The sequence below is a fragment of the Leptodactylus fuscus genome, chromosome 1 (genome assembly GCF_031893055.1).
Source record: "Leptodactylus fuscus isolate aLepFus1 chromosome 1, aLepFus1.hap2, whole genome shotgun sequence".
NCBI lineage: Eukaryota > Metazoa > Chordata > Amphibia > Anura > Leptodactylidae > Leptodactylus > Leptodactylus fuscus.
In genome coordinates, this window is record NC_134265.1 from 51,812,273 (window position 1) to 51,956,451 (window position 144,179).

Genomic DNA, 144,179 nt, shown 5'->3' on the forward strand with positions numbered 1-144,179 from the left:
ATGGGTCTTCCTTTAAGGGGAGATACCCCTTTGTGGAGCTTCGGAAGGCTGTAGAAAGTAGGCACAGTGGGAGTTCTATTTTCCATGAACGCCAGTTCTTTTTTGTCAATGAGGCCAATTTCAAGGGCCCTTTTGAGGATGGAGTCTAATTCCCTTTTGAAAATACTTGTAGGGTTGCTATCAAGAACTCGATAAGTCTCTTGATCTTCTAACAGTGACAAACACATTTTTACGTATGTATCTCTATCCATCAATATAACGTTCCCGCCTTTATCTGACGGTTTAATAACAATTTTATCGTTATTTGATAGATCCTTTAGAGCCATCATTTCTGTACGTGTCAGGTTGTTGCCTTTCATTAGGTCAGATGTTTCTACCCTAGTCAGGTCCCTGATCACCAACTGTTCAAAGATTTCAATGGAGCTATTTTCAAAGACATTGTGATAAATCTGTCAAGAGTATGTGTCTAAGCTTGCACTGTTTAAGTTGGAGGAAATGTGGGCCGATGTCTATTAGTCTAGTCTAGTGGGCAGGCTTGTGAGAAGGAGCCCTTATCCTATTCCGCTTCTTCCACACCGTGTTACCAGTCAGTGCAGACAGTAAAATAATGCAGTCTTTTTTACTACAATTATAATTTTTTCCACAAAAATTTTAATGCTGGAATTTATAACCATTACTAAAAACAGAAAAAAAAGACATCTTTATAGGAACAAAGGGCACAACCCCTTCTCATATTTCAGATATATTGTTATGGAACTGCTAGGACATCAATTCCCCAGTAGCTGCTGGAAACCCTGGGGCAGGGCAAAAGAGACAGTGAGCCTTAAGCTGAAGCCCCCCACTGTCCCTTCCTATTGCCAGGCCCTATCCTACATAATAGGCGGCAACTCGAAGACGACCCCTTCCTGGATATGTGATACACAAAATGCAGACAAGACCAACAACAACAAAGGGAGGTCAGCTAGCCAAGGGTCAGGAAACAGTCGACAATGCAATGCCAAATCGAAGTCCAAAAGAATAGTCAGTAGGGAAAGCCAGAGGTCAAGGATTAGAATACAAGTAATAACAGTGACAGAAAAAAGCTAGCACGCACAAGGCAATAGCAAGCACCAATGTGAATGTGAACCAAGAATAAATAGGGAGGAAAAACCTGCCTTGGAGATGATAGACGGATAGGCCATCAATCACAGGGCAAGACTGAAATTAACTATTAGAGGAACAGAGGGAAATGAAGTTGAAGGAGATGGGTGTGGTGGAAAATCAAAGAAAAGAATAGGACAGTGTTCAGATAATGCAAGAAGAACCGAAGGAAAGAAATCACAGCCAAACACTCCTCTTGTGCTGCAGCATGCGGCCAGACAATGACGCCAAAGCCCGGACGGGCAAAGATGTTACATATATAAACGCAAGAAACCACATCACTAATGTATTACAAAATGAAGAATAGGCGGGAATGTGTTATTAGAGGTAGACATGGAGCAGAATATATTACATAGCAGAAATCAATAAGCTATGACAAGTAAAATAAAATGACAACTCAACATCCCAGGACATAACAAACTAAGGGTAAGTTCACACAGGATTTTTTGGATCGGAACCTGAGGCAGAGGCCTCCTCAAGTTCCGATCCAAAAGCCGTGTCGCCGCGACTGAAAGCCAGCGCACTGCATCGGCATCCTGCTGCGTGCTCCTCTCCAGATTAGGCCCAATGAATGGGCCTAATCTAGAGGAGGGAGTGTCTTCAGGCCGAATCGCGAGGCGAAACAGCCTGAAGAATGAGCACCTCGCTTCTTTTTCCAGGAGTCAGCACATGCCAGCTTCTGGAAAAAGCTCTTGAACGGCTCCCATTGATTTCAATGGGAGCCGTCTTTTTGGTCAGGATTTTGAGACGAATACAGCCTCAAAATCCTGACCAAAAAACTCAGTGTGAACTTACCCTCTGGTATCCACCTGTTGCAAATCCGTAAATATATATATATATATAAACAGACTTGTAAAAAAAATGGTTACACAAGGCGCACTATAGTCCATCTTTTTTGATGGATTAGTCAATGGCTGTCCGTAAAAAAAAAACACGTCTGTTTTGACTATTTTTTTTTTTTTTTTTGCAAATCTCTCAAGGGTTGCAAGCCTGACTTTTGTCTCCGTCCAAAAGAGCAGATACACAAAGGAAATGCTCAAAACTCACACCTGCGGATGGTTTTAAAAACCCATTGAAATCAATGTTATTTTTAACCACCCATTCCAAGTCAGTTTTTATGATCTTTAGACAACTCACCGAAACTGATGCATTGTGGAGATCACAACCCAAGTGTGCACCCAGCCTAAAACTTACTGACACCTCCTTCCTCCAGTTTCCAATGGAAACAGGCAGAATGACCCTTTGGCTGAGTTCACACGGGGTATTTTGGTCAGGATTTTGAGGCGGAATCAATTAAATCAATGTTCTTTTTTCCGGGAGTGGTTTGTTCCGGTTCCTGGAAAAAAGAAGTGACACGCTCATTCTTCAGGCGGATTCGCCTCGCGACATCGACCTGAAGACACTTCTTCTTCCTGACTAGGCCCATTCATTTGGGCCTAATCCAGAGCAGAGTGAGTGACTGCACCGACATCCAGTCGCAGCTACCTTTTTGGACCAGAATCTGAGGCGGCCTTCGCATCAAATTCCAGTCCAAAATACCCTGTGTGAACTCAGCCTTTGACTTTTCCCCTCTACTTGTTAAAGTTGCCAATGACAAGGCCATTGATTGTTATAGTCCTCCAACTAGTGTCATTGGGAAACACCAAAGTGTTGCTGTTCTAGAGCAATGTCGTACTGATGTTAGGAGTCCAATAGGACAATTTGATAATATTACTATAATTCCAAAATAATGGTGGATTAACATTAGAGGTCTGAATACTGCTACAAAAAAACTGAAGAATTGTGCACTGACACTTAGGTTGCAGAATAATGGAGATAATAGAGAGAATTATTGTACAATAGCTCTGTAGTTCTGGGGTTTCTCTAAGGATAAAGATACTGAACCTAGTATAATGTAGCAATGGACTCAGGCTGTAATTCAATATATTAAGAACATTAGCAAACTTCCTTATGTTATTTACTTCTGTATATGACTTGTATAAAGGTACAGCCCCAAATTGGTTACCTAATATACAGTATCACACCTTATTACTGCTGAGATCTAAGGATAAGGTAGTTCTGGATTATCATTGCCCATGAGGTCTAAATAACATAAAAGAGGAGAACATCATCCTAAAGTAAATGGATAGAAGCAAAAAATAAATCTGTTCTATTTTTATTTCGCAGTACTGAGAAAAAACTAAATGACTTTTATTACCAAGTAAATGTATTATCAGCTGCGTGGCAAAGGAGACAAATCATCTTATTCTGCCAAAATTGATGCTTCGTGAAGACTTCTGTAAGGAACTAACTTCTAATACACTATTATTCCTCCATTTTTTACTTTAATGCACACTATAACTAAAAGTTGGGAAGGCAATGTTAGGGACATAGAGTTACAGACTTCGACACTTATTGATAACAGGAAATTTCTGGTAGAAACGTAATGATATATAAACTCCTAGGCTTCATAGTACATACAGAATAGGAGAGATAAAGGGTATGTCCCCATTCCTTTAAAAAGTACAAATTTATGAAAATAAAGAATTCTTCTGTTATTCCTCCTCGAAATGTATAAATAAATGGATAACTGGGTGTTATCAATTCCCATTGGCAACTGCCTGATCATCCCAATCTGCCAGATACCAAAGGTTAGGCAGGGATGAAGTCAGGTAAAGACTAGGTAGTCAGTAATGGGTATCTGGCAGATTGGGATGAACAGGCAGGTGCAAAGTCAGGGCATGCCAAGGTTGATAGCAGGTATTAAGCAGATCTTAATAAACAGAGAGGTGTGAAGTGAGGACAAGCCAAAGTCAGTAAAATGTATCAGGTAGACCAAGATAAATTGGCAGGTGCAAATTCAGGATACAGCAAGGTCAGTTATGGGTATCAAGCGGATCAGGATAAACAGCACAAACTGGAAACTCTTGCAGGGACAAACAAAAGCTGTGAACCCTTATTACTCATGTTCTCATGCAGGGATGAATGCCGGTCAGATGCCTGATATGAACTATAGAAAGGCTCCTCTCCCTCCCACCCAAAAAAAATATATATATGCACACGGTTCATGAGGTACCATTGTTGGTGTACCATCTGGCCCCCACACAGTATATGACCCCCATTTGGCCCCTCCCAAGCATATGACTCCACCCCCCCCCCCTACAGTATACAGTGTTGGCCAACAGTATTTGCACCCCTGCAATTCTGTCAGATAATACTCATTTTCTTCCAGAACATGATTGCACTCACAAATTGTTTGGTATTATCTTCATTTAATTTATCTTCAATGGAGAACCACAAAAAGAATTGTCAAAAAGCCAAATTGGATATAATTACACACCAAACATAAAAAAGGGGGTGGACAAAAGTATTGGCACTGTTTGAAAAATCACGTCATGATTCTCTATTTTGTATAATTAACAGCACCTGTTACTTACCTGAGGCAACCAACAGGTGGTGGCAATAACTAAATCACACTTGCAGCCAGTTGAAATGGATTAAAGTTGACTCAACCTCTGTCCTGTGTCCTTGTGTGTACCACATTGAGCATGGAGAAAAGAAAGAAGACCAAAGAACTGTCTGAGGACTTGAGAAGCAAAATTGTGAGGAAGCATGAGCAATCTCAAGGATACAAGTCCATCTCCAAAGACCTGAATGTTCCTGTGTCTACCGTGTGCAGTGTCATCAAGAAGTTTAAAGCCCATGGCACTATGGCTAACCTCCCTAGATGTGGACGGAATAGAAAAATTGACAAGAGATTTCAACGCAAGATTGTGCGGATGGTGGACAAAGAACCTTGGCTAACATCCAAACAAGTTCAAGCTGCCCTGCAGTCCGAAGGTACAACAGTGTCAACCCGTACTATCCGTTGGCATCTGAATGAAAAGGGACTATATGGTAGGATACCCAGGAAGACCCCACTTCTTACCCAGAGACATAAAAAAGCCAGGCTGGAGTTTGCCAAAACTTACCTGAGAAAGCCAAAAACTTTTTGGAAGAATGTTCTCTGGTCAGATGAGACAAAAGTAGAGATTTTTGGGAAAAGGCATCAACAGAGTTTACAGGAAAAAAGAGGCCTTCAAAGAAAAAAACATGGTCCCTAAAGTCAAACATGGCAGAGGTTCCCTGATGTTTTGGGGTTGCTTTGCTGCCTCTGGCACTGGACTGCTTGACCGTGTGCATGGCATTATGAAGTCTGAAGACTACCAACACATTCTGCAGCATAATGTAGGGCCCAGTGTGAGAAAGCTGGGTCTCCCTCAGAGGTCATGGGTCTTCCAGCAGGACAATGACCCAAAACACACTTCAGAAAGCACTAGAAAATGGTTTGAGAGAAAGCACTGGAGACTTGTAAAGTGGCAGCAATGAGTCCAGACCTAAATCCCATAGAACGCCTGTGGAGAGATCTCTTGATGGCAGTTTGGAGAAGGCCCCCTTCACATCTCAGGGGGGACCTGGAGCAGTTTGCCAAAGAAGAATGGTCTAAAATTCCAGCAGAGCCTTGTAAGAAACTCATTGATGGTTACCGGAAGCGGTTGTTTGCAGATATTTTGTCTAAAGGTTGTGCTACCAAGTATTAGGCTGAGGGTGCCAATACTTTTGTCCGGCCCATTTTTGGAATTTTTTGTAAAATGATCAATGATTTGACTTTTTTTTTCATTCTCTTTTGTGTTTTTTCATTGCAAGCAAAATAAATGAAGATATTAATAGCAAATAATTTGTGCTTGCAATCATTTTCTGGAAGAAACTGAGTATTATCTGACAGAATTGCAGGGGTGCCAATACTTTTGGCCAACACTGTATGACCCCCTTTTCTAGACCCTCACAATATATGGCCCCCAATTTTCTCCCCTCACATTTTATATGACCCTCTATTTTTTAGCCCCTATAGTACATGACCTCCTTTTTTGCCCCCCAACAGTATATGACCCCCCTTTTTTTGTCCCCATGCACTGTATATGACCCCGCAGTATATACCCACAGTATATGACCCTCTTCTCTTGGCCCTCCACACAGTATATGGCCTCCTTTTTTTTTGTTCCCCCCCCCTCCCCCAGTATATGGTACCCTTCCCCCTCAACGGTGTATGACCCCTTTTTTATGCGCCCCGCCAAGGATATAACTATGGAGCAGCATTTATTTTCTAAATGGTTGCTACTTATCATATTATTGTAATAAGTACTCATACTTCTTACTCACCTGTCCACGCCCCTGTACAGACTAGCTCTGCTGCCGCCTCCAGGGTGCGTTGTAGCTGACATTGAAGAGCGCCAGGACACTAGTTGTGCTATAGTAAAGCAGCTCAGTTCCCATTCCAGTTTTGTCCACTGCACAGTTCCAGTACCCAGCAGTACCTGAGAACAGTGATAGCGTGGCCTATCCTGAGTAGAGATGAGAAAACCTTTCAAGCCTTACTAACCAGTGGTAACAAACACTATTTAAAAACACACTGCACTGCAAGATTATTTCCACTTTTAAATACTAAAAAATTGTCCAGAAATGATCCCATTTTGGGCACAGATGCCTCTCGGTATTTCCTACATGTCTCCCATATATCATGGTATTGGGAAAAGCATTGGTTTTTACAAGCAGGTATGTGAAAGTATGTAGGTATCCTTATGGATCCATGATTGATTGATTTTCATAAATGTAATGTTTTCCACACTTTCTGATACGCATAAAATTGATGCTGCAGATAAAAATACTGTGACCATGTCAAGGTTCATAAACTGTATTTAAATTACATTTTAATTAAATTGGCACATAAATGCAGGAAAGCAGTCACCAGAATTTATATTTAAAATTGTTTGACAATCAAATTTGCTTGTCGGGCAACACGATGGCTCAATGATTATCATTGCAGCACTGGAATCCTGGGTTCAAATCCTGCCAAGGACAACATCTGTAAGTAGTTGGTATGTTCTCCCTGTGTTTGCGTGATTTTCCTCCCATACTCCAAAGACATATTGATAGGAAAAATAATGTGCATTGTGATCCCTATATGGGGCTCACAATCTACATAAAAAAAAAATCTAATTTGCTTGCGTTCTCATCTTTTGTTTGCACGTGCCTACTGCTGAATGATGTGGCACAGAAGTATCCTGAAATATTCCTTTACATGAAAATTGTCACGGACCCTATAGACTATAATGGGGTCTGTGTGTTTTCCGCATAGTGTCCACATGAGTCATGTGGAGAGAAAAGTACTTCAAGAACTACTTTCCTCTCCACATGACTTGTGCGGACACTGTGTAGAAAACACATGGACCCCATTATGGTCTAAGGGGTCTGTGTGCTTTCATTGCTCATCACTTTTTAATGTGTTCAGCATTCTGTTCAGAGGGGTCCCCAAATGGACTTCCTGAATGGAGTTCCAAACACAGAGGTGAACTAGGCCTAAAGCAAATACAGCTGAAGTTGAAGTGAAAGTGACATTATTTAACTCTAGAGTCTCTTCAGACCCCAGAGTATAAGAGGTGGAAACCCAGGGGAGGTGTAAAAAATAAAAAAAACATTCATACTCATCTTCCATTACCTCTTTTAGGCCTCCTCGCGGTGTGTGACGCTCTCTCTCTCTCTGCCTCTTTAGTGCCATGTGGCACTCTACTGTGACATTATGTGCTTGGGGTCACAGCTGAGGTCTTTGATTGGACATGACCTCGAAGACCACAGGAGACCAAAAGAGGCAACAGACTGTGAGTATAAGTTTTGTCACCTCCCCTGGGCCTCCAGCTATTATACTTTGAGGTCTGAAGAGACAACAGAATATAATGCCTTGGCCAATTTAGCTTGCCTGAGATAAATCTTCATTTTTTCCGTTTTGTGAAAAAAAAAAAACCCAATTTGGAATGTTTGGGTTGATACTGGCTCGGTACAAGTCGGTTCGCCCATTTCTAATTAAGGGTGGACCTGCCTGAACAATGAGGTTATGTGACCCTACTCTGCTTTTTCCATGCTTTCACATAGCACTGACCAAACAGTTCAAAGTTTTTGCAAAATGCAGGTCAAATCCAGTTTGTTCCTGGGGGCCACACGGTGGCTGAGTGGTTAGCACTGCAGCCTTGCAGCGCTGGAGTCCTAGTGTTCAAATCCCACCAAGGGCAGAAAACCATCTGCAAGGAGTTTGTATGTTCTCCCCGTGTTTGCATGGATTTCCATCCCATGTTCCAAAGACATACTGATAGGAGAAAAATGTACATTGTGAGCTCTATGTGGGGCTCACAATCTACATTTAAAAAAAAAAAAAAAAATCCAGTTTGTTCCAAACCAGTTTTCTCATTTCCAGACCTTAGGATAAGCCATCAATATAAAATGTCTCATGTCCAGAATTCTGTCCTAATTTCAGAATATATGGGTATAGCAGTCAGAGTTCTGGTTTTCTGAAAGATCGAAATCCCTTCTCTTTACTCTTCCATTTAGCGCCTTCTAACTGGAATTATGTCCACAACAAAGTAACAGAAAAGAATTATTGATAATTTACAAATATTTCATGTTTTCAGAATAGGTTTATTTTTCAGTGGCGTCATATGTGGGTTTTAATGCACAAGCCTTTTCCTTGGAACGCTGAATAATACATGATTGATGTCATGTAGGGGAAGAAACTACTTCCGTATTTGTAACCTTTGACGACTGGACAGTTTTTATACAATTTCTGGTAAATAGATGTAAGATTGTATAGTATACATTTTAATTTAGGTTTTAAAGGGTCTGTGGATGTTTTTAAAGGTGCCCATGTCATAAAGCATTGTCACTAATGCATCCGTGGGCTGGATGAGTGATGCATGAACGCTTATTATGGGACTACGCAAAGCCTTTTATAACTATAAGTGTGGCCGGGTAGTAATGGCTGGGGACCTGAATATAGGGGAAAGATAAAGTATGTGATGTCAATGATGAATTATGAGGTAGGAGAAGAATAGCTGGAGGTAGAAGAACGTGTGGTCTCCAAACCTTCTGGAAAAAGATGAAATACATGGGATAAAATACAGTAATTCTAGAGAAAAAAAATGTTCTAAATAAAAGATTTGACCTTTACGATATACACTATATCGACAAAAATATCGGGACATCTACACAATACACCTATTATAGGCTTAAATGACATCTCTAATTCTATAAGTATTCATATGGACATAAGAATGATGCTAGGTTCACTCCTGCGTTTGGGTTTCCATTCATCAGGCCCACTTGGGGACCCAACGAACAATAACCTAATCTGCTTAAAGAAGAGGTTACTTTCTGGGTCCGCCCGAAAAAGGTGGGAAAATGCTTGCAGGACTTTTCCCTCTGCATTTCGCCATTTTGGTTGCACATTTTGGTTTGGTGAATGCCGTCAAAACAAAGCCTTTAAAACAGTTCTTCAAATGCAGTTTTTCTCCAATTCCACCAGATTCCGAATTTGTTTCCGTTGTCCTACTACATTGTACTGAATATTAAATTACAAAGTGTATGCTTAGTTGATGCATGACCTTTATAAATGAGTATGGCACATATTAAGTTTGTATTCTGCTTAGTTTGTATTCTGTATTCTGCAGATTCACATCTGCTCAAGAAGCTTTGTTGGAAACTCCGTTGCAATGTCTGCCTGAAAATTGGAGGAGGACAATGGCCTGCATGGAAGACTTTTATCTCTGTTAGTTTGAAAAAGAGAGACACTTGTCGGACCCCATTATAGTTAATATATTCCATGTGTTACCGCTATTTTAGTGGTCTGCCATTGTTCTTGTCCTCCAACAGATCTCAGAGATACAACACCAGTGTAACCGAGCATTAATACAATGCTGTCTGGTCACTTTAGCTAAGTAGGTAAAAGTAGTAATAGTAATGCTATTAATAATAATAGTAAAGTAGTTTAGGGTTTACCATTACTACTGTACAACTTTACTATTATAAATTTTGCCATTTGATCATAGCAGTAATGCCATATAACAGCAGCCTATGGTCTGCCAAAGGTCTACATACAGATGTACCACTATTATTATATCCAGAGAGGTAGAATATATTCACCAGGTTTATAGAGAATCAGAGTCAAGTCAATGGAGAATAGAATTCGAGAGAATAACTAAAGGTAAAATGAGCTGATCCCAAATATGTAATTTTTAGATCTGTACTGTGGCATTCCCATAGTCAGCCCTCAAAGGGTCAATACACTGAGTCACTTAGCAGTCCTGTCCATTATATCAGGGGGCGTAGGAGTCCTGGACAGCAATGCATGGACTCATCTATGAGCTAAGAGTGGGGGAAATGCCAATGACAACTGAGATAAAAATTACATATTCAGAATCTGCATCTTTTCACCTATCAAGCCTTTACATTGGTGTGTGGGGGCAGGAACGTACAGTAGTTATAGGAAGTGAAACGTTTCTAGGCCCAGGACCTTGAGGAGGTCCAAAGGCGCTTTGCCACATAAGATTTACCACAATTCTAAATGCCACCTTGTAGGAAGGGGTTCCATTACAGAGTAGAAAACTGTAAAATACAGAAACAGCTGATAATCCCTTTACTAAATGTTTGGACCCTGGTTCTACTCTGATGACATCACTTTTACCATAGATAGCCAATCACTGGCACCAGCATTCATACGTATGTGTATATATGACTCATGAGGCCAGTGATTGGCTGCAACATTCACATAAGTAATAAACGTTATGTCAACTCTACAGGACCAGTGTGGACTGGGGCAGTGGCGACAAGAATGACAGTAGTGGAGCAAAAAGACATTTATTATAATAATACATTTTTATTTCTACAGCGCCAACATATTCCACAGCACTTTACAAGTTATAGGGTCATGTATAGACAGAATGAGACATTACATTTAGTGTATACCTATCATAGGTCTAAATTCCTGGAGAACCAGTGTCCTGTCCTGAGAAGTCCTGGACATGAGAGCCTGATATGCACCCACTGCCATGCACCCACCCTCTATGGACACATGATGCTGCGTAAATCATCCAAGTATAAATATGTGAGTTCCGCATTTAAAGAGATTCCTTCCTACTCTTCAGAATTATTAATAGAGCTGCTTTCTGTTCAGAGATCTCGAGCCCTGGAGCAGTTATTTATAGGACTTATAATCCAATATACGTGACCTCATACTTTCTCTATGTGACACTAGGCAAGTTGCTACATCTCTCAATGACTCAAACACGGCATGAAGTCATCATGTTATTATTATCATCATACACAAGGTCCGGCTATGTCTTCTGCTCCATGGGCTGCTGTGACTTATGTAATGTAGCTGAGCTGGAACCGCTAGATTTCATCCTTTATTTTTATACCTGACATTGCACTTTTTAATTTCTAAAATTTACTAATGCTATAAAACAGTCAGATATTAACTTTATGGCTAGAGGATTTCCTGTAATAATATATTTATTTAGTAGATAGTTAGAAAAGTAAAGAAATTAAAAAACAAAACAGCATAGGATCCGAGAACATAGGGTGCCCATCTGTGGGGTATGGCTCCCATAGGTAAGAAAGGAAAAAGTGGAGGTACTACAAAAAATAAATAAATAAAAAAGCTTCACATGTGACATTTTGGGACTAACTATCTATTCATATCATATTCTATTCCAGTTCATAACAAATTGAGTTTCTCTACAAATTTGGAATATAACAAATCAAAAATTTTTGGTACTTGGTTTGCACAAATCCAGCAAAATATCAGCCTGACAGCTATCAGTCTGCTGCCTGTATTCCGAGCAGGAAAGGTGTTTAAAAATGAAAAAAAAAAAAGTAAAATGATTCCCCCTTCCTAGGCTCGGCTTCGGCATTCTCTGGTGTTCTCGTCTTCTTCTGCTTTACCAGTGAAACCCAGTCAAAGGCCTCAGCGTTGACATGTAGGGCTGAATGACACAATTATGATGGTGAATGGGCCCACCAAAGGATGCCACAGCAGAACACCAAATGATTCTGCAGCAGAGACCAGGAAAGGTTAGTAATGATATTTTTTTTAACTCTAAACGCCTTCCTTGCCCTCCAGTTATTATACTTTGTAGCCTGAAGAGACCTGACAGTATGATACACAACTTCTCCCAGCACATGCAATTCAAACTAAACAATTTTGGTCCAAAATTAATTATTTTCTCAAAAAATTGTGAAACTAAACTCATCTCTATTGCCTAGCAGTATAATTTTCATCTACGGTATATATCACAGAGCTCAGCTTCTTTCCCTCTATCATATAAACCTCTATATCACAGAGCTCAGCTTCTTTTTTTCTATCATATAATCCTCCCAGACATATAGAGGCCAATAATACATAACCAGGTATGGGACATACATAAAAGTACCAAAGAGCAACAACCACATTCCTAATTGTATGAAAGATTCAATTTTATTTGTATTCAAATAATACAAATAAAATTCAATCTTTTGTACAATTAGAGTTGTGGTTGTTGCTCTTTGGTACTTTTATCATATAATCCTCTATATCACAGAGCTCAGCTTCTCTCTTTCTATCATATAACCCTATATATCACACAGCTCAGCTTCTCTCCTCTATCATATACCCCTATATATCATAGAGCTCAGCTTCTCTCCTCTATCATATAATCCTATATATCACACAGCTCAGCTTCTCTCCTCTATCATATAATCCTATATATCACAGAGCTCAGCTTCTCTCCTCTATCATATAACCCTATATATCACAGAGCTCAGCTTCTCTCCCTCTATCCTATAATCCTATATATCACAGATCTCAGCTTCTCTCTATCTATCATATAATCCTATATATCACAGATCTCAGCTTCTCTCTATCTATCATATAATCCTATAGATCACAGATCTCAGCTTCTCTCCCTCTATCATATAATCCTGTATATCACAGAGCTCAGCTTCTCTCCTCTATCATAAAATCCTATATATCACACAGCTCAGCTTCTCTCCCTCTATCATATAACCCTATATATCACACAGCTCAGCTTCTCTCCCTCTATCATGTAACCCTATATATCACAGAGCTCAGCTTCTCTCCCTCTATCATATAATCCTATATATCACAGAGCTCAGCTTCTCTCCACTATCATATAACCCTATATATCACAGAGTTCAGCTTCTCTCCACTATCATATAACCCTATATATCACAGAGTTCAGCTTCTCTCCCTCTATCATATAACCCTATATATCACAGAGCTCAGCTTCTCTCCTCTATCATATAACCCTATATATCACAGAGCTCAGCTTCTCTCCTCTATCATATAACCCTATATATCACAGAGCTCAGCTTCTCTCCCTCTATCATATAACCCTATATATTACACAGTTCAGCTTCTCTCCTCTATCATATAACCCTATATATCACAGAGCTCAGCTTCTCTCCTCTATCATACACTCCTGTATATCACAGAGCTCAGCTTCTCTCCTCTATCATATAACCCTATATATCACATAGCTCAGCTTCTCTCCTCTATCATATAACCCTATATATCACAGAGCTCAGCTTCTCTCCCTCTATCATATGACCGCTGTTTCGTTTCTTAGCTGCAGCTCTCTTCTGCATAGCTTCTGAATGGTAAAGCATAGCTGCATGCAACATCTCTGAAGTATTTAAAAAAGTTGACACTCAATTCCAATATGAGCTTCTTCTGGCAGCGTCTAAAAGATTCGGACCCAGCTGTCTCTCTAAATGGGAGTGTTGGTCTAAATATCTTGAATACAAACAATGCACCTCGATACTCCCCCTCCTCCTCCTCCTCTGGCAGATGTATGAATATCATAGTTGTGTTTTAGACCGCACACATCATAATTTTTATTTTAGGTGCTAAGACTGGACGACTTTTTTCATATTTTCCATCTCTGACTTCCAAAATTCCTAGCTTTTTTATTTTTCCGTTGACCTACAGGCGCTTATTTGTATCTTATTATCTATATATAATGTCTTGTATCTTGTATTTATATATAATGTCTTGATTAGTTTTTGTGGTCCATGTGAAAAACTGAATATTCTGTTCTTTTGCATTTTATTTCACTCTGCATTAAAAATGACATGGCAACGTTTTTAGTGGGTGATTACGATTATGGTGATACCATATTTATATCACTTTTACTATGTTTTTTTCACTATTGCTGAATAAAATTTCATTTTGCAAAAATAAACCACTTGCTAAAGGTCACGGTATTCTGGTGTCCATAATTATTTAGCTTTTTTATTGACAGACATGTATGAGGGCTTCTTTTTTGTAGGTCAAGTTGCGGTTTGGTATGGACAATGACGTCCGGGACGTCACATGACCTGGGACGTCACATGACCCGGGACGCAGGCCCCAGTCATATGATGTCAGAGAGAGTCACAGATGTAGGACCGAACCTGCCAGGAGAGGTAAGTAACTCGGTTTTTTATGTTACCTTACCTCCCCTGGACCTCTGATCATTATACTCGGGGGTCTGAAAAGACCCCTGAGTATAATAATGATACTTTGTGGGGTCCGTGGCGTCACTTACTGGATCAGTAAGTAAATAGGGCCCGTTACCGGCTGGAGTAACAGCCAATTAAGAAAAGAAAGAAAAAAAAACGCAGCGGTAGCGGTTGTCGCCGGGCCCCTACTATCCTGGGCCCTGTGGCGGCCACTACCCCTGCTACCACAGTAGTTACGTCACTGGATTCAATCATTAAAACTGAATTTTTCTCGCTAACACGTAGGAATATCCTTAAGAAAGTTTATACTTCTACTACCTTTAGATGTCTTCTCTGCGCTGCCATTTGGTAGCATTCCCAGTTTTCATCGGTATGCAAATGACTTTCTCGTAGCACTGGGGGCGGTTCCCAGTGCTGCGAGAAAGCTCTCCAGCGACGGCCTCTTCTTCTTCTGGAATGCCCTCTCCGTGATGTGTTCTTTCGATGGCTTCTTCTGGCTTTAAATGGCATGCATGCGCAGTCAGCTCTGCCATAACTCCATGTAGTTCTTCAGTGTAAAAACACAATGTAAACCCAGCCTCAAGGTCATAATAGGTGATCCGTAAAGGGGTTAAATCATTAGTGGAATTATATATTCATTTTGAGTGGGGTGCAGGGATATAAGGTTTTCAAAGTCAGGTTTTGTTGACTTTTTTGTTCCTGTTTCTAAAGCCAAAACCAAGTTTGGATTATAAAGTCCCCACAAGAGTCCTTTGAAGTGATCACAATTTACTAACGTTGGAAGAGACAGAGTAACATTAATCTATTCCTTTAGGATACGTCAGTCACCACATGTACCAACAAATCAATAACAAAATTGCATTGACACATATATACAGGTCGGGGCTGTCACTGCTATAAGGTTGGACTCACACTAGCGCTCAGTATCCGTTCAGGGATTCTGTCCCCCATTCCACTTGAAAGATGTGGAGAGAAAAGTCCTACAAGCAGGACTTTTCTCTCCAGCATTTTTTGGGTGGAAACCTGGTGAACTCCAGTGTAGTCTATGGGATCTGCATGTAACGCTTTTGAAGCGGATTAGATTTACACTAGACACATGAATTATATTGTGAATTTAGCATCATATCGGAAACATTGAGGCTCCTTCAAGTTCCCTTTGTTTAGATGACAAAAAAAGTGCTGCCTAAACTTATTCCTCTACTGTAAGGTATTATAGAGGATACTACGGCACGGTGCACTTTATTAACCTCTGCGGATGTCATGGGACCAAGGAAGTATTAATGTATTTGTTTTGGAAACAAGGCATTGTTGTAATGTGAACAGATATTGGGTCGGTAATAGAAGAACCTGAGTTGTTGTGACAGGGTGGTACAAATAGGAGTAGATTATTTCACAATGGACATTATTAGCCGTGGCCGATCGGCTGGTTGTAGATGCCGTAGTGTACTGGTGCTGGTATTGGCAAAGCTCTGTATACTGTGCAGTAGTCGGGAATTCCAATAACATGAGTGTCGAACCACTGATCTACTGTGGATGACCTGTTCTATAATGCTAGACAACCTTTTTTAAAGGAGTCTGTCTCTATAACTCAGTATATCACCCCAGACAAATAGATAGGTTAGGGTCACATGACTCGGAGCCTTCATTGCTGAGATTATTGTCAATTAAATAAAAATTCTTGTGTTGAAAAACGGTTTACAAATGAAAAATCAATTGGAAAATGCATGTGGCGGGAAAGGGTTAAAGTTGCAAATAAAGGTCCTGCCCAGTGCCACACCTCCCATGAGGCGACCTGAAGCGAGCGCTTCAGGCGGCGCTATGCCAGGGCCTCAGGGAGGGCGGAATTTTTGCTAACCTAAGCCAGTCCAGGACAAGCTGTCCTGGACTGGCTTAGCACGGAGCGGTGGTTTGGAGAGGCCACTGGAGCAGCGCTACTCCAGCAGCCTCCCCTCACGCTCAGGCAGAGAGCAGGCAGTCTCCGGGCCTGCTCTCTGCTGGCGAACGGTGTTAAGCCCCGCTCCCTTTCGAGGCACCACACCCCCTCCGCTAAGCCACGCCCCGCTCCGCCCCCTCCTCACGGCAGGGTGGGGGAGCGGCTTTCTGTATTTCGCCTCGGGCGGTGAAAGAAGCAGGTTCACCCCTGGTCCTGCCCCTGGGACATTCACAAGAATGCTGGCCGGATAGTGCTGAGAAGAGGTGCACCTGTCCAACCACTGCTTCATTCAGGATGGGGAGAAAGCACCCCTTTTCTTGTGAGCAGTGGAGGTCCTTGTGGCCAGACCCTCAACAATCTGCAACTTATCTCTTAACTTGTTTAAAAGTGACAAGTAGCAGAGATGTGAAAACCCCTTTAAAGGGATTCTATCATTAGATACTCTTTATAAAGTAAATACACGTAGGAATAGCCATAAGGAAGGCTATTTAACTCTTACTTTTATCATTGTGATCCACACCACTGTTTCTTAGAAATTTCTTCTTTCTTCTTCATGTAAATGAGTTTTCTCCCAGGCTATGTTCACATGGAGTTTTTTGGACCGGATTTTGACGCAGAATTCGCCTCAAAATCTGGCTCCAAAAACAGCTCCCATTGACTATAATGGGAGCCACTCGCTTCTTTTTTCCTCTATCCCATTGTGGCTAGCCACGTGGAAGTGTTCATATGCGGAATGCAAATACTCTAAGGCTGAGGCCCCACATTGCAGAAATGCAGCTTTTTTATTGTAGATTTTGCTGCAGTTTTTAAATCAAAGCCAAGAATGGATACAAAAGGAATGGGCTATATATAGGAAGCTCTTATACTTCTACCATACACTAAATCCACTCCTGCCTTTAGCTGAAAAAACCACAGCAAAATCTGCAACAGCCTAAAACCTCCAATAACACTACTGTCACCACACCGCCATCTGAACAGTCTCTCCCCTCACCTTCTGTCTCTATCAGGGGTCATTCACACGGAGTAAAGTGGCACTGATTCTGCCACGATAACTCGTGGCAGAATCAGCACTGAAAAAAAGACTCCCATTGACTTCAATGGGTTCCGTCTTCCACACAGAACACATTGAAATCGATGGGTTAAAAAGCCTCCCATTGATTTCAATGTGTTCCGCGCGGAAGACGGAACCCATTGAAGTTAATGGAAGTCTTTTTATCAGCGCTGATTCTGCCACGAGTTATTATATAAAAGTAATTACAGTTACAATCATGTAAGACAGGGGGATCAATACCCCAATGACAATACTGGTGGTAATATTGGATTCTATTACAGGGTACTGCTACCGGGGCGTCATGTGCGTCCTCATATGCAAATTTATTTTTGGGTCGTTGGGAAAGATCGGTCTTTTTGACTGATCCTCCTTCCTTCAAAGAACAGGTCCAATTTTGGGGTTGTTTCATCGACGACCTTTTCATTATTTGGCAAGGGGATAGTCTTGAACTGGATCTGTTCATGAACTATCTCAATTCCAACAATCGTAATATTTTTCTCACATACAGGTATAATCATTCTGAGATGGATTTCCTCGACGTCAAAATGAAGGTTGCAACAGATGGGAGCATTGATACTGACATCTTCCATAAATCAACTTCAACCAATTCTCTTCTACATTGCACCTCCTCTCACCCAAGGAACCTGGTAAACAGTATTCCAACAGGACAATTTCTCCATACCAGAAGAATTTGCTCAACTGATGCATCTTCTTGCGATCTAGGCTGCCGGTTCCTCGAACGAGGCTATGGAGAGGGACCCATATCAAGAGGCTTTTAAAGAGCTATTTCAACAAATCGCAGCGATACTTTGCAGAATCGGGTGAAGGAGACTGTATCCCAAAATCAAGTACGATTTATCATCACTTTCTCCTCCAGGAGTTTGAAGTCAAACTAATTTTATGTAAGTATTGGCACTTATTAACTCAGGATTTGATCATTAGGTCTTATGTCAATCACCATCCAGCCGTCACTTACAGAAGGAGCAGGAACTTACGTGACACATTGGTTCGTAGTCATTACCAAGCTAATATACAACCTTTCATCTTCAGATCCAGTGGCCCCATCATCGGATGCAAACCATGCGGAGACTGTACAGCGTGTTGCAATATAGCCGTAAGTAGAGAATTTTGGAATTCTGACAGGTCCTGTACCTACCAAATTAGACATTCGCTAAACTGTCAATTTTTTGGCGATATTTACTTTGCATTATGTCCTTGCAAACTAATGTAGGTTTAACCACCAGAGAATTACATAGATGAGTTAGTGAACATGTAATAGGAATTCAGAATGCCCATTCAATCAGCGATGTAAGACCTTACCGAAGCATTTCAAACTATATCACAATTGTGACTCTTCTCTCCTTCGCGTCCGTGCTATCGATAAAGTCCCTGTGGGTCCACGTGCAGGTAATTGGAGACAACTCCTTGCTCAAAAGGAGAGCAGATGGATTTATCTGCTGGATACTGTCCATCCAAAAGGACTCAATGAATGGCTGAATTTCGCTCCTTTTCTTTGATTCCTCCTGATTCCTCTTTTCTTTATAGTGGTGATTTACTACACTTTTTCCGTGATTTCATTTCCAATCTCATCTGTTGCTTTTCATACTGGTTTTCAGCGGTTCTTACTTTATATGACTTGTTCATTTTTAATAATAAATTTTAATTTTTTGTTTTGTTCCTTAGCTACCATGGGGGCATCACTATTCAACCTGTTCTGTGTATCATCTCAACATGTGACAGTTTTATATCATGGAACGCATGTTTCCAACTTATTACTCATGCAGTATTGTTTACATTTATTATCAACTAGCTATACCTGCGACTTCGCCCGTGGCCCCCTCACCGCCTGCATGCCCCACCTGCAGTGCCGACCCGGCCCCCCCGCCTCTGCCTTGTGGGCGCAGTGGGCCTGTCCAACACCAGTGCACCCATCCGGCTCACTTTCTATCCTCTCACCCCTGGACCTCCAACTTTTTTCCCTACCCGCTCCTCCATTCCCTTGCTCCCTCCCTCCCTCTGACTCCCTCCATTCCTGCTGCAAGTTATTGTGGCAGAATCAGCACCACGTTACTCCATGTGAATGACCTCTCACTCTTCCCTCATATATTGTAAGCCCTTGAGGGCAGGGCCCTCTATCCCACTGTACCAGTCGGTCATTGTTAGTATTATATCTGTCTGTATATTTTGTGTGCTGTATGAAAACCCCAAATGTACAGTACCATGGAATAAATATAATAATGTACAGCACCATGGAATAAATATAATAATGTACATCACCATGGAATAAATATAATAATGTACAGCACCATGAAATAAATATAATAATGTACATCACCATGGAATAAATATAATAATGTACAGCACCATGGAATAAATATAATAATGTACAGCACCATGAAATAAATATAATAATGTACAGCACCATGGAATAAATATAATAATGTACAGCACCATGGAATAAATATAATAATGTACAGCACCATGGAATAAATATAATAATGTACAGCACCATGGAATAAATATAATAATGTACAGCACCATGGAATAAATATAATAATGTACATCACCATGGAATAAATATAATAATGTACAGCACCATGAAATAAATATAATAATGTACAGCACCATGGAATAAATATAATAATGTACAGCACCATGGAATAAATATAATAATATACAGCACCATGGAATAAATATAATAATGTACAGCACCATGGAATAAATATAATAATGTACAGCACCATGGAATAAATATAATAATGTACATCACCATGGAATAAATATAATAATGTACAGCACCATGGAATAAATATAATAATGTACAGCACCATGGAATAAATATAATAATGTACAGCACCATGGAATAAATATAATAATGTACAGCACCATGAAATAAATATAATAATGTACAGCACCATGGAATAAATATAATGTACATCACCATGGAATAAATATAATAATGTACAGCACCATGGAATTAATGGTGCTATATAAATAAATAAATAAACAATAATAATAATCATATTATTCATACTTAAGTGAGTCAACCAGTATGCACTAACATTGGGAACATTGTAGAAGAGACCAGGGATCAGATTTCAGTAGAGAAATATTTTAATCGGATCAAGAGCATGCCTCATGTTAGAAGCTTTAATGGATAGTGAGATATGGAGGGTGAAAGTTCAAAACATTGTTAGATTTTTGCTCATCAATGTATAATACCACATTAATGACGCTCACAGAGTATCATGCTCCACAGTATAATGCTCCATTGTATTGTGTAGAGGCACCAACATGACATTATACTGTACTTTGTGGAGGCCACTAATGTTTTTTTTGTTTGGTTTTTTTTTTTGGTATATGAAAAACTGTAAGTTATTAACCCCCTTTACCTTTGGTAGAATACAAGTTACTCACATTAATCCCTCTACTCCATTTGTCCATTTGACCAACATTAAATTGTGAGACTACAAAAAGTAAGTGCTTTGGAAACTCGTTCAAGATTGAGAAACATATTTTATTGTCTTAAGGATAAAATAAAAGACTATTCTCAGAACTATCTTGTCGATGACAGGTACAGCTGTACCTTCCTTCCAGACAATGTACTGTCTGCTTTCTTCCCTTCAGGCACTTTTTAATGTTTGTACCATAAACAGTATTTTAACGTACACTTCCTTGGGTTCCAAGTTACGTGACAGTAACAACATTTCCTAGAAATCTGTGAATTTACATTACGTTAATGAGAAAACTTTTTATCTTTACACCAGATCATGGCTCTCAAAAATATTGTGTAATCCATAATACCGTAGGTGCAACTATTAGACGTTGTTTTGCTGCACTCTTTTACGCACAATATTCTTTCAGTGTTGACAGTCACATTTACGACCTCCAGTATGAGACCAGTCCTCTGCAACAAGCAATATGCCATTGTCTACCTCAATAAGGAATGACTAGTTTTCTTTAGGTGTCATCACTCCGGGTATACTATAGAGGATACCTAATGTGGCTTTGTCTAATACAGAAGTAAGACTTCATAAGACCTCCAGCAATTTAGTATGGTATATCATAACCAAAAACTCGTTTACAAAGGTAACAACCCCTGCCAGCCCCGTAGTATTGTTAACTCATACACAATGGGCTTTGTTTGCTCACCTGTATTTGCCTAAAACATTACTTTGGCAACACTTTAAGAGTATTTCAGGAAATGAGAGCAAAATTAGAAACTGTTTTAATAAATCTGTTCTCAGAAGAGTCCAGGAAGTCTAAGCAGAAATGACTTCTTCTAAAAAAAAAATATCATTTAATAAATATTTGAGCTTCGGTAATCATTGGTCAAATCAGTAATATTCAGCTTCCTCCAGTGCGACCTCTGATGTGTCACACACCATTATTTTTCGCCTGATTTGATAATTGATTATATCCAGAAATGTGTAACATAAACTGTTCATGGTATTGTATGTGGATAATAAAACTGTTATAAATCTGTGTTACAAATACTATGTCTCACCCCCTGACACTTTTTTGATATTCTTAAAGGAAACATTTCACCACCAGCTTTTTGCATCATTTCATAGGTGGCATTGTGCTGACGGTGTAGCTGGAATTTTCTCTTTAGCCCCCATGCTCTTGAGCAATCAATGCTGTTAGTTTTGGTGCCTGGTATGCTATTTTATCTTGTACTGTCAGGAGGACGGTGTCAGGCAGGAGCAGACAAAGGAGTGTCCTGGAATCAGTGGAATAGCAGCATAGTAACAGATGCTAAAAACTGGAGTTGGTGGAGATGGTGAAAAAGGTCCTTTTTAAGAGGGGCCCACTGCTTCCTGACACTTTCAGGGTACAGTAAGGGTGCATTCTATGACGGAACAGAAAAATGAAAAAATTATGCTGAAGAACCCTGTTGACTATCATGGTGTCCATCGGGCAACCAAAATTATTAGGGGAATTGGTGGACTGGAGTACAACGATAGATTAACAAACTTGGGGTTATTCAGTTTAGAGATAAGACATCTATGGGGAGATCTAATAACAATGTACAAATACATGAAGGGACAATACAAAGAATTTTCTAAGGATATTTTTACTCCTAGGCCAGTGACAAGGGGACATCCTCTATGTCTGGAGGAGAGAAAGTGTCACCAGCAACATAGAAGGGGATTCTTCACAGTAAGAACAGCGAGGCTCTGGAACTCTCTGCCCCAAGAAGTGGTGATGGTGGAGTCATTAAACAAGTTCAAAGAGGGCCTGGATGACTTTTTTGAAGAGAACAATATTATGGGTTATGGACTCTAGATTTTAAGGACACGTTGATCCAGGGTTTTTATACAGACCAGATTGGAGTTGGGAAGGAATTTTTTCCCTGAAATGGGGCAACTGGCATGAGTCTCATGTTTTTGTTTTTTTTTTGCCTTCCCCTGGATCAACACTGTAGGGATTGTAGGGTTATAGGTTGGACTTGATGGAATAAGGTCTTCATCCAATCTCATCTACTATGTAACTATGTATATGATGTCACAATGTTTCTAATCTATTCGCTATGACATCACTTTGTTGTTATCTCTGGTATTTTTCCATCACAGACATTGGTATTAGGTGTTATCTCTTTATATTGTTACTAAAAGAAACTAAAGATAAAAGCTTTTAAGGGAATCTGTCACCAGGAAACTTGACATTAAACCAGCCAAAGGACATTGTCGGGGACATTACTCTGAGCACCATCATCTGTTTTGATAGTTCATTAAATGTAACATTTCCTTGAAAAAGTTGATTTTATAAATATGCAAATGAGGCTCAAGTGCAAAAGGGGCGGGCCAGAGTCTCTGCGACTCAGGTTTGAAAATATTGACCCCTTTAAACTTAAGCCTCATTTAAGCCTGACAGCTTTTTTTTTTAGGACTATCTAAAGGTTTAAAGCTGTTCAGCATAATGAACTAGTAACAGATTCTCCTTGACTGTCACAGAGGACTTACCTAAACTACTTAAAATACCAATGAGGAATAAGAAACTGAGGCCTGGTTCACATCTGCGTTCGGTAATCCGTTCGGGGAGTCCACTTGGGGACCCCCCAAAAGGAATACTGAACGCATTGACAAGCAGTGAGCAATGAAAGCACACAGACCCCATAGACTATAATGGGGTCCGTGTGTTTTCTGCGCGGTGTTCACACGAGTCATGTGGAGAGGAAAGTAGCTCATGAAGTACTTTTCACTCCACATATTCCGTGCGGACACCATGTGGAAAACACACAGACCCCATTATAGTCTATGAGGTCTGTGTGCTTTCATTGCTCACCTCTTGTCAATGTGTTTGGTATTCTGTTTGGGGGGTCCCCAAGCAAACTCCACAAATGGATTACCGAACGCAGATGTGAACTAGGCCTTAGGGGTTAGAAATACTTATGTAGAATAAATGGAAACTCTACAATACATACAACTAAGGTGAGGAATAAAATCAAGTGCAGAGGGAACATTTAGCAATAGCTCTTGGTAACCATTTAGAGCTTCTACTAATCTGTCTATCAAGAAACATTGCAGATACGATCTGATAAATTGCTATGGGCAACCCCGCCATTGTTATTCACACCAGTTTTCCTTTTTATATCCCCCCATTGTGTTACCTCTTTGAGGCGAATACCAGAATTCAGGCTATGTAAAGTCACTGCCAGGGCCTGCTCGCTCAGCGTCGTGGGCAGTATCTCTGTGTGGGCTGAATATCTTATCTTAGCTCCTAGTTATTATAACGTGTTAAGCACTTAATATAACTAATAGCTGTATGTTTATTATGGAAGTGACCTTATGATGTCTTATTTTAGTAAACTTGTCGCATTGCACCACTTTATTTCCTACATAAAACACGTGTCACATCCTGCAACCTGGTCATGTGGGGACACTATACATGGCTGCTATTGCCCACAAGCCATTTCAGCATATTGCGAGTCCACCTATTGCTCAATGATATGTCTTAGTGAAAGATTGTCTCCAGCTATAGCCAATTTCCAAGATTCAGTGAACTAATACCATGAAATGTTATCGTGTACAGTTAATATTTTTCCTAAAGGGGTATTTTGAGAGGGGTTTTTTTTAACTGTAAAGCTGTTGTATAAGGTTAAAGGGGTTTTTCCATTAAAGGGATTCTATCACTAGAATCCCTTTTTGAACTAAGAACACGTCGGAATAGCCTTAAGATAGGCTATTCTTCTCTTACCTCTATTATTCTGATCTGTGCCACTGTTCCGGTGTTATTTGCCGTATGCAAATGAGTCTTCAGAAAGCAAAGGAGGTGTCCCTTTTTGCTCAAAAAGCACAGGGGGGCGTCCCCTATGCGGTACAAAGACTCTCCAACGATGCCTCCATCTTCTTCTCCGACTGCCTCTTCGCTGCATCATCGGCCGTGCCTTCAGCCGAAAGAGCCGACTGCGCATGTTCTGTGGCCGAACAGACGCTCGTGTTAGAGGCTACAGGAAAATGGCCACTAGACCTGCACAGTCAGCTCTTTCGCCTGACATAGCGAAGAGGCAGCTGGGAGAAGAAGATGGAGACGTCGCTGGAGAGTCTTTGGACAGCACAGGGGACGCCCCCTGTGCTTTCTGAAGACTCATTTGCATAAAAAACTAAATAACACCGAAACGGCGGAACAGATCAGAATAATAAAGGTAGGAGAAGAATAGCCTTTCTTAAGGCTATTCCGACTTGTTCTTGGTTCAAAAAGGGATTCTAGTGATAGAATCCCTTTAATGGAACAACCCATTTAACCTGATATAACCTGAACAGATTTGCAGTAAAAAAAAACCCTCTCAAATAATAGGAAAAATATTAAATGTACATGATAGCATTTCATTATATCAATTCACTGAATCTTGGAAATCGGCTATAGCTGGAGACAATCCTTCATAAAGGCTATTACAATGTGTTCTTAGTTCAAAAAGGGATTCTAATGTTAGAATCCCTCTAAATACATTTAGAGATTAGGGGATAAGTGTCCGATTTCTGGGGTTATGACTGCCAAGTCCTCCAGCAATCAGGAGAACGGGAACGAAAGTCCCTCAGGCTCATCTGCAAATGTACTGCAGAATACCATATAGAATCTGTATGTCTCCATACCTGACCGTATCGCATCTTGTATACAAACTAGAGGTGGCCAACAGGGTAATAGACTCCTCTTTCAGTAGTACATTTTTTTCCAATAAACTTCTCCTTTCACTCTAATATTGCAATCTCTTACATATATCCTCATTACAGTCATACATAGAACGTTTCATTTGATTCCAATCTCACCTTCTTCTTTTCTCCCAGTGGGTGTAGAATGCTTCGTATACCTTCTGCAATCTCAGACACCTTCTAGTTTATAAGTTTCCCCCCAATGTCAGCTTTCTCAGCCTGAAAAATCAGCTGTCAGAACATCCCCTTATTAAAATATATTTACTATTTTCTCTGCTGACCCCTAGTGGAGAAAAGGAAATAAGCAACAATTTGTTACATTTTAGAAGTCAATGGGATGCCAATCCTTTATTTCTACTTTTATATTATATTTTTTTTTATTATTTGTATATAGTTTTTTGGTACTGTAGCAGAATCAATGAGTCATGTAACATTAAATGCACAGCAAGTTTTATCATTTCATAGCTATGGTACATATTCAAACAGTTTTACAGAACAGAGTGATTCAACAATAGTTCCTCTATACAGTAAACGTGCCCCTCTCCATGCACACAGTGTCCCATACTGTCAGTATACAGTAGTAGAGCCCCTGAACAGTTAAAGTTCCCCTTTATTGCCCTATACACAAAAGGAGCCCCACAGTTTCCCTAAAGAGTGATAGTACCCCTTACTGCCCTCCACCACCAGAATATGCTTCCTTAGTGCCCCTATACAGTTATAGTGTCCATATAGCCCTCCTAAACATTGATACTGCACCCTACCCCCCACAGCTACAGTGACACTAAGCAATAATAAAATAGAGACCTAGGAGACTCTGCTGCAGATTCAGCCTAAATTTGACAGACAGAAATGTGCTGCACGGATCTAGCATCACCTAGATCCCACAATGAAAAGGAAGGTGCTTAGGTTGTCCAGCAGAGCAGACTGGTACAATGTAGGGCATCATATTGCAGGAGCACTGTAATGCTAGGTTCACACCTTTCAGATTTCCGTACTTTGGATCTGCTTGGGGACCATGCCGGAACTCAGTTCTGGCATAATTGCAAAATGAATTTAAGTGTTCTGACATAAATATGTTTAAAGCGGAATGTACGGAACATAAAAAAAAAAAAAAAAAAAAAAAAAAAAAAACAGTTACTTACCTCTCCTGGCTCCAGAAGGCTTCAGGTCTACTTGGTGACATCCCAGACGTCACATGGGCCAGGGCTTGTGTCCTTATGTGTCACGATGCAGACCCCTGCTCACATGACATCCGGCATCCCATACATCATTGAAAGTGACTGATATCTGCAAGGAGTGCACCGGATCCAGGGAGAGGTAAGTAACAGTGTTTTTTGTATCCTCCCTGGGCGCTGGGTCTCCAATTATTATACTCTGGAGTCTGAAAAGACCCCAAAGAATAATAATTGTTCATGGGTGGTCCACAATGGGGGATAATACTGTGTGCAGGGGCCACTATGGGACATAATACTGTGTGCAGGGGCCACTATGGAGCATAATACTGTGTGCAGGGGCCACTATGGGGAATAATACTGTGTGCAGGGGCCACTATGGGACATAATACTGTGTGCAGGGGCCACTATGGGGCATAATACTGTGTGCAGGGGCCACTATGGGACATAATACTGTGTGCAGGGGCCACTATGGAGCATAATACTGTGTGCAGGGGCCACTATGGGGAATAATACTGTGTGCAGGGGCCACTATGGGGCATAATACTGTGTGCAGGGGCCACTATGGAGCATAATACTGTGTGCAGGGGCCACTATGGGGAATAATACTGTGTGCAGGGGCCACTATGGGACATAATACTGTGTGCAGGGGCCACTATGGGGCATAATACTGTGTGCAGGGGCCACTATGGAGCATAATACTGTGTGCAGGGGCCACTATGGGGCATAATACTGTGTGCAGGGGCCACTATGGGGCATAATACTGTGTGCAGGGGTGGGGCATAATACTGTGTGCAGGGGCCACTATGGGGCATAATACTGTGTGCAGGGGTGGGGCATAATACTGTGTGCAGGGGCCACTATGGGGCATAATACTGTGTGCAGGGGCCACTATGGGGCATAATACTGTGTGCAGGGGCCACTATGGGGCATAATACTGTGTGCAGAGGCCACTATGGGGCATAATACTGTGTGCAGGGGTCACAATGGGGCATAATACTGTGTGCAGGGACCACTATGGGACATAATACTGTGTGCAGGGGCCACTATGGGACATAATACTGTGTGCAGGGACCACTATGGGACATAATACTGTGTGCAGGGGTCACTATGGGACATAATACTGTGTGCAGGGGCCACTATGGGGCATAATACTGTGTGCAGGGGCTACTATGGGGCATAATACTGTGTGCAGGGTCCACAATGGGGCATAATAGTGTGTGCAGGGGCCACTATGGGGAATAATACTGTGTGCAGGGGCCACTATGGGGCATAATACTGTGTGCAGGGGCCACTATGGGGCATAATACTGTGTGCAGGGGTGGGGCATAATACTGTGTGCATGAGCCACTATGGAGCATAATAGTGTGTGCAGGGGCCACTATGGAGCATAATACTGTGTGCAGGGGTCACTATGGGGCATAATACTGTGTGCAGGGGCCACTATGGGGCATAATAGTGTGTGCAGCGGCAACTATGGGGCATACTACTGTGTGCAGAGGCCACTATGGGGCATAATAATGTGTGCAGGGGCCACTATGAATACCTCAAAACTTTTGAAGAACTGAAAAAGGGACAAGATGTGCGACGCTACGCGCGCTGCGGCACATTTAGCCCCGCCCACTTCTGTGTTGACTCCGCCCATTCTCATTAATTTTTCATGTGCCCTCACACAATATAATCCTCTTACAGTCACCCATAAATTATATGTTCCCCCTCTATCTCTCCCCCAGTTTCATATACACCCTTCATCTGCCCCCAGATTCATGTCCCCTCCATCTCTGCCCCCAGTTTCATGTCCCCTCCATCTCTGTCCCCAGATTCATGTCCCCCATCTCTGCCCCCAGATTCATGTCCCCTCCATCTCTGCCCCCAGATTCATGTCCCCCATCTCTGCCCCCAGATTCATGTCCCCTCCATCTCTGCCCCCAGTTTCATGTCCCCTCCATCTCTGTCCCCAGATTCATGCCCCCAGATTCATGTCCCCCCATCTCTGCCCCCAGATTCATGTCCCCTCCATCTCTGCCCCCAGATTCATGTCTCCACATCTCTGCCCCCAGATTCATGTCCTCTCCATCTCTGCCCCCAGTTTCATGTCCCCTCCATCTCTGTCCCCAGATTCATGTCCCCCATCTCTGCCCCCAGATTCATGTCCCCTCCATCTCTGCCCCCAGATTCATGTCCCCCATCTCTGCCCCCAGATTCATGTCCCCTCCATCTCTGTCCCCAGATTCATGTCTCCACATCTCTGCCCCCAGATTCATGTCCCTTCATCTCTGCCCCCAGATTCATGTCCCTTCATCTCTGCCCCCAGATTCATGCCCCCACATCTCTGCCCCCAGATTCATGTCCCTTCATCTCTGCCCCCAGATTCATGTCCCCTCCATCTCTGCCCCCAGATTCATGTCTCCACATCTCTGCCCCCAGATTCATGTCCTCTCCATCTCTGCCCCCAGATTCATGTCTCCACATCTCTGCCCCCAGATTCATGTCTCCACATCTCTGCCCCCAGATTCATGTCCCTCCATCTCTGCCCCCAGATTCATGTCCCCACATCTCTGCCCCCAGTGTCATGCCGTCCTCTCCTTCATCTGCCCCCAGTTTCACGTTCCACCTCAGTGTACACATTACACTTACCTTCTCCTCATTCCCCCGCCGCTCTCTGCGCGCCTCTCTCTCTCTCACTCGCACACAGTTGTAGACGCGATGTGACGTCATCACATCGCGTCTACACAGCCAGTAGGCGGCGTGCAGCGGCGAAGCAAGGAGCTGAACTGTGACAGCTCCTTGCTTTAGCCGCGTATGTTTTTTAACTCATATCTGTGTCCTCTTGATGCAGATCTGAGTTGAAATTGGGATATACCTCCCTCCAACCGGGACACGTCACCGGAATTGTGAATGTCCCGCGGAAATTGGGACGGTTGGGAGGTATGCACTATGGGACATAATACTGTGTGCAGGGTCCACAATGGGGCATAATACTGTGTGCAGGGACCACTATGGGACATAATACTGTGTGCAGGGGCCACTATGGGGCATAATACTGTGTGCAGGGGCTACTATGGGAAATAATACTGTGTGCAGGGGCCACTATGGAGCATAATACTGTGTGCAGGGACCACTATGGGGCATAATACTGTGTGCAGGGACCACTATGGGACATAATACTGTGTGCAGGGGCCACTATGGGACATAATACTGTGTGCAGGGGCCACTATGGGGCATAATACTGTGTGCAGGAGCCACTATGGGGGATAATACTGTGTGCAGGGTCCACAATAGGACATAATAGTGTGTGCAGGGGCCACTATGGGACATAATACTATGCGCAGGGGCCATTATGGAATGTAAATTATGCCCTGTAGTGGCCCCTGCACAAAGTATTATGACCCATAATAGTGTGTGCAGGAATGCGAGGGATTTGTCGGTCGGTCAGTCAGGATCTCTGGTGGGGAAAGTGAGGTGGGAGCGCTCCCCCTACAAAAATTTCCAATTTAAGCACTGGATGTTGTACTGTAGGACGTGCACACTTGCCCACTCTCCTATACCCTCCTGTAACTTCCCAGAAAGCAGCAGGTCGCTGACATTTTATGTTTGTGGGGTCAGGACGCTGTGCACATTGAGGCTCAATGCTGCATGACATAAATGAAGCTAAATAACCACAAAAAAATTAAACACGTCTGCAGGAAAAGGATATAGTTGTGTCAGAAAATCCTCTTTTCTCTCCAGTACGTTGGCAAGTATGAAGTTGTAGAGTGACATGCAAAATATTAGGGGATGTGGAGCTCTGAGGGTGTCGGGACACTAGGGCGGATAAAGGTTCCCAATGTATGACAGCAACTGATGCTGGATGGTAGATCTTGTGCGTCTTGGTGCTAAAAATAAAAAAAAATTAAAAAGTTTTTAAAAATAAACATTCTATTTACCCCTTTCCCTAAAATACATAGAAAATAAATAACAAAAATACTCAGCACAGCTAGACAAATGTTTATACAAGCAGAAGAATGAAGAATAGATGCAGAGTGAAGACTGATGAAAATGGCTGCCAATACTGGTGCACATTAACCAGCCTTATAGCTACTGTGTGATAGCCGCACGTATATAAAGAATATGATACTGTAGCTGTATACTACTAGTGAGGTCAGATACAGCCTGTAGTGCGCATGTATGGACAGCAGGTGGCAGTAGAGCAGGTGCCGCTGAGGAAATGAGCATGCGTGAGATACGGCTGTACTTCCGGTGCCGCTGGTGACGTGTGGTGGAGAAGGTCAGTGACTGTACGTGAGGGCTACACTGGAGGTCACACGGTATTAGGCGAGGTGTTGTACTGCTCATTACCTGAGTTCCCTGAGTGTGCTGGGACTTGTAGTTTTCATTGGTCGCCTATCCCTGCGCTGGTGCTGCGGCGTCTCCTGCCCAAGGTAATAAATATACTATACACGTGACTGCGCCACCTGGCGGACACCGGCAAACGTGATAGGACGCGGCATTGTCTACAACCTCTCTCCGGGAACTACAACTCCCAGCAGATACAGGCTGTCGGGTTATGCTGTGAGTTGTAGTTTCAATACAGGTTTGGGGGTCACGTGAGGAATCTGTGCTTTATAATTGCTGGATTGTAATCTAGTGCAGATCCCATACAAGGCAATGGAGACCTCTGCGGTTGTGTTACACTAGTGAGTGATGTCCTAGGGGTGCGATGTAGTACTGTGCTGTCACGTGGGATGTCCTGGGGGTACAGTGTAGTACTGTGCAGTCACGTGGGAGGTCCTGGGGGTACAGTGTAGTACTGTGCTGTCACGTGGGAGGTCCTGGGGGTACGGTGTAGTACTGTGCAGTCACGTGGGAGGTCCTGGGGGTACGGTGTAGTACTGTGCAGTCACATGGGAGGTCCTGGGTGTACGGTGTAGTACTGTGCTGTCACGTGGGAGGTCCTGGGGGTACGGTGTAGTACTGTGCTGTCACGTGGGAGGTCCTGGGGGTACGGTGTAGTACTGTGCGGTCACGTGGGAGGTCCTGGGGGTACGGTGTAGTACTGTGCGGTCACGTGGGAGGTCCTGGGGGTACGGTGTAGTACTGTGCGGTCACGTGGGAGGTCCTGGGGGTACGGTGTAGTACTGTGCGGTCACGTGGGAGGTCCTGGGGGTACGGTGTAGTACTGTGCGGTCACGTGGGAGGTCCTGGGGGTACGGTGTAGTACTGTGCGGTCACGTGGGAGGTCCTGGGGGTACGGTGTAGTACTGTGCGGTCACGTGGGAGGTCCTGGGGGTACGGTGTAGTACTGTGCGGTCACGTGGGAGGTCCTGGGGGTACGGTGTAGTACTGTGCGGTCACGTGGGAGGTCCTGGGGGTACGGTGTAGTACTGTGCGGTCACGTGGGAGGTCCTGGGGGTACGGTGTAGTACTGTGCGGTCACGTGGGAGGTCCTGGGGGTACGGTGTAGTACTGTGCGGTCACGTGGGAGGTCCTGGGGGTACGGTGTAGTACTGTGCTGTCACGTGGGAGGTCCTGGGGGTACGGTGTAGTACTGTGCTGTCACGTGGGAGGTCCTGGGGGTACGGTGTAGTACTGTGCTGTCACGTGGGAGGTCCTGGGGGTACGGTGTAGTACTGTGCGGTTGTGGGAGGTCCTGGGGGTACGGTGTAGTACTGTGCAGTCACGTGGGAGGTCCTGGGTGTACGGTGTAGTACTGTGCTGTCACGTGGGAGGTCCTGGGGGTACGGTGTAGTACTGTGCTGTCACGTGGGAGGTCCTGGGGGTACGATGTAGTACTGTGCGGTCACGTGGGAGGTCCTGGGGATACAGTGTAGTACTGTGCGGTCACGTGGGAGGTCCTGGGGGTACGGTGTAGTACTGTGCTGTCACGTGGGAGGTCCTGGGGGTACGGTGTAGTACTGTGCTGTCACGTGGGAGGTCCTGGGGGTACGGTGTAGTACTGTGCTGTCACGTGGGAGGTCCTAGGGGTACGGTGTAGTACTGTGCTGTCACGTGGGAGGTCCTGGGGGTACGGTGTAGTACTGTGCGGTCACGTGGGAGGTCCTGGGGGTACGGTGTAGTACTGTGTTGTCACGTGGGAGGTCCTGGGGGTACGGTGTAGTACTGTGCGGGCACGTGGGATGTCCTGGGGGTACGGTGTAGTACTGTGCGGTCACATGGGAGGTCCTGGGTGTACGGTGTAGTACTGTGCGGTTGTGGGAGGTCCTGGGGGTACAGTGTAGTACTGTGTGGTCACGTGGGATGTCCTGGGGGTACAGTGTAGTACTGTGCGGTCACATGGGAGGTCCTGGGTGTACGGTGTAGTACTGTGCGGTTGTGGGAGGTCCTGGGGGTACGGTGTAGTACTGTGCGGTTGTGGGAGGTCCTGGGGGTACAGTGTAGTACTGTGCCCACCGTGCACGATAGATAAGTTTAACATATTCTTCTTTAGGGTTTTACTTTAAAACGGGGGGGGGGGTTAGTTTAGTGGTGCCTGAATAGCCTACTCACACATATGTGGGGCTCTATCAGCATCATTTTGCTGATAGAGCCCCTTTAATTTCAGTGGGAGTCTGGAGCAGATCTGGCAAGTTTTTCTGCTGGAGGAAAAAAAGAAGTGCAACGATGCTACCTTCAGGCATTGCAAACACCATTTTTTTGTTGCCTTCCATTAATTTCAATGGGTTTGCAAGGCAGAATCTTCCTGATGAGGGGTCATGACATTTTTTTCCCTCTAGCTGGAAAAAATAAATACATTTAGCTAGAGATAAAAAAAAATATATAAAAAATCTGCTTTGGAAATTAATGGGAGGTGTTTTTATGGTGCATTTTGCCTAAAAAATCTGTCTGCAAAAACATTTACCCTTAGACTTCAGGTACCCGTTCAGAATGCCCATGAAGAAAATCTGCAAGTTTATGCAAAGAAATCTACAAAGAAAACCTGCACCTAATCTTACAGATTTTCAAACATGTACATGAATTGGAAAAAAAAATTCAGATAAGCCGAAAATCGTTGGTGAGAAAAGTCCAGCACAGAGGACTTCTCTCTCTTCACATGGGTGACCATTGTTTTAGCGGGCAGGGGGGCTCTTTGCCGTTCGTGTTCCCCCACTGACCTGAACAACAGAGACCCCGTCGCCAGTCTGAACCTAGCCTGTAACTCACAATAAGACATTGTCATGCTGCGGATTTCGAAATCTGTCAAAATCTTTGAGAAAAAAAAATCTGCACCTTGTACATTACAATTTTCAAAATGTCACTGACTTAAATGGCGCTGTATCACATCATCGATTTTTCCATATATAATCCTGAATAGAGATGAGCGAGAACTGTTCGGATCAGCCGATCCGAACAGCACGCTCGCATAGAAATGAATGGACGTAGCCGGCACGCAGGGGGTTAAGCGGCCGGCCGCCATCAAAGCGGAAGTACCAGGTGCATCCATTCATTTCTATGGAGCGTGCTGTTCGGATCGGCTGATCCCAACAGTACTCGCTTATCTCTAATCCTGAACATGTGGATTATAGACTCTTCTATTGGTTGGAGAGAGTAAAGCTAGCCATACACATGAGATATCTGTCTGCAGATCATTGGCAGATTCAGTTTATTTAATGTTAATCTCATGTATATGACGCCACAGACATCAGATTCTCGGCAGATTTCACCAAATTTACCTAAAGCTGCCAAAGGTCTACAAATAAGTGTCTTATTACTTCTTTTGCTTGTGTGTCATATTGTGCACCAGCAACTGATCTGGAGGCCTGAGAAGGTAGAGCAGTCCTCTGTACTGCCTCCTACTGGTTATATCCTCCTATAGTAACAATGTGTGTGCTGATTCACTTCCCATTTGTGGTTTTGGGGAATGATTCTTGCATTTTGCACTAACAGATCTTGGATTCTTTGTACATAACATTGGAGTATGCTATTGTAGGTGCCTGTACAGTTTTATTTATTCCAACTTAGACTATGTCCAGCCCTGGGTAAAGAGATGTCGGGATCAGCACATTTATGACCTTCCCTTGAAGCAGGTCATCAGTATGTAATGGGTGGGGGTCACCTCCGCTAGGTGCCCCAGTGCTTGTGTGACTGCTGCGGCCTATTCAGCATCTGCATTGGTCCATGTACGTGCATGCTGGACGTATTTAGCATCCCATTTACTGCTTCTAGGTAAGGCTGGGTTCATCTGCGTCGGAGTCTCCGTTTGGCATCACGGTGACCGCTGAAAGTCGCCAGATGAAAAACTCCAGCAAGTCTGACTTTTACATCTGGCAGCTTCAGTTTTAAAGAGTAGACACCCAACAGATCCCATTATAGTCAATGGTGTCCACTGTTTTTGCGGTCCAATGAACCAGAACAACGAACACAGCGACAAAGATGTGAATATAGCATAAATGACATACAAATGTCGCAGTGCTGTGACCCCTTTAAACAGCTGAATGGCAGGGGTGCGGGAAGTTGTTCTCTAATGCCACCATCATTTCCTGGCCATTTTCAAGACGTCTGCTTTCAGTCATTGAATAGGTTATGTTAGAATCACGTGTGTGTTCGGCTCACAGACAGTAGCAAACCCTGCACCTGTGTGTCCATCACATGGCCAGGACAGATTCTCGTATACAGTGACTACAAGCAGACCTCTTGGAAGCCATGAGGGACTGATATATAATGTATATGAGATGTCGGTAAGTTTGATTTATCAGAGTAATACATTTATTATTTATTGCCATGGTCTCGTGGACAGCGGCGTTGGCCTCCACGTCTATCCTGCAGTCTGGCTGCTATTGTCTCTGTAGTCTGAGAATGTAATGAGCTGACTTGTGTCTTCTGTCCCTACAGCGATGAGCCACAATGATCAGACACAGCAACCTCCAGAAACAAGTCCTCAGTCTATACAAACAGTTTTTACGAGCTGGAAAGGACAAACCTGGTTTCCTGCCCCGAATCCAGCATGAATTTAGGAAAAATGCCAAAATCGCCAGGACAGACATCATGCACATAGAATATCTCCTGCGCCGTGGCCGGAGACAGCTGGATCAGCTGAAGGATGTTAACACCAAACAGCTCGGAGCCTTCATCAACACCCCCAACATGGCAGATAACACTCCCCCAACATCATAGCGTGAAGGAGCAGCCAATAGCTGACGTATCTACTATATACTGTACTTGTTTGGTGGGTACATACATGTGAGCATCTCTACCTAGTTATCCATACAGCAGGTCATGTTATAGGGAATTTGTCACCAGGTTCAGGCTCTGAGTTGACACTATCAGTTCAATGAGGGGTTAATTTCTTGGCTTTAATGACAAAATCTGCACACACCCGGAGCCTCCTGAGAGGAGTAGCAGAACTCATTCGCTGCCGGGTAAACTGCAACTGAAATTGAACGTTTGAGACCCCAGAAAGTGATCTAGGGGGCCCAAATTTAGTCATGGGTTCATTTTATTATGGGAGTTAACATTGATGGTCTATTCTAAGGATTAGAATATGAGATTGGTGGGGGTCCGACACCTGACACTCTCACTGACCAGCTGCTGTGGTGACCAGATTTGCACAGTGCTAGAAGCAGACAGCTCCATACACTGTGTAGCGCTCATGCCATGGTATTGCAGCTCAGGGCCCTGGCACAACCAACACACAGTGTACCGTGCAGCCTGCTTCATGCCCATCAATATCACCACTTGGATAACCAACTTTAGGCTAAAGCCCTGGAAAACAAGCTGGACAAACCCTTTTAAGCCGGGGGTCCCGACACGGTTTGGGATATCCCAATATGTCAATTATACCTATTGAAATTCCGGTGGTCTCCCTATAAGTATAGTGGAAGCAGAAAGTTGGCATATGAAAAACTGCTATGCATTGCCCCTGCATTTTTTTTTTACATTTTTTATCACAACACTTTTTGTTTTTTTTTGTTTTTTTGCTGTAGCCCGTTACTTGAGGCCTTAGCCTGAGATGCTGCTTGGAGGTATGAGAAGGTGGAGCAGTCCCCTGTACTGCCTCCTACTGGTTAGATCCTCCTATAGTAACAATGCATGTGCTTATTCACTCCCCATTTATGTTGGGAAATGACTTTCATCTTTGCATTGACATTACGGATTTCCCATCAGCCAAGCAAACTTCTATGACAAATGTAAACTTGAATAGAGAAAGCTTTAGCCATGTGCAGGCACCTCTTCCTGTCGCCCCCCCTTCAATATTAAGAGCGACTTTCCCATAGATAAAATCATTCCCCTTACAAATAGCGTTCACATACCTGCTGACGTGTTCTCCGACCACTTTGTGGCGCAGCAACATGTGAATGGAGTGTGTATGTACTTGTATTTGTGCAATTGGTCTGTGTGTAGTGGAGGAAGATCATATTGGGAACCCCTGTAGTGACGGACTCCAATGTGAGCAGATGTGTTGTATACAGTGCTAAGGAATATAGTGGTACTATGAATAATATGAGGGTGAATAAATGATGGTTAGACTACATATAAGTTTTATAACTGGTCTGTTTTACATCCCTAGGACATTGGTGAGGTGAGACAATGTGCCAGAAACCCATCAGAAGCTTCTTCTAAGTCACCCTACAACCAGGATCAGTACAGAAAGATGGTGGAGATGTCTGACACAAGTGACATGGATAGCTTCTGCACAATGGATGGACAAGGCAGACGTGACCAGACTATGAGTGATGAGGCCTTTGTTTAAATTGAGGAATTTCATATGAATTTACTACCGTATATAAGATTTTATTGTATCTAGTTACTAAACTGTATATATAGAGCTAATTTATGTTGTATTAGTTACATTTTGTGTGCGATGCCAAGCACAAGGCCTGTAAAATGCTAATGTAAAGTCAAAAATCTTTATAACCCATTGAAATGTATCATGTAAGATAATCATGTGGCATAAAAGCTGACATGGTGGTGCCATTTTGTACAATACAAATCCTAAATCTTTAGTCTTTGGGTGTGCAGGTGGTATAAAGTGATTCCTGGAATTCTTGTTACCTGTAGTCACCACTTGGGGGAGCTTAATGGCATGATGGCGATTAGTTTCTGGGCCAAATCCTGACTGATAACTACCCATTTTTGTGTGAGATGGAGATTATCACAGACTTGTGTCTTTGTTTGTCCACCCACTTTTTGAGAATTGACTAATGTTCTCATTTAGGGTGAGTTCACACGGAGTAAAGTGCCGCGTGATGTGGCACGTATACACCGCGTGAACTTTTGTGGGCCGTTCATGCTCCCATTGATTTCAATGGGAGCTGGGATCGTATACGTGGCACTATTTTGCGGCCGCAAAATAGCGCCGCGTATACGATCCACGCTCCCATTGAAATCAATGGGAACGTGAACGGCCCGCAAAAGCTCACGAGGCGTACATATGCCACATCACGCGGCACTTTACTCCGTGTGAACTCACCCTTTAAAGTGAGATTTGGAGCGTTTCCTGGCCATGGACCTTATTGTTCTTCCGTCAAGGTCAGACCCACCTTCTGCAGGTAGTACAGGGACTGATGGGGGGGTAAAGTTGTCTCTGATAAAGCCCCTTCAGAATGTTTGTGACATCTGTAAGATTGTCCTGAGTCCTGGGTTACACGGATAGTAAAGCATCCTGAAACCATTCACGTGTGGGGTTACTTTCCATCCATGGCAGCAGCTCCCTCATGATTTTGCCTAACACTGCCATGTATAAAGAATGGCATCTAAACAAGGGAAACTTCTAAGGCTCCATTCCCATGGAGTAACACGATGCTCATTCTGACACGTAAACACATGCCAGAGTGAGGTGCTTCAAAACAGATCCCATTGACTTCAATGGGTGCCGGCTTACGCGCGCTACACATTGAAATCAATGGGTTACAAAGCCTCCCATTGATTTCAATGTGTAGCACACGTAAGCCGGCACCCATTGAAGTAAATGGGATCTGTTTTGAAGTGGCTCATTCTGACACGTGTTTATGTGTCAGAATGAGCGGCACGTTACTCCGTGGGAACGGAGCCTTAAAACCTTTTTAGGTGATGAGTAATGCCTTTTCCACCATGATGGAGCCACCATGTCACAGGGCAGCCTGTAATACATGTGGCAGAATTTTGTAATTCATTATATTAGTGTTTTAATATTTTCAGTTAAAAAATATTAAAATTAAAATCACCACCCCTTTCCCTAGAACACATAACAGTATAAAAAAATAAAGTGAACAAATACAAATGAAGTATACAAAACAGAAAAAATATATAGTTCCGCTCACCTTACTCCTCCGGCAACTCTCCGATTCAATAAAATTTAACTTTTGATTAATACATCATAAAATGACAAAAATGATGTGTAACATAGAACCCCCATAAAACCGCAGATGCGTTTCAGAACCATTGTTCCTTCCTCAGAGCGTATTTCTACTGTTCTAAGCTGAGTTTATATCTGTTACTAGTTCTTACGTAACTTCTGTTGTCTAATTATTTTCAGCTTTTCATTAGAAGCTTATTTTTCCACCTGATGCTTCAACGTTTGTGAATTCCTTTTTCATTTGAATTAATATAAATACGATCTATATTTTCTGATTGGCTTTTGCATGATAAACTTGTTATTACTAAATAAAGTGTTTCATAATAAATCTCATATTTCTTGTTTTATTTCTATAATTTCTGTTTGTGATCCTAAGACACTATTCTCATTGAGTGCATTTTTTGTTTTATAATAAACATATTGCACATAGTCTTTGTACAATCTTAAATAAGTAATTCCTTAAGAGCAGTCTTTCTCAAAGTGGGCGATAACGCCCCCTTGTGGGCGCTGGAGGCCTATAGGGGGGCAGTAAAGGGCACAGAGAAGATTGGGGGGCGTTGAAGCGGTTTAGGGGGGCGATGGCTAATTTAAAGGGGTGGTATCATAACAATGATTCTATCTATACTGCTTGTTAATGTGGATTTAAGACTTTTCCTAAATACACTGCTTCAGCAAAACTGCTTTGTCCACTATCTTACTTTATTCACTTCATTATGGACACTAGCCCCTGGCCCCCTGCTCATTGCTGAGGGATCCACATGATGTAGCTCCTTGCTGTGTGGGGGGAGAGAGGGGGGGGCTGAGTGTATGGAGCCAGCCTGTGTCTGCACCACACATACACATCACATACACATTACCTAGCTCCCTGCTGTGAGATAGAGGGAAGGGGGGGTGGAATATATTACTGCTTTCTTATATAAAGCAGTCTAAATCCTACTGGGCTAAAGGACCTGGTCTCTCTGTTCACTAGGATAAAGCTTTATTATATAGAGCAGGCTGCTAGTGGGCAGAGGAGCCAGGTCCTTTAGGAAACTCCGTACAAGGTAAATCCAAGTCTTATTTTCACATGACACACATAATTTAATTAACATAATGACTGCGATTGTGATTCTTAAGCTGTAGTAAAGTAAAAAAATTTGGGGTGGCGCTAGAAAATAATTAATTCTCGAAGTGGGCGGTAGACAAAATAAGTTTGAGAACCTCTGCTTTAGAGTTTAACTATGAAAATTTTTCTGTAGACACCTAGTTCAAGGATCTGGGAGGGGGAGGTCCTTTAGTGCTACTGCTCTGTGATTGGCTTGTCATGAGGTCATGTGACTGTGATGTCATCAAAGGTCCTGTAGCCACTGGTATGTAACATCTGCAGATAAGGTTGAGTCTAAATCAGCGGTTCTCAACCTGTGGGTCGCGACCCCGGCGGGGGTCGAATGACCAAAACACAGGGGTCGCCTAAAGCCATCGGAAAATACATATTTCCGGTGGCTTTAGCTGCTGAGAAGCCACGCTGCCTTTGCAGCAGGGTAGATCCTAGTGGGGTGAAGGACCTGTGATGACGTCATGACCATGTGATCGGGCTCTGGTGTGGGCGGAGCTATTCAGTACAGTGCCGAGTTACACAGAAAGGGAAGGCTGCAGTGAGTGGAGACTGGAAGGTAAGATGGAGGGAGGAGACAGCAAGTGTAAGCAAGGGGTGGGAAGGGGATGCAAGCAGTGTGTGAGTATGATAGGAGGGGATGCAGGCTGTGTGTGAGCAAGATGGGGGTGTTTCAGGCTGTGTGCCAGCATAATAGTGAGGTTCAGGCTGTGTGTGAGCAAGATGGGGGACATGATTCTGAGGGCAGAGATGGGGGGGGGACATGAATCTGGGGACAGAGATAGAGGGACATGAATCTGGGAGCAGAGATGGAGGGAACATGAAACGGGGCAGATGAAGAGGTTATATGAAACTGGGGGAGAGATAGAGGGGGGACATATAATTTACGGGTAACTAGGAAGATTATACTGTGTGGGAGCACAGGAAAAATGAATGAGAATGGGCGGAGTCAACATAAAAGTGGGCGGAGCCAAATATGTTGCGGCGCGCTCTGCACTCCACACATTTTATCCCTCTTTCTACTTTTCAAAAGTTGGGAGGTATGGGTTGCAGCAAAATTAAGGCCCGTTCACACATGCACAGAGGGGGCAGATTATGGTGCGAAATCCACGTCATAATCTGCCCTCTCACAATGGAGGTCTATTTAGACCGCCAGGCTTGTTTTTTGCGTGAGCGGCATGCTGACGCTCACGGGAAAAAAAAGCGGGCTGCCCTTTCTTCAGGTGGATTCCACAGCTCGGTGACCCGTGGTGTCCGCCTGGCGGTAGCAACCTCCCCGAGTCGTCCCATTAATTTGAGACGACTCCGGGAGGGAAACCGTGACAGTCGTGGCAAGCGTGTTTTGACCCGAGAGTGACGCGTCACTCTCGGTGCCTAAATCCACTATTAATCCGCTATACCGCCCCCTGTGTGAACTTGCCCTTACAGTTATGAAGTAGCCACCAAAATTATTTTTTGGTTTGGGGTCACCGCAACATGAGGAACTGTATTGCGGGGTCACGGCATTAGAAAGGTTGAGAACCACTGGTCTAAATCCTAGTAGCTCCGCCCACACCAGAGTCCGATCATATGGTCATGACGTCATCAGAGGTCCTTTAGCCCACTAGGATTTAGCATCTACCCTGCAGATGAGTGGCCAGGATTCATTGTGTCTTATGGAAGATGTCTGTTGTATGGAGTAGAGGAAGCTACAGTAACGTGACACACCCAGGGACCTTCCTTTAGTTACTCTGCCTAGTAATGTCAGGTATTTGGGGTTATTCATTTAGTTTCAGTAACTTCATGTTTTGAAGTGCCTCACTCTGACACGTGTTTTCATGTCTAAATGAGGAGCGCATTACTCCATGAGAACGGAGCCTCAGTGTTTATTTGAGGTAGAACAAGGCAAATTCTATAGATACCGGAGGAGCAGTTCTGAGGGCCGTTCACACAGAGTATGGGAGCCTTCAAACGGAGTAAACCCGCGTGTATTTTTGCAAAATACACGTGTAAAAATACACATGTAAAAATAAGACTCTCTTTGACTTCAATGATATTTTTACACGTGTATTTTGCAAAAATACACGCGCGTTTACTCTGTGTGAAGGCTCCCGGGGCCTGTTCACACGGAGTAAACGCGTGTGTATTTTGGCAAAATACACGTGTATAAAATACACATGTAAAAATAAGACTCCCATTGACTTCAATGACATTTTTACACGTGTAAAAAAAAACACATCAAAGTACACGTCAAAATACACGTGTAAAATGACATTGAATTCAATGGGAGTTTTATTTTTACATGTGTATTTTTTACACGTGTATTTTGCAAAAATACACGCCTGTTTTAGCATCCACTGAGGACCGAGGTTGAGCTGGTTGATGGTACTTTCGAGGTAGTTGTTACAATTCCCAAACTGCAGAGTGTAGATTCTCAGGGGTAGCCCTGTGTGATCTGGGCCTGTAGTCAGGGTCATAGCTATGAGGTCCATATAACAATTCCCTCACATATTGATCTTCCACACTTCAAACTACACAAGGTGAGCAGGGATAAATCCCATCTCCTGACTGCAGAGCGAGACACATTACTGTCTCTCAGATGGTATCTTCCAATTCGGGGCTCAGTCTATTAGATTCCACTATGTACATGAGAAGGTGACAGGCAAAGTACTGGAGTCATGGTATATCTCTCCCTAGTTTCTGACCTATGCTTGGTCCAGGGCGGGTCTGAAATAGGTTTCAGCCCAGATGTGGGTCCTGGGCTCGTTACTGGCCCATAAAAGGCTGCAGAGCCTGCACTTCACGGCAGATCCTGGCAGTGAGAAGAGACACCTGGGTCTGTCCTGGAGAGCTGAAACTGGAGACCAAACTGGAACGTAATGTTTTGTTTCAACGTGTGGCTGGAAGTAAGACACACGTATAGTTAGCCTGATTCTGTATTAGTTAGAGCTCAGACGAGCAGGAATTTTGTTTTGCCTTTTGCCATTAAAGGGGTACTCCCACGTCGCATACTCACCAGTCTTCGTTCCTCTAAAATCTTCTGTCTTCCGGCTTTGTTTCGTCATTGGTGGGCGGGGTCACATATGCAAAGCCAAGTGGCGAGATGCCGCCAGCCCTGCGTGCGCGCTCATACACCAGTCTACCCTTCACAATGCAAATACAGACCCGACACCCTGCGGGTCTGTATTCGCATTGTGAAGGTTAGACTGGTGTATGAGCTTGCACGCAGGGCTGGCGGCATCTCGCCGCTTGGCTTTGCATATGTGACCCCGGAGCGGAACAGCATCGCTTCTGCCGCTGCTGTCTTCATGCAGGGCAGAAGCATAGCGATGTACCTGTGCTGGCGTCTAACAGTCCCCAGCATCCGCCTATTACAGCGGATGCCGGGGAGTTAGACGCCGGCACAGGTGAAGCCAGCAACATCGCTATGCTTCTGCCCTGCATGAAGCCAGCAGCGGCAGAAGCGATGCTGTTATTCCGCTCCGGAATAACAGCATTTCTTCTGCTGCTGATGGCTTCATGCAGGGCAGAAGCATAGAGATGTTGCTGGCTTCACCTGTGCCGGCGTCTAACCCTGTATTGGCGGCCCCTTCGCCCCTTCTGGAAGAAGGCTTTGTAGCCGAAACGTGCGTAGGGGCCTGGTGTGTGGGCTGGTCAGCATACATGCATGCTGTATCTATGGGTATGTAGAAAAACTTTTCAGCTATTATGTTTCCTGCTCCATGCAGTTTATCCCTTACTGGTGTTTTGATTGACCATATGCATTTGCTTTGTGACTATTCTATCCTTGCTGGCTGGACTAGCCAGCTATGAGTATATAGATATGACTGTGGATACATCTGATATCTGACATATTCTATACAAATTGGATTGTCCCTTTTTGCACTAGCCATGAATTTGTCACTTTATGACATATGTTAGGGATTATCTAATTATTTTTTACTTTGCCAAACTTTTTCAGATGCATTGGAGCATTTAACCCATTGTTTGATGTATACACACCCTTTACTTACTGAACCTGCCCTCATACCTACCTGTTGGTAGAATATGTCCTGTCACTTTTTAATATGTTGTCCCTTGTCTTTTGTAATTAATAAATAATACATTTTATGATTATTGGTAGCATTTTCTTTCCGTTTCTTTTGTTTACCCCTGTTACGGGCTGGAGTAAAATGGGCCCTATTTACTTACCGATCCTGGCAGGGGCAGTGACGCTGCAGGACCCACAAGCATTATTATTATACTCGGGGGTTCTCTTTAGACCCCCAAGTATAATGATCGGAGGCCCGGGGGAGGTAAAGGCACATAAAAAACTGTGTTACTTACCTTTCCGTGCTCCTGGCAGGCTTCGGGCCTAGCTGTGTGACGTCACATGACCCGGGCCTTCATCCCGGGTCATGTGACGTCCGAACGTCAAGGGAGATGGCTGACAACACCGAGAACTGCAGCAGAGTCAGGGATAGGTAAGTGACAGTGTTTTTTATGTTTGTATCTCCCCTTGGGTCTTTGATTATTATACTCTGGGGTCTGAAAAGAATTGTTCATGGGTGTCCAGAGTGGAGCATAATACTGTGTGCAGGGGCCACTATCACTCATAATAGTGCGAGTGTAGGGGCCACTATGGGGCATAATACTGTGTGTAGGGGCCACTATGGGGCATAATACTGTGTGTAGGGGCCACAATACTGTGTGCAGGGGCCACTATGGGGCATAGAGCGTGCAGGAGTGTGTGTGGGGGGGAAGGGTCGGTTGGTCGAGGTCTTTGGCGTCAAGGGGGGGGAGGGCCATGTCAAAAGTTCGCAATGGGGCCCCACCATTCCTAGTTACGCAACTGGCTGGAGGGAAGACCTACCAGGAGCAACTCCATTCTAGTCGCAGCCCTGCTCACAGTGTACAGTGCAGGGCAGTCTATGGCCATATGTCAGGGGGTCCATAAACTAGGACTCCATGGACAGTTAGACCTATGGCCAAAATATGTTCATGGTTACGACTGCATGCACACTATGCGAACATTGGGGTCATTTCTAAAATATTTGTTGACATTAATAACCAATCACAGCCGAGTTTTAATTTTGCATTCCTGGCTTGACATGAAAGCTGTGCTGTGATTGGTTGTTAAGCTTGTTTTCAATCCATAAATGACACACCTCCCAAATAAGGCTTGGTTCACATCTGCGTTCGATATTCCGTTCGGGGAGTCCGCAAGGGGAACCCCCGAACAGAATACCGAACGCATTGACAAGCAATGAGCTTATGGAAGAACATGGACCCCATAAACTATAATGGGATCCGTGTGTTTTCTGTGCGGTCTCCGCAAAAGTCATGTGGAGAGAAAAGTGCTTCATGAAGTACTTTCCTGTCCGCATGACTCGTGCAGACACCTTGCAGAAAACACACGGACCCCATTATAGTCTATGAGGTCCATGTGCTTCCATAGAATCACTGCTTGTCCATGCATTCGGTATCCTGTTTGGGGGCCCCCATGTGGATTCCCTGAACGGAATACCGAATGCAGGCATGAACCAAGCCTAAGCTGCCATTTTATGTGTAGTAAGACCTGCCCACTTCCACTTTGGCTCCGCCCATTCCCATTAATGTCACTTTGTGCCCCCACGCAGTGTAATGTCTGTACAGCGGCCCCCTCTAGCTGCTCCCACAGTATATAGCCCCCCTCCAGTTTTCCCCACAATATACAGTCCTCTTCCTGTTGCCCCCCCCAGTATACAGTCCTTTTCCAGTTGCCCCACAGTATACAGTATTTTTCCAGTTGCCCGCACAGTATACAGTCCTCCTCCAGTTGCCCTCCCAGGAGTTGGGATGCAGTTGGGTCGTAAACCGCCTCCGGTATAACAGTCATATTTCAACCCTGCCCCAAGTGGTGGGATCCAAATAGAGGGGTGACCCTAGCCTCTCTGCTGCCTGAGTCAAACTATAGAAAGTCATCCCCCCCCAAAAAAATAACAAAATATCCACCGTCTATCTTTAGGTTTGTGATGGGGCCCTCCTAATTAGGACGCCCCCCATTGGCAGATGAACAAATGCCCTTATTTGGTCCCCACATAGTATAACACCCCCTTTATTTGGCCCCCACACAATATACAACCCCCTTTTTCTTGGCCACCACACCATACATGACCTCCTTTTTTGGCCCACACCGTGATACCTGACCCCTTTTTCTGGCCCCTTGCTCAGTATATGACCCCCTATATCTGTCTCCCAACCACTAGAGTGTTCAGAGGATTTTATAAAAGGCGACACCACACAATAAAGAAGCCACAGACACAATGAATACATTAAATTAATCTAAGCTTTATTACTATAATAAATCTAAAATAATTAGAAACCATCCAGTATAATTTATAGGATTTACTGCATAAAATAGTGTGAACCAGAGGAAGGCGAAAAGAACCCCCATATAAGGGGGAAAAAAATTCCTTCCTGACCCCAAGTCCTGGCGATCGGCTACTCCCTGGTTCACTGCAGTGATGACACTGGATGGGGCCCTGTCACATGTATATATTATATCTATGTAATAAGTATATCATATCTGACTCTTACTGTACTATGTGTTATGGCTATCACTAAGTGTACCTATACCTATGCACTCTATACAAGTCTATATTATACTAATCCTGCACATGTATATATTATATCTATGTAATAAGTATATCATATCTGACTCCTATTGTGCTATGTGTTATGGCTGTCACTAAGTGTACCTATACCTATGCACTCTATACAAGTCTATATTATACTAATCCTACACATTTTTTTTTGCATTTTTATTTTCATACTACTTGTCCTTATTATACCTATGCTACTCCTATTCCTGCTGTATATAATCCTATTCTATATATAATCACTAGCATTCTATTTTTTTTTTCTGATTTTTATACTATTTTTCATTACTATTCCTATGTTAATCTTATTCATGTTATATCTAGGTTATCTTATATATAAAGTCTAACATCTAATATTATACACCTATAGTTTTTGTTATTATTATTTTTTCAATTTGATACTATTTTTTTCAGAACTACCCTTACACTTATCTTATTATACTACTCTTACACGAAACTATGTTTCTATATATCATCTTACTTATACACCTATTTTTTTTTTTGCTTTTTTTATACTATATTGTATTTTTACGCTTATCTTAATATACTACACTTACATTAAACTATCACTCTATTTATCATCTTACTTATCAAATACTTATTTTTATTTATTTTTTGCTTTTTTTTATATTTTTTTATTTTTACACTATATTTTATTATTTCACTTATTCTTATAGTATATATCTTATCTAATATATAATGTCTGTTATTCTAACCTATATATCTTATATTTATTTATTTTCTTGTTTAAACTTTTTTTTTTACTATTTTCTACAGTTATTAGACTACCTATAATATCTTATTTCTTTCTTAGGCTAAAATCTCTAGCTGATATAATGTTATCCCATACTTATATTTTACGTCTATTTCTATGTTAGTTTTTTACCATTTTTATTTTTATTTTACTTATAACTTATTGTTATCTTAAAGGGGTTGTCTAGGAATTGGACCAACTTTTGTAAAGGCCAGGGAAAATAAAAAAGAAAAGCACCTGCACCTATCCCTGGCACACTGTCACCTGCCTCCTGTGTCTGTTCAGTCTTTGCTGGTACCCGGATGCTGTAAGTCCACATGACCGCTGAGATCAATCAGTAGCCGCAGCAGTCGCTCCCTCTCCAGCGGCCGCTGAAGCCACTGATTGGTCTCAGCAGTCACGTGGGATGCAGCACTTACAGCATCCAGGTACCAGCAAAGACTGAACAGACACAGGCGGTGGATAACAGAGTGCTGGGCATAGGGAGAATGGGTATTTTATATTACCCCTCCTCTGGCCTCCATACACATTGTCCCAATTCCTGGACAACCCCTCTAACTTACATTTTGAAATACTATTCTATATTATTGTTCTGTGTTTTTTTTTTTTTTTTACTATAACTTTATATTTCTAATTATTCCTATCTTGTCTACTTTATATCCTATATGACGACTATCACTCTTATTATGTTGTATCTGATTTTTTTACTTTGTAAATGTTATTGTGACTATACTTACCTATACTTACCTAAATTCTACGTCGGAAGGAGGCGATCCTGGCCCTGACTCTGCGGAGGAGCCGTCTCACTGGGATGCAGGACCAGGCGCAGCAAGTTGTTTCCTCCTCCTCCTCTTCTTCTGAGGCCTCTTCTTCTGATGTTTCTTCCTCCTCCGCATCTTCATTTGACTCTTCGGCCTCTTCTTCCGATGTCTGCTCTTCTGAGGCCTCTTCTTCTGATGTTTCTTCCTCCTCCGCATCTTCAGTTGACTCTTCGGCCTCTTCTTCCGATGTCTGCTCTTCTGAGGCCTCTTCTTCTGATGTTTCTTCCTCCTCCGCATCTTCAGTTGACTCTTCGGCCTCTTCTTCCGATGTCTCCTCTTCTGGAGTCTCTTCATATGATTCCATCGCTGGTTCCTATAAATAAGATGAAGTCACAAATGAATATAAATCCTTTTATTTCGGATGACGGTAAGGATAAGATATGGATCTCTCTGATATAATATGACTATGTGGAGACATCACTTACATGGTCCTCCTCTGGGGTCCTGAGGCCGTCGTCCTCATTCACATAGATCCACTGCAATAGATCAGGTAATGGTTAGTTTTCCGTGTCATGTAATATTATTACCATGTGTAGTAATCTAGTGGATCTATAAGAAATGGTGAGAAGATCCCGCTCTATAGAGGATCTCTGGTGCTGGTGTAATGGAATGACATGTTATGTGTCAGGATCTGGATGTGATCAGTCAGTAACATGTGGAATCCCAGAATAAGAAGAATCTGCAGAATTATAGACTCTGAGATCTTCTGGGCTGTGGGTCACATGTATGTATCATGTATGTATTACAGTCTATTCTTTACAAGGATCTTACCCCGTCCTCAGAGTCTTCCTCTTCATATTTGTCATCTTCAACCTTGGAGAAGTAAAGAGATAAAATATCTTATTAAATATAGATTTCTGGATCTGAATCCAACCAAGTACAACATGTGCATAGAGTTTGTCTGTTCTCTGGTCTTTACATGAGTTTCCTCTACACTCCATAATATACTGATCTTCCTATAAAACTAACTCTATTGTATATGTGTGTGATATAGGGACATTATATAGTGAGCCCCATTGTGGGCAGTGACTGATGTGTATGATGACAATCTCTATAGAGCGCTACTATACAGCACAATAACTAACACAATTGTATGATATTGTCTTATGTGGGGAGGGGGCAGTGAAGTGGATTTTCTGTAATATCAGATATGGACATGTATGTGACATATGAATATTATATGATGGACATGTATGTGACATAAGAATATTATATGATATTATGTTCTATGTTATATGATTTGCTGATGTCACTTACATAGATCTCGATGGGCTGGATTCCGATGAGCATAGCCTGGAAAAATATAACAATGAAAATAACATGAAACACTGGCGAGTTGATTTCCTTCCAATGTGAACAGAGTCTTAACCCATCATTTCCCTTTGCTGTTCACATTGGAAGTAAATGACTTTGCAGTATGTTAGAGAGTAGGATTGTATAATGTGATGTATAAAGTGTTTCTTTACATAGTTTTTTCTCTCTTCTTCTCAGATTGTCTATGTGTGATGATAATGTGGTCACGTGTCTCTAGTGTAGTGTCGTGTCCGCTGGGGTCACGTACATATTCCTCGCCTCTCTTCTCGATGTGCACTCCGACGAAAACTTGGTAATGCTGCAAGAAAACGTCTTATATTTAGTTGTCCTGAGTTACTTTTGCAAAAATGGCCACAATTACATAAAATTCTGGTCATGAAAACCTAATAATATTATATAATGTTTTATGGTTATTAAAGGAATTGTCCAGGATAAACTAAGAATTAACCCCTAAACTAAACCCCCTTCCCCTGCTTCTAATCTACTTCAATTTAAAAAAAAATGTATAATTACCTATATCCCTGGGGCAGTCACATGACCGCTCCAGGGACACTTTCTGATGATCCGGTGACGTTCCATTACATTCTTTCCTCCCCCCCTCAGACCTTTCTTAAAAAAAATTAAAAAAAAGATTTTCTGCCTGGAAAACCCCTTTAAATGTACTCAAAGACCACCTCTTAGAGAAGACCACTGCCTTACTCATACCAGACTTCTTGAGGCCATCTTCTAATGTAGAAGTCCACTTTTCAGTGCACTTTGTGTTGTCGTCTGAAAGAGGTTTTCTTGTATTTCTCAATTCCGTGTAGTGTAGACATGTTGTATGTGTTCAATAAAACAATACAGACAACGTAACATCTACAGATAAAAGACCCCGACACTGACATGGTAGATAAATCCGGCCAGCAGTGTCATTGCCATCCAGGGGGGGCCGTCGTAGATCTCCTCGACTTCTGGAATGCGCTCCATGTCTTCTTGGCGCTCCATGTCTTCTTGGTGCTCCATGTCTTCTTGGCGCTCCATGTCTTCTTGGCGCTCCATGTCTTCTTGGCTGGCTCCTGAACAGAAAGATATTGTATAAGAATATATAAGGGATAGAAGATGTGATACAAGATATGTCGTGTTCATGTATATATATATATATATATATATATATATATATATATATATATATATATATATATATAATTCTGCTGCACTTGGAAGCTGTGAATGGGAACACATGAACTCCTATTCACTAACATGTAATATCAATGTACTGCCATAAATATCTGCACCTGACAAACCATCTGAACAGAAAGATGTGCATTAAATTCACTAGGATAAACACTCCTGTCACTGCCCCTTATACAGTACACTTGGAGTCCCCTAGTGCGCCATTGGACTCATAACATACCTTATAATTACATTTTATAGGATTAATGTGCAAACCTTTCACCTGAGACATTTGGCATCAGTGAGTGGTTACACTACACCTATGAGCTGAATATATAGACAGGGTTCCAATATGGATACCAGTCCATAAGGACCTGTAGGTGGTTTATTGTCCAAAATACACCTGACAGGTTTCCTTTAGGGCCCCTTCACACGGCTTTACGCGCACTCCCATTGAAGTGAATGGGAAGTGTTTAGAAGCGCTCGCGTGTATGGCTCGGAATGAGCCGAGCGCTTATGCCATGTGAAGGGGCCCCTATGCATAGACTGCAGCACCTATAGGGTTTCAAGTCTGTCACCAGGGTGAAGCATATTAACCCCTTAAGGACCAGGCCATTTTTTGGTTTCGCATTTTCGTTTTTCCCTCCTCACATTTCAAGAGCCATAACTTTTTCATTTTTCAGTTCACAGAGTCACATGATGGCTTATTGTTTGCGGGACAAATTGTACTTTGTAATGGCATCATTCAATATGCTGTGCAATGTACTGGGAAGCTGGAAAAAAATTCAGAATGAGGTGCAATTGGAGAAAAAATGCATTTGCGCCATTTTCTTATGGGTTTAATTTTTACAGCGTTCACTGTTTGGTACAAATGACATGTTACCTGTGTTCTACGTGTCAGTACGAACGCGGTGATACCAAATTTATATAGTATTTGAAATGTTTTGATACTTTTAAAAAAATGATAAACTTTGCAAAATAGAAAAAAAATTTTGTGTCATCATGTTCTAACACCTGTAACTTTTTCATATTTCCATGTATGGAGCTGGTTGTGGTGTCTTTTTATGCGGGACAAGATGACGTTTCTATTGATACCATTTGGGGAAAGATCTGATGGTTTGATCACTTTTTATTCAATTTTTTATAGGAGGCAAAGTGTTGAAAAAAACGCTTTTTGGCTGTTTTTATTTTTTTTGCCGCTACGCCGTTCGCAGTACGGGATAAATGTTTTAATATTCTAATAGTTCGGGCATTTTGGAGCGCGGGGATACCTAATATGTTTATGTTTAATGTTCTTTAATTACTTTTATAGCTAATCTAGGGAAAGGGGGGTGATTTGAACTTTTATATTTTTTTAATTTTTTTAATACTTTTAAAAACTTTTTTTTTTCTTCTGTTACATTTATGATCAGACCCCTTAGGTACCTTGAAACCTAGGGGGTCTGATCGCTCATACTATTCACTGCAATACTACAGTACTGCAGTGAATAGCAGAATCCCAGCACTTCTATTAGACGATGCCTCTGGCATCGTCTAATAGATCTCGGGCAGAGACAAGCCTGGAAGCCTTCAATAGGCTTCCGGCTGTCATAGCAACCGATCACCGCCCTCATGTGACGTTCAGGAGGGCGGCGATCGGGGAAACATGGTGGCGCCCATGCCGCCTGCGCTGTTTACACGCTGCGGTCGCGTTTGACCGCAGTGTGTAAAGGGTTAACAGCAGCGATCGGCTCGGGCACCGACCGCTGCTGTTATTGGCAGGTCCTGGCTGTATTATACAGCCGGCATCTGCCGTGTATGGAGCGAGCTCAGCGTGTGAGCTCGCTCTATACATCCCCATGCGACCCATGCGACCCATGTCGCCATACGACGTGCAACAACGCACTACCTAAACCTACTGCTACATACTGTATGGAAAGTGAACAGCGTGGTTTCTAGATATGTTACCATTATCTGTAGCCTCACAGTCCTGGAAGAGCTGATCTGCACATGTCCTGGCTGTTGTATTATCACAGATGTAATATTGAGGGCCTATCCTAAGGACAGACCATCAATATTACAAAGATGGATAAATCCTTTCAAGATTTGTCCAGGAATTGGAGCAACCCATGTGCTGGGAGGGAGGTGTAAAATATAAAATATATAAAAAGCGCATTCACCTGTCCCCGTTGCTCCGTTGTCCGCCACCAGTGTCCATTTAGTCTCGTGCCGGCGCCTCCTTGCTGGGAGTCCTGCACCTCATGTGATTGCTGAGACTAATTAGGTACAGGATTTCCAGAAATGAGGCCATAAGACCGAACAGACAGAGGCGGGAAACAACGGGGTGCTGGGGACAAAAGCTTAATGAAAAACACTGTGGAAAAATACATTGAGATTCACTGCTATTTTTTTTCCATTGTGTTTTTTAGCTGCGTCTCGCTGTTGCACCTAATCCTTAAAGAGGACCTTTCACCATTTTGCCCACAGGCAGTTCTATATACTGCCGGAAAGCTGACAGTGCGCTGAGTTCAGCGCACTGTCGGCTTTCCCGATCTGGGCCCGGTGTGAAGAGCTTACGGTCCGGTACCGTAGCTCTTCTATGGTCAGAAGGGCATTTATGACACTCGGTCAGAGACGTCCTTCTTCACAACACAGCCAATTGCGCTGTGCTGTGAGAGCCGGGAGGAACGCCCCCCACCCTCCCTGATAATGCTCGTCTATGGACGAGTACTGCGAGCAGAGGGAGAAACGCCCTTCTGACCATAGAAGAGCTACGGTACCGGGACCGTAAGCTCTTCACACTGGGCCCAGATCAGGAAAGCCGACAGTGTGCTGAACTCAGCGCACTGTCAGCTTTCCGGCAGTATATAAAACTGCCTATGGGCAAAATGGTGAAAGGTCCTCTTTAAAGAGAACCTTTCACCATTTGGGGCACATGGGGTTTAATACACCACTAGAAATCCGACAGTGTGCTGAGTTCACAGTACAGCACAATAGGCGCTGCTGTGAGGAAGGGCGTTCCTGACTGACTGTAATGAACGCCCTTCTGACAGTGAAGAGCTACAGTACTGGCACCGATAGCTCTTCACCGGGGGCACAGAACAGGAAAGCTGCACTGAATTCAGCGCACTGTCGGCTTTCTAGCAGTATATAAAACCGCAAGTGCCCCAACTCATGAAAGCTCCTCTTTAACATCTCAATATACTGTACATCACACTGTAAGGATAAGGCCTAACACAGCGTCCCGCAGCAAAAAAGCGCTGCAGGAAACCCCCGGCACCAATACATCAGTTTTCCTGCAGCGCTTTTTGCATAAATTCCACAGAGGTTTCCTCTGTGGACTTTCTGCTTCCATTATACCTATAGGGACACTGTAGATGTTTCTGTACATATAAGTGATATGCTGCGATTTCCAAAAAATTGCAACAGTTACCTACACACTCATACATATTTATTCATATATGCTCACACATGTATATATATGATAGCACAGCGGTTCTCAACCTGTGGGTCGCGACCCCGGCGGGGGTCGAACGACCAAAACACAGGGGTCGCCTAAAGCCATCGGAAAATACATATTTCCGATGGCTTTAGCCGCTGAGAAGCTGCGCTGCCTTTGCAGCAGGGTAGATCCTAGTGCGGTGAAGGACCTGTGATGATGTCATGACCATGTGATCGGACTCTGGTGTGGGCGGAGCTACTCAGTACAGTGCCGAGTTACACAGAAAGGGAAGGCTGCAGTGAGTGGAGACTGGAAGGTAAGATGGAGGGAGGAGACAGCAAGTGTAAGCAAGGGGTGGGAAGGGGATGCAAGCAGTGTGTGAGTATGATAGGAGGGTTTCAGGCTGTGTGTGAGTATGATAGAGGGGTTCAGGCTGTGTGTGAGCAAGATGGGGGATATGAATCTGGGGGCAGAGATGGGGGATATGAATCTGGGGGCAGAGATGGGGGATATGAATCTGGGGGCAGAGATGGGGGACATGAATCTGGGGGAAGAGATGGAGGGACATGAATCTGGAGGCAGAGATGGGGGGACATGAATCTGGGGGCAGAGATGGGGGATATGAATCTGGGGGCAGAGATGGGGGACATGAATCTGGGGGAAGAGATGGAGGGACATGAATCTGGAGGCAGAGATGGAGGGACATGAATCTGGGGGCAGAGATGTGGGACATGAATCTGGGGGCAGAGATGGAGGGACATGAATCTGGGGGCAGAGATGTGGGACATGAATCTGGGGGCAGAGATGGGGGACATGAATCTGGGGGCAGAGATGGGGGACATGAATCTGGGGGCAGAGATGGGGGACATGAATCTGGGGGCAGAGATGGAGGGACATGAATCTGGGGGCAGAGATGGAGGGACATGAATCTGGGGGCAGAGATGGAGGGACATGAATCTGGGGGCAGAGATGGGGGACATGAATCTGGGGGCAGAGATGGAGGGACATGGATCTGGGGGCAGAGATGGGGGGACATGAATCTGGGGGCAGAGATGGGGGGACATGAAACGGGGCAGAGGAAGAGGTTATATGAAACTGTGGGAGAGATAGAGGGGGGACATATAATTTACGGGTGACTAGGAGGATTATACTGTGTGGGAGCACGGGAAAAATGAATGAGAATGGGCAGAGTCAACATAAAAGTGGGCGGAGCCAAATGTGTCGCGGCGCGCTCTGCGTGCTGCACATTTTATCCCTCTTTCTACTTTTCAAAAGTTGGGAGGTATGGGTTGCAGCAAAATTAAGGCCCGTTCACACATGCACAGAGGGGGCAGATTATGGTGCGAAATCCACGTCATAATCCGCCCTCTCACAATGGAGTTTGTAAAACACACAGCAAAATCGGAACACACTGTAAGTATAACAGTAGTTGATATATAAGTTCCATTATGTACTCTACGCCTTATAGAAACATGTCCTTACCGCCAAGATACGAATAACAACCGCAAGAAAGGTAAGTATGACATAAATATACAAAATACTAATAAAAATATCAAAAAATCTTTATTATAATAATTTACCACATATACAAAAATAGGACAATGTCAAGAAAACAGATGTACACATACAAAAAATGGGTGTAGTGGGATGCCACAGCTGATAGTGGTCCCTTTAGATACTGCTAATTTTCCTCACAAAAAACATCAGAAAATACAACATATACCCTCATATCATGTAATAAGATCCACCTAGGTGAGTGTTACCGTCAATTATGGTTATATAGAACCTAAATATAGACTTTTTTAAATCCCAATGCTATTTGTTCGCCCCATGAAGGGGAACAGTATATATATAGTATCAAGGTCTATAGGTTCTATTGCAATATATCTTGCTTCCTATATGCAAAAAGAGGTACATACATTGCCCTCAAAGATCAGTAACCAACATACATTAGGAAGACAACATGTTTGTAGGTATCACTAAAGCATATCTCACTTCCTATATATAGTGAACAGCACATGCATTGCCCTCAAGGGTCCAATAGTCAGCATAGATTAGGAAGTAGACATGTTATAAATACAACAAGGCAAACCAGTATAGCCACTCACCCATGGAGAGGATTGTAAGCAGATCACCAGGGACGGGCACCCACCACCCAAGACCCGACGCGCGTTTCGGCGCAGAGAGCCTTATAGGAAGCAAGATATATTGCAATAGAACCTATAGACCTTGATACTATATATATACTGTTCCCCTTCATGGGGCGAACAAATAGCATTGGGATTTAAAAAAGTCTATATTTAGGTTCTATATAACCATAATTGACGGTAACACTCACCTAGGTGGATCTTATTACATGATATGAGGGTATATGTTGTATTTTCTGATGTTTTTTGTGAGGAAAATTAGCAGTATCTAAAGGGACCACTATCAGCTGTGGCATCCCACTACACCCATTTTTTGTATGTGTACATCTGTTTTCTTGACATTGTCCTATTTTTGTATATGTGGTAAATTATTATAATAAAGATTTTTTGATATTTTTATTAGTATTTTGTATATTTATGTCATACTTACCTTTCTTGCGGTTGTTATTCCTCTCACAATGGAGGTCTATTTAGACCGCCAGGCTTGTTTTTTGTGTGAGCGGCATGCTGACGCTCACGGAAGAAAAAAGTGGGCTGCCCTTTCTTCAGGTGGATTCCACAGCTCGGTGACCCGTGGCATCTGCCTGGCGGTAGCAACCTCCCCGAGTCGTCCCATTAATTTGAGCCGACTCCGGGAGGGAAGCCGTGACAGTCGTGGCAAGCGTGTTTTGACCCCGCGTCACTCTCAGTGCCTAAATCCGCTATAGATCCGCTATACCGCCCCCTGTGTGAACTAGCCCTTACAGTTATGAAGTAGCCACCAAAATTATTTTTTGGTTTGGGGTCACCGCAACATGAGGAACTGTATTGCGGGGTCACGGCATTAGAAAGGTTGAGAACCACTGTGATAGCATATATATATGTATATATATATATACGTTTATATACATTCATATACCATATATAAGCTATATATATACATATATGAATGTATGAATACTATATATACTCACATATATACAATCACACATACACATTATTATAGCATACTGTATATACTCACCTATGTACAAACATACAGTACTTACACAGTATACAAGACACATAAGTACCCTTAAGTACTATCATGGTGTCTATCATAATGATATGTGTATGGTAGTGGTGTATGATAGACACCATGACACTGCTGGGAGGGGGGAAGTCCGGGCTGCACGGAAAGCTCTTCATAAGATGTCAGCGATAGGTGAAGTTGCTGCCCCTGGTGTCCTCCCCATGTATACTTTCACTATATTAATAGGGAAAGTATACCACTGCCAGGAGGCCCCTGTATGTGTAAGGGCCCTGGAAAACTGCCGGCCATTACAGTCATTACAGCGCTGCCGGCAGCCTGGGGCCCCCAAGCTTACCGATCCAGCCCCTGACCACTATCGGTGCTCATTTTGTCAATGCAAATGCATGGTCAGGGGCTCGACCCCGCCCCTGAAAATCCTGATCGGGCCCCTGACCAATGCTTCTGTATTGGGGAAGTGAGGACTGATAGTCAAAGCTCGGGCCCACTGGGGAATTCACCGGTTCCCCAGTCGGCCAGTCCGACCCTGCAGGTGAGCCGGATCTATGTAAATTTCTGCCTCCATTGATGAGATATTAATATTTTTACAATATGTAAATGAGCAGTCTGATGCACTGAGGGCGGCTCTGTTACTCCAAACTGCTTGGCCCCATCCTGCCCTAATCCACCGTGTGAATGTGAGAACACAGGGCCAGGTGAGATTTCAGCATCGCTATCCCTGTCACTCATAGACAGGTGCAGGCGTATTAGAGCAATGTGGGGGGCAGCAGTTTGGAACAACAGAGCCGTCCTCGGTGCTCCAGTCTGGTCAATTACATATTGTAAAATAAATGAATATCTTAGGAAAGGAGGCAGAAATTTCCAAGGCAAAATATTACATTCAGGTGAGCCGGATCTATGTAACTGTGTTGCTGGTTTAATATGATACACCCTGGAAACAGACTCCCTATAACAGTAGGTGGACGGTGTCATTTTTTACCCCCCCCCCATGGACCTCACAGTGGTTCTATTATGTGACTTGTTCCACCACAACAAGCCGACCTGCAGCAACGCTAGAAACTAAAGATGTTATTTCTCTGGTAATGCGGCGGTACAAACAAAAACCTTATTTTATTAAAGAAAAACAAAAAAATAAAACGGTTTTTATTAAACAAAAGTAAAAAACATAGAAAAGCTACAGGTCTGTGGTATCGCTGCAATTATACCGAACCATAAAATAAAGGGGACAGGTTATTTATAACACATGGTCAACAGAGTAGCGCACCCCCCCAAAAAAAAATAAATAAATAAATAAATAAATAAATTAAAAAAAATCAATGAACCCCCAGTGGTGAGACCCCCCAGTAATCAGATACTTGTAACCCCCCCTGTGGTTAGGGAATAAGGGGTAATTGTGGGAAAACCTCTTTAAGATCCAATTCACATTGTAATTTGCCAGTACTATAGATGTTGCGGGTAGTGCACGAGTCACATGACCTCGTCACTGTAACCAATTAATATCCCAGACACATGGAAAAGGGGAGCAAAAAACAGAGTGTGAACACGGATGTGTAAAATATGTCTGCCATTTTAGCCTAACTGTAACAAATGTGCTGTAAACATCACTGAGCATTTACTAATATACTGTAATAATGGAGGAGTACTGTATATACCCAGATCTGTCCATCAGCACCCTCTATTGAATAACCCTGTGCATGGCGCTGTATATGTGCTAGTTATCTATAGTGTAATGGACGGGTCTAAAGAGGCCAAACTGGTTACAGGTCACCTCTGCGTATATACACTGTGTGCTATGGATGTATTACCCTGTGTGTAGTGTATATAGTGTGTGGATTAGGACTTACCAATCGGTGGTGAAGATGGTACCTGCAAAAAAAAATAACACAAAAACACACAAAACCACTCACAGACACACACAGAACAGCAGACAATACAATACAGAGAACAATAATATGCCTATGCGGCTCCGCAATCCAAAGTATCCAAAATCGCTCCTCGTGGTACACGAGACGCAAAGATCCTGCTACTGCTCTGTCTGACAGCTCAGTAACAAGTGAGGCAAGAATTCAAATCATAACAAGTCATAACAGTCTGTGCAGGTGCCGCAGCTGATCAGCCGCATGCCAGTCACATGAACTATGTATCCAGGTGGTTTGCCAGTATTCCAATGGCAGGTATAGATATAGAATTTATATATATGCACAGTGTGAGTGTATATATATATATATATATATACATATATATATATATATATATATATATATATATATATATATATATATATATATATATATAATCATTAATAAATGTCTTTATTTTTCTGGCATTATATTTTCTTTCTCTCTCTCTCTCTCTCTAATCATTAATAAATGTCTTTATTTTTCTGGCATTATATATATATATATTTGTTCCACTTTAAGTCTTAGCCATTCCAACACTTCACCTAAAAACTTATGGAAAACAGCAGCTGTGTGTATCTGGCCTGAAACTCAGCATAAATAATGTCAAATATGTAGGAAGGACCTAAGGGTCTACGATCTGTACCAGCTCAATGCACAAATACGTGAGCACTAAAATGTGTGCAGTCATTAAGGGGTTACAGATAATTATTACACATGACTTTCTGCTCCTGAAAGCTTACAATCCCATTATAGTCTATGGGGTCCGTGTGCTTTCCTCGCTAACCACTTTTTAATGCAGATAGGTTTCCATTCGGGGGGATCCCCAAGCAGACTCCTCGAAAAGAATACCGAACACAGATGTGAGCCGGGCCTTACGTAGTTAATTTTTACTTAAAAAACTGTAAAAATCTTCACTATTCCTCCTCAGTAAGTGCTTATTCACAGGCCGTGTGTGACATTGACTATGGGTCTATTCACGTGTCTGCTTTTTTTGACAAGCCATTTGTCATGGCTCTGTCTTTGTCCATTATGATGGACATAAAAATAGTGGTGTGAATAAACCCATAGACAGTGTAGGGTTTTACAGTCACACAGTCATTACTTACTGTTGTATGAATAAGTCCTACAATGTAGTGACACAACCGTTTTTCATGGACATGTAATAGTGATGGGGTCAGGGCGCTTGCACAGTTAATCAGCAGGACTGGCTTAGCACCGAGTGGTGGTTTGGGGAGGTCACTGGAGCAGCGCTGCTCCAGCAGCCTCCCCTCACACTCAGGCAGAGAGCAGGTCCTCTCCGTGCCTGCTCTCTGCCTGCGAACGGCGCTAAGCCCCGCCCCCTTCACTCCACCACGCCCCTTCGCTCCGCCCCCTCCTCCCGGGGGGGGGGGGCGGCTTTCTGTAGTTCGCCTCGGGCGGCGAAAGGGATAGGTTCACCCCTGCATGATATTGATACATTAGGTGAATGAATGCATTGTATGACAGTATATACACATAATACCCAATGTGTATAATATATGCCCTGACCCCAATGTTATATTCCGGCTTATTTTCGTCTTTACTTCTTTTCTTCTCCACATTTGGCAGATCACAGACAGTGACTGAATTGATGGGACAGATTACTTGTAATATATACGGTATATGTCATTGCATCTGGCCAGTTATATCTAAGATGGCCAAAAAACATTAACATTTTGGGTCTGTGCTGATTATTTTGGTAAGACTCATCGGCAATCTAGTGTCTTCTGTGGCTACCAGACCTAAAGGCAGGGACAATAGATCAGACAGGTAACATTTTTATATTTTGATCCCAATATTGCTGTTTCCATTGTTTCCAATAAGTGGTGCCCCTAATAAGAGTTGTCCCTTTATTCATCAGAATTTTATCATATATGGTGGATTTGGGCAGGAAGTTTTGGCCACGTTGGGGCCACCAGTCATGTCAGGTTGGTATACAGACATCATCAGGGAGTGCGCTGGAGCCCAGGAGAGGTAAGTAATATTGTTTTTTGTATTTGTAGCCTCCCCTGGGTCTTCAATTATTATACTCTAGGTTCTGAAAAGACCCCAGAGAATAATAGTTGTTCATGCATGCTCCAAAATGGGGCAAAATACTGTGTGCAAAGGACAATATGGGGCATAATACTTTGTACAGGGGCCTCTATGGGGCATAATTCTGTGTGCAGGGGCCACTATCTGGCATAATACTGTATGCAAGGGCCACTATGGGGTATAATAGTGTGTGCAGGAGAGTGTGTGTGTGTGTGTGTGTGTGTGTGTGGGGGGGGGGTTGGTCAGGGTCTTTGGGGGGAAATTATTCAGGGAGGGGAGGCCATGTCAAATGTTCGCCTTGGGGCCCTGCCAATCCTAGTTATGCCACTGCCAAGTGTTACTGAAACTTGCTAAAGTTGCTCTGTTCAGTCACTGAATGGCGGAGAGGGTACAGGGAGTTATCTAAGATCGAAAAGAGTTTTTAAAGAGTCCTCCATGTTAACACAGCACCCAAGAGTCCAGCTTGGTACCAATCACACAAGTGGCACTCCTTATCAGTGTGTCCATTTTCCTTATGTCAGACACTCTGGCATTGCCTTCCATCACAGTTACACCAAGGAAGAGAACTCCAGCCACTATAGAGAGGTAGAAGACTTCCAGGAGTCTGCTGCAGACTTTAAAGGACCACACTTGTCACAGAAAGTACATTCTGCTGGCGTCCTTCCTATACACCCATTCTGCATGTAGTCGCCATTCCATGTTGTCGAAGTCCAGGTACTTGTAAAACGATAATCTCTCATAAAGCATAAGTTTATGATTCTAGAGTTTTCTAGGGTATTTGGTCAAAAGCCACCAATGGTTCTCTCTATATATATATATCCTTTAGTCATAATTCTCTTCATACATGTCTTCTGCACTCAGTCAAGATTTACAATTCCAATGAACATTTTGAGAGCCCGAGCCAAATATTCTAGACTTGATCTTAGTTGTCCTTGTCTCATGTCTACCGATCATATGAAATACTTCTACTCCTTAACCTAGCTATGGGTATTTATGAGGCTGCACTTTTGACCTGCTCATAGCCAACCTTAGTTAGTTACTAAGGGCTAGTTCACACGGGGACATGGACGCTGATTTTGACAGCAGATTTTGCGGCCAAATCAGCATCCATACAATGTCCACACTATGTGAACTGCTCCCGCCGCGACCATCGCGGTCGCGGCTTTCACCTCCGCTGTCGGCTCAAATGAATGAGCCGACATGGAGGGCGCTGCGGCTGGGCGGAAGCCGCGGCTCATCGCGAGCGGCTTCCGCCCGAAAGATAGGTCATGTCGCTTCTTTTTCTGCCAGCGAGCTAGCAGAAAAAAAAAAAAGCGAGCAGTTCACATAGGGATACATTGTATGGACGCTGATTTGGCCGCGAAATCCGCTGTCAAAATCAGCGTCCATGTCCCCGTGTGAACTAGCCCTAAAGCTGATGTTTGTCTGCTAGTGTTTTTTTGCCGCTAGTGGAAAAAAGAAGCGACAAGACCTTTCTTCAGGCGGATTCCGCCTCAGGAAGTCAATACAAGTGAATGGGAGGCAAGAACTGCGACGCGGTTTTTGGTCCGGTTTTTGACGAAAAACGCACCCAAAACCTCAATGCGGTTTTTTAAGATCCATTCACTGTGCGGGAGGGAAAAACCGCCTGGCGTTTTTTGAGGCGGTTTTTACCAAAAAACGCCTAAGTGTTCAAAAACCGCTTCAGGAATAATAATTCCTGAAGCGTTTTTTTTTTCCGGACCAAATTACGCCACACGGTATTCACGTGTGAACTAACCCTAAGACTTTTTAAAGCTCTACTGGATGGAGCTACAGCTGCAGCCCAAATGAATTCATTGTGGTGTGTGCAAGTTTGGGCTTTTCAGGTTCAGGATATTGATGTCCATTTCAAAGGTTTGCAAAATAAGAACAGAGACACCGAGCGCTCTAAGTGTAGTATCACTTATGGAAGAAAAATAAGCCTTAAATTGTGGGAAAAACAACCAATATAGTCTCTCACCTGAAAGGCTTGTGATAAAGTCACAACACCTATAACGGCAATTGCAAGATGGATGGGCCAGGTGAGAGTGGCAGCGGTTCCGTCTGTAGACACCGGAAGACCGGGAGAAGCACAAGGAGATAAATAGGATTAGGGATCCGCGCTCACAGGTCGTATAGGAAAGTAATGGGTCCAGATGTGGATTCGTGATTTTTTGCACTTGAAAAAGGATTTTATGTAATCCGAAACGCGTTGTGCCTACTGTTTTTATCCTTATTAAAAACCTTTCGTCTAAACCAAGTGAATTCTGGACCCATTACTTTCCTATACAACCTGTGAGCGCGGATCCCTGATCCTATTTACCTCCTTGCATTTCAAAGGTTTGTAATAGTTATTGGGAAGCAAAGTCCTGGTGACCCCATAAGGCCTCCTGTAAAAGCAGTGACGCCCATTTTCATTACACGGTGCATAAAGAAAGCTCACCACAACTTGTGCATGTAAGTGACACCTTCAAACACATGAGGGGTGGGCTTACTATATACACAATGAACTGCAAAATGAAATAGTATATACTAAGCGCCCCTTAGTGGTAACAAATACATCAGCAGTTCATCATCTTTTACATTTATTTTAAACTATAAAATGTACCATGACTTTTTTTTTACCTTTTTTTTTAACTTATTTTTATTTTATTAAAATTACATACAAAAAACCCCCTTGAAAACTGCAGTTTTTGAAAGTCCTGTGTGAATGTGACTTTTGCATATTCCAGTATTTCTTTATCTGCATAGAACTGCAGCCGAAAAAATGTAAACAAAGTGAACCTGGGCTCAGATATTTAAAATAAAAAAAAAAATAATAAAAAAATCATGTTCCATAATTGTATATAATGTTTTTTTATAAAATAAAATCTCAAATACAGATTTAAATACAGTCAGTTCATATTATTGTGCTGCGCTTTTAACCCAAGAAGTGGCTTTTTTTGCATCATTCTTTTTTGCATCCTGGAAGTTTTCTGCATATCTCTCTCGGGCCTTTTCCCAGTTCTTCTGGTTCTGAGTAAAATTCTGAATATCTTCAATGGAAGTAGCGTTATGGGTTCCCAGGCCTGCCTGCTTCTTATGTAGCTGAAGGTGGATCTGGGGAATAAGACAACATATTATTAGGTTCACAGAAAAAATAGAAGACATCAGATGTCTAAAACGTCACCTTTAACAAAGCAGTTAAAAAATTATCAATAAAAAAAAATTAGAAGGGCCCAAATAATAACCAAATCCACCGACCAAAGCTGAACAGAGCGTTGATACAAAATGTGTCAGATAATGGTTTGTGTCCCCGAGTCAGACACTCCCTTACCCTCCCCCCCCCCCACATACTTTTCCAAGGGATAGGTATTTAACTAATAATATAATAATAATACATTTTATTTATATAGCGCCAACATATTCCGCAGCGCTGTACAAATCTAACCAAACTGACTCAACTGCCTCATATAATAGAACCATGTACATATTATGAAGATTTATCCCTATAGATACCATTACCGAACACCAAGAGACCTAACCTCCTCCTTGAACCTGAGACTACTGGCATAATGCTACTCCAACAGGACTTAGAGGAGGTAGGACCCCCAAAGAATGGGACAATAAAAGCTTCAAATAGAGTGCTATGGTAAAATAATAACTGTTGAACAACCTTCCCAACACATTCCCTCCATAAGGATTCATCAGGGGCAAATGATAAGTTCAAACAAAGATATAAGAGCCACAAAAAACGGATGTCAACAGAGATATAAGTAGTCTGACTGCTCTGATGTCAAGTGGATGGGATTTGCTAAAATTGCGCAAAAATATGCACAGTGGACACGCTGCAACACTGGCCGTTTCCCTATAGGTATAATAGAAGCAGAAAGTCAGAATGTCCTGCCCCACTCCACCCACTGTCTTAAAATGTGGCAAGCAGAGAGCAGGCGATAACATGTGCTTAAAATGCAGCAAGTTGAGGCGTAGTTTCAGGCTAAGTCCCCATGTGGAATCCCGCAGCAAAAAAGTGTTTTGGCAACACATCGCGATTCTTCCCGCAGCACTTTAGATACTAAATTAGCAGAGGTTTCCTCTGCGGACTTCCTGTTTCAATTATACCCATGGGGAAAACGCCAGTGTTTCCGTAGGTATAATTGACATGCTGCAATTTTCAAAACCGTGCTAGTTTTGGAAATTGCGGTGTGTCCACAACACACCGTTTAGTTTTTACCACAAAGTTGGCATGGGATTCGCTAGAATCCCATCCACTTTGCTGCGACTATAAAATGCTATGATTTTTCCTGCGGAACACAGTGAATTTGGGCCATTGCCTCTGAAAATGTACAACTCATAATCTATAACTTACTGGGTCTCTCATTCCATCCCCAGATTTGCCGAGACCTTCTCCCTTTTTCCATCCCATCTTCTCTAACATCTGTCTTCCTTTGTTACTGTTATTAATTTCTCTGTGAAAAAAAAACACGTGATGTTAAAATTCAACGACAATTTGCCAAATGTATAATAGATTTCTGGTCAAACACAAATGTTTTTTTCTAATCCATTTAGTAAAGATATTTAATATTGACACTTAATGTAACCACTGAAATACATAATCTCATTTTATAAAATCCAGAAAGTTATAGAATATTCCCCGAACATACACATGTACAGATGCTGGTGCATCATCTCTCTGGAACGAGCCTTCACTTCCCACCACTTTACGGCGTCTAACGGCTCGGTCTTTGTACTGAGAGTTCTTCAATGCTTTGTTATCTTGATAATCAACTCCCTAAAAGAATATAAAAGAGTTTAAGACATCCATCGTATTGCCGGGTTACTGAAAAGCAGCCACAGATTTATGGATAATTTACGTAGTCATGGATGTAGGGTTGACAAGTGAGCCTGCTCTATGGGCACTACCAGATGTCTAACTCATTCTGTATTACTATAGATCCAGTTACAGGGGTTGGACAGCTGTTGGACAGCTGCAGATTATTTCTTGTAGAAAAAATCGGCCACACTAGATTCTTCCTTCCATGCTGTTGGGATGAGGGGGAAGGCTATTCTGTGAACAATGCTCTTATGTATATGAGCAACTTTAGGGCCTGACTGCTATCTGTGTTGTTACTTGATTGTGAGGTTGTGCACCGAGCACAGTATCAATTTGTTTTCTGGAGTCTTCCCTTACGGAGACCAGAAATACTGTATATTGTATGTGTGGTCATGTGGCCAGAACATTCATAGAGATAAATACAGCGATATCCACAGCTCATTGCTGCCATCCTCTCTTACCTGTAAGCCATATTTCTCCCGGATTTGCTTAAGTCCTTTTCGTCTCAGCTTTTCTTTTTCCTCTTTGCTTAGTACTGGGCCAGCTAATGATGATAAAGAACCGAGAATAGCGTTTTACCTTTATAGACTACACATATGTGTATGTGTATAATATATTATAATATATATATATATATATATATATATATATATATATATATACACACATATATATGTCTATCCCATGTATACAGGTTCTGCAACCAAATGACCAGGTAAAATATAAAGTACAAGTTACCCGAGTATTCTTCCTTCTGATTTAGTCGGAGATGTGCTCGGACTTGTCCAGGTTCACAGCCATCACAGGTTTCACTGCCGGGGTGCACGTGAAATGAAAGCACAGTCTCCGCAAACTTGACCTCATCTCCATGATGTAACATAACAGGCTCACAGACTGTTTTAGGCTGCATCATGGAATATTGACAGAAGTTTTACCATAGGAAACATACAACTGTACACACCTGACATACACTTAGTCTATTGACATTTATACTAAGGAATAGATGCACCCTTATACCAAAAGACCAAGAGAACACGAGTCCTAAAGCCCCTGACTCCAGGGGGAAGGACTTTGAATGGAGAAGCAGTGGAGCATACAAGGGCCACTCCAGTCAAAGTCTATGGGACTGAAAGAGACAGCTGGGTATAGCAATTGGTTGCTTGTCATATGGGAGGACACGATGCATGCTAAACTACTATGCAATTCCAATTCCTCACTGTGGTCATGCAATAAAGAGGAATAGAGATTGGGGCCTTGGTAGGGCCAAATATTTGTCACTTATCTGGTGAATAGGTGAGAAATGTCAACTGTGAGACAAGCACCCTTATATAATCGCATTTAGCATGACCCGACCTCAGGATTAACTGCATAACGTCTGATGCAAGTTTCTGAGCTGGTATATTGCATTTTTTTTTACCTTATGCTATATTATACCGCCATATTGTACCTTGCACTATATGATATATGGTTCACTGATGACTGCTAATCTTCCTATTGCCACCTTTACCCCATAATGATTGGATTATATCACTGTGAGACAAAATGTTCTTACCTGCAGAATCTGATTTCCATTAATAGTTGTACCATTCTGACTACCTTGATCAACAAGTACATAGCTCTGCAAATTGTGGTCAAAGTAAATTTCTGCATGAAACTATAAAAAAATAAAAAAAAAAAAAATTCACAATTCTGCTGGTTATTACTGTGAAAAGCCTTGATAACTTGCTGCAGCATTACACCTTATCACAAGTAAGGACATTAAAAAGGTGAGGTAATGTTTTGTGCCACATTGTTAACGTGTTAAGTGTCAAGTTAACGTTTGCACACAAACACACATACCACACTGTCTAGGTACAAATACAGTGGTCACATAAGTTCCATATGAATTGGCTCCAGGATGACCATTATAAGATAAAGCCATTGTAACTTGAGATAACTCTATGGAAAATTCAGGAGCAGGAACTTGAGGTCATTGTACATACAATTAAATGGGATTTGCTTTCAATGGAAATAATGGACAGTAAGGCATGTATATAAGGTACTCACCTTGCTCACACCGACCTCTGGAACACGAATGGCATGACCCATGTTCTTTTCCCTACAAGATAATTCAATTTGTAATGAGATGTTTGTTCAATTACATTTTTGGGACCTTTTTGCACTCGCTGCACCTACCTTCCAATGGTGGCACTTTTCTCAGCGGTTATGATATACAGGGATCCCTTCTGTAGCACCGGTGACCTTACTACTATCACTCGGATACACGGAGGCCAGATCTGCTCTGTGTCTGCACAAGTCACAAAAACACATGATAACATTAGTAAGACCAGAACAGGTCTCACTTCTTCTGCATAGATACCTAGATCTTCCCATCTTTTCTATTACCCTCCCTAGAAGGAAATGCTTGGTACTGACTTAGGCAGGTGAGGAATGTCTTATGAGAGAACATAGCACCCTTCGGTTATGATAACTATTAAAAGATATTGGAGAACCAATCTTATATAAGTCACCAAGGGGCAGCCATGATGAGGCCAATATGACATTTAGGTGTCTCAGAAATATATAACGCTAGGTTCACACTAGCGCCCGGAGTCCGTTTCCAGCTTTCCGTCTACTGTATGCAGCAGACGGAAAGCTGTCAGACCGGGTCCGGCCGTGAGCGTTTTATGCTCTCCGCCGCGAAACCGGTTTTTTTAAAATCGGACACAGAGTACTGCATGTCCGACTGTGTCCGATTTAAAAAAAACCGGTTTTACCGATTTCGCAGTGGAGAGCATAAAATGCTCACCGCCGCTCACCTTTCAAACTCCTTCAAATGAATGGGTGAGAGAGAGTCCTGCAGGTTTCTGTCTCCTGCCTCAGTTTTGTGCAGGAAATGGAAACCTGTATCAACGGAGACCGGGTGCAGATGTGAACGAGCCCTAACGTGGACTCACTTGAACTTCAGGTTGCATACTGCTAAGCAATAATTACCATACCGTACCATAGAAGTAAACTTATCTTACATAGCATCTTTTGTAGCAGGCAAAACTTGGAGAACTATTGTGAAATCCTTGACTACCAACCAACATGTACAGGGCATACCGGTTTCCTGGAAATTATTCGTAATCATTAAAAGGAGTTGTTCATGTCCTGAAAATTATTGATACTCATCCACAGGATCTCTCATCCCGATAACCTGCTTCAGCCACTAAGTATACGGTCGGAAGCATCTCTGTTCCTATTCAAGTGAATGGGACTGGGACTACAGTGTATAGACTGAAGGCTGTCACCAATGTAATGGTGGCATTAGGAACTGCTGCTCTTCTCCCCTTCACTTTAATAGGAACAGGGCTGGTTACTGGCCGTATACCTAGAATATGGCTGTTCAGTGTGGGTTCCAAGTGTAAGACTAATCTGATACTGGTGACCTATCCTGTGGATAGTTCATTACTATCAATTATCTTTAGGTCCTAGACAACCCCTTTAATGTAGCAGAAGCCTCTGCGTAGTATCACGCACTGCCCTTAGTCACCATGGATTAAAGGTAACAAGGCCACACACCAAAGATGTCCCACTTCTACACCACTTTTCTTGCATATATCCCCCTATGGTGTAAATTCTCCCCTATGCAGGTGTCCATTTAGTGTTTCGTTATAGCACAGTATTATGGAATCTCCGATCTGATCTACAGGCAGCATGTTATTCAGGATATCTAGATAAATGGTGAATGGGTGCTTCTGTTAATATCACTTTTTAGGTCAATATGCAAATTAGCTCTATCAAGCAACAAGAACATTGTCATTTCTCATATTCTATGTGCATGCTCAGCACATGTGACTTGTACCAGGCCGGCATCACAGCAGTACTATGTATGTGCCTACAATGTGGCGCCTGACAGGTCTCAAGGCCTGGAGAGATCAGGTATACACTGTCTGGCCCTGTTAACCAGAGGAAGGAACGGAGGGCAGCACAGATTGGTGGGAGGCTTACCTAGTTGGAGGAAACTGAGATACCAATTCACAAGGGCAAAATACCATTTAATTTAGGTAATGCGGAGATGGGTTCTGGTGACAGATTCCCTTAAGTCTTAGCTAATTCTCAGCTTAGGCGACCAGTGAGTGGACCTACTTAGTGCTTTACAGCCATGTGTGTATGCATACTCATACAGGGAAGGCTGATAATCAGAGTAGGACAGCCCACTGGACCCCTAAACTCAGAAAGAGCAGGGATATAGGAATAAATGACACGTTACATTCAATCTTTTATCACAAAACTATATATCGATGTGTAAATTGGACAGCATTTGCAATATGACAAGTCCAATTTAAGGCTTCATATAACATGGATGTGCAATAGAGCTGTGTAGACTAGTCCTAAAAGTTTTTAAGCTCTTGCAAGAATTCAGTTTCCATAGCTTTCCTACTTCTTCTGATCACACATTTATATAGGTTTTCAACCAAAAAAAATATCTTTTATATTCAGCATGGCTTATTTTCTGGGTCCCTGGTCCATATGTAGATAAAAGTGATGATAAAAGTCCTAAAAGTTTCCCTTATCACCACGTAATTCCCTGACAGTAACTTCAGCATAGAGATGCCGGCACTTACCACACCAACAGGAGCAGATATAAATCACAAGTGTGCAGCACCGGGCATCAGATAGAGCAACGTAAATAGTGATGTCTAGGGGTTAAGGATCCTCCCTTTCAACATATGGTCCTTTGCTTTTTACTTCAACAGACTAAGCAGGGTTTTCAAACAGTTAAAGGGGTTATTAGGGTTCTAGTATTGATAGCCTATCCTTAGAATAGACCATCAATGTTACATCTCTGACACCCAGGACCCCACAGATCACCTGTATCAAGACAGCACAGCTCTAGATAATGTTTACCTACCATGAGCCATGCTGCTCACTTGCCATACACACTGTATTGGTGAGTGTGGGTACTGCATTGATGTTGAATTGAAGTCAATGAGACAGCACTACAGTACCTACGCTCACTGCTAGGGATAGGCCATCAATACTAGAAACTGGATAATCCCTTTAAAACCTTCAAGGGGATAGATATCAAACGTGACAGAGTTGTGCGATGAGATACAAAACTGCTACAATTGATGCAATGCCATATTTATGAAATATCTGCTAAATCTGCAATATTGTTTTGTGACAGTGGACAATGTATGTTAAAAAATGTTGTGGGTAACAAATTCACATGGTTGATAAGTGTGCCCCTTTGTAAAATACTAACTAAATGGCTAAATACATATTTTAACCCTCAATGCAAGTCAGGTCACCTTCAACGTCAGAGTTATGAGTTGAGACACTGCTTGCAATGGACTCGTCTTCATCGCTGGAGATCTTCTCGGAATCTGTGAGCTCCCCCTCCTCGGGTTCACTGTCCTCTGAAGAAGAGCAGGAGCTATCTCTCGTACTGGCGTCTACACAATCACTGCTTAACTTAGGCTTCTTATTTCTGCTGGCAGACTCTTCCCTGTCATAGGGACTTATAATGGCATTGGCTGCGCTACTGGAAGAGGATGTTCTCATCTCCACTGATGCCTTGGGAAAAATGGACAATACTCAGGACAGATAGATACAAATGGTGGTCTTATTAACCTACTTTATAGAAAGTTGAGCTTTCCCAGGACACTAAATGGACAAAATAGAGGCAACTAAATTAGCTATTGTTTATGGAGGTCACAATCTTTTGGGCAACCTGTCTTAGCCAATGACTGGCAGAACAGCATTTCGTGCACATCATGCGTGACGAAAAAAACAGATCAATCGGGGACATAAGCGGCATCGAAACTGATATTATGGGTTTGTTTGCATTATAAAAAATCACTGTAGACCTTTTTAAAGCTGTGGCCAGACAATCAGAGGATAAACTTCTGTTCACTTATTGTTCTTATCCCTTACAACACATTCAAGGGAGTGAGAACAAAGACAAAAACCACCACACACAGTCCATATCATGTGTTTCCAGCTCAGAGAACCTCTGAAAACATTTCTTCCCTGCTCTGGACCCCCCCTGTGTCAGATCAGGGTCCCACTAAGTAATAGCGGCTCTTATTCTGGTGCCATCCATTTAAGTGAGCGCCATGTATTACCACATTACCCTTGCGGTAGCTTCTGTAGAGGACACAGGTGCCTGCACAAAAACTCCTCCTACAATATCAGAAACTGATAAACTAGCCCTTGGTGTGTAGATTAAAATAGTCAATGCAACAAGTATAATCGAACGGTTTTCCAAACCTATGCAATTTGTAACATATACACCCTCAACTACTGTTTGTAGGGCAGAGACGATTAGGAGATGTGTAGGAAAGAATAGCTTTTCACCATTCAGAAAACGGATATCCACTTTAAGTTCTAATGGGTAAAAAAAAAAATCTGCATCCAACCTACCATTCAAGATACAAGAAAACAAACCAACTCTACCTTTATATGGAGAGTATCCATAAGGAGAAATCCTCAAGCCAACCATGCTTTCTGTTAAGTTTTGCACCTAAAGACAGGATGAACAGTCAAGATAACTGTAATGGATTACATAAGGAGCTGGAAGTAAACCAGCATGTAGTGTGCCAATGGACACATAGTGACACTCAGGGGTGCAAAAGTGTCTTCCCTCCCCCCCCCTCCCGTCATTCTCAGACAAAAACAGGGAACATTTCCACCTAATCTCCTTACAATGTGGGAACATTCAGGACTGACTCTATACTAGAATTGATTTAAACAGGCCTTCGTATCAATGACTAAATGTCTCTCTTATCTGACAAACCAAAGGCTTAAAGTGAAGTGGGTCAAGTATTTCTGCCGCCCTACCTGAGGATATGGTAGAGGGATAGACCTGAGCTCTGTGTTCTATAGGGTTTTATGACAAAAGCTGAGCTCTAAGATATATAGGTTTATATGACTTATTACAAGATTTCTGACTACAAAGAAGAGTAAATCCATACAGGACTCCCAGGAGAGACTTGACAGTCCTTATTAGGGTAAGTTCACACAGTGTAACATTGAGCGTTATCTGGCACGTATACGGCGTGTTATTTTGCGCCCGTGATTTTGCGGAGCATCTGCCGGCACGTGTATACGTGTCAGATCACGCTCAACGTTACATCGTGTGAACTTACCCTTACTCTGCCCATACAGAGCTAGAGATACTCCAAATTACATAAACTGATATCACAGAGCCCACTTTCTCTCTTCTATCTATCCTTCCCTAAAATAGGGTACCAGAACCGTTCAGATATTGCATCAAGTGAGAGGTTATTTGCTACTGTTCTGGAGTCACTTACACCTGGGAAAGCCCAACTTTCATATAATGCAAACAATACGGAGCTGGTTACTGACTTTGTCATTGTCTTGCTGACTGCTGGGCTCACGCTTCTTTTTCTTTGTCTTTTTCTGGGTACTTGGTTGTGTGGTGGGATCCACAAATGACTGGAGATCCACCCTTGAATGAAACAGGTAGCGACCACTCTCTACGTCACAGTAGTAATAAATCCCAGTCGAAGGATCATAATAGAGTTGGGATTCCTTATAGTAATATAGAAAATAAAGAACACAAATCATTAAAATGCACAAGTTCCATATTACACTAATGCATTACCTTTGCATACATAACTTCAAGGGGTTTTCTAGGCTAAATAGATTAATGATCTATTCTAAGCAGAAGTCATAAATATCAGCTTGGTGGGAGTCTGTCAGTGTGTAAAACAGCAGGTACATGAACACTAAAGCAATATAAGTAAAACACATACCGAATCATAGTAAAAGCCAGTACTGTGGTCATAATACATCCCAGTGTTCTCATCATAGGTAAATCCAGTCTGAGACAAGGCTGCTTCAGCTGTCGCTCTGAGGCTTTCGGCAATTGAAGTTCCTCCCTCTTCCTAGAAAAAGAATACTTATTTATTTTTATGCAAGAAAGCGTTAAAGGGGTTGTCCCATCACAAGGATCCTCTCTATTCTGCTAGTTTATGTGGATTTAAGACTTTTCCTAAATGCATTGCTTTATCAAAACTGCTTTGTTTGGCCGCTATCTTAATTTATTCACTTCATTGTTTACACTCCGTTTCTATGGCCCTTGGGATTATCTGCTCATTTGTCAAGTGATGTAGCTGGGAGGGAGGAGCTTGGAGCAGCTCTGAGCTGTTTGTGTCTGATAAGTAGCAGAGCTTCTCAGATAGGGGAGGTGAGAGATCCGGGATTTCTGAGCTCTTATCAGTCGGTTTAATTGAATTTGGCTGATAAGGGCTGAGATAGGGAGTCCGTTACGTCTGTATGTAATGCAAACTGACTCAAATCCAGGTCTGCTACATCAGCTTCACACTGTGGTAATTCATTTACAACCAATCCCGTGCAAGTGAAACCCCGCCCACCTATGTGCCGAGAGAAGCAGGAAGTGAAGAGAGCACAACAGCTTGCAGGTTAGTGAACAAGTGTCATGGGAATACCCCTTTAAAATACAAAAAGTAAAGGTTCGGAACAAAAAAGACAAGTGCACACAGTAGGGAAACATAGACTTCAGATAGGCGAGTGCCAGCATATGCTTAGTATGAGGCACAACATGGGCTAGCACGTGTGACATATATCCCTGGACACATTTTACAGTGCTGCCATTTGAACCTTCAGCTATTGCTCCTTTCTTGTACAGTGGATCTTTCATCCTTTGGGGGCGGTTATGGACATATCTCAGATATCTCAGAGGACAGAATTGAATAGACAAATAAATGCAGATTGACAACAACTGTTCAATATCTTTTCAACACTTTGCTGGGTTTTTTTTTGGTTTTTTTTTAGCAACAGCACATTTCGCGGTGTTGTACGGAGAAGGTCTGCCATCTCAAGCAGAAACACACTTTGGTAATTTTATCAGATTTTGGAGCGCAAAAAGAAAGGCTTACCCCGATAGGGAGGACGTACAACCTCCAGTTTTCAATTTACCATTATAGAAAGAAATTATTTCAGATAAATTACCGTATTTTTCGGACTATAAGACGCACTTTTTTCCCCCCAAATTTCGGAGGAAAATGAGGGTGCGTCTTATAGTCTGAATGTGGGTTTGCAGCATGGCCGCGCTACTGTCACCGCTGGTTTTCTTCAGCGGCAGTATCGCGGCAATCTGCAGGCCCCGGCAGCTAAGACAGTCCCCGGCATCTGCTGTAATAGACCGGCGGATGCCGGGGGATGTCTTAGCTGCCGGGGCCTGCAGATTGCCGCGCTACTGCCACCGCTGGTTTTCTTCAGCGGCAGAAGTGTGACAATACTGCAGGCCCCGGCAGCTAAGACACTCCCCGGCATCCGCCGGTCTATTACAGCAGATGCCGGGGACTGTCTTAGCTGCCGGGGCCTGCAGATTGCCGCGATACTGCCGCTGAAGAAAACCAGCGGTGGCAGTAGCACGGCCATACTGCAAACCCACTGCTCCTCCGCAGGTCCCGACAGTTAGTTAGCTCCCCCCCCATACCTTTAGTGATGCAGGCCGGCTCCTGCACGGCGAGGCCGCAGGAGCCGGCCTGTTCCGATGACAGCCGGGAGCCTAATGAAGGCTCCGAGGCTTGTCATAGATATATATTACTATCGCGGCTGGTCTATGACCCTCCGCGATAGTAATGTATAGAATCTCCCATAGACGGCAATACACTTGTATTGCCGTCTATGGGACTTGCAATCAAACGATTGCAGGTTCAAGCCCCCTAGGCGGGGGATATTAAAATAGTAAAAAAAAAAAAAAAAAAAAAAAAAACCACTTAAAAAAAATATAATAAAAAATAAAATAAATAAAAGTTCACCTCCTTTCCCTAGAATACATATAAAAGTATAACATTACTGTGAAACATATACATTAGGTATCCCTGTGTCTGAAAATGCCCGGTCTACACCTGGCCCCACAAAAAAAACGCCCTATACATCCCCGTACAGCTGCAGGGTCACCTGTCAATGTGGCCTTGCAGCTGTTCCAAAACTACAACTCCCATATATTAAATATTTTACCATTTTTTGCCTGAAAAATTTTTTTCCCTATTTTTCTCCTCTAAAACCTGGGTGCGTCTTATAGTCCAGTGCGTCTTATAGTCCGAAAAATACGGTACCTTTATGATGTAAAACTATAATATATAAGCAGTGCTCTATGTGTATTGGATATGGTTAGAAGCAGCACTGAATGGGAGCAGAGCTGAAGTTTCTTTGCACCACCGCTATAATGTATGTCTCTGCTATTCCTAGTGTCACCGCTACAGTCTCGTGAACAGGAGCAGAACGGCTTCTATCCAAATCCCTGATCAGCTGATCCTGTGGCTAGGGCATCAGTATCCAAAACACATGGGGTCTTAGACAACCCCTTTAATCCAAACCCATACATTTACAAAGGCACGGAATGAAAGCCCATCACCACATGCTTACAATATCTCCTTATGCAGATGCCCGCAGGTTCTTTATACCCTAACCTATCATTCAACTCCCATGTGCTATACCTGGGTATATTCTGTTTCTGTCTCCTCTTTCGCACACTGACTTTTCTTTACTTCATCTTGCTCCTGGATGTCTGTCCCAGCCTGAGATGCACCAATAATGGATTCACTTTCATCACTTGCTTTCACCTCATCTGTGTGGGTGTGATTCTCGTAGGACGATTGGTAATAATAGTAATCTGAAAGAGATTATTAAGAATGGCCTCACAGCATGTACCTTTAGCATATCTGATACTGCGTCTGTAATAAAACCACAACTGTGTTTTTGTGTTTCAGAAGGTAGCATTTGTTTCCATGTTTCTCTTTTACATGCTTCCTTCCATATCATTAGTGCTAACTTTAAATGTACCATGAAGAGGAGCTATGATCTGTGGCTGCACTATCAAGTTGACGAACCATGCTTTACCCTGCAGGTATTCCTCTTAAGAACAGCTGTTGTGTATGAACCCAAGCTTGCTAGAATGGCTTTGAGAAAAAGTTAAAACAACTGTATGTAGGTATATACTTGGGGGAATGAAAACATTTCCTAATAAAACAGAGTAAAGCTCTATTCAGGTCAGGTTTGTTTTGCATCCATTTAAGGGATGCAAACTGATGGTCATCATTGATACTCGTTTACATGGATATCCATGTTTAAAACAAAAAAAAACCCAAAAATCATCTGTCGTCCATTTCTTTTGAACAGACACAAAAGTATGGTATACTACGTTTTTGTGCCTTTCAAAAAAATTGGACAGCAACAGGGTTTTTTTGTTTGTTTTTTTTTAACAATGATGTCTATGTAAACGGATGACACGTCAGTCTACATAATTTAAACGGATATAAAAACATAATCTGAATACAGTCTTAACAGGGGGATTGCCAGAGTACAATCCACTTGCAATGTTAAAGGGTTATCTGGTTTCTAAAACTGATGGCATATCTTAGGATCTCCAGTACTGAGGCAGCACAGTGCTCTGTATTATTTACATATCAAAAGCTGAACTGCTCGCTCTCCATATAAACTGTAGCAGCAGCGTGGCTGGCGGTATATAAACAATACCGCAAACCGAGCTGTCTTGATACCGGTGATTGGTGCTACGGATAGGCCATCAATGTTAGAAACCAGATAACCCCTTTAAGTCGCACAACCCAACTATTCATTTCAATTGCTAGTAATCCCTTCGTTCATATAAAATAGCAGGTCATATGAATATCCAGTAAATCCTGTCTCCTCCCACCACTTCAATGTGATTGGATAACTCCTGACCATACTGAAACGACCTACTCTTAATTGACCAAGAGTAACTCAATCACATAGGTAATGCAGGGACTCCTATATAACTTAGGGAGTCCCTGCATTAGCTAATTCTGAAGCATAGGATCTCCCAGAATTATTAATACCCATTTAATTCTGGCATCTCCACATCCCCTACCCCACAACAGAAACCAGAGCTCAATCAATATAGAAAACAGAAGATGGCTATAGGTGAGCATACATTTTGTTATTACTAGAGATGAGCGAACACTATTCGAAACAGCCGTTTCGAATAGCACGCTCACATAGAAATGAATGGAAGCAGCTGGCAAGTAGACTTTGCCGGCAGCCGGCTGCTTAACCCCCCACGTTCTGGCTACATCCATTCATTTCTATGGGAGCGTGCTATTCGAAACGGCTGTTTTGAATAGTGTTCCCTCATGTCTAGTTATTATTCTTACTGATGTCTTTCTATGTGTGTTTTTTGTCTTTCAGGTTCTGCAGGTATGTTTTAAAGTAAGCCAATGAACTAGAGTAACCCCGGACCACATGAAATAAAATAACCAATCACAGCTCTTGTCTGCTTTACAAAATCAACCAAAATCAATTCTTCAGAATGAATAACAGGCGCTACTCCTATTTTTTCAATCCACTGTTTGTTTTGGCTTCAAAAATCACATGCAGAAACCTGAAGGTGTAGACACATCCTTAGGCGGTATGTTTTAACACCCACCTGACCATGCTGAATAGTCATCTGTTTGTACTTCTTGGTCAACCTTTTCAGGATTATTAAATTCATGGATTTCTTTACTTAATTTCTCTACCTGTCAAAAGATAAAAATGGTGGATTTCAGAACAAATCATTTTAACAAAAAACATATATAGATATAAAATGCTCAGCATAAAGCCTAAGAGGAGTGGGGGCTGGTTTGGGAGATATACGATAGTACCCATGAGTCAACATGTGCATTTGTGCTTAAAGGGGTTTTCTGTGCAAATAAAAAAATATTCAAAAAAGTTAATAAGTGCACCCTAACACCTTTAGCAGTGTGTTGAGTGATTTCCGATGTTCTCTATGAGCTCCTGGGATCTTCTGCATGTTTACATTCCTATCTTCCTGTTCTGTGTTTCCTACAAGTACCATGAGGCCTCACTCCACCTCTTTCCTGATTCCCTAGCTAACTGGTTTCCTATAATGCGTATGCTGGTATTACTGGTCGATTGATCAGGTGTGGGCCGGCACAGCTCTTATTGATGTATCCTGGCAGCCCGTGCCTGTAGGCCAGTATGTGGAATAGAGTGAGCATCAGCCTGTGCAGTGTAAACTGGCTCTATTGCGCATGCTGGCATTCCTGGACAGGAAGCCAGAAAAGTATGATGGGGTGGTTGAGGTTTGGTGTAGGTGACGTTCCATTTGTGGAAAATGGGGTAAAGAGAACATCTCCGGATTATCAGAAAATGAGTCTGGGACGGTCGTTACTGGCAAATGTAGACTTTTGTTAAACTAAGTAACAGTAGTCGGGGGGTAAAGGTGTTTAAGTTACAGTAGAAATGTCATTTTATCCCAGACAACCCCTTCAAAGGATATGTTCACATGGCTGAATTTTTCCATTCGACCAAATTCTGCAGAACCTGACTGTCGCTTGGAGCCAAATTCTGCTGTGTAAACATACCCTAAGGATCTGTTGATACGGCAGAATTTGATGAGGAGAATCTGCCTCTGGTCTGCAGTTGTTCAGGTATGGCGGAATTTGTAGTTGTAAATCACACTGGAGCCCAGTGACATGTATAACACACTAGTACCAGCGCATCACACTGGAGCCCAGTGACATGTATAACACACTAGTACCAGCGCATCACACTGGAGCCCAGTGACATTTACTGTATAACACACCAGTAGCTGCGCGTCACACTGGAGCCTAGTGACGTGTATAACACACTATATATCAGTACCAGCGCGTCACATTGGAGTCTAGTGACGTGTATAACACACTATACACCAGTACCAGCACGTCACACCGGAGCCCAGTGACATGTATAACACACCAGTACCAGCACGTCACACTGTAGCCCAGTGACATGTATAACATACTATATATCAGTACCAGCACGTCACACTGGAGCCCAGTGCCATGTATAACACACCAGTACGTCACACTGGAGCCCAGTGACATGTATAACACACTATACACCAGTACCAGCGCCTCACACTGGAGCCTAGTGACATGTATAACACACTATACACCAGTACCAGCGCTCCAGAACATCTGCTCTCTGGTAACAAGCGGACTGGACCTCATACAGAAACATGTGACACCTATAGTTTCCAACAACCAATCAACATCCCGCTTTCACTTTCCAGTCTGCGTTATGTAATGTTTCACGGCTTGTGATTGGCTGGTCTCTGGCACCGCCCTCACCTGTGTCCGCAGCTCCTGATTGGTGGCCTCTGCAGTGCGGTGCAGTTTCTGGCTCAGGCTCAGCTGTCTCTGGATACGACGTAGCTCCTCCTGGCAATTCCTCAGTTCTTCCTCCAGAGCCTGCACCCGGCAGCTTAGCGCTGTATCCAGAACCGAGGGCAAACTCTGTTTAGGGTCATCGACCTCCGACCACAAGTGATCGGGACCGGGCTGAGCTTCAGCCTCCTCCGCCTCGTCCGGGGATGGAGAGACCTCTTCTCCATGGCTGGCCATAACACCCCAAATCACATCACGGTAATGCCGCCTCCCCCTCCATAGCCACTAGTTTACCTTCTTCCTAAGGACCTGCTGACGTCGGGGATCACGTGACTTGTAATATCACGTGGTACGAAGGATTCTCTGTTAGCAGCTGGTTGGGTCTGGGGCAGCGCTGGTGGGCGGGGGATGCTTTGGTTAGGCTGCGGTGTGACGATGCGTCTAAATGCTCTCCGATTGGCTTTGGAAGCACTTTCGTTGTGAAGAGGGAAAGGGTTGTGTTTTGGCTTATAGCACGTGGCGGTCTAATCCTCTGGAGTGCAGATGCGGCGGGGTGTGTACTCCACTTTCGTTTTACCACTATAGCAAGTGAAGAAGTAAGTGTGCAGATGCATGTATCTAATCCTCTGGCATGTTATACTGTGTGCAGATGCGCGTATCTAATCCTCTGGCATGTTATACTGTGTGCAGATGCGCGTATCTAATCCTTTGGCATCTTATACTGTGTGCAGATGCGCGTATCTAATCCTTTGGCATGTTATACTGTGTGCAGATGTCCGTATCTAATCCTCTGGCATGTTATACTGTGTGCAGATGCACGTAGCTAATCCTCTGGCATGTTATACTGTGTGCAGATGTCCGTATCTAATCCTCTGGCATGTTATATTATGTGCAGATGTCTGTATCTAATTCTCTGGCATGTTATACTGTGTGCAGATGTGCGTATGTAATACTCTGCCGTGTGATACTGTGGTGACGTGCGTTTCTAATCCTCTGCCATGCGATACTGTGCGCAGATGCCTGTATCTAATCCTCCAGCGTGTGGTACTGTGTGCTGACCTGTGTATCTAATCCTCTGATTCGTGTATCTCAGTTTGGATATCAGTGTTGGATTGTACATGTGGAGTGACTGTGTGTCTAGCAGTTGGAATATGAGTGAAATACTTCTAGGTTTGTATTGGCTAATGGGGGCGTCATTGTTTTGGGAAAGCTGTATCTCAGCAACGGTACGTCCGAGCAAGTTGGGACTTTGTCTTAAACCTTACCGGATCTGTGTGCCAAATTTGGTGAAGGTCGATCCAGTTGTTTGGTCGCGCATAAAGCACAGACAGACAGAAACTAATTTTTATTTAGGGAGATATTTGACATTCAGTTATCCTATTTCATGCATTTTATTGTTTTTTCACAGATTTTTTTTTTTGCTGGAAAGAGAAGGAGCAAAAATCTGCTAAGTAAGTGTTTGTGCAAACCTCAGAAGTGAAGCCCATTAAAGTTCCTGGATCCTCAGACTGCCAACAGTTTTACTATGCTTGCAAGAGAAGTGGACATTTTCATTCTGAGAGCTCTGGAAAAAGAACTATGAAGTCTAAAGGTTCTTGCAAAATTGGGAAAATCTGCCTTGCCTCCATGATTGTCTCAAAGTGGGAAAGCTCTGTGACTGTAATTTACCACAAACGTCATATTGGACACGACAGTAGTTTAACACATGTCTTGTTAAGTGACGTAGACCAGCCGCAATAGTAATATTGCTATGACAGGCCTGGGAGCCTTCATTAGGCTCCTGGCTGTCATCAGAATAGGTCGGCCTGCAACTTTAAAGGTATGGGGCCAGTGGAAGACATCTCCGGAGGGTATCTGCACTGTAACTCTTACAGTGGCGATGCTGGAGCTAATGCCTGTGGATCTCTGATCGCAGGCCTTATCTCCGGCATTACCGCTGTTACTCTTACAGCGAAGACCCGCTTGCTATGGCGACCGCTCTGCAGCAGCGCCATTATAGTTAAAGACCTGGCATACAGACACCAGGACGGGTACCGGCGCCCGCAGCATCGCCATGCTCCTGCCGCTGCAATAGTTTTGTCCACCCCCTTTTTTATGATTGGTGTGGCATTATATCCAATTTGGGTTTTTGACAATTCTTTTTGTGGTTTTCCATTGAAGACAAATTAAATGAAGATAATAATACCAAACAGTTTGTGCTTGCAATCATTATCTGGAAGAAAATGAGTATTATCTGACAGAATTTCAGGGGTGCCAATACTTTTGGCTAACACTGTATAAATCAATCTTCTATGTAGATAAAACTGAAAATCTGTAGTAGTCTGCTCTATACAAATCCACAGTTCTCGCCCGTTTTGGGTGAAATTTGGCATGCCCCCTTTCCACCCACAGGAGCAGAATAATGCGCATGTTACATCTTGCTAGCATACCCCCGTCATGAAATTGGGGCCCCTGAAGTTAGGCCCTATACACATAATGGGGAAATGTGAAAGAGTACTGAGGGGAAAACAGTTGTGACTGACAGGGACGGATTATAGCGACGGCGCCAAAGAGTCGCTGCTAAAGGGGCCGCACCACCACACACAAACATTTCACAAACACCATATAAACATCACACAGACAGGACACATACACCAACCCACAAGCACAACACCACACAAAATGCCACAACACACGACACAAACACCAGAGCACTCTAGACACACACAACACAAACATCACTCCACAAATACCACCCCATAAATACCACATGCACATCGCATGCACGCAAACACACTCAGATGGATGCACACTACGCACACGGACGAACAAAGCACATGCGTACTCACACACAACTACAGCACGCATGGACACTAGCACTGCGCACGCACAAACACATGGATCTCATATACATATGCATGTACCACACACGTGCATGCATACATACACATGGATCACATTCATGCACATACACGCGCACACACACACGCATAAATACACATGGATCACACGCGTACACACGCATACATATACATGGACCATACACACGTGCATGCACATACGCATGGATCACACACACACGTACTGAAAAAAAACATCTGGTATTATTAGTGGCTGCTTGCATACTATAGTATTTCTCACGGAGCTCCGGACCATGGATTTGGCGGTTCCATAGACTTCTTTGTGCACAGCAGCCTTACTGAGCAGCAATTAAAGTGAATGGGTTTGAAAACTGACCGCCGGGTTTCTATTCCCTGTCCAGTTTCACGGGGGCAGAAGACGGAAACCCAGCGGAATGCACAAACTGGAAAACGAGCGCAGGTGTGAAAGCGCCCTTACCGTATATAATGAAATATTAGTTTCCTATGCTGACATCTAGTGGCCAAACAGGATACAATGTAGTCTAAAAAAATAAATGTTACTACTTTATACTGTCTAAATGTTTTGACTCCATCATCATCTGTAAGCCAGAGAGGAGTAACAGCTGTCTTGTACTTCATCAGATAAGGCTATGCTCATATCTGCATTGGGTGTCCCATTGTGAATCCATCTAATAAAACCAATAAAATTCACCAAAAATACGGACACAAACACTTGCAAAACACATACCGTAATTTGTCATAGCTAATGAATCCGTCAATGGGTATCCATCAAAAAAGTGTTTGTTTCTGTCCTTGACCTTCATTATTCATTCTGAGTATGTGCAGGAAAGAATAAGAGGAAAAAATAGATACAAACAGAGACCATCCATTGTCTTCCATGTTAAAAAAGACAGATTTGTTGCGGTCAATCACGTGTCATTATTTTTTGATCAGAGCAAAACAGCTGCAAGTCTGACTTTTTTCTACTTCCAAATGTGCAAATACAAGTTCTAATCGGTTTTTAAGCCGTTTTATGATCACAGAAACTATGGGAAGAGGCACCAACGCAGATGTGAACTAAGCTTATGGCACACGAGTACAGGGAGCAGGGTTATGGATGGATAGTATACAGTATGCTGGAGATTACACAGCTATAACCATGATTTTTGACTTGTCTAAATCTAAATGTTCATAAAGATCAGTGATAAAACTTGGCTGGGCATGCATGTGTATTTCAGTGAAAGAGGGGTATAAGCTTATCTCTCACAAGAACAATGGATTGCTAATGCCAATTGAACTTTCCCACAAAACAGATGCCAGGGGACATTCTGAAGTCCCCCCCACACACATTACATAGGCAGAATACTTTAATATGTGTAGCCAACTTAAAGGGTATGTTCTCTGTAGGTAACCTCAATTCGTAAAACGGTTGCCACATTGAGAAGCCGATCACACAGAGCTTTCCAGAAACCTGGGAGTAAATGTTTAATTATTGTACAGCACCACTGCGTAACAAATGAAGTTGTCCTATACGGGTCTTCCTAGCACGTGAGGCGGGTGAGTCTGTCAGGGATCAACTCCACTCCGCTCACTGTTGCACTCACCCTTCACTCAGGCAGCAAATTGAGTGTAAGTTGCATTCCAGCACAGTCCACGCTCCCCAAATAAAAGCCACAGCCACCACTGCTGATTCAGATCCAGCAGAAACTTGCGCACATATAAACTTCCAAATGGTAATGAGTTCATAGAACATACACAAAGTAACCTTAAAGTTAACACTTTAATAGCAAGATGGTCAGAGCTACAGATATAGAGAGATAACAAACGGCTATAAAATAAAAAAAGAATACCGTATTTTCCGGACTATAAGCCGCACATAAAAACCTACGATTTCCTCAGAAATCGTAAGTGCGGCTTATAGTCCGGTGCGGCTTATATATGGATGGAAGCGGCGGCAAAGACTGCGTGCCGCTTCCATACATACATAAAAGGCACCGTAAGGGTGCATTCACACTACCGAACGCCGGCGTGTATCACAGCCGTACACGCCGGCGTTACAGCAGGGCTGCCGGACACTTCCTATTCATTTCTATGGGAGCCGGCATGCGAGCGCTCCCTATAGAAATGAATGGAAAAAAGCAGTCCATTCATTTCTATGGGGAGCGCTCGCATGCCTGCTCCCATAGAAATGAATAGGAAGTGTCCGGCAGCCCTGCTGTGACACCGCCGTCCTGAAAGAGAATGTGAAACTTACCCAACGGTGCAGGGCGGGCGGGCGGGCATTCTGGCCTCCTCTGCCTCCGATGTTCCGTCCTTCTCCTCCGGCGCTCGCTGATAATGGCCGGGGCGCATGCGCATAATGCTTCTACTGCGCATGTGCCCTGGCCATTATCAGCTTGCGAGCGCCGGAGGAGGACGGAACATCGGATGCCCGCCCACCCTGCACCGCTCGGTAAGTTTCACGTTCTCTTTCAGGACGGCGGTGTCACAGCAGGGCTGCCGGACACTTCCTATTCATTTCTATGGGAGCAGGCATGCGAGCGCTCCCCATAGAAATGAATGGACTGCTTTTTTCCATTCATTTCTATAGGGAGCGCTCGCATGCCGGCTCCCATAGAAATGAATAGGAAGTGTCCGGCAGCCCTGCTGTAACGGGGGGGGGGGGGGGGTGGGGGGTGTGTGTAGTAGTTTAACCTAACGTTTACGGTTGGGCTCTATCAGCATGATTTTGCTGATAGAGCCCCTCCTCGCCTGCCGAGCGCTTCCAATAGAAGCGGCTGGCACGCGGGGGGTTAAGCGGCCGCTGGCAAAGTCTGCCTGCCGCCGCTTTCAATAAGATATAATGCGCACCGGACTGCGGCTTATAGTTCGGTGCGCCTTATATATGAACCGAGACGGACTATAAGGCGCTCATGGGCAATGCGGCTTATAGTCCAGTGCGCCTTATAGTCCATAAAATACGGTAATACTTAAAAGTCTTTGGATCCAGGAGCCTTGATGATCTTCTGGAGTGAAGTGGACTCACTTTACTGGGACTGTAAACCGCAGTGATTTTTTTTTTTTTTCAGCTGTGTCTCTGCAGTAGCCAAAAACTCTGTGTGTCTGTAATGTGTGGTTGTAGCTGCTTTGTGCAAAATCAATAGGTTTGTGGCTGATTTTTCTGCCAAAGCCAGCAGTGGATTTAGCAGAAGGGAGAAATATAGGAAGGATATTAATGAGTCTGAAGAGATATGAGTGCCACATGTATATCATTGTTCATGTGTATGAAGACTAAGGGTAAGTTCACACGGGAGTTTTTGATCAGGATTTTGAAGCCGTATCTGCCTCAAAATCCTGACCAAAAAGACAGCTCCCATTGAAATCAATGGGAGCCGGTCAGTTTTTTTTTCCGGGAGCCAATTTACTCCGGAGCGGAGTGCGCAACTGGATGCCAGTGCACTGCACTGACATCCAGTTGCAGCTACCCATATTTTGGACTGGAACCAAAAAACCCCATGTGAACTTACCCTAACGGTGGTTCCACAGTGAGGTTCATTGTTTTTTTGTTTTTTTTTTAACGTTTTTACCATAAGGCCTTATTCACATCTCCACATAGGATGTCCAAAATAGCATATCATGTGAAAAATGCAGACGCCATATGCACCAATTTATTTCATTGTGTTTCAGACAACAGTGTTTTTTGCATAGTGTACACCTGCAAAACCAACAACTGACGCAAATCCTTTTGTTTCACTGAAGCCGACACATCACGGATGCACCACATCAATGAAAGCCTATGGGTTCATGTAAAACAAAACAGATTACATCCATAGGTTATCTGTTTTTCACAGACCCAGAGACATATAACATAACAGAGAAAAGGAGACAAAAAAAAAGTTTATTTGCTTTTCACAGACTAAAAATGAGCAGGGTGTGGCCTCACACGTCTATATAGGGGTAACATATCAATCCATATGTTAAGTGTTAATGAATGGGTTTCTATAAAATGCTATAACTAATATGTTTTCAGTGGAATTTTTTGCAAATTTCTTGGTGTTTTCTCCTTCCCCTTACCTCAGCCTTGGAAACATAAAAGATGCTTTTGCAGTAAAAGTGTCTGATTTTGCCAATTACATCATTCACATTAGTGGTGAACTTGGAAGTGACCTCTTTCTTGAAAGAAGTAAACAAACTGCTAATGATAATTGATGTTAATTACAGTAAGTATTGTAAACTGGCCAAATTTCAGAAGGCTTTAAGGGGTGGCACAGCGAGTCAGATATTTAGTGCCGTGTTCAGCTTTGTGGTGTCTTACTGATATTCAAGACAGAGGGAAAGAATAAAAGATGGATCTCATTCCGCACCTCGCTCTGTTCCTGTTCAACAGATTGATCTTCTTTACTGATGGACCGGGTAAGTTGGATAAAGTCTAATATTACACTTAGCGTATGACATTTCCTGACTGTTTGTGCATCCATAGAGGGAGCTGGCAGGAATTCATGCATTAAAACCTAAGTTGACCTCTTACTGTTTTTAGTCTGTTCTTATTGTATATACATGAAGTTTTCCGCAGATATTTTATCCGTGGCCATTTAATTATGTTAGATCTGATCCTCTAGACCTTATTCTTCACTGCTGCTCCCCAGTGTTTGTTGATGGGTTTGCAGTGCTGATATCCTGTTGATGGTAGATTGATGGTAGATGACCATACAGGTCACCATTGAGGTAATTGATTGGCTGCAGTGGTCATTTGCTGTCAGCGTCAGACTGGAGTGCCTAGTAAAATTTATTCTAGGGGTCCACTATACAGCTACATGCCAATGGCGCTTGACATACATTTTTCCAGTATTCACTTTCTACTTAACCCTTGCCTCTGATTGTTTCTGTCCTGGGTCCTGTTAGTAGTCTGCGGTCTGGTTCTTGCCTTGAACTAAAGCCCTCTTAACTCCAGCAGCAGAGCTCAGGGAGCAGCAATATGCTGCAGGATGACTGGTTATTGTGTTCTTTGCAGTGTGATTGAGAAGATGGGGCCCAGGGAGATAGAGGTTGGTCTGACTCTGCACCTACATGCATACCTCCCAACTTTTGAAGAACTGAAAGAGGGACAAAATGTACGCCGCGGCAAGTTTAGCTCCACCCACTTTTATGTTGACTCTGCCCAGTCTCCCGTAAATTATATGTCACCCGTAAATTATATGTCCCCCCTCTATCTCTCCCCCAGTTTCATATACACCCTTCATCTGCCCCCAGTTTCATGTCCCCTCCATCTCTGTCTCAGATTCATGTCCCCCCATCTCTGCCCACAGTTTCATATCCCCCATCTCTACCCCCAGATTCATGTCCCCCCATATCTGCCCCCAGATTCATGTCCCCTCCATCTCTGCCCCCAGATTCATGTCCACCCATCTATGCCCCAGATTAATGTCCCCTCCATCTCTGCCCCAGATTCATGTCCCCTCCATCTCTGCCCCCAGATTCATGTCCCCCCATCTCTGCCCCAAGATTCATGTCCCCTCCATCTCTGCCCCCAGATTCATGTCCCCACATCTCTGCCCCCAGATTCATGTCCCCACATCTCTGCCCCCAGTTTTATGTCCCCCATCTCTGCTCCAGATTCATGTCCCCCATCTCTGCCCCAGATTCATGTCCCCCATCTCTGCCCCAGATTCATGTCCCCCCATCTCTGCCCCCAGATTCATGTCCCCCCCATCTCTGCCCCAAGATTCATGTCCCCCCATCTCTGCCCCCAGTGTCATGCTGTCCCCTCCTTCATCAGCCCCCAGTTTCATGTTCCACCTCAATGTCTACACACAAAAACCACTTAAACTCACCTTTTCCTCGCTCCCCCGCCGCTCTCTCCTCAGTCTCGCCAACACAGTTGTAAGCGCGATGTGATGTCATCACATCGCGCCTACACAGCCACTAGCCAGAGCGACGCGGCAAAGCAAGGAGCTGAGTTGTGACAGCTCCTTGCTGTAGTCGCCTTTGTATTCAACTCAGATCTGGGTCCTCCAGGTGCAGATCTGAGTTGAAATCGGGACATACCTCCCTCCAACCGGGACTGCGGGACACGTCACTGAAATCGTGAATGTCCCGCGGAAATCGGAACGGTTGGGAGGTATGCCTACATGTCATCTTAGTCCCCCAATGATATTTTAAATATACAACCATTAAGGTAAAGCAGGGTGCATAGAACTATGGCTTCTCAAATCATGCTAACACAATGGGATAGCACATCCTACTGTGGCAGCACATTATTGGTAAGGGGTGGGAATGACAGAAGATGGGAAGCAGGGGGTAGAAGCGGTTAGAAGGATGGGGGATAAAGAAGGGGCAGCCACAAATGTATTATGCAATAGTTAAAAACGTCTCTTCAAGTGTATAATGTAATGGAGACATTACTTCTATATCCACTAATGTACTATAAGACCAAGAACCTGAAACCTGTAAAACATTAAAACAATAGACCTATATCCTAGGGTTCTGAGTAGTAAAACAGCAAGATCAGAACCTTTGGCGAGTCAAGTAACAGGAGTCATTAGCTAGTTACAGGCCATGTGAGGTGTCTTTTGGCCGGGGCTATGCAATACTTGAAGCTAAACAATGACTATAATTCCACAAAATGTGTGTCTTTGTTCCCCAGCACACTAATGTAGTGTCCCAGTACACTCCTTCCTGCCATTATAATAGTTGTATGCTATGTAATGTCATGTCTCTCACAATGTACTAATACTGAGTATCACTATCTATCTGTATTTCCTGTGTGCATACATTGTGTTTATTGCCATGTACTATTCTGCTGCCACCTATGTTTCACTCTATATAGGTGCATGTGATATAGGATCCCAATCACTTCATACACAGCACGAGCAGAACTTTCTAGCAAGCTGTGGGTGGAGACTTTAGCCCCGCCTTCCTCTTAGAAGGGGAAAGGAAAGCAGAGCAGCCATGTTGTGGAGAGTGTAGTGTGTGAGGTAACAGCACCTGCTGCTACTCCAACTCCAGGCAGGATTTTCAGATTCCTCCTGCCAAACCTAGGAGCTACATGGTGAATCTCACAGGCCATGTAAGATGCAGTGTCTCCTAGGACCATTCACCAGTCCATACAGAGGGGATAACAGCCATACTGCTACTGCCTCCAAGAAGGAGAGAACCTGACAGAAAGGAGCAGCTAGAAAGGAGCCTTTCTGCATTCCTGGACCTAAAGAAGGCCTCCGGTCAAGTCCAGTGTTCCGTGGTTTCCAGGCCCCGTGTATTAGGTCTGCGTCCGGCTATCGGATACCGCAGCCCAGTAACCATGAGTAACTACATATACCCCAAATTAGTCACCCGCCGGGAGCCAACCGGTGAAGATCCCTCTTCTGTAGCTATAACCTGGACTATGTCTCCTCAATACTCTAAACTACCAAATCTGAGGAAAGTTGTGTCAGCATCAGCCATTACCTGTCAGCTTACAAGGGAATCCTGCATCACATGCACCCGCTGTATTGTACATGAGACTATATCACTGTGAGGTATGGTGGCACTATATGGTAGTCCTCCTCACATGCACCCGCTGTATTGTACATGAGACTATATCACTGTGAGGTATGGTGGCACTATATGGTAGTCCTCCTCACATACACCCGCTGTATTGTACATGAGACTATATCACTGTGAGGTATGGCGGCACTATATGGTAGTCCTCCTCACATACACCCGCTGTATTGTACATGAGACTATATCACTGTGAGGTATGGCGGCACTATATGGTAGTCCTCCTCACATGCACCCGCTGTATTGTACATGAGACTGTATCACTGGGAGGTATTGCTGCACTTTATCAGAGTCCTCAGTAAAGAAACTTTTGGTTAACAAAGGACTGTGTCTTTTGCTATCCTTCTTTTGAAAATTGACTTGCTGTGTGTCCTATGAGAGGTGCCCCACAGTCAGGACCACCACTACAGCTACCGTGACCATTACCACATCTCATCTATCAGAGGGACTACTACCCCCATTAGGTCCTACTATAACACCTGCATCCCTTGGGATACCACACTAATTCCTCCAGTCAATAAATTATCTTAATTTCCTTGAACCAATGTCATTGTGGGGACTTCTTTGCTTAGCCATAGAGTCAGAATGGGTAGTGTAACAGCCTGGGTCAGTTAACTACTGCATGTGGGTAGATGGAGACCAGGATTTATAAGGTAGCCACAAAAGAATATATTCAGAAAAATTGCTGTAGATCAAATTCAATTAATGTAAGTCTCTACTTCTTTCCAAAAGGGTTGTACAGTGGTGCAACACCAGGATATGTATATAGGGTAACTCCTCCATATCTCCAATAAAATCTTCAGAGACCAAACCCATCTAAGCCATGGCGGTCTGAATCTTATACCACCTGACGATCTTTTTATAGGAATTGTCATGTATGCTTACACAGCAAAAAAAAAACATGGGGTCTGAGATGGATAGACCTGACTTTTGAGTTTCCCATTGTCTGATATATGCTGGAGTTGGGCCTTTGTTTAAGAAAAGCACTGCAGCCTTGCAGCGCTGGAGTCCTGGGTTCGAATCCTGCCAGGAAACAACATCTGCAAGGACCTTGTATGTTCTCCCAGTGTTTGCATGGATTTCCTCCCATTCTTCAAAGACATACTGATAGGAAAAAATAACGTACATTGTGATCCTTATATGGGGAAAAGCAAATAGTCATACTATACTGTAATGGCCTTGTGTGGGAACTTTTGCTTAGTAAGACATTTTTCTAAGCATGTGGAATCTTGGAGAACTGGATGAGTGAGCGCGTAAAAACTAGATCCCATTTACTGTATTTTATTGGGTTTTTAAAAATTATTTTAGTTTATACTGTGGAATGTCATGTATTCTGTTTTAATATGAACTAATATTAAATTATATTAATTAATATTTAATAGCTGATCGTTAACATTTATCACAGAAGACAATACTAATATGTATTTCTATGATTCCAGGGAGCGACAAATCAGAAAGAAATATAAGTAAGAGTCCTTCTTCTTTTTTCTAATTCTAAGAAAATGATCTCAAAATGAGCTGTAGACATTTTCTTTTTAAGTTGAAGGTAACTTTGGAAATGATGTGCAATATATGGGCATCATGTTATAGAGCAGGAGGAACTGAGCAGATTGGTGTATAAATGATTTCATATAGGTTGCCATGTACTAATGTATAATAATAATTCAATGAATTAAACACAAGTTAGGCTAAAGCCCTACGTGGCGTCCTGCAGCAAAAAAGCACAGCGTGAAAAACTGCAGCGGCAACATATCACGTTTTTTCTCGCAGCACTTTTCACAGAAAATTTGCAGAGGTTTCCCATAGGAAACCTATAGGAAAAACGCTTGCAATTCTGCACCTAAAATTAAGATACTTTGTTTCCGCAATGTGGGGCCTTAGCCTTATGGACATTTAAAAAGGACTTTACACCACCTCCCCCAATTCAACTGCTATTCAATCTGCTAATAGGTACCACACCATTGATTCCAGCACAGTTGGAATTTCCTCTCTAGCCTTCAACTTTCTTGTGCAACAAGCAAGTTTTGGTGCCTGATGCGCTATGTAAGCTCTGTAATGTCAGAAAGGTGGTGTCAGGCAGGGGGCGTGATTCAGAGAACCAACCAGATATGGACAGTGTCAGAGCTCAGAATAACACCCCTTGTCTGCTCCTGCCTGACACTACCCACCTGACAGTACAGAGACTAAATAGTATATCAGGCACCAAAAACAGCATCATTTGCTCAGGAACAGTGGGGGCTGGAGAAAAAATTCCAACTGTGCTGGAGTCAGTGGAGCAACTACTATTAACAGATGCTAAGAACTGGAGTTGATGAAGGTGGGGCCCCGGCCTTAAAGTGAAATGACCCTGCAAAAAGCTGTCTTCAGTTTACTCCTACCCTGTTTCCCTGAAAATAAGTCATCCCCCGAAAGTAAGACATAGCAGAGGTTTTATTGAAGTATCTAATATAAGACACCCCCCCCCCCAAAAGTAAGACATCCCCCAATAATAATAATCCTTCTGTGCAAAGATTGTATGAAGAAAAACATTGCAGCCGGCTGAACACTGTGGACGATGTTCTGTGTGCACAGGTATGCCGGCTGCTGATGTCGCTGCGATACATTGTATCCACTGTTTCTGCTGCTGTAGGATGAGCTGGGAGTTGCCTGTGGACATACACTAAGCTTCATATGCGGTGGGGGTTCCACTCTCCCAGTTCATCCCACAGCAGCAGGAACAGTGGATACAACGTACGGTATCACAGCAGCAGCAGCCAGCTTTCCCGTGCACACGGGGCACCGCACACATTGTTCAGCCGGCTGCAATATTTTTCTTCATACAGTCTATGCGCAGCAAGCACATCTCAACGTAGCACAGTGGTGACAGCAGCACACAAAAATAAAATAAGACATCCAATGAAAATAAGACATAGCATATCTTTAGCACCAAAATTTAATATAAGGCACGGTCTTATTTTCGGGGAAACACAGTAGTAATGGCAGCCATATCATCCAAACTATTGTAGATGCTTTGAAAAAAATCTGTTTATCACAATAAGAAGCAGCTACCAACGACAATATAGTATTTCTATTCAATCTGTAAACTGGATAAACTTTTTATCCACCCTAATCCCCCCCCCCCCAAAAAAAAACAAAAACAAAAACATGAATTCAGAAAAACAATACAGAGGGCAAGTAACCCTTTTTATATAACTGTAGAATAAATCTGAATAAAGCGAGTGATTTTCTTAGTACTATACATTATTTATCTTGCCATACTTCAACTAGTAATTCTATTAGTTGTCACTGTGTACAGTCAAAAGGCTTGTTCATTGACACTCCCTAAAGGCTAAAGCCCCACGTTGCATAAACGCAGCGCTTATACTGCTGTGTTAATGCCATGGGAAAAAAAACGCTGCGTTTGACAGTACATGCATAGTGAATAAGATTCTGGCTAATCCCTTTCACACATTGCAGAAAAAAATCTGCTGTGGAAAAGCAAAAACGACCGTGTGACTATAGCAGTGGAAATGCTGGCATTAGTAAAATAAGGTGAAAAAAAAAAAATCGCTGAGAAAAACTGGACAGTGTCAGAGCTCAGAGTCACACCCCTTGTCTGCTCCTGCCTGACACCACCCACCTGACAGTACAGAGACTAAATAGTATATCAGGCACCAAAACTAACAGCATTGTTTGCTCAGGAACAGTGGGGGCTGGAGAAAAAATTCCAACTGTGCTGGAGTCAGTGGAGCAACTACTATTAACGGATGCTAAGAACTGGAGTTGGTGAAAGGTCCTCTTTAATTAAAAAAACTTTGTGTGATAGAATTGGTCTCAGACATTCAGTTAAACTACTCTTCTAAGCTTATCCTGTAAGTAAAAGTGACCATTTTATCTAGCTACCACCATGCTTAACATTGTTTTCTGTGGATATCTTTTTTTGCAGGCCGTCTAAGTAGTCCAGGTTTTATCAGCTACCCAGTGAATGATGGTATGAAAAAGTCCAGAGTGTCTCACACATTTCACCTAGTATGATACGCATTGTGTGTAATAATATAGTATTGCATTCAATTATTTAACATAATAACATAAATATATAACCCACATTAGGCTTAGGCCCCATGTAGTGGACTGCAGCGGTGCAAGAAAAACAGCAGTGGGAACACATCACAGTTTTTCCCACAGCGCTTTTCACTGAAAATCCACAAACGTTTCTCCTGCTATAAAACACCACTTGGGGCCCTGGCCTTAAAGTGAAATGATCCTGCAAAAAGCTGTCTTTAGTTTACTCCTACAATGTTCCCCTGAAAACATACCTCCCAACTTTTGAAGAACTGAAAGAGGGACAAAATGTGTGGCGCGCGTAGCACGCTGCGGCAAATTTAACCCCGCCCACTTTTGTGTTGACTCCGCCCACTCGTTAATTTTTCATGTGCCCACACACAACATAATCCTCCTACAGTCACCCGTAAATTATATGTCCCTCTTCTATCTCTCCCCCAGTTTCATATACACCCTTCATCTGCCCCCAGTTTCATGTCCCCTCCATCTCTGCTCCCAGATTCATGTCCCCACATCTCTGCCCCCAGATTCATGTCCCCCCATCTCTGCCCCCAGATTCATGTCTCCACATCTCTGCCCCCAGATTCATGTCCTCTCCATCTCTGCCCCCAGATTCATGTCCCCCCATCTCTGCCCCCAGATTCATGTCCCCCCATCTCTGCCCCCAGATTCATGTCTCCACATCTCTGCCCCCAGATTCATGTCCTCTCCATCTCTGCCCCCAGATTCATGTCCTCTCCATCTCTGCCCCCAGATTCATGTCCTCTCCATCTCTGCCCCCAGATTCATGTCCCCACATCTCTGCCCCCAGATTCATGTCCCCACATCTCTGCCCCCAGATTCATGTCCCCACATCTCTGCCCCGTGTCATGCCGTCCTCTCCTTCATCTGCCCCCAGATTCACGTTCCACCTCCACATTAAACTTACCTTCTCCTCCGCTCCCTCGCCGCCTCTCTTGCTGACACATGCGGCTGAAGGAAGGAGCTGACACAGGTCAGCTCCTCGCTTCGCCGCTGTGCGCCTCTCTCCCTGACACATATGCGGCTGAAGCGAGGAGCTCACCTGTGTCAGCTCCTTCCTTCAGCCGCATGTGTCAGGGAGAGAGGCGGGCAGCGGCGAAGCGAGGAGCTGACCTGTGTCAGCTCCTTGCTTCAGCCGCATATGTGTTCAACTCAGATCTGCGTCCTCTGGATGCAGATCTGAGTTGAATTCGGGACATACCTCCCTCCAACCGGGACCGCGGGACATGTCACCCAAATCACCTGTGTCAGCTCCTTCCTTCAGCCGCATGTGTCAGGGAGAGAGGCGGGCAGCGGCGAAGCGAGGTGCTGACCTGTGTCAGCTCCTTGCTTCAGCCGCATATGTGTTCAACTCAGATCTGCGTCCTCTGGATGCAGATCTGAGTTGAAATCGGGACATACCTCCCTCCAACCGGGACCGCGGGACATGTCACCCAAATCATGAATGTCCCACGGAAATCGGGACGGTTGGGAGGTATGCTGAAAATAAGTCATCCCCCGAAAGTAAGACATAGCAGAGGATTTGTTGAATTATCTAATATAAGGCACCCCCCAAATGTAAGACATCCCCCAATAATAATAATCCTTCTGTGCAAAGATTGTATGAAGAAAAACATCAGCAGCTGGCTGAACACTGTGATGTTCCGTGTGCACAGGTATGCCGGCTGCTGATGTCGCTGCGATACATTGTATCCACTGCTCCTGCAGCTGTAGGATGAGCTGGGAGTTGCCCGTGGACATACACTAAGCATCGTATGCGGTGGGGGTTCCACTCTCCCAGTTCATCCCACAGCAGCAGGAACAGTGGATACAACGTATGGTATCACAGCAACAGCAGCAGTCGGCATACCTGCGCACACGGAACACCGCACGCAGCGTTCAGCCGGCTGCAATGTTTTTCTTCATACAGCCTTTGTGCAGCAAGCACATCTCAGCGTAGCACAGTGGTGACAGCTGCACACAAAAATAAAATAAGACATCCCCTGAAAATAAGACATAGCATATCTTTAGCACCAAAATTTAATATAAGGCACTGTCTTATTTTCAGGGAAACACGGTAGTAATGGCAGCCATATCATTAAAACTATTGTAGATGCTTCGAAAAAAATCTGTTTATCACAATAAGAAGCAGCTACCAATGACAATATAGCATTTCTATTCAATCTGTAAACTGGATAAACTTTTTATCCACCCTACCCCCCCCCCCCCCAAAAAAAAAAAAACAACCCATGAATTCAGAAAAACAATACAGAGGGCAAGTAACCCTTTTTATATAACTATAGAATGGCTTGTTCATTGACACTCCCTAAAGGCTGAAGCCCCACGTTGCAAAAATGCAGCGCTTATACTGCTGTGTTAATGCCATGGGGAAAAAAACGCTGCGTTTGACAGTACAAGCATAGTGAATAAGACTTATTATTATTGTCTTACAATAACAGCTTTTCCACAGTTTAGGTGATAAGGGTCTGATTGTTGTGGGGCCCACCTCTAGGTCCAGTGTCCTCTTTTGAATGGAGCAATGGGTGTATATGTCTGCTGACTCTTCATTTAAAGGGATCCTATCATTTAAACACAGTTTTTTCTGGTTGACACATAGGAATAGCCTTAAGAAAGGCTATTAGTCTCCTGCCTTTAGATGTCTTCTCCGGGCTGTTTGTGCTGTTTGAGCGATGGGGCCTGCCCCCATTGCTGCAAGAGAACTCATTTGCACACCGACGAAAACCGGGATTTCAAGTGAATAGCAGCGCGGAGAAGACATCTAAAGGTAGGAGACAAATAGCCTTTCTTAAGGCTATTCCTACGTGTCAACCAGAAAAAAATGTGTTTAAATGATAGGATCCCTTTAATCCCTATGGAAATAACAAAGATTGCCAAGTACAACGCTCGACTCTTTGTCAGTCGCATAGTCTTTGAATAAAAGAGCAGAACTCATGTACAACCATCACCATGTGGTCCAACCTGTGATCCAATTACCTCTAGTGATCAGACTGTGGATAGGTGATAAGTTGTGATTGTGAGACAACCCTTTTATTTTCAGTTTTTATTTTCTTCCCATTCATTTCTTGGATTAATATTGTTTTTATTATTTTTTTTGTTTCCAGGTAAGAAGAATGAAAATCCCAGTCTTGCAAACATAACTGATTTAGCAAAAGACTATCTCAATAGTCAGTGGATGACTAAGTTTGTACCGTCAGTGTACACCCTGGTAATGTGCGTGGCGCTCCCCTTAAATGCAATGGCGGTCATCATATTCCTCTTCAAGATAAAAGTTAGGAAACCGGCGGTGGTGTACATGCTGAACCTGGCCACTGCTGATGTGCTCTTTGTTATGTTTCTCCCTTTCAACATAATATATCGATTTTCTGGGAATGACTGGCTTATTGGAGAAGAAATGTGTCGTATTGTCACTGCGGCCATTTACTGTAACATGTACTGTTCCATCCTGCTCATGACCAATATCAGTGTGGACAGGTTCCTGGTTGTGGTCTATCCAATACGCTCTTTGTACTGGCGAACAACGACCCGGGCATGGGCGGCCTGTATATTCATTTGGATTCTATCCATATCCACCACTGTGCCTATTCTTATAAATAGGCAAACGTCTCTTATTGATGGTCTGAACACCACAGCCTGTTTTGATGTCCTGTCATGGGAACTTTTTGGCAGCTATTATGATTATTATTTTGCCGCTTTACTTATATTCTTTTTCTTCGTACCTTTAGTTGTCACCACCTTCTGCTACATTTGTGTTATCAGGAAACTGAGCACTTCAGTAATTGACAGTACATTCAAAAGATCTCGAGCTGTGGTTCTAACTGTGACTATGCTATGTGTCTTTGTACTTTGCTTTGGGCCGACCAATATTATCTTTTTAATTCACTGTATGAGTTATCATCAAGAAAACAGTGAATTTTTATATTTTGCTTATGTTATTTGTGCCTCTATCAGCAGTGTCAGTTGCTGTGTTGATCCCCTTATCTATTACTATGGATCCTCAAAGTGCCAAAAGTACCTACACAGTTTGCTATGCTGCAAAACATATAGTGTTTCAGAAACAAGAACAACCAATAGTAGTAAAAGTACTCAAAATATGGCGGAATAACAGGCCATGTGTCAAATTTTGTATCACTTTAAAGGGAGTCTATCATTAGAATCCTGATTTTAGCTAAACCCACGTAGGAATAGCCTTAAGAAAGGCTATTCTTCCCCTATCTTTAGGTGTCTTCTCCATGCCGCCATTCCTTAGATATCTCGGTTTTTGTCTATATGCTAATTAGCTTTCTTGCAGCACTGGGGGCATCTCCTGTGCTGCGAGAAAACTATTCAGAGCTGCCTTCTTCTGTTCACCGCCTCTGCCTCTTCTTTCCTGTTTGGCCACAGAAAAATGGCCGACTGTGCCCACTGCGCATGTACGTCAGCCATTTTCCTGTGGACTCTCCCATTTGGCCACAGGAAAATGGCGACAGGCATGTGCAGTCGGCACTTTTCAAGAAGATGTAATGGGACAAAGAAGAAGAGGTGGAGGCGGCGAATAAGAAGAAGGCAGCGCTGGATAGTTTAATCGCAGCAAAGGGGACGTCCCCAGTTCTGCGATAAAATTAATTAGCATATGGACGAAAACCGGGATATCTAAGGAACAGCGGCGCAGAGAAGACATCTAAAGGTTGAGGAAGAATAGCCTTTCTTTCTTACATGGGTGTAGCTTAAAATGGGATTCTAAATGATAGAATCCCTTTAATGTCCACCTTCATAACCAATTTTCTATATACCGTATATACTCGAGCATAAGCAGAGTTTTTCAGCACAGTTTTTGTAATTCAACAATATCTATATCTATCTATCTATCTATCTATCTAGTTACAGACCTGGCATATAGACATCAGGACATGTGCCGAGCCGCAGCATAGCCACGCTCATAGCAGGAGCGTGGCGATGCTGCTCATTTCAAACTGCAGAAGTACTTACGGTACTTCTGCTAGCAGGCCCGGAATACAGACCCCCACCCCCCCACTCCATCACATGCTGGGTGACGTGGCCATGTAAGTTCAGGCCCACACCTGGCGTGTATCTGCGTTCCGGGCCTGCTAGCAGAAGTACCGTAAGTACTTCTGCAGTTTGAAATTGACAGCATTGCTGCGCTCCTGCTATGAGCGTGGCAATGCTGCGGCCCGACACCCGTCCCGGTGTCTGTATGCCGGGTCCGGATGCCGGGTCTGTAACTATAATGGCACCTCTCTGCTTCAGAGCGGTCACCATACCAACTGACACCTCCGCTGTAACTTTTACAGCAGTATTGTCAAAGCTCCCTGCAATCATGCCTGCAATCAGAGATTGCAGACATGGGGATCTAGGACATCTCCGCTGTAAGTGCTACAGCGGAGGTGCTCTACGATGTCCTGGTACAAGGGGTCTGGGCAGGTGCCGCCATGCTGCTGGAGGGAGGAGGGAGCGGGCGCGACCGCTCTCTCAAGTGCGATCCTTTAGATAGGAACTGCGGCCGGCCGCCGGCAGAAGAGCTTCTGCCAGGGATTCCCCTCAGCGCTCCTGCGAGGCCGGCTGCAGTTCTTCTTCAGGTCCGGCCGGCTGGGGATTCCCCTCAGAGCTCCTGCAAAAGCTCCCTGGCCGGCAGTGCTTCTCTCTTGCAGGCTGCTCTATGCAGCCTGCAAAAGAAATGACAATTTTTGCAATGTATTGTAATGCATTAGCAAGCTGCTAAAAGAAGGACTCAGGATACTTTATTTCTCTGTGCGGAGTGATCTTCACTTACCTTATGTTGATTATACAGCCTGACCACGGTTGGGAGGAAGGATCTCCGATAATGTTCATTCTCACACTTGGGCTGAAGCAGTCGGTCACTGACAGTACTGCCCAGTGCTGTCATGGTCTCATACATGGGATGGGAGTTATTCTCCAGCATGGAGCTCACCACGGACAGTATCCTTCTGTCACCGACCAATTGCTTCTTGGCTTCCCCACTTTTTATCCAGTGACATTCCTACCCTCATCATGGGTGACTTTAACATCCCTATTGTCTCTCTGATTCATTCTCGCCTTGACTACTGTAACTCCTTACTAATCGGTCTTCCCCTCACTAAACTCTCTCCTCTACAATCTATTCTGAATGCAGCAGCCAGGCTCATCTATCAGGCTAGACGCTACAGCGATGCCTCTGGTCTGTGCCAGTCACTACATTGGCTGACTATTCATTATAGAATAAAATATAAAGTTATTACTCTCATCCACAAGGCTCTCCATAATGCCGCACCTCCCTACATTTCTTCCCTCATCTCTGTCTACCGCCCAACCCGTGTTCTCCGCTCACTCAATGATCTAACACTTACATCCTCTATTATCAGAACCTCCCACGCTCGTATACAAGACTTCTCCCGAGCTGCACCACTTCTCTGGAATGCTCTACCCCGGACAATAAGATTAACTCCCAACTTCTACAGTTTCAAACGCAAACAAAAGACGCATCTGTTCAGACAAGCCTATCACAATTCCTAATGCACAAAATTGTCTGACCACTGTATAAGCAATGCCGCCCCTGCTACCTCTTGTGTCACCCTCTCTACCTCATAGATTGTAAGCTCTTTTGAGCAGGGCCCTCAGTCCCATTGTGTGAAATGACGTTCTTTGTTATGTATGTCTGTATCTGAACCCTATAAATTGTACAGTGCTGCGGAATATGTTGGCGCTATATAAATAAAATTTATTATTATTATATTATTAATGGTACTTTCCTGTATAGATTGTATAGATTGAGTTGTGTGTATTATGGGCATTTGAGTATTTTGTGAACCCATATGTGGACCCTGCTGTGCTGGCCACCAAACCCACCCAGAATTTTTGAATGATATGATGATAATTCAAAGGTAGAACACCTTGAGCTACATAACATTCATTGGGGGAGATTTACAGTATGAAGACTAGTGTTCTTAATACCAGTCTTCATGTCCCTCGTAGCTGACATAGATTTCCAGCTTAATCTAAGCCAGTTTCCTGGTATAAATGACAATAAATCTGATGGGGGCGTTGACCCGGACCACAGCATGCCCTTGCCACAACCCCTTTTTGGGATAACAGTATGGGTGTCGCAAAAAAGTTAATTATGACCATTTATGCCACAACTTGTGTTTAAACATCTGGCATAGAAACCATGTAAAGGATATTCCCATACTCAATATGTACCAGATATGTCATTATTGAATGGTCAGTAGGTGCAGGTCCCGAATATTCCCAAATATACAATTCATGTTGACAGTTTTATTTGCCATAATTTCATAATCTGAAAGCCTGATGCCTTGTATCTTTACTGTCCGTCTGCTTGTTAGTACATTACTTCAAGGAAGTATAAAACGGTTTGGGAAATAATGTACAATGCATCCACATCCACATTTGGCAAATATCTTTATAACAGATCTATCAGCAACAACTTGGACTTGAAACCATGTGAATGAATACTCTAGATCAGGGGTAGGCAACCTTTTTTGTTCGGCGTGCCGATTTAAATAAAAAAATCAAAGATGAGGTCCTCGGAGTGCCGGGCAATAATTGTAAAGCTGACGACACTGAACTAAGGTCATATAACACAAACCACAACATAGGGGTTGCTGTCATACTGCGCTCCCAGCCACATGCGCTTGCTACTGTTTGTCTGGATACACATGTTCTTTTCCATTAGAAGCAATGTAACATATGTAACCCACAATTAGTGGTAATGTATGTGACTGGGAGAAGAGTAAGGTCATACCGGTGGCAGTGGACATTAGCAGTGGACACTAGCTGTCGGACACCGACGGTAGTGTGAACGATCCCTAAGTGAAACACAGATTAATTTCAGTCACTTTTAGTTCCTGGTGGTGCAGTAACCACAAAACCCTAGCCAGGAATTAATGGGTGTCACACTTACACCAAAGTGACAGCACAGGTGCCCAGGAACTGGATTTGACTATAATTGCATCTAGTTACAGTGTCACCACCCAATAGAATCACACTAAGGCTGAGGCCCCACATTACAAAAATGCAGCTTTTTTTGTTGCAGATTTAGCTGCGTTTTTTTTCCGTCAAAGCCAAGAATGGCTAGAAAAGGAACGGGAAATATATAGGAAGCTTCTTACATGTCTCCCTTCTGCTCAATCCACTCCTGGCTTCGGCTCAAAAAACACAGCAAAATCTGCAACAACAACAACAACAAAAAAAAAAGCTGTTTCTGCAATGTGGGGCTTTAGCCTAAGGCTGAGGCCCCCACGTTGTGAGAACACAGCTTTTTTGTTGAATATTTTGCTGCGTTTTTCTGAGCCTAAGGGCTCGTTCACATCTGCGCCCGGTCTCCGTTCTGCAGGTTTCCGTTTCCTGCACAAAACAGGAGACGGAAACCTGCAGGACTCTTTCATACCCATTCATTTGAATGGGTATGAAAGATGTCCGGTCGTGAGCGGCGAGGAGCGTTTTATGCTCTCCGCCGCAAAACCGTTTTTTTTTTAAATCGGACACAGAGACGGACATGCAGTACTCTGTGTCCGATTTTAAAAACCGGTTTCGCAGCGGAGAGCATAAAACGCTCACCGCCGCTCACATCTGGACCCGGTCTGACAGCTTTCCGTCTTCTGCGTGCAGAAAGCTGAGAACGGAGATTGAACGCTAGTGTGAACCTAGCAAAAGCCAGGAGTGGATTGAGCAGAAGGGAGACGTATAAGAAGCTTCCTATATGTTTCCCATTCTTTCTGTAGCCATTTTTAGCTTTGGTTGAAATAAACTGCATCAAAATCTACAACAAAAACGCTGCGTTTCTGCAACGTGGGGCCTCAGCCTTACGCCTCCTGCACACAAATGGCACGGATGTGGTTTTCACTGACCTATATGTTAAAAATGAATTGACAAGGCGGAAAATGCAGACAGATATAGGGGACCTATAGGACACATATAGGACCTGCTCCATAATTTTTAGCTCTTCATTTTGGCCCAGATACACAGCCACAAAAAATTGCTGTATATATGGGTCAATTGAAATGTATAGGTCTGTACTCTTATCCAAAGTTGTGGATAAAGAGTCTGGTCATGTATATTACAGCTTAGTAACTCATATTAATAGCAGTTAACCCCATCATGTCCCTCACATTAACCAACTGTGTGCTTTACATAAGGGACACTGATATGTGAGACATATGGAGGTAATAAGTGAATATCTTCATTATATAGGTCCTTTATTAGTACCCCCATATGTCTCACACATCAGTAACCCTTATGTGAGCCACACAGGGGTTAATATGAGGGATATGATGGGGTTAACTGCTATTAATGTGAGGCACATGGAGTTACTAAAACTAAATTAATAACCCCAAATGCCTGACATTAATAAGAATAGTTAGTAACACACGTACCTGGTGTTTTTACTTTCACTTTGCTTCCTCTCCTCTTCAGGGCTGCAGACGGCAGGAGCTCCTCCTCATGTGTAGCAGCAGGTCCAGGGAGCCCTTATCCTGTGCAGTGAGAGGCTCACCTCTGATTGGTGGCAGGGAGAGAAGGGGGCGTGTCCTACACCTCGGCTTTAGCCGAGCTTCTGAAAGGACGCTCTCTCTCAATTTTAGTGCATGAAGGTTGCAGGCAGGCTGGCGTGCCAGCAAAATATGCCTCGCGTGCCACTCTTGGCACGCGTGCCAGGGGTTGCCGACCCCTGCTCTAGATAGCTAGTGATGAGCGGTAAAGTGCTATATATACAATCTCTAATGCATCCAAACAAGGATCTGTGCAGCAAAACATGACAATTACTAGAAGCATTCCATCTATTTAGCTACAATATGCTTCCTAGAAAAACCTGATATTGTAAATGAAGATAAATAAATGAATATATAATTGCTAGAAGTAGTTGAGAAATAAAAAAAAAAAAAAATCTTAATAGCTGTGACTCAGTTTATGACCAAATTCAGATGTGCAATAATTTAATTGAAGAGCTTTTATCTTTCCAATTATTATATAATAAGAATTAATATAGACACAGGTCCATTAACTACACCCTGGTATCCTACCATGTTGATCCAGAGCAAGGTAAAGACCCCAGTGTACACCATTTTTGCTTGTCCTGTATGCGGAACATTATTCTTAATACTCTATATAGGATTTCCAGTTATTTTGGGGTCTCTGTTTCTTTAACCCCTTCCCGCCGATGGCATTTTTTGATTTTCGTTTTTCGTTTTTGACTCCCCTCCTTCTAAACCCCATAACTTTTTTATTTCTCCGCTCCCAGAGCCATATGAGGTCTTAATTTTTGCGGGACAATTTTTTCTTCATGATGCCACCATTAATTATTCTATATAATGTACTGGGAAGCAGGAAAAAAATTCAGAATGGGGTGGATTTGAAGAAAAAATGCATTTCTGCGACTTTCTTACGGGCTTTGGTTTTACGGCGTTCACTGTGAAGCCAAAATGACATGTCCCCTATATTCTGTGTTTCGGTACGGTTCCAGGGATACCAAATTTATATGGTTTTATTTACATTTTGACCCCTAAAAAAAATTCCAAAACGGTGTTAAAAATTTTTTTTTCTAAAAGTCGCCATATTCCGATGGCCGTAACTTTTTTATACGTCCGTGTATGGGGATGCATAGGGCGTCTTTTTTTGCGGGGCCGGGTGTACTTTTTAGTTCTACCATTTTTGGGAAATGTTATTGCTTTGATCACTTTTTATTCAAATTTTTATCAGAATTAAAACAGTGAAAAAACGGCGGTTTGGCACTTTTGACTATTTTTCCTGCTACGGAGTTTACCGAACAGGAAAAATATTTTTATAGATTTGTAGAGCGGGCGATTTCGGATGCGGGGATACCTAACATGTATATGTTTCACAGTTCTTAACTACTTTTATATTTGTTCTAGGGAAAGGGGGGTGATTTGAACTTTTAATACTTTTTATATTTTTTTATATTTTTTTTTTACTTTTTTTTTTATTTTTATTTTTGCATTTATTAGACCCCCTAGGGGTGTTGAACCCCAGGGGGTCTGATCACTAATGCAATGCATTACAATGCTAATGCATTGCAATGCATTGCAAAAAAGCATCATCTCTTTTGCAGGCTGTATACACCAGCCTGCAAAAGAGAGAATTTGCAGACCAGCTGGGAGCCTTTAACAAGGCTCCCGGCTGTCACTGCAACATGACGTCGGCCCTGGAGCATGCTCCAGGAGCCGGCGATCCTTGCCAAAATGGCGGCGCCTTTGACAGCAGCGCCGGAGGGGTTAATGCCTCCGATCGGTCCGGGGACCGATCGGAGGCATGAGAGACGGTTGTCTACTGCTTAAAGCAGTAGACACCCGGCGGCTATGACGGCCGCCCGGCTCCCGGGCGGTCGCCATAGTTACAGACCCGACACGCGCCGTACTATTACGGCGCATGTCGGGAAGGGGTTAATAGTGTGGGGTCTGTACCTGGTTTGGTGGTCTGGTTTTGTATTTCTAATAATTTTGGGGTCTGGTCTGAGGTCTGTTTTGATTTGGGGATCTGATCTAGGGCTATGTTCACACATTGTGGTAGAAAACGGTGCATATATGCAATCATCCTTATATAGAAGATGGTGAAAGCTAAAGGCATAAAATGTCCAATATGTAGATGGGGGATGGGCATTCACCATACCTGGTAAGGCAAGTTGGCAAAATACAGGTCAAAAAACACATCACCAACCAGGACTTGAAGTTCACTGGCCACAGTCTAGACAATACATGACTTGTATGCGTTGTGCATCAACTATAGACACAAACAGCTTCGGAACTCTTCAAGGGGTCGTCTAGGATAACCACTGAACGTTACGGTGCCTCCCAATGTAGTTTGGTCCTGGTGCGCCAGTGTTTTCATCTGGTGGAAGTCTTCGCTGCACTGTAAAGTCCTGTGTCCCTTTCCTTAGGTCGCTGATTAGCCTCATGTGTGGTGCGGAGTTCCGCTGGAAGAAAACACCAGAGTATCGGGACCGGACCGCACTGCGAGACTTAGGATACCTGATAATGCTTTTTTTCCCCTCCTTCTCTGGTCTTATATTAAAATAGTGGGTATCCCGGGGAAAGCTCCTTTAGGCTAGGGCCCCACATGGCGTCCTGCAGCAAAGAAAAGTGGGAAAATCACGGCAGCAACGCATCGCGGTTATTCCTGCAGCATTATGCAAAGAAAGTTTGCAGACGTTTCTTCTGTGGACATTCTGCTTCAGTTATACCTATAGGGAAACTGCTAGTGTTTTGTTAAGTATAATTGACATGCTCTGATTTCCAAAACCGCAACCATTTCAGAAAGCACCGCGTGTCCACAGCGCGTATTTTATCACAGTTTTGTTTTAAGTTTGTTTTTTAATAAGTTTAAACATCGTATACACACTTAGTCTACATATTGCTGTTGATCTGCCCCTCCACTCACTGTGTTCCAGTCTTGAGACTGCTGATTTTAAAGATGGAATTTTCCTAGAAACAGGGAGTTAACAGCAAATTAGCAAGAAAGAGACTCCTAGTGGCAGGAACTTTAGAGAGGTTTTCAGGTAGAATAAAGTGTAATATATTTTTGTCCAGAATCCCATGCTGTATTCAAAGAAGCTAAACTGTCTGATAACATAGTGACTATTTAAATGGCAAGTGTGAGATGGTGACAAGCAGAGTGCTGGAGTCCAGATATATTAGCCCCAGGTTTCTGATGTATGTGTGGTCCAGGGTGGATCTGGAGTAGGCCTCAACCTAGGTGTAGATCCTGGACTCATTACTGAACCAGAAAAGGCTGCAGATCCTGCAGTTCATGGCAGTTCTATGAGGTGAAAGGAGGTGTGTGGTTCTGTCCTGTAATCCTGAGTCCAGTGAGACAATATTGCACTTGTTTTGGTTCGTGTGGCTGAAAGTAAGCCACACATATAGTTAGGTTATCTGTTTTGTTTAGTTAGTTGCTCAGACGAGCAGGTTTTTATTTTATTTTTGCCTGAAGTTAAGGCTGTATTTTGTTTTGCCCATTTTGTGCCTGAAGTCAAGGTTTATTTATTTTCCTGTTTTTTTTTTTTTAAATAAACCTGTTTGCTGAATATTTTGTGTCCCTGTCTTGACTGTTTGGGTCCACACCACTGCTTCTAATGGGTTAACTTCCCCACACAGGATATATAAAAAAACAAGAAAACTTGGTAATCTTCAGTAGTTGATACCTTTTTAATGGCTAACTCATAATGATGACAAATGGCTGACGTTTCGGACCGCTTGGCTCCTTTATCAAAGTGAATTTAAAAACATTTCTGAAGGAGCATATATATATACAGAACAGGCACAAAGGGTGTTAGAATTGAGGAGGAAGGGGGGGGGGGTTGTAAGTAATTGGTGAGACAATGTAAACACTTGGTAGAGACAATTGGTAGAGACAATGTAAACACTTACAGGTCCTTATCAGTTCACACGTTACTGTAAAAAGACATGAAACCCTGTGATGCATTAAGTCCACACTCTAGTGTCTGAAGCAGTGTCATGAATTTATACTCATTTATGCGCCTTTCTCTCTTTGATCTGAAATTCCCTCTCAAAATCAAAATCTTCATGTGATCTGTGATGTTGTGGTCCCCACTGCAAAAATGCTTTGACACGGGAAGGTCCATTCTCTGTTCTTTAATTGTATGGCGATGTGAGTTCATACGCGTTCTAAGTTGCTGTCCGGTCTCTCCAACATACAGATTATCAGTGGAGTATTTGGTACACATAATTAAATACACTACATTGGATGTGCTGCAGGTGAAGGTACCTGGAATTTTATATTCCTTGTTCGAGTTTGGTATCTCTATCCTGTCAGTGGTCAGTATGTGGGGGCAGGTTTTGCACCTCTTATTTCCACATGAAATGTTCCTGTGTTAGTTGGGGGTGATAGAGAGCTACTGACCACCATATTCCTGAGGTTTGGTGGCTGTCTGTAGCATAGGAGAGGGGGGTCAGGAAATATGGATGTTAGACGGTTGTCTTTTTGTAGTAGTGGATGTAATCTGCGTGTGATTCCTCTCAGCGTCTCCAGGTGGGGGTTATATGTGACGACCAGGGGCACTTGATTGTTGTCCTTTTTGGTATTGTATCTTAATAACTCTGATCTTGGTATCCTGGTGGCTCTGGTGATTTGGTTATCAATTGTTCTTGGATGGTACCCCTGCCTCAAGAATGTGTCTCTGAGGCCTCCGAGGTGTTCTTCTCTATCTGCAGGGTTAGAACATATGCGATGGTATCTGATGGCCTGGCTGTATACAATAGAGTTCTTTATGTGTTTCGGATGAAAGCTATCCCATCCTAGGTAGGTTGGTCGGTCAATCGGCTTCCGATACAATGATGTCTCAATTTTGTTTTCTTGTATCTTGATGACTGTGTCTAGGAAATTTATTTCCGAGAAGGAGTGATTGAGCGTCAGGTTGATGGTGGGATGGAATTGGTTAAATTGTTCATGGAAGGTTATCAGCTGTTGTTCAGACCCAGTCCAAATGATTAGGATATCGTCAATGAATCGGTAGTAGGCCAGAGGCCTGGTGGTGCAGGTGGATAGGAAGTCACTCTCCAGCTTGGCCATGAAGAGATTAGCGTACTGTGGCGCCATAGTACGCTAATCTCTTCATGGCCAAGCTGGAGAGTGACTTCCTATCCATCTGCACCACCAGGCCTCTGGCCTACTACCGATTCATTGACGATATCCTAATCATTTGGACTGGGTCTGAACAACAGCTGATAACCTTCCATGGACAATTTAACCAATTCCATCCCACCATCAACCTGACGCTCAATCACTCCTTCTCGGAAATAAACTTCCTAGACACAGTCATCAAGATACAAGAAAACAAAATTGAGACATCATTGTATCGGAAGCCGATTGACCGACCAACCTACCTAGGATGGGATAGCTTTCATCCGAAACACATAAAGAACTCTATTGTATACAGCCAGGCCATCAGATACCATCGCATATGTTCTAACCCTGCAGATAGAGAAGAACACCTCGGAGGCCTCAGAGACACATTCTTGAGGCAGGGGTACCATCCAAGAACAATTGATAACCAAATCACCAGAGCCACCAGGATACCAAGATCGGAGTTATTAAGATACAATACCAAAAAGGACAACAATCAAGTGCCCCTGGTCGTCACATATAACCCCCACCTGGAGACGCTGAGAGGAATCACATGCAGATTACATCCACTACTACAAAAAGACAACCGTCTAACATCCATATTTCCTGACCCCCCTCTCCTATGCTACAGACAGCCACCAAACCTCAGGAATATGGTGGTCAGTAGCTCTCTATCACCCCCAACTAACACAGGAACATTTCATGTGGAAATAAGAGGTGCAAAACCTGCCCCCACATACTGACCACTGACAGGATAGAGATACCAAACTCGAACAAGGAATATAAAATTCCAGGTACCTTCACCTGCAGCACATCCAATGTAGTGTATTTAATTATGTGTACCAAATACTCCACTGATAATCTGTATGTTGGAGAGACCGGACAGCAACTTAGAACGCGTATGAACTCACATCGCCATACAATTAAAGAACAGAGAATGGACCTTCCCGTGTCAAAGCATTTTTGCAGTGGGGACCACAACATCACAGATCACATGAAGATTTTGATTTTGAGAGGGAATTTCAGATCAAAGAGAGAAAGGCGCATAAATGAGTATAAATTCATGACACTGCTTCAGACACTAGAGTGTGGACTTAATGCATCACAGGGTTTCATGTCTTTTTACAGTAACGTGTGAACTGATAAGGACCTGTAAGTGTTTACATTGTCTCTACCAATTGTCTCTACCAAGTGTTTACATTGTCTCACCAATTACTAACAACCCCCCCCCCTTCCTCCTGAATTCTAACACCCTTTGTGCCTGTTCTGTATATATATATATGCACCTTCAGAAATGTTTTTAAATTTACTTTGATAAAGGAGCCAAGCGGTCCGAAACGTCAGCCATTTGTCATCATTATGAGTTAGCCATTAAAAAGGTATCAACTACTGAAGATTACCAAGTTTTCTTGTTTTTTTATATTTCCAACCCACTGGCTAACACGGTACAACAACGAACATTTCCCCACACAGGATATACAGAATCTTTTCAAACTAAACTGTATCAATCTACTTAGCTCATTTTGTTCTATAACATGCTGTCTGCAACTTGAATAGCATTTTTCATGTGACAGGTCCCTTTAAACTAATATGTTAATCTACACACTACATCCCCCACCATCCCCCCCCCACCCCAGTTAACAAGACAGAAGGCTACACCCAACCTGTGAGAAGTAGCCTGACACCATCAGTGCTGTAACATTCACTGTACTGCTCTGTCTGCACACTCTCTGCAACAATACAGTCATGAAGTACATAGCGCTGCTACTTCCGTCCCTTCTTGGTGCACTCAGTGTCTTCTGTGCATTGCTCTATGATGATCTGTCAACAGGTAAGACATCATGAAGATACATTGCAGAGCTTTTATCTGTTATTTTATCTGTATAGATATAAGAACTGAGTTATGGCCAGAATTTCTTAGTAAAATGTTCTATTATATATTAATGCTATATTATACTATATGTTGTAACATGTTTTAAAGGCATCGGTATAATTGTTTTACTATTAGAAATGTGTCATGTTGATAATAAAAAAAAATAAAATAAGGAGGTTGATTTAGTGACATAAATGTAAAGGAAAAAGGCAAAATAGATGAACTGTATCTTGATGGGTTTCTTGTTACTTGGACAGTGTTAGATTATATAACTAAAATGTAACGATGTTACTGTCCAACTTTTATACATAGGGTTGGAGCTATAGTTTCTTAAAAGGAGTTTGACAGGTCCTAAGCAACTGAACCCACTACACCTAATGAATAGAGATGAGCGAACACTATTCAAAACAGCCGTTGCCATAGAAATGAATGGAAGCGGCCGGCAAGCAGACTTTGCCGGCAGCCGGCCGCTTAACCCCACGTGTGCCGGCTACGTCCATTCATTTCTATGGGTACGTGCTATTCGAAACAGCTGTTTCGAATAGTGTTCGCTCATCTATACGTAATAAATTTTACTTACAATTGTTCCCATTTTAACTCTCGATTCACCTTAACAACAGAAAATACTGACTTTGAAAAGATTGTACTTGCCTTATAATGGAAACTGAAGAAGGTGTCTAATAGAGATGAGCGAACAGTGTTCTATCGAACTCATGTTCGATCGGATATTAGGCTGTTTGGCATGTTCGAATCGAATCGAACACCGCGTGGTAAAGTGCGCCATTACTCGATTCCCCTCCCACCTTCCCTGGCGCCTTTTTTGCTCCAATAACAGCGCAGGGTAGGTGGGACAGGAACTACGACACCGGTGACGTTGAAAAAAGTAGGAAAAACCCATTGGCTGCCGAAAACATGTGACCTCTAATTTAAAAGAACAGCGACGCCCAGCTTCGCGTCATTCTGAGCTTGCAATTCACCGGGGACGGAGGTTTCCGTCCAGTTAGCTAGGGCTTAGATTCTGGGTAGGCAGGGACAGGCTAGGATAGGAAGGAGAAGACAACCAACAGCTCTTGTAAGAGCTAAATTCCAGGGAGAAGCTTATCAGTGTAACGTGGCACTGACGGGCTCAATCGCCGCAACCCAGCTTTCCCAGGATCCTGAATGGAATACACTGTCAGTGTATTCCCGTATACCCGATATATACCCCCGATACCCGTTCCAACGGTGTGCCCCCCCACCTTCACCCCAGAAATACCCTGCAAGTCCCCTAGCAATAGAATTGGGGCTATATACACCCACTATTTTTGCTACTTGTATATAGTGCCATTGTCTCACTGGGAATTCAAAGAATATATTGGGCTTACATATAACTTCAATTCCAGGGAGAAGCTTGTCAGTGTAACGTGGCACTGACGGGCTCAATCGCCGCAACCCAGCTTTCCCAGGATCCTGAATGGAACACACTGACAGTGTATTCCCGTATACCCCATATATACACCCCAAATCACCGTTCCAACGGTGTGCCCCCCCACCTTCACCTCAGAAATACCCTGCAAGTCCCCTAGCAATAGAATTGGGGCTATATACACCCACAATTTTTGCTACTGGTATATAGTGCCATTGTCTCACTGGGAATTCAAAGAATATATGGGGGTTACGTGCACCCACAATTTTTACTACTGGTATACAGTGCCATTGTCTCACTGGGAATTCAAAGAATATATGGGGGTTACGTGCACCCACAATTTTTACTACTGGTATACAGTGCCATTGTCTCACTGGGAATTCAAAGAATATATGGGGGTTACGTGCACCCACAATTTTTGCTACTGCTATACAGTGCCATTGTCTCACTGGGAATTCAAAGATTATATTGGGGTTATGTGCACCCACAATTTTTACTACTGGTATACAGTGCCATTGTCTCACTGGGAATTCAAAGAATATATGGGGGTTACGTGCACCCACAATTTTTGCTACTGCTATACAGTGCCATTGTCTCACTGGGAATTCAAAGAATATATTGGGGTTATGTGCACCCACAATTTTTACTACTGGTATACAGTGCCATTGTCTCACTGGGAATTCAAAGAATATATGGGGGTTACGTGCACCCACAATTTTTGCTACTGCTATACAGTGCCATTGTCTCACTGGGAATTCAAAGATTATATTGGGGTTATGTGCACCCACAATTATTGCTACTGCTATATAGTGCCAGTTTATGACTGGTAATTCAAAGAATATATTGGGGTTACGTGCACCCACAATTTTTGCTACTGGTATATAGTGCCATTGTCTGACTGGGAATTCAAAGAATATATGGGGGTTACGTGCACCCACAATTTTTGCTACTGCTATACAGTGCCATTGTCTCACTGGGAATTCAAAGAATATATTAAGGTTATGTGCACCCACAATTTTTACTACTGGTATACAGTGCCATTGTCTCACTGGGAATTCAAAGAATATATGGGGGTTACGTGCACCCACAATTTTTGCTACTGCTATACAGTGCCATTGTCTCACTGGGAATTCAAAGATTATATTGGGGTTATGTGCACCCACAATTATTGCTACTGCTATATAGTGCCAGTTTATGACTGGTAATTCAAAGAATATATTGGGGTTACGTGCACCCACAATTTTTGCTACTGGTATATAGTGCCATTGTCTGACTGGGAATTCAAAGAATATATGGGGGTTACGTGCACCCACAATTTTTGCTACTGCTATACAGTGCCATTGTCTCACTGGGAATTCAAAGAATATATTAAGGTTATGTGCACCCACAATTTTTACTACTGGTATACAGTGCCATTGTCTCACTGGGAATTCAAAGAATATATGGGGGTTACGTGCACCCACAATTTTTGCTACTGCTATACAGTGCCATTGTCTCACTGGGAATTCAAAGAATATATGGGGGTTACGTGCACCCACAATTTTTACTACTGGTATACAGTGCCATTGTCTCACTGGGAATTCAAAGAATATATGGGGGTTACGTGCACCCACAATTTTTGCTACTGCTATACAGTGCCATTGTCTCACTGGGAATTCAAAGATTATATTGGGGTTATGTGCACCCACAATTTTTACTACTGGTATACAGTGCCATTGTCTCACTGGGAATTCAAAGAATATATGGGGGTTACGTGCACCCACAATTTTTGCTACTGCTATACAGTGCCATTGTCTCACTGGGAATTCAAAGAATATATTGGGGTTATGTGCACCCACAATTTTTACTACTGGTATACAGTGCCATTGTCTCACTGGGAATTCAAAGAATATATGGGGGTTACGTGCACCCACAATTTTTGCTACTGCTATACAGTGCCATTGTCTCACTGGGAATTCAAAGATTATATTGGGGTTATGTGCACCCACAATTATTGCTACTGCTATATAGTGCCAGTTTATGACTGGTAATTCAAAGAATATATTGGGGTTACGTGCACCCACAATTTTTGCTACTGGTATATAGTGCCATTGTCTGACTGGGAATTCAAAGAATATATGGGGGTTACGTGCACCCACAATTTTTGCTACTGCTATACAGTGCCATTGTCTCACTGGGAATTCAAAGAATATATTAAGGTTATGTGCACCCACAATTTTTACTACTGGTATACAGTGCCATTGTCTCACTGGGAATTCAAAGAATATATGGGGGTTACGTGCACCCACAATTTTTGCTACTGCTATACAGTGCCATTGTCTCACTGGGAATTCAAAGATTATATTGGGGTTATGTGCACCCACAATTATTGCTACTGCTATATAGTGCCAGTTTATGACTGGTAATTCAAAGAATATATTGGGGTTACGTGCACCCACAATTTTTGCTACTGGTATATAGTGCCATTGTCTGACTGGGAATTCAAAGAATATATGGGGGTTACGTGCACCCACAATTTTTGCTACTGCTATACAGTGCCATTGTCTCACTGGGAATTCAAAGAATATATTGGGGTTATGTGCACCCACAATTTTTACTACTGGTATACAGTGCCATTGTCTAACTGGGAATTCAAAGAATATATGGGGGTTACGTGCACCCACAATTTTTGCTACTGCTATACAGTGCCATTGTCTCACTGGGAATTCAAAGAATATATTGGGGTTACGTGCACCCACAATTTTTACTACTGGTATACAGTGCCATTGTCTGACTGGGAATTCAAAGAATATATTGGGGTTACGTGCACCCACAATTTTTGCTACTGCTATACAGTGCCATTGTCTCACTGGGAATTCAAAGAATATATTGGGGTTATGTGCACCCACAATTTTTACTACTGGTATACAGTGCCATTGTCTGACTGGGAATTCAAAGAATATATGGGGGTTACGTGCACCCACAATTTTTGCTACTGCTATACAGTGCCATTGTCTCACTGGGAATTCAAAGAATATATTGGGGTTACGTGCACCCACAATTTTTACTACTGGTATACAGTGCCATTGTCTGACTGGGAATTCAAAGAATATATTGGGGTTACGTGCACCCACAATTTTTGCTACTGCTATACAGTGCCATTGTCTCACTGGGAATTCAAAGATTATATTGGGGTTATGTGCACCCACAATTTTTACTACTGGTATACAGTGCCATTGTCTAACTGGGAATTCAAAGAATATATGGGGGTTACGTGCACCCACAATTTTTGCTACTGCTATACAGTGCCATTGTCTCACTGGGAATTCAAAGAATATATTGGGGTTATGTGCACCCACAATTTTTACTACTGGTATACAGTGCCATTGTCTGACTGGGAATTAAAAGAATATATGGGGGTTACATGCACCCACAATTTTTGCTACTGCTATACAGTGCCATTGTCTCACTGGGAATTCAAAGAATATATTGGGGTTATGTGCACCCACAATTTTTACTACTGGTATACAGTGCCATTGTCTGACTGGGAATTAAAAGAATATATGGGGGTTACGTGCACCCACAATTTTTGCTACTGCTATACAGTGCCATTGTCTCACTGGGAATTCAAAGAATATATTGGGGTTATGTGCACCCACAATTTTTACTACTGGTATACAGTGCCATTGTCTCACTGGGAATTCAAAGAATATATGGGGGTTACGTGCACCCACAATTTTTGCTACTGCTATACAGTGCCATTGTCTCACTGGGAATTCAAAGAATATATTGGGGTTATGTGCACCCACAATTTTTACTACTGGTATACAGTGCCATTGTCTCACTGGGAATTCAAAGAATATATGGGGGTTACGTGCACCCACAATTTTTGCTACTGCTATACAGTGCCATTGTCTCACTGGGAATTCAAAGAATATATTGGGGTTACGTGCACCCACAATTTTTACTACTGGTATACAGTGCCATTGTCTGACTGGGAATTCAAAGAATATATTGGGGTTACGTGCACCCACAATTTTTGCTACTGCTATACAGTGCCATTGTCTCACTGGGAATTCAAAGAATATATTGGGGTTATGTGCACCCACAATTTTTACTACTGGTATACAGTGCCATTGTCTGACTGGGAATTCAAAGAATATATGGGGGTTACGTGCACCCACAATTTTTGCTACTGCTATACAGTGCCATTGTCTCACTGGGAATTCAAAGAATATATTGGGGTTACGTGCACCCACAATTTTTACTACTGGTATACAGTGCCATTGTCTCACTGGGAATTCAAAGAATATATGGGGGTTACGTGCACCCACAATTTTTGCTACTGCTATACAGTGCCATTGTCTCACTGGGAATTCAAAGAATATATTGGGGTTATGTGCACCCACAATTTTTACTACTGGTATACAGTGCCATTGTCTGACTGGGAATTAAAAGAATATATGGGGGTTACGTGCACCCACAATTTTTGCTACTGCTATACAGTGCCATTGTCTCACTGGGAATTCAAAGAATATATTGGGGTTATGTGCACCCACAATTTTTACTACTGGTATACAGTGCCATTGTCTGACTGGGAATTAAAAGAATATATGGGGGTTACGTGCACCCACAATTTTTGCTACTGCTATACAGTGCCATTGTCTCACTGGGAATTCAAAGAATATATTGGGGTTATGTGCACCCACAATTTTTACTACTGGTATACAGTGCCATTGTCTGACTGGGAATTCAAAGAATATATGGGGGTTACGTGCACCCACAATTTTTGCTACTGCTATACAGTGCCATTGTCTCACTGGGAATTCAAAGAATATATTGGGGTTACGTGCACCCACAATTTTTACTACTGGTATACAGTGCCATTGTCTGACTGGGAATTCAAAGAATATATTGGGGTTACGTGCACCCACAATTTTTGCTACTGCTATACAGTGCCATTGTCTCACTGGGAATTCAAAGATTATATTGGGGTTATGTGCACCCACAATTTTTGCTACTGCTATATAGTGTCAGTTTATGACTGGTAATTCAAAGAATATATTGGGGTTACGTGCACCCACAATTTTTGCTACTGGTATATAGTGCCATTGTCTGACTGGGAATTCAAAGAATATATGGGGGTTACGTGCACCTACAATTTTTGCTACTGCTATACAGTGCCATTGTCTCACTGGGAATTCAAAGAATATATTGGGGTTATGTGCACCCACAATTTTTACTACTGGTATACAGTGCCATTGTCTCACTGGGAATTCAAAGAATATATGGGGGTTACGTGCACCCACAATTTTTGCTACTGCTATACAGTGCCATTGTCTCACTGGGAATTCAAAGAATATATTGGGGTTATGTGCACCCACAATTTTTACTACTGGTATACAGTGCCATTGTCTCACTGGGAATTCAAAGAATATATGGGGGTTACGTGCACCCACAATTTTTGCTACTGCTATACAGTGCCATTGTCTCACTGGGAATTCAAAGAATATATTGGGGTTACGTGCACCCACAATTTTTACTACTGGTATACAGTGCCATTGTCTGACTGGGAATTCAAAGAATATATTGGGGTTACGTGCACCCACAATTTTTGCTACTGCTATACAGTGCCATTGTCTCACTGGGAATTCAAAGAATATATTGGGGTTACGTGCACCCACAATTTTTACTACTGCTATACAGTGCCATTGTCTCACTGGGAATTCAAAGATTATATTGGGGTTATGTGCACCCACAATTTTTGCTACTGCTATATAGTGTCAGTTTATGACTGGTAATTCAAAGAATATATTGGGGTTACGTGCACCCACAATTTTTACTACTGGTATACAGTGCCATTGTCTGACTGGGAATTCAAAGAATATATTGGGGTTACGTGCACCCACAATTTTTGCTACTGCTATACAGTGCCATTGTCTCACTGGGAATTCAAAGATTATATTGGGGTTATGTGCACCCACAATTTTTGCTACTGCTATATAGTGCCAGTTTATGACTGGTAATTCAAAGAATATATTGGGGTTACGTGCACCCACAATTTTTGCTACTGGTATATAGTGCCATTGTCTGACTGGGAATTCAAAGAATATATGGGGGTTACGTGCACCCACAATTTTTGCTACTGCTATACAGTGCCATTGTCTCACTGGGAATTCAAAGAATATATTGGGGTTATGTGCACCCACAATTTTTACTACTGGTATACAGTGCCATTGTCTCACTGGGAATTCAAAGAATATATGGGGGTTACGTGCACCCACAATTTTTGCTACTGCTATACAGTGCCATTGTCTCACTGGGAATTCAAAGAATATATTGGGGTTATGTGCACCCACAATTTTTACTACTGGTATACAGTGCCATTGTCTCACTGGGAATTCAAAGAATATATGGGGGTTACGTGCACCCACAATTTTTGCTACTGCTATACAGTGCCATTGTCTCACTGGGAATTCAAAGAATATATTGGGGTTATGTGCACCCACAATTTTTACTACTGGTATACAGTGCCATTGTCTCACTGGGAATTCAAAGAATATATGGGGGTTACGTGCACCCACAATTTTTGCTACTGCTATACAGTGCCATTGTCTCACTGGGAATTCAAAGAATATATTGGGGTTATGTGCACCCACAATTTTTACTAGTGGTATACAGTGCCATTGTCTCACTGGGAATTCAAAGAATATATGGGGGTTACGTGCACCCACAATTTTTGCTACTGCTATACAGTGCCATTGTCTCATTGGGAATTCAAAGAATATATTGGGGTTATGTGCACCCACAATTTTTACTACTGCTATACAGTGCCATTGTCTCACTGGGAATTCAAAGAATATATGGGGGTTACGTGCACCCACAATTTTTGCTACTGCTATACAGTGCCATTGTCTCACTGGGAATTCAAAGAATATATTGGGGTTATGTGCACCCACAATTTTTACTACTGGTATACAGTGCCATTGTCTCACTGGGAATTCAAAGAATATATGGGGGTTACGTGCACCCACAATTTTTACTACTGGTATACAGTGCCATTGTCTAACTGGGAATTCAAAGAATATATTGGGGTTACAAATACCCTCATTTCTTGCTACTGCCATATAGTGCCAGTTTCTGACTGGTAATTCAAAGAATATATTGGGGTTACGTGCACCCACAATTTTTGCTACTGGTAGATAGTGCCATTGTCTCACTGGGAATTCCACAAATAATTTGGGGATTCATTCACCCTACATCTCAGGCTCTTGCCATATTCACCCAGGTTGTCAGTGCTGCACCAGCTCGTTCCCAGACAGCTCGGCCCGAAAAACACGTTACCTATATAGAGGATTTGGACAATGAAGACAACATGTTCTAAATCTAATGTCTGCACCTTCTCCAGAATTAAAATAAAGGCAGCGTTTAACTTTCAAATAGCACTGCACAAAGGAAGAGCTTATCAGCTTGTCTCATGACATGCTACTGAAAAGTGTCATTTGTGTATCTTAATGTAAATATAGTTGTATAAGCTTTTTGGGTTTTAGGCACTGCCAAGTTATTTATTACCACCCGCTCCCTTATAATGATGATGACGCCAAAGTCACTGTGGGTGTTCAGAGCTCACAGCTTTGGGTGACATTTGTGTTGCTCTCTGTCGGTACCAGCTGTCTTTTTGGATACCGTAAAGTTATGTTGACTTTATTAACAGCTATAGAAGCTTTAGCCAGGTTGTGACGGTGTGTAACCCTAACAACACTAAGTGGGATACACATTAATAGTCAGTCTATGTACGCTAAACGTATCACTGAAGTAATTTTTTTTCCCTCTCCCCTAATATAAGAAAGGAACAGACATTAGACCTAGACCGGGGTTCGAGGCTTGTAAAAATCCAGTATTATTTGTTCTTCATGATGTGAAATATGTGTTGAAAAGCAACCCAAGATGAAGTCAGCCATGTGTGCCAGTGTGTTACTTGGCATGCCTTTGCTGGCCCCAACTGTAAGGGTCACTCTCCATTTCCTCCATTTTCCACTCCCCTTCACACCATTTGTGGTGAAGCAATGGGATGCACTGAAGTGCACCCTCTAGCCTCGTGTGGGATAGGGACATCAGATGCCACTCCAACCCCCTCGTCTTCCTCCGCCAGCCAACGGTGCGAAGATGAGAGGAGTGTGCTCTGAATGTTTTCTGCCTAGCAGAGGCTAGTTCTCACTTACGAAAATGGCCCCACTTTGACCTGTATATCAGGCACAATGGTGTAGGTTTCAAAGAAACATGGCACCAACAAGTTGGAAAACGTGGGCCATGCGTGGACCGTGTTTGAGTCTGGCAAGCTCCAGATCTGCTACCAGGTTCCAGCCATTATCACAGGCGCAAAAATGCCAGGCCCCAGGTGTAGCAGGGAAAAAAAAAATGCCATCTCAGCCAGGATGGCATCCCTGACCTCGGAGGCACTGTGCTGTCTGTCCCCCAAGCTGATCAGTTTCAGCACGGCCTGCTGACATCTCCCCATGCCAGTGTTACAGTGTTTTCCGCTAGTAGCTGGGGTGGAGGTTGCAGCTTCGTAGGGTTTCAGTCTACTCCTGCCATGAATTTTGGCCTGGGAGAGGAGATAGGCCACCCCAGTTTGCACCCGGGGAACAGACTCCACCACATTCACCCTGCCTGTCATTAAAGATAAGCACTGCAGCATCCCTGACCACAGGCGCTTGTCCATGTGTCGGTGGTCAAGTGGACCTTGCAGCAAAGCGCAGAGCTCTGGGCCCGACTGATGTTATGGGACACATGCAGGCGCAAGGCAGAGACAGCACACCAAGAGAAGTAGTAACGGCTAGGCCCAGCATAGGGAGGTGCCCCAGCTGCCATCTGCTGACAGAAGGCCTGGGTCTCCAGAAGCATAAACAAACACCAACATCTCCAGGGCCAGCAGTTTATCGATGAGGCTGTTAAAGGCTTGGGCATGGGGGTGGGTTGTGTTGTACTTCTGCCTGCAATGAAAAGCTTGGGAAATGTGGAGTGGCTGGGAAGAGGCGCATGATGGTGCAGGCCAAAAGGGCGCATGAGGGTGAACTCCCCAATGTGTCAGAGATAGGTGTGTAGGTGTCCTTGCATCATATACTTGCACCATATTTGGCTTTGGAAGTTAATTTTGTGCCAAAAAGTGGTTAAGACAGCGATCCCTCAGCTACTCCCGTTACACTGTCTATTGAAGTTACCATCTGTGGAAGTGGACCACCATTTCTAAGATCCCAAAGGAAGCAGGCAAGAGATGTGCAGTTCAGAAAAAAAGATGAGAAAATAAGTGTAGGCTGTAGAGCACAGAGGGATCGGAGAGGACAGAGCAGGTGTCGGCCAGGTATTCCCACAACATGCGCCTATACTTGTCCCTCCTGGTGACACTAGGCCCCTGAGTGGCAGTAATTTGTCCAGGGGGGCCATTAACGTGTTCCAGACCTAGGAATAAGTCTTCCAACAGGGTAGAGTTTTGCATGCCTTTGCTTCTACCCACTGTTTTTGCTGCTTAGCTTCCCTCCACATCTACACTGCTTTCACCCCTAAACATCACCCCAGTTTATGCCTTTGCTTCTACCCTTTTTTTTTGTTGAATTAGCTTCCCTCCACATCTACACTGCTTTAGCCCCTAAACATCACCCCAGTTTATGCCTTTGCTTCTACCCTTTTTTTTTGTTGAATTAGCTTCCCTCCACATCTACACTGCTTTAGCCCCTAAACATCACCCCAGTTTATGCCTTTGCTTCTACCCTTTTTTTTCTGTTGAATTAGCTTCCCTCCACATCTACACTGCTTTAGCCCCTAAACATCACCCCAGTTTATGCCTTTGCTTCTACCCAGGTTTTTTGTTGATTTAGCTTCCCTCTACATCTACACTGCTTTAGCCCCTAGACATCACCCCTGTCCATGTGGGGTCGGTGGCCTCGTCATCCACCAACTCCTCTTCCAATTGCGCACTGCCCCCTTACTGCAAACCGCACATGACCACAGCTTGCCTTGATGGCAACTGTGTCTCATGATCCCCACTTAGGTCCAGACAAGTCGGTGGCGGGTCCAAAACCCCAAAATTGGAAGGAAATGGCAGATGCTGCAGTATTTCTAACACCTGTTCCTGGTGCTCGGGCCTGGTCTGTGTTGTACCCTGCACCCTGCTTAACGCAGCTGCCATATCCGAAGTTGTGCTGAGCGCATGCTAATGTTTCGTGTCCAGTGCAATGGATGGGATGGGATTTCACATAAGTCTGCCACCCATGGCCACTCATGGTTGAGCAACTGAGGGAGTTGACTTTGACGAACCCGAGGGTTTTGGAGTTGGAACTACATCAAAGGTCTGTGCTGCTCACACACTCTGCTCAACACATGATATGTTTAGTGCCAGCAGTGTGGAGACGTCGCACAACAGCCGTTGTTCCAGCAGGTACAGGCGTTGTAGGAGTGCATAGAGGCTAGCAGCGGCAACTATAGACTTTAAAAACTATCCGCACAAGCGCCACACTTTCACCAGTAGCTCAGGAACATTGGGGTACCTTTTTCAAAAGATTAGCAGCAATGAGTTAAAAACGTGGCCCAGGCATGGAATATGTTGCAGGCTGCCAAGCTACAGAGCCAATCCCAGGTTACGGCCATTATCACACATGACAACATGCCTGGGCCCAGGTGCAGTGGCAAAAACCACATTGCCGTCTCATCGAGGATGGCATGACTCACTTTGTAGGCAGTGTGCTGTCTGGCCCCCAAGCTGATGAGCTTCAGCACGGCCCGCTGACGTCTCCCCACACCAGTGTTGCAGCGTTTCCAGCTCGTAGCTGGGGTCAATTTAACAGCGGAGGAGGGTGGTGTTTCAGCCCTCCTCCCAGGAATGTTGTGTGGGGAGACAAGTCAGGCCACCACATTTTGCGACCCGGTCCACGCCTCAACTACATTCAACCACTGTGCCCAAATTGAAAGGTAGCGTCCCTGTCCGCATGCACTTGTCCATTCGTAACTGGTCACATGGAACTTTAGGGCTAAGCGCTGAATTTAGGGACCGCCTCATGTTTGGGGGAAAGTGCTGGTGTGGACGGCACAGTGCGGTGGCGCAGTAGACACTCTGCCCAAAAAGGGCAGAGTGTCCCCCAGCCGGGATTCCAACATCTCCTGGGCCAGATTTCTTGAGATGAGGCCGTTGAAGCCTTGGGCATGTGGGTGGGTTGCGCTGTACTTTAGCATGAAATGAAAGGCTTGGGAGATGGGGAGTTGCTGGGAAGAGGCGCATGATGGCGCGGGCAAAAGGAGAAATGGCAGGAAAAGGTGAGGATAAGGGTGAACTCCCCAAAGTGTCAGAGGCAGATGTGGAGGTGTCCTGGCTGCTGGTCTGGACTGCAGCGCCAGCCCTGTCAACAGTGGGAGAGGCAGTGGCCGCCAGGCCAAACGACGATTATCCTGCGCTTGCTCTCACCCACTGAGCCCAGGGCTTGCCTTCCAAATGATGGCACCCGCAAGAGGTGGTGAGATTCCTCTCCGCAGATCTCCAAACCATCTTGGACTTGCAAATTGCACTAAATTTGTCATGTAACTGACATGTATACGATGAGTCTATCCATTGTCTGTTCATTTTGGTGAAAGTCAGCCTGTCAGCTGACAGACAGCTGTGCTTGTCAGTGATGATGCCACCGGCTGCTTGTACCCCCAGTTTTTGCTGCTTAGCTTGCCTCCACATCCACACTGCTTTTGCCCCTACACATCACCCCTATCCATGCCTGTGCCTCTAGCCATAAGTCTGCCACCCATGGAAACTCATGGTGCAGAAAGTGAGGGAGCTGACTCTGAGGAACCCTTGGGTTTTGTAGCTGGTACTCCATCAAAGGTCTCTGCTGCTCACACACCCTGCTGAACATACGGTATCTAGGGTTAGAGCGTGTGGTGACCTCGCACAACAGTAGGTGCTTCAGGCAGATGTAGGCCTTTCTGGAGTGTATTGCGGCTAGCTCCAGGTACTGTAGACTTGGGAAAGTGGGTGTCCAAGTGCCGCACTTTCACCCTTAGCTCAGGTAATTTGGGGTATGTTTTTAAAAATCATTGCACCACTACATTGAACACGTGGGCCAGGCATGGAACGTGTTGGAGGCTGGCAAGCTCCAGAGCCCTCCAACAAGACAAAAAAGCCTGGCCCCAGGGGCAGCGGGGATAAACAAATTGCCATCTCATCCAGGATGGCATCCCTGACCTCAGAGGCAGTGTGCTGTCCGTCTCCCAAGCTGATGAGCTTCAGCCCAGCCTGCTGACGTCTCCCCACACCAGTGTTGCAGCGTTTTCAGCTCGTAGCTGGGGTCAATCTAACAGCGGAGGAGGAGGAGGGTGGTGTTTCAGCCCTCCTCCCAGGAATGTTTTGTGGGGAGACAAGTCAGGAAAATTCTTGAAACAGGAGAGTTTTGCATCTTTGCCCTTGCTGCCTATGGACATCCCTTTGCCTCTAGCCACCATTTTCCCTGCTTTGCTTGCCTCCACATCTACACTGCCTTTGCCCCTAGACATCACCCCAGTCCATGCCTTAGCTTGTACCCCCAGTTTTTCCTGCTTAGCTTGCCTCCACATCCACACTGCTTTTGTCCCTAGACATCACCCCAGTCCATGCCTTAGCTTGTACCCCCAGTTTTTCCTGCTTAGCTTGCCTCCACATCCACACTGCTTTTGCCCCTAGACATCATCCCTATCCATGCCTCTGCCCCTAGCCATAACTCTGCCACCGCTGGAAACTCATGGTGCAGAAACTTTGGTTGCTGACTTTGAGGAACCCTTGGGTTTTGTAGATGGAACTCCATCAAAGGTCTGTGCAGCTCACACACCCTGCTCAAGATATGGTATTGTAGGGTTTCAGCGTGTGTGAATGACGGACAACAGCCTGTGTTTGGACAGATGTAGGTCTTGCTAGAGTGTTTTTAGGCTAGCAGCGACTCCTGTGCACTTGCAAAAGTGGGCGCACAAGCGCCGCATTTTCAACAGTAGCTTCGGTACATTTGGGTATGTTTTTAAAAAACTTTGCACCACTAGGTTAGACGTGGGCCAAACATGGAACGTGTTGGAGGCTGGCAAGCTCCAGAGCCGCTACCAGGTTCCAGCCATTATCACAGGCGTAAAAACGCCAGGCCCCAGGTGTAGCAGGGAAAAAAAAATGCCATCTCAGCCAGGATGGCATCCCTGACCTCGGAGGCACTGTGCTGTCTGTCCCCCAAGCTGATGAGCTTCAGCACCGCCTGCTGACGTCTCCCCACACCAGTGTTTTAGCGTTTGCCGCTAGTAGCTGTGGTGGAGGTTGCAGCGTCGTAGGGTTTCAGTCTACTCCTGCCATGAATTTTGGCCAGGGAGAGGAGATAGGCCACCCCAGTTTGCACCCGGGGAACAGACTCCACCACATTCACCCTGCCTGTCATTAAAGATAAGCACTGCAGCATCCCTGACCACAGGCGCTTGTCCATGTGTCGGTGGTCAAGTGGACCTTGCAGCAAAGCGCGGAACTAAGGGCCCACCTGATGTTGAGTGACACGTGCTGGTGCAAGGCGGGGACGCCACACCGGGAGAAGTTGAGACGGCTAGGGACGGCATAGTGAGGTGCCACAGTTGCCATCAGGTCCGGGAAGGCGGGAGTTTCAACAAGCCGGAACGCCAACCTCTCCTGGGCCAGCAGTTTAGCGATGTTGGCGTTCTAGGCTTGCGTGGGTGGGTGGTTAGCGGTGTATTTCTGCCGGCGCTCCAATGTCTGAGAGATGGTGGGTTGTTGTAAAGAAGCGCCTGATGGTGCCTTTGATGGTGCAGGAGAAGGAGATAAGACAGAAACAGGGGAGGATGAGGGAGAAGTCAACAAAGTGGCGGAGGCAGATGAAGTGATGTCCTGGCTCGTCCTCTGGAGTGCATCGCCAGCACTGTGAGCAGAGGCAGTGGCATGAACGGCTGGCGACGTTTGTCCTGCCGTTGCTGCCTGCCACTGATTCCATTGCTTGGATTCCAAATGACGGTGCATTGAAGTGGTGGACAGGTTGCTCTTCTCAGGGCCCCTACTCGATTTCGAGAGGCAAATTGTGTAGACGACACTATATCTGTCCTCGGCGCATTCCTTGAAAAAACTCTACACCTTCAAGAAACGTGCCCTCGATGGGGGAGTTTTTCTGGGCTGGGTACAAAAGGGAACATCTTCGGACATTCCGGGTCTGGCCTGGCTTCGGCAAAGCAGCTGACCTCTGCCTCTGGACATGTCTCTGCCTCTAGCTACCCTTTTTGGTGCTGCACCTGCCTCAACATCCACACTACTTTCCCAGCTTGACATCTGCCTTGTCCAGGTGGGGTCGGTGTCCTCGTCGTCCACCACCTCCTCTTCCAACTCCTGTCTCGCCTCCTCCTCCTGCACAATGCGCATGTCAACTGGCTGCCCTGACAGCAACTGCGTCTCATCGTCGTCGATGAGGGTGGGTTGCTGGTCATCCGCCACCAAATCGACCGGAGATGGAATGGAGGAGACTCTAGTGTTTGAGCATCTGGACACAGATACTCGTCTGTTAGGTCCGTGGAATCGCGAAATGGAGGGGCAGGTTGCGGTACAGTCAAAGGAAGGGAGAACAGCTCTGGGGAGCAGGGACAGTTGGGGTTATTGTTCTGGGAAGATTGGGAATTTTGGGTGGAAGGAGGACAAGACTGTTGGGTAAGAGGAGGTAGAGGCTGCCTGGCTGGTGGACAATGTGCTTTAAGCGTTATCCGACAGCCATTGCAAGACCTGTTCCTGGTTCTCGGGCCTACTAATCTTTGTACCATTCAGCCTAGTTAATGTGGAACTTTTGTGCAAAGCGCAGAACTTAGGGCCCGCCTGATGTTAAGGGACACACGCTGGTACAAGGCTCAACTCACCCTAAGTGCCAAAAACACTGCTGGTGCAAGGCTCTACTCATGCCAAGGGCCTCAATCTCTGCTGGTAGCTCAGCTTAAGGTCCTGTAACTTTGTTTGGAAGGGCTCATGTTAAGGGCTAGAAAAGTGAATTTTGGAAGGTCTTACCACATCACACACACACACACACACACACACACACACACACACACACACACACTCAAAATGACAGTTAAGGGTGAGGGCTTTTGGAATTCCCATTGCCTATTCCATTTGTGGTTGTCATGGGGAACATGATTTAAAGGGGTGGTTGTTACTGTTTGTTGAGCTTAAATTGGGGTTTGTGTCCATCCATTTGGGGAGTAAAGAAGGTTTCCAGGTATTTTCCCACTTTGATAGAGGTTTTTTGAATGTGGAAAGTGTGTAGTTGTTAGGCAGTGATGTTGGGGTAATAGAGGGTCTTTGGTGTGTTAGATGCCCCCAGACATGCTTCCCCTGCTGTCCCAGTGTCATTCCAGAGATGTTGGCATCATTTCCTGGGGTGTCATAGTGGACTTAGTGACCCTCCAGACACGGATTTGGGTTTCCCCCTTAACGAGTATCTGTTCCCCATAGACTATAATGGGGTTCGAAACCCGTTCGAACACACGAACATTGAGCGGCTGTTCGAATCGAATTTCGAACCTCGAACATTTTAGTGTTCGCTCATCTCTAGTGTCTAACATTCACCATGTGTATGTTGTAAAGTGAGAGCTCTTTGAGATCGGCTTTTCTGACATCCTGTGAAAAAGACTTAGGGGTTTCACTTTCAGGTGATGAGGTAAGACTTGTCCTTCCAGACTCCCATGGTTTCCAAGTGCATTAGAATACAAGAACATTGCTTTACACTTTTAACTAGATGGAACAGGATGCTTAGAAATTGCTCCCAACAAACCTTTGGTTGATGTTGTAAAACTCATGTTAGCCCTCTATCCCACATGTTGGTATATTGTCCAATTTTAAACTCCTTTTGAAGCCAAATAGATCATATAATATGGGAACTTACCTCTTCGCAGTTCACACTCTCCCTCTCAAAAATAGCTCTTGCCCTACCAGATTGAAATTTCATGCCATCGAAGGACGATATAACATCCAATGTGCTGGCTGTGGCACATCTACTGAAATCCTTAAAATGGCTACAGACTGAACCACCCACTAAATAAGAGTGGATCTACAAAGTACATCAAATCTGTAGGTTTCAGGAACTTTCTAGTTAGGCATGACAGGTATCTGCAAAAGTGGTCTCCTTGGCTACAGCCCTATAGCCCGAAAGTTGACTTTCATTGAGCCCATCTTTAGCTCTCGCCCACTGTTCTTGTTATTGGAAAACCTCTAATATACTGTTAATAGTGAAGCACTTCTGATTTGGCTAGAAGTCTTAGACTCTACTTATATATGTAAAGCGTTTAAGAGAGGTTTTATTATTATTGTTTTTTATTTGTATGTACTACACTATATTATGTACGGATCACTAAGGTGACATTATATAATGTGGGAGCCACTGAGGTATGTGGTTAAAACTGAGGGGACCTTATATTATTTGGTGGACACTGTCAGAACCTTATATAATGTTGGAGGCTACTGAGGTGACTTTATATCGTGCGGGACCAATGGCAACTGATGGCACATTACATATATCATGTGGAGGCCACTGAGGGAGCATTAGACTATAGTGGGAATTCTAATCTACGCGGCCACTTGGGGGTTATTATATTATATGGGTGTCACTTAGGGGGCATTCACACAGAGTAAAATGGTGCCGATTCTGGTGCGAATTCGCACAGAATCAGCACGGGATAGGCGCCAGAATCTGCATGGTAAAAATGCCTCCCCATAGAGTTCTATGGGGAGGCTTTTTTACCGCTCAGATCCTGGCGCCAATCCCGCACCAATTCTGTGCAGATTCCATGCGAATTTGCGCCAGAATTGGTGCCATTTTCCTCCCTGTGAATGCCCCCTTACTGTACAGGGGGCATTAAACTATTTGTGACCACTTGGGGACCTTATAATGTGTGGTGTGATCTGTAACACGGATGCTTTGCATTTGCTGGCATATTACCTTTCCCAGCAGACTGAGAAGCCTGGCTAACAAATGTTTCTTTAAGAATTAGTATGTTCACCTGCCTGTATAAAAGTCTGCTTATGTACCACACCCCAACTTTATAACGTTTCGGTTACCTGTTCACGTTCTGTTGTTTAGACAGGCAGTTGTGATTGAACCTCAGTCATCATGTGTTTTAAGGCCTCATATGTCTCTGTGAACGTTAAAATAAAAAAAAAAAGTTATGGGGCTTGGAAGGCCAAATCGAAAATGTAAAAATTTATCCAGCAGGAAGGGGTTAAAGTAGTGTAGGGTCCCTACTCACTCTGTGTTCACACTGTAGACCTGTTCCAGGTCCGAGAGAGGTAGTTTGCCCTGTGTTCACAATGTAGATCTGTCCAGGTCCAAGAGACGTATGTCTATTTAGTGTAGGTTCCCATCTAAATAAGGTCGCTTTGTCGTGGCAGGTGGGCTTCCATACTATTTGATCAAATTTGTATAACTAAGTACAGTATGTTATATTATATAGCATGTTAGGTGTTTTTTCACTAGTATTGCCCTGTAGGGTTTTTACATGCCCTTGTGCTGTGTGTGGAGAGCCCTGCAATTTTTGATGTCTGTCTATCTATCTATCTATCTATCTATCTATCTATCTATCTATCTATCTATTTTAATGTAGACTATGAGCCCCATATAGGGATCACAATGTACATTTTTTCCTATCAGTGTGTCTTTGTAGAATGGGAGGAAAGCCATGCAAATACGGGGAGAACATACAAACTCCTTGCAGATCTTGTTCCTGGCGAGATTCAAACCCAGGACCCCAGTGCTGCAAGACTGCAGTGCTAACCACTGAGCCACCGTGTTGCCCCAGCTTCATTTATATTTTCCATTGCTTTTCAAATCACTCCTGATTTTGGGTCAAAAATCGTAGCAAAATCTGCAACAAAAAATGCAGTGTTTCTGCAACATGGGGCCTCAACCTCAATAAGGTGCAAAACCAAGTGTGGATCATAAAGGCAGGCAAAGTATAAAGGACATATGGAACTGTCCAGCTAACATTACTTTTAACTTACATTGCAGAATATGGATTATTACTTTTTCTTCAACAGCAGTTGGTACCATGAGCAAGGTATTGTATGAGCATATACGGTATGTAGCAAAGGTCATGTATAGCATCACAGAATTCTCATAGTCCTGGGATTTGAACCTGTAGGTCCTCAGTCAGGGGTGGGATGCAGCCAGTTCTTCCCAGTTCTACCAATTCAGTTGTTAAAATTCGGATTGCAAAACCATGGAGAAGTGCAGCCCTGATACGGTTCTGCTAGGGGTAGTACCACTACCAATTGGAGCCTACAAACTGCATGGATAGAGCGCTGATACTTACCTGTGTGCTCCCTGGCTAGTTCGGGTCCTTCCTGCTTCAGGCGTGCGTGATGTCACAACAGGGTACCCGAGGCAAAGAGTCAGATAGGGAGCAGACAAGTAAGTACCAGTACTCCACTCAGCTTGTAGGCATGTAGTATATTACATGGATCATACTGTGGCTTCATCACTGGTCCTGCCACACAGTGGACTCTCCACTCTTGCACTCTTATATTGGCCCTTTAAGTGGTCCCCCCATACAGTGGCCTCTTCACTGGTTCCCTATACTGTATGATCAGTGATAGGACCATTATATTGTATGGGGGCCAGTGATGGGGATGATTAAATTATATGGGATATTTAGGGGGAATATTAAAGGCGTGGTCTAGGAATTGGAGCAACCTGTTTGGCCAGGAAAATGTTTAAGATAAAAAGGGATACTCATCTGTCCGCGGCACCCTGTTTTCCACTGTAAGTGTCCACCCAGTCTCATACCGACACCTCGTTACTGGAAGTCCTGAAGCTCATGTGACCATTGAGACCAATCTGTGGCCTAAGGGGTCACTGAAAAGGAACTGGTGATATCACTCACATACGTCACCGATTCCTTACCAGCAACCACTGAGGTGATTACTCGGTCTCTGATCACATTGGGTGCAGGTCTTCCAGCAACAAGGTCTTGCACAAGACTGAATGGACACTGGCACTGTGCAGTGGAGAACTAGGGACAGGTATCCACCCACCAGTTCAGGGAAAGCTAAGTGTTAGAGATGGAGCCTGCAGGGGCAAACTGCTACAAATTGATTTATTAAAATTTTGTTGTAAGGTTATGTATGCTTTAAAATAACAAAAGAAAAAACAATTAAACAACGGAAAGAACAATGTACTCATGTTTTTACTTCTATTTTTTTTTTTGCTAAAGACTTTTCAGAAGGAAACATCATTGATCCAGACTATTACTCTTTTGGAGGTCAGTCAAGAGTTTTTGAGTCATATAACTCGAGAATTACTGTACTTTTTTTGTATTAAGAGGTCTAGAAACCAGTAAATCATAAGATTTGTATAGCTGTGTTTAGTGCATGGGATGTATTTGACAAAAAATGTGGATTGAAAAGCGCTGCTTGCAGAACTTTTCTCTCCGCATTTTTAAAGTTGAAAGAGTAACAGCGGAGACCAGATGCAGGTGTGAACCCAGCACTAGAGATGGAGCCTGCAGGGGAAAACTGCCACAAATTGATGTATGAAAAGTTTGTTAAAAAAAGAACAATGAAACAATGACAAGAACAATGCATTTATGTTTTTACTTTTATTTATTTTTTTCTTTTTAAAGATAACGTTTCAGAAGGAAACTACTCCATCACTCCAAACAATTACTCTTATGGAGGTCAGTCAAGTGTTTTTGAGTCCTATAACTTGAGAATTACTGTACTTTTTTATATTAAGAGGTCTAGAAACCAGTAAGGGCTAGTTCACACGTGGGCAAAGGGGAGGTTTTTGACAGCGGAATTCGCTTCAAAAACCTCTCCTTTAACATGGTGGTCTATGTAGACCACTAGCTTTTTTTTTCCTCCTAGCGTTTTCCGCCTGAAGAAGCGACATGACCTTTCTTCAGGCGGAAAACGCCTGAAGAATTGCATAGAAGTGAATGGGAGGCGAAAACCGCGCGGTAAAAAACCGCGCGGTTTTTTGCACACAAAACCGCGCGGTTTTTTGCAAAAAACCGCGCGGTTTTCGCCTGCAGTTTCTATAGCACATATAGGAAAAAAAAACCCTAGCGAAAACCGCTAGCGAAAACCGCGTCAAAAACCTTGTCAAAAACCGCGCGGAATGCAAAAAAACAGCGTCAAAAAAACTCCTCGAGGTTTTTTACCTCGCACAAATAAGCTAGGCGGTTTTCACGTGTGAACTGACCCTAAGTCATAAGATTTGTATGGCTGTGTTTAGTGCATGGTGAGGTGAGGGTGAGCAGGATGGCTCCATGCACGTTATTACCAGGAGCCGCACTGTCCTGCCCTGATCTGCAGGGGTCCTAGCTGTCAGATCAACGATGATAGGAGAGGCCATCAGTATTAGAATGATGTATAACTAATTTAATATATGGAAGCATCATTTACGTTAGAGGACAGATAATATGTGGGGTGGGGCTCCAAAGGAGGGTGTTATTTTGTAGTAAAAGGGCAAATTTTCATGCACCACCCCTCCTACTTTAAAAAAAATTTGGATCCTACCCCTGTCCACAGTATACCCCCATATGGTATGTCTGCAGTGCATCATATTACAGAGGCATTGTCCCTGAGAAGCAGAATATCTCTGTCATAATGTATCTATGTGATGGTCAGCTCTTCTGTCTTTTGAAGAGCTTCCATCATTCAGACTTGGCTAGAGCTGCTCTGGTTAGCAGAGTCTAAGAGACCACAGATCAAGGATTTGGATTTGCTGTGTCTAATTCCCAGGTTGCTCTGATAGTGTAGTCACAAACCAGCAGAGTAAATAATGTAGACTGTAACAACATAGAACATAAGGAAATACCATGTCCTCAATAGAGAAACCATCACAGGAGAAATCAATATCTGGAGCAGAATCCAAATCCTACCTTAGAGCTAGAAATGAATAGTCTGACAGTTCAGGATCCAAAATTCAGACAAGGTAGAAGTAGGATAGCCAGAAGAAAGGTCAAACTCAAAGCTGGGTCAAAAAACAGAGTAAGTAGCCCAATATCACTAGTGTAGTACGGTATATCAGGTTGTAATATACAATAAATGGTACAGACAAGAGGGCAGAGCAAAGTCCCATGGAGAACCATATACTTATATTAGCTAGAAAAATGGGAAAAATGCTCATTTCCGCAATTTGCGGTTTTAGACTCAAAAGGATTTTTTATGTTCATGAAACAATAATTATTCATTATATAAGTATATTCAGTATGTCACAAAAGTGAGTACCCCTCTCCCCCATTTTTGCAATTATTTCATTATATATTTTCATGGGACAACACTAGAGATGAGCGAATTTGTCAAAAAATTTGATTTAGCCGATTTGCTGAATTTTTCAAAACGTTTTGATCCAAACGTTGGAGGCAAACCACATTGAAAAACACCTATTTCGTGGTTGCAGAGAGTTTGTATAGTGGTGTAAAACATTGTGTCTTGCAGTAACTTGCAAACAACACGCCAAGAAAAGACTTTACAACATACAGCTCTGGAACAATTTAAGAGACCACTGCTAAATTTTCAGATTCTCTTTATTTTTCTCTTCATTGGGATATTTTTTTAGTAAAATGTACATTGTTCTTTTATTATATAAACTACTGCCAACATGTCTCCGAAATTCAAAGCAAAAAATTTTGTATTTATTTTCAGCAAATGAGAAATTGTCAATTTTTTTTTTAAAAAGCAGCGCTGTCGGAATTCAAATAATGCAAAGAAGCTGATATTCATTTAGAAACAACAATACTAATGTTTTAACTCCAGAAGAGTTCAGAAATCAATATTTGGTAGAATAACCATGATTTTTAATCCCAGCTTTCATGCGTCTTGGCATGCTTTCCACCAGTCTTTCACATTGCTTTTGGGTCACCTTATGCCATTCCAGGCACAAAAATGTAAGCAGTTCTCCCTTTGCTTGATGGCTTGTGACTATCCATCTTCCTCTTGATTACATTGCAGAGGTTTTCAATGGGGTTCAGGTCTGGAGATTGGGCTGGCCATGACAGTGTCTTGATTTGGTGCTTCTTCATCCACACATTGATTGACCTAGCTATGTGGCATGGCGCATTCTCCTGCTGGAAAAACCAGTCCTGAGGAACATTGCCAGAGCAGAAAGAAGCAAATGTTTTTTCCAGGATAACCTTGTATACAGCTTGATTCATACGTCCTTCACAAAGATTAACCTGCCCAATTCCAGCCTTGCTGAAGCATCCCCAGATCATCACAGATCCTCCACCAAATTTCACAGTGGATGCAAGACAATGTAGCTTGTAGGTCTCTCCAGTGGGGTTGAGCGATCGGGATCGGAAAAGAACGAATTCCGATCCCGATCTTTTTAGGGGGGATCGAGGTCGGAGGTTATTTCCCACAATGCTTTGATACTGGCCAAGCATTGTGGGAAAAAATAACAATGTTAGCTAGGTCCCATATGAATGAATGGATGCAGTCTCCCCACCCTGTACCCACCCACACTCTCCTAAGCCACAAGCCCCTCCTTCTTCCTAGGTCTGTAACACAAACCTGGGAGGCAGGGGCAGCGAGGTGAGAAGAGGTGAGAACAGCGGGGACCGGACCAGCGGCAGCGCTTCTGTGCAGGTAAGTGGACACCAGGAAGGGACTAAGTAGCCAGAGGATTTTTTTTTTAATCACTACACAGCGTGGAGTCTAACAATTAAAGTGTTCAATTTTTAGACTCCATGCTGTGTAGTGAGTAGGATCGATTTTAAAATCCGATCTTTGATTATTAAAAAAATCCCATTATAGGGTAAAATGGGGACAACTAGAGGGGACATTAAACTGAGGGCAACTGGAGGAGGGCATGTTCCTCTCTGGATTCCCCAGTTTAATGTCCCCCACCAGCTAACCCCACAGTTTAATATTACTCTCCAGCTGCCCCAGTTTAATGGGATAGGGTTCAAATGGAAAATGATCAGAAATCGGATTTTAAAAATGATCCTGAAATCTCAAGATCAGCTCATCCCTACTCTCCAGGTCTCCATCTAACCATTAGACGACCTGGTGTTGGGCATGTTGTTATATACATATATGCAACAGATATAGACTTATTGTATTATACTGTTTTGGAGGAACTTACAGCTTCCGGACATTAGATGGCGATGTTCTTATTGTTATATGCTGAATACAGTATAATTACATGCTATGGAGACTTGTCTGTATCTCACCATACTGCATCTATCTATGGTTAGTTCTTTTCCAGTGTGTGTTCCTTGTGTATTGCTGTATTGACATGCTGATGATGTTACCTCATGTTCTGTGAAGTAAACTGAAGATTAACCCATATAATCTACTCCGAAGCTTTCTTCTGCCACTACACTGTGCAACAGGGTAAAGCTGAAAATTAGACTCATCAGAGAAGATGACCTTACTCTAGTCCTCTATGGTGCAATCCTTATGGTCTTTGGCAAACTTCAGCCTGGCTCTCCTTTGCTTCTCATTGATGAAAGGCTTCCTTCTGCTCAGGCAATGTTCCCCAACTCTGAGGACTGGTTTTTCCAGCAGGACAATGCAACATGGCATACAAAATTTTTTGCCTTGAATTTCAGAGACATTTTGTCAGTAGTTTATATAATAAAAGAACAATGTACATTTTACTCAAAAATATACCAATGAATACAAAAATCAGAGAAACTGAAAATTTTGCCGTGGTCTCTTATTTTTTTTAGAGCTGTATAACTGCACCACACAAGGACTAATAAGACCCCAATAATTTGAATTACACAGGTATGATTTATTGCAAACCCGCAATGAGCAGCAGTATAATGGCAGTCAGTGCAGCAAGGTGTGGTAGGATTGTTCTTATTACCCAGGCTGCAAACACCGCAAATGAACCCAGTTCTGCTTCAATACTCTGTATAAATTCCTCCCTATCCTTTCCTTACACTTCTAAGGCTAATGGAAATTGAAATCAATGGGAGCCGCTCAGGTATTTTTTCAGGGAGCCATTTTTTCCGGCTCCCAGAAAAAAGAAGCGAGGTGCTCATTCTTCAGGCCGAGTCGCCTCGCGATTCGGCCTGAAGACACACCCTCCTCCAGTCTAGGCCCATTCATTGGGCCTAATCCAGCTGTATGCCGTTGCAGTGCACTGGCTTTCAGTTGTGGCTACCCAGTTTTTGGATCGGAACCTGCGGTGGAGTTCTGATCCAAAAAAAAACCCATGTGAACTTAACTCTCTTTCCCTGAACTTCGATTGAGCAAAATTCCACTTCATTAGCTTTGTTTCGCTCATCTCTAGACAATACAGAAGAAATGAGTTTGATACAATATAAAGTAGTCCGTGTACAGCTTGTTCAACAGTGTAAATTTGGTTTGCCATCACAATCACTTGACACAAAGCCATTAATGTCTAAACCTGTTATATAAAAATAATAATAAAAAGCAATGAAACAATTAAAATAACAATACATTTATGTTTTTATTTAATTTTTTAGTTTTATTTTTTAAACAAGGAAACAACTCCAGCGATCCACACGATCGAGGTCAGTCAAAAGTTTTTGAGTCCTATAACTTGAGAACTACTGTACTTTTTTGTATTAAGAGGTCTAGAAACCGAGTAAATCGTAAGATTTGTATAGCTGTGTTTAGTGCATGGGATGTGTTTGACATAAATTCAGTTTATTTATTTATTTTGCTTAAGTTTTGACCATTTTAATATATATTTTTTTAATTTTCTATTTAATCAGTTGGAACTTTTATAACATTTGACGAAACAGGTATGTGAAAAACTTACCGTATACTCTGTCTGTATGTGTGGCAACATTAACTTATTCACATGGTTAGTCTGTATGAGAGACAGGATTGTGAATCATGTAAGAAATCATCACTAATCTGAAAACAAGTCTATTTCCTGTTGTAATATATATATATATATATATATATATATATATATATATATATATATATACTGTATATATGTATTTATAATGATTTTTGATCATTTTAATATATTTTTAAACTTTTAATTTAATGTTTCAGGTTCTATAAAAGAAAAATCATTCAATAGGAAAATAAAATTAACAGTTATGTAGAAACCTTACAGGATTGTGAATCCCAATGAATATAAGAAAGTGTCGTTACTCTGAGAATACGTTTATTTCCCTTTGTACTACTGTGGAATATGCAGCTTGTGCCTGTTCTCCATCTTACATTCCTCGGGCGCTACTTACAGTTCATCTCATCCTTTGCAGGAAACTTATCTATAATGGCCTACAGCTTCTTGTTTGTGCCTTACCCAATAGTTATGTGCTAAAACTTATGTTACAACTTTAAACCCAATCATGTTCTGTTAATTATACTAATCACACTTTCCCTTTGTCTATGCAATATATAACCATGCCTACAATGTATAGAAACCTCACCATCTGCCATTAAAGATTAGATTCCATTATACACTCCAATATCCAGCTGTGTGTGCTGAGCCGGCTCATATACCAATTGTACTAATTTGGACTTTAATACGGTGTTAGTTCAAGTGGATTGCACTCACACTATATACATGCATTTCTACAAACCTCCCAGAACAGAAGACAGAATGAGGGACAGAATGTTAGGTGCACAGGGGCCACATGGTGGCTCAGTGGTTAGCACTGCAGCCTTGCAGCGCTGGAGTCCTGGTGTTCAAATCCCGCCAAGGGCAAAAAACCATCTGCAAGGAGTTTGTATGTTCTCCCCGTGTTTGCATGGATTTCCATCCCATATTCCAAAAAAAAAGACATACTGATAGGGAAAAATGTACATTGTGAGCTCCATGTGGGACTCACAATCTACATAAAAAAAAAAAAAAAAGAATGTTAGGTGCACTATGCACACTGCAGGAAATTTAGCTCCACCCACTTTTAAATAGTTTTCTCCCATTGATTTCTCTTTGTGCTCCTCACACAATATAATGCATCTACAGTCACTCTAATATTATGCCCCCAGTTTATAGTGTTCTCCTCAAATTGACTTCACAGTATAAAGTCTCTCTCCTGGTGCACCCCACATATGAAGAGGGACATTAAGCTTTGGGGGCATATAGAGGGGGTATTAAACTGTGGGGGCAGATGAAGAAGGACATTAAACTGGGGGCAGATGGAGGGGGTATTAAATTGGAAGCAAATGGAGGAGGCATGAAACTGTGGGCAACTGGAGGGGGATATTAAACCGGGGGGTAGCTGGAGGAGCAAAGTAAAGTTGGGGAAACTAGAGGGGGACATTAAACTGGGGCAGCTGGAGAGTAATATTAAACTGTGGGGTTAGCTGGTGGGGGACATTAAACTGGGGAATCCAGAGAGGAACATGCCCTGCTCCAGTTGCCCTCAGTTTAATGTCCCCTCTAGTTGTCCCCATTTTACTGTCCTCCTCCAGCTGCTCTCACGGTTTAATGTTCCCCTCCAGTTGCCCCAGTTTAATGTCCCACACCAGCCAATTCTACAGTTTATGTCTCTCTCCAGCTGCTCCCAGTTTAATGCCTCCTCCATCTTCCCCAGTTTACTGTCCTTTTTAATTTGTCCCCACAGTTTAATGCCCCCTCTATCTGCCTCAAAAGTTTAGTCCCTCTTCATATGCCTTCCCTCATTTTAATGTCCCCCTCATTCCCCGCTTCAAATTTATTCTCCCTTTTCCATCTTCCCCCATAGTTTAATATCCCTCTTCATCTGCCAAAGTTTAACATAAAAAACAAATCTTGTGCCAGCGCGTTGTTGCTGGGAGTCCTGCAACTAATGTGACTGCAAAGACCAATTAGGTACAGGATTTGCAGAAAGGAGGCGCTGCCATAAGACCGAACAGATACAGGCGGGGTACAACGGGGTGCTGGGGACAGGTGAGTACAGGTGAATACTTATTTCTACAATTATCACACCAGTTTATGGGCAACCTCTTTTAAGGGGATGTCTGGGCCAATTATTTATGGCCACTTCACTGGTTTCCCCATACAGTGGCCTTTTCACTGGTCCCCCATACTTGTAAGGGGAACAGTGATGGGGCCATTATATTATGTAGGAGCAGTGATGAAGGCTGATATTCTGTGTGTGGGGAGGGGGGAGACATTAAACTGTGCGATGCATATTAAAGGGGTTGTCCAAGGATAGGCCATAAATGCCTGATCAGTAGGGATTGACACATGGCCCCATCAGCTGTACGGGGCCACTTCTGGCCCCTGTTCTGGTCACAATGGAGGCCTGGAAGCAGAAAGCTTCATCTGCTGCTTAGTCGCCCGGCGCCTTCACTGCAGCTCAGCTCCCACTGACTTCAATAAGGGCTCATATGCAGTGAATTTGCCGGATGACATACAGTGGACAGAGCTTTCTGCTTCTGGCCCCGTTTTGTGTATGGGACTGGTGCCAGAAGTGGCTCTGTGCAGCTGGGTATTGGCCCTGTACAGATCAGGTATCTTTGGCCGATCTTGAGGATAAACCATACCAATTATGCCTGGACGACCCCTTTAATATAATCCCCAAAATGTGTGACACTTTAAAGAGGTTGTCCAGTATAATTATTTACTTTTTTATAATTAGTCAGGGGGAGGTGAAGTTCCAAGTATAACAGAAAAATTGGATAGCACCTATGCTGGTCTAAGCCCAGATCAAAAGAAATGAATGAGCAAAAAGAGGAGTGAGGAATCAGAAAAGGTACATAGAGAAACCAGGGCAGTATAGCAATGCTAAGTCAAAACAGTGCAAATTTGTCAATGACAGTCCAGGGATGGATATCACCTGGTGCAACCTTAGTCAGTTCTGCTGTTCTCAGTCTGAAGCTATGCGACGTCTATGGCAAGATCCTTTAGGTCTGGAAGAGCACGGGTGATGATTATCAGTGATAGCTCCAGCAGCTTGACAGTGTGAGGGAGGAACGGAGTCAAACTGGAGCTGTTCCCAATCCAGATGTCTCAAAGGAGGCAATTCTAGAGCTTGTAAGAATGCAGACAGCAGACAGGTCATCAGGAGTTGAGAGGATCAGAAATCTACCTTTCATCTAGATTTGGAGGGCGAATGGGAAGCCCCAGTGATACAGGATACCACGTTCCTGAAGAATGGATAGAAGAGGCTTCAAGGTGGATCTTTTCTGCAGAGTGTGGCGAGATAGGTTTGGGAACAGGGACAGTTGAACTCTATCAAAGTCAATAGATTTTTGTCCCCTGGCTTTCAGCATTGTGTCTTCTTTAAGTGAGTAATAATGTATTCTGCATATCACATCATAGGGGTTTAGCAGGGTTAGAGTTGTGTGATCTGAAAGCCTGATGAGCCCAATCAGTTTCAATATAAGTGTCAGCTGGGTGACCCAAGAGGGTGTTGAAGATGTCTGTTACAAGAGCTCCAGTTGGGTGCTTGTGGCATATGAGCGGGGGAGTAGCATATAGGGTAAGTGAAAGGGGCATGGAAGTGTGTCCTATTTTTTACTTGGCTGGCTTATGTCCCACTCCAGTCCTCTGTAGCTATGGTGTCTGGCACCTCCAGGCCGAGTGGAATGTGAAGGTGTCACTGGATCCTTCTGGGTCGGTTGTGCAGAAGAGGGAGAGGTGGGAGCAAATGAACGAGTTGACTCCATTATAGGCTCATAGCTGCTAGGCTGATTCAGGGACCAAGATGGCTGCCATTTTTCCGTGCTTGGCGGGGGGAAGGAGGGAGACAGGGTAGTGGAATCAAAAGCACTCACTCTGCAGCCGTGAATGTTATGGGGTGCCGGTGTCTACAATTATGGACAATGATGAATCCTGCTGTTGCCTGGGAGCCTGGACCAGGGGACCCGAATGCATTGTCAATGCATTGCAATGTATTGAGAAATGCCTATATTGTGAAATGCCTGTGGCTCTTTTATAGGCTATCTAGCGGAGCCTGTAATAGAAGAAATTGTATGACAAGCCTGGAAGCCTTAAAGGGATGTATGGGGTCGTGGTTAGCTGGTGATGGCCAGAGTCCCACAGCACCACAATAGTGGTAAGGGAAAGCCTGGTTTCCCAACCGATATACTTCTTGTTAATGGAAAGGGATCTGGCATTATGTGATTTCTGTACATGCTGCTGTGCCCCTTTCCAATAACATCCTGCCCAGTGGAGGTTTTTAAAAATAACAAACACTTGTACTCACCTCTCCTGGGTCCACACAGTCCCCAGCATCCTCTTTGGGGCTCTTCTAGTTTGTGACTAAGGTCTCGCATCCCTGGGGTCACTGCTTGGGCCTTTGATTGGGCCTGAGTAGTCATGTGGGCCATGCTAGAGTAATGGTGTCAGTGTACCCCACATGAACTCTGAGACCCAATCACAGGCCACAGTGACCTCAGTCACAAGCAGGTGAGTACTGAATAGGATGCTGGAGAGAGCCAGGCGGAGCGAGGATGTCCAGGAGCGTTATGGAAAGGTGAGTATAACAGTTTGTTTTTTCCATCACCTCTCCTGGGCCTCCACTTTTTATACTCTGAGGTCTGAAGAGACTTCAGTGTATATTAATAGCACCAAAATGAACCAAAGGACCTAACCTACTGAATATTTGACAAAACAAATTTCGTGGGGGTTGCCTGAAGTACCTCAAGGGTGGCTCTTGGGAGCATTTTATACTGTGTGGTGACACTGTGGAACATTACACTGTGTGGGGACCATTGTAGAGTATATTATACTGTCCGGGACCACTGTGTGGCGTATTATACTGTCTCAGGCCATTGTGGAGCATTATATTATACTAGCTGGTACCCGCGACTTCATCTGCGGTGATTGTAGAAGTGGGTAAACAGGCGCGGGTAAGGTTTTCGTACTGTGTATAAGGTATGGGATATGAAATGTAACTGTGTATCTTGTTTTTTCTGTAATTCTGAGAATACGTGAGACTTTTGTGTTGAAGTTAATTTGTATTTGAGCTGCTATACGGTGTTCAGAGAAACTGTACATAGTGTCTTTGGGACAGAGGGATTTCAAGTGAATATACTTGGATATACGACATTGTATGATTTGTTATTTTCCGCTAGTACATGTAAGTTTTGGGCACAGGATACTCTTGAGCAAGCCACATAAAGTCTGGCCCTGTGCATGACAGTTTAGTAACTCCATGTGCCTCTTATTAATAGCAATTAACCCCATCATGTCCCTCACATTAACCCTTGTGTAAGAGTTACTGATATGTGAGAGACTTGGAGGTAATAATTAAGTATCTTCATTATTGAGGTCTTTTATTATTACCTCCATATGTCTCACATATTAGTAACCTTTATATGAGTCACACAGGGGTTAATATGAGGGACATGATGGGGTTTATTCCTATTAATATGAGGCACACAGGGGTTAATATGAGGGACATGATGGGGTTTATTGCTATTAATGTGAGGTACATGGAGTTACTAACACTAAACTAATAACCCCAAATGCCTGACATTAATGAGAACAGTAATCCTATGTACCTGTGTTTTTCAGTTTCACTTTGCTAGCAGCTTCCACTCCTCCTCGGGGAATTTTTGCAGGATGCAGACCACTATAGCAGGCAGAGACCTGAGCGATTAAGCTCCACCCCCTGGGTTTCCTGCACCCCTCTCAAAGGGGAGTGTCCTTATGCCTCAGCTCTAGCAGAGCACTGAAGGGACCTCGGACTTCATTTAACTGTTGCAGGTCCTGTGCTGCTGGTGTGCCAGTGAAATATGGCAGGAGTGCACTCTTGGCACGTGTGCCAGGGGTTGCTGACCTCTGCTGTAGAGGGTAATATGAATTTTGTGGCTTGCTATGGTCCAAAGTGTGTGAGATTGCAGAGATAGTGATGTGAGTTTGGGTTTTGTGGGGGTCCTGGGAAAAACGTATGTGCGCTATTGTGACTAAAAGTAGCCTATTGCGCAATCGATTTCAGCCAAATCAGTGGAGTGGGTTTTGCGTGATTGAGGAACAAACATCCAAACACACAAACTTTCATCTTTATAATATAGGATATGCTGGGGGCTGTGGGGTGTATATTATATTGTGTCGCACCACTGTGGAGTATACTATACTTTGTGGGGGCCATTGTGGAGCATATTATACTGTTTGGGGCCATTGTGGTGCATTATACTGTGTGAGTGCCACTGTGGAACATTATATAATTTTTTTTTAATCATAACTCTGTTCTCAGTATAACACCATATGGTGGTCTTGCAATGCATCATATTACAGAATATTTTTATGTAGATTGTGAGCCCCATATAGGGATCACAATCTAATTTTCCTATCAGTATGTATTTTTAGATGGGAGGAAATCTATGCAAACACGGGGAGAACATACAAACTCCTTGCAGATGTTGTTCCTGGCAGGATTCGAACCCAGGACTCTAGCGCTGCGAGGCTGCAGTGCTAACCACTGAGCCACTGTTTTGCCCCGTATTACAGAATATCTCTGTCATAATGTATCTATGTGAGGGTCAGCTCTTCTGTCTATAATAGAGCTTCCATCATTCAGACTTGGCTAGAGACATTCTGGTTAGCAGAGTCTAAGGAACCACAATCAAGGATTTGGATTTTGCTGTTTCAAATTCCCCCGGTTGCTCTGATAGTGTAGTCACAAATAATCAGAGCAAATAAGGTAGACTGTAACAACATGCAACATAAGGAAATATCCGTTATCTATTGAGAAGCCATCACAGGAGAAATAAATATCTGGAGCAGAATCCAA

The 144,179-nt window shown here is 43.4% G+C and overlaps 3 protein-coding genes and 2 non-coding genes across 9 annotated transcripts; 4 read left to right on the forward strand and 1 right to left on the reverse strand.

Annotated features, from left to right (window-relative positions):
- The first annotated feature begins 30,984 nt into the window (after positions 1 to 30,984).
- On the forward strand, positions 30,985 to 39,322 carry SDHAF1 (succinate dehydrogenase complex assembly factor 1). 5 transcript variants are annotated; one of them, XM_075270395.1, is made up of 3 exons: positions 30,985 to 31,057; positions 35,599 to 35,946; positions 37,274 to 39,322. In XM_075270395.1, the coding sequence occupies exon 2, from the start codon at positions 35,611 to 35,613 to the stop codon at positions 35,878 to 35,880; it is 270 nt and encodes an 89-aa protein (XP_075126496.1). In that variant the 5' UTR covers positions 30,985 to 31,057; positions 35,599 to 35,610; the 3' UTR covers positions 35,881 to 35,946; positions 37,274 to 39,322. The 5 variants fall into 5 exon arrangements, with proteins under 5 accessions (XP_075126496.1, XP_075126462.1, XP_075126479.1 ...); XM_075270361.1 differs by having other exon boundaries at positions 35,599 to 35,932; XM_075270378.1 differs by having other exon boundaries at positions 31,041 to 31,067; positions 35,599 to 35,932.
- LOC142191012 (small nucleolar RNA SNORA47) lies at positions 34,520 to 34,643 on the forward strand. The gene has a single exon (XR_012714631.1). It is a non-coding gene; the product is annotated as a small nucleolar RNA SNORA47 (small nucleolar RNA).
- Positions 36,724 to 36,819, forward strand: LOC142191013 (small nucleolar RNA SNORA47). The gene has a single exon (XR_012714632.1). It is a non-coding gene; the product is annotated as a small nucleolar RNA SNORA47 (small nucleolar RNA).
- A 24,821-nt stretch (positions 39,323 to 64,143) lies between the features above and the next one.
- On the reverse strand, positions 64,144 to 80,590 carry AGGF1 (angiogenic factor with G-patch and FHA domains 1). Its single transcript, XM_075270036.1, has 14 exons — positions 80,231 to 80,590; positions 78,544 to 78,634; positions 76,577 to 76,752; positions 73,862 to 73,993; positions 73,452 to 73,637; positions 71,393 to 71,657; positions 68,292 to 68,403; positions 68,163 to 68,214; positions 67,669 to 67,770; positions 66,855 to 67,020; positions 66,578 to 66,660; positions 65,947 to 66,074; positions 65,652 to 65,751; positions 64,144 to 64,402 (listed from the first exon to the last, which is right to left on the reverse strand). Exons 1-14 carry the CDS (start codon positions 80,501 to 80,503, stop codon positions 64,208 to 64,210), a joined length of 2,061 nt encoding a protein of 686 aa, XP_075126137.1. The 5' UTR covers positions 80,504 to 80,590; the 3' UTR covers positions 64,144 to 64,207.
- Positions 80,591 to 97,918: 17,328 nt separating this feature from the next.
- LOC142198408 (proteinase-activated receptor 1-like) lies at positions 97,919 to 98,785 on the forward strand. Its single transcript, XM_075269479.1, has one exon. It carries the CDS (start codon positions 97,919 to 97,921, stop codon positions 98,783 to 98,785), a length of 867 nt encoding a protein of 288 aa, XP_075125580.1.
- Positions 98,786 to 144,179: the final 45,394 nt, after the last annotated feature.

Bases quoted from the DNA above. Each gene is read 5' to 3' on its own strand.
- SDHAF1 (XM_075270395.1), top strand. From the start codon at position 35,611: ATGATCAGACACAGCAACCTCCAGAAACAAGTCCTCAGTCTATACAAA.
- AGGF1 (XM_075270036.1), bottom strand. From the start codon at position 80,503: ATGGCCAGCCATGGAGAAGAGGTCTCTCCATCCCCGGACGAGGCGGAG. The intron at 73,638-73,861 runs GTATGTGTTTTA...TATTACTATAAG, and splicing joins CTGGCTTTTACTATGATTCG to GAATCCCAACTCTATTATGA. The intron at 67,021-67,668 runs GTAAGAACATTT...TCCATGATGCAG, and splicing joins ATGGAAATCAGATTCTGCAG to CCTAAAACAGTCTGTGAGCC.
- LOC142198408 (XM_075269479.1), top strand. From the start codon at position 97,919: ATGGCGGTCATCATATTCCTCTTCAAGATAAAAGTTAGGAAACCGGCG.